The sequence below is a fragment of the Castor canadensis genome, chromosome 11, assembly GCF_047511655.1.
Source record: "Castor canadensis chromosome 11, mCasCan1.hap1v2, whole genome shotgun sequence".
NCBI lineage: Eukaryota > Metazoa > Chordata > Mammalia > Rodentia > Castoridae > Castor > Castor canadensis.
Window position 1 is genome coordinate 132,954,497 of NC_133396.1, and position 144,179 is coordinate 133,098,675.

The following is a 144,179-nucleotide window of genomic DNA, read 5'->3' on the forward strand; positions in this document are numbered from 1 at the left end:
TAAACAAGCACCTTGATTTAATAAATTCATCACTCTGCAAGTAGATGTTTTGGATCTTGAAGACATGACTTTTAATAAACTAATAAAATCAAAGTCGTTATATTAGGATTTCATGGCCCTGTCTTGCATGTTTTGTAGGCTTGTAAATACTTCCTCTTTCTTTATAGTCCACAGACTAATGGGGTATTTATTTGTAAGTATATTGGACTTTCATTTCTTTGAGTGGGTAATACTAAACTACAGAACATTTTTGTCTACTAATAGCATTTGGTTGGTTATATGTAATCCAACATCTACACAAAAATACTTGTTATGATTTTTAAAAGGAAAATGCAAGTGAAGGAAAAGCAAATGTAAACGTAGAAGAAAGCAAAGAGATGAAGGGAAACCGGGTCAGAAGAGAGGCTTAGCATTATCAGTCACCGAAGGAGAAGTTGCTTCTTTTTCTTCTTGTTGATTTAGTTCTTTTTCCAAAATTTGCAGTGATTGGGAAAAATAATGGTGCTCTTTGAATCAGCTTTACTTTATTATAATCCAGGAAAAAGAGCCAGGAAAGGTTTATTTTTCTAAGTGGTAGAATAGAACATAAGTTATCAGCAACAGAAGTAGCCAAACATTTCCAAAGTATCCTTTATTTTCATGAAAAACCAATTTGGTCTCTGCTTTGCTTATGTATATCTTTGTCAGGAGGCTCATTCATTCGGACACTTTCTCTTTCCACCCTGCTAGGGTATCTGGCTTTGTCTCCAGTGCCCAACTGTCACCGTAGTCTGTGTTCCTCACTGAATCTTCTGCATAATTTCTTAGGGCTATTGTAATAAATGATAAAACTAAGTCTCTCTAAATGACAGAAAATGATTCTCTCACAGCCTTGGAAGCCAGAAGCCCAAAAGCAAGGTGCTGGCAGGTTGAATCCTCCTTGGGACCTGAGGGAGAAACCATCCCATGTCTCTCCTCAAGTTTCTGGTGGTACCAGCAAACCTTGGTGCTCTTGGACTTGGAGGTGCATCACTCTAATCTTTGCCACCTTCATCATTCGTCCTTATTTCTTGTCTGCTGAGTCTCTGGGTCTTCTTGTCCAGATCTCCCTCTCCTTACAAAGAGCCAGTCATTGGCTTTAAGCCCCATCTTAATCAAGTATGGCCTCACCCTAATGTTACCACATCTTCATAGACAATCCTTCCCAAATAAAACCCAATTCACATGTCCTTTGTGGCACAATGAAATTCAAAACACTCTCTAATGGTCAACTCCACTTGACCACCTTGAGCCCTTAGCATACTTTTTTGTACCAATTTGTTGGCAAACTTCCCAAAGAAATTGCCTATTTTCTCTGTGCCTACACTTTTTTCTTTCTATTTCCCTCTGAACTTTCGTTCTTACAACTCCACCAAAGCTCCTCTTGCCAAATCACCAGTGTTTCTACACCTGATGTTAACTCCACATCCTATTCACAATTAAATCCCCCATCATCTTTTAAACTCTTCCTTCATTAGACTTGAGGACACCAGTCTCACAGTTGGGTTCCTGCATCATTACATACCTAACATTAGCCCCAATTTGGACTTGTTTTCCTATGCTTCTGCAGGTAACTTCTTAGGTGATCTCATCTAATCCCCTGGCTTTATATCCTGGCTCCATGCTGATGATTCCAAACTTGTTCTAGCCCTAGTTGCTCCTCTGATCTCTTTCTTCAGAGAAAGCATCACTACTGGATTTTGAATAGACATTCCAAAAACACCAAATTCTTGACTCCACCTTCAGATTAACATTTTGGGGTCATCATGGACTCATCTCTTTCCCCCATGCTTCTCAATCAATTCCTCTACCTTCAAATTATATAGAACCTCTTCTTGTCAACCTCACAACGCCAATCTTCATGCTACTCCCTTACCATGACAGTCTATTTTCACTATACCAGCCAAATAGCCCTTTGAAATAATAAATAGTATGGTGCTACACCTTAGCTAAGAATCCTTCATGGAGTTAGCATCACAGAGCTCCAAATTCTTATTGTGCCTTGTGAGCTCTATATGATTTGGTTACCTGTAGGTCGTCATCTCCTGATTTTAGCCACCCTGTTCTCTTTGCTGTGGCAAAGAGATGGTGTCTTTGCTAATCCTTGAGCAAGGGCCTTTGCACTTTCTGTTCCCTCTACCTGGATCAAGCTTCCCATTCAGGTCCAAATGACCCTTTGCTTTATTCCTTCAAGTATCTGCCCACATATCATTTCATCCAAGAGAGCTCATCTATCTAAATTAAACCTAACCACCATTTCTGTCTACCCCTGAACTCTTTTTTTTCTTCCTACAAATAACATCTTTCCTAGTCAACATTCTTCCTACTCAACATTCCTATCATAATACTTATGTACTGTCTATTTCTATTTCTCTCTTGAAGTACATTCAGAATGCAGACTCTGGGACAAGATGTTTGAGAATTTTTCTGCAATAGCCATAGATATAGATAGTGTGTGCTACTTTACAGTAATGTGAATGGATTAATTGTTTCATTTCAGTTTTCTGAAGCTTTAATACTGTTGGCCACATTCTTCTTGTGATGTTCTCTTCCAACTTTTGGTTCCCCTGCTCTTCTCAGGCTCCTCCTGAGCATCCTCTTCCTTTTCGGTAAGGTCACATGTTGATATTTCTCCATTTTGAAAAAGTAGCCATCTTTTCTCCTCATTCTGTACACAATCCCTTGATTTCTGTGCGATCTCTATTGCTATGATTAGCACGAGGGCAAACCCAGATGATAACATGCAAACCCTTCTCCATTCCAGACCTTCCTCTTAGAGTCCAGCCTATCTGGGTGGCTTCTTTTGATGACTTCTCCTTGGATGTCCTCAGGAAGCCTCTAGGAGCTTCTTTGATCTTCAGATTCATTTTCCTTCTTAGCAAAAATTCACCCTATTTTCCAAATAATGACTCAAAATCATTAAATAGCTATTCTTTGTTGAACAATTCATATGTATGTTTTCTAATCTTTCCAGTGATACTTTGTAGAGATTTTTAGTTCTGTTTTACAGGTGCAGAAATTCTTCATAATTTTCCCAGAATTAAAGCATCTAAAGTCTTATTGTAGTGGTGTCTTGTGTACAATTCTGATTTCCTTCAGAGATGATAAATGAAGTCTCATCTTCCCAATACCAATTTAGCAATCCAAGCAACAGGGCAAATTTCTTATTGGGTAAGCCTGGCATCGTGGCACACACAGTTCACTTAGTCAGAAAGCCAGAAAGTTCCTATCTTTGAATATTACCCTCTGACTCCTAAACAAAAATCAGTTTTAACTTCCCCAAAATTGATATTTTTAATCCTTTCTCAACAAGTTACCTAAACATCTATCCAAACCTTTCCCCCACCCCTTTTTCTCTTTCTTTTTCATTGTGATTGTTTAAAATCACAATGCATAAGATAAACATGTCTGCAAAGCCACAAATGAGAACACTCAGCCTGATCGGTCTATGCGTCCTTGTAGGAATTTTATTCAACTGTTGTTATCTATACTGTCCCAAGCATAGGGTCACCCCAATGCTTGATAAGTATATCAAAAATCAGAAAATGAATTCCTTGTGGTTTGTAGCAACTGTTTTTGATGCCTAAGAGGAAATAGGTGTAATTTCAAAGTCTGGCAATCTTCCTCCAGAGAGGGAGAAGCAAGCTAGAGGTTAATATGAATGGATTTGATGTGAGCATTTTGCTTTACCTCTAGCCCAGCAGTAGGCTTTAGGCTCCCATTTCTTCCACTGGATCAAATCAGGTACAGCATATGCAGGCACTCACACAGCAGCAGCTGCTGAGTCTAGCCAGAAAATTGCCGCGCCAGCAGCGATTTCCCTGTGGCTCTCCTATTTAATTGAATGAGAACCAGCAGGTGACTGGTGCCGTGACAGGGGAATCACAGACACACTCTCAGCCTGTCACTGTGCAACAGAACTAATATACAGCATCTTAGTAGAGCGCTGGCTTCTGCTTAGGGGTAGGGGATACAGAGCTTTTCCTTATATCATTAAATTTTTTTAAGTGCTAGAGTTGTGACTTTGCAACCAGCATTTTTACAGATCCTGCAATTAAGATGGAGAGTAATGATATTTTGTGTGATTTATTTTATAAAATAACTATATATAGCACAACCCATTATTACTAGGAACTTTCCTAATATTAAGGTATTATGTTTTATAATTCTGTCCTGGTATGAATGACAAGCAGAGATAAGAAAGTTGGCTTGGGATCAAGGAATAGTTTGTATTACCAACACATCATCTGTTCTGTTCACAGAGAATCTCTGTGAATAGGATGTGTTTGTTGCCACAAAATGGTTAGAACTGTGGAGAATGAAGGAATCAGAGTGTACAAAATAGCAGTGAGCATTACCTAAACAGGAAAAAGTCAGGGATTACTGGCAACATTCCCTAACACCTCAAACAGCAGAAGAGCCTAGCTTCCACCAGATCTTGGATTCTAAAGAGTGGAGACAGAGCCAACTTGCTAGTCTAAGCCAGGTTTACCAGTTCCATTCATGGGTGGTAGGCATTGCAGGAGACACATTTCAGTTTGCAACTCAGAAAATCTATCTTTATTCCAAATACATATTTGGTGATTATCAAAGCAACTCATACCTGGCAGGGAGAGAAATTCAGAGACAATCTATACTCAAGTGCTATAAGGACATGAATGTACAGACAGACGATAGATAAAAATTCCTATCAAGACTTTCTCTCATCCCACTTAATAAGAAAGTTATCTACTTCAAAGTCTACTTCATATGAAGACTTTTATATCAAACAACAAAAATTATAAACCAAAACCTGAGACATTGTCAGAGAAAATAAGCCATATTGAATGAGCAAAAAAATCAAGGCAGTTTACTGAACTTGAAAGACAATAGATTCAGAGAAAGAAGAATTTTCATACAGTTCAGAGTTTCTTAAAAGTTTTAATTATTACAAAGCATGATTGCCCAACTCCCTGAAGGAGAGGACATAGCAGCAGTTAATATTAACCTACAACCCTCCCCTAAATTTATTCTGGTTGTGAAAAGAATTCATCTGCTTAACTAATGATTCTAACTGTATTGTGTTTGTCTAAAACTTTCATCTACTTTGTTGTCTGCTGACTTAAGGTTTACACCTCTGCTCTTAATAAAGGAAAAGGGCTACTTCACTAAATCTCCTAACCGTTAAATACAATTGGTTTTATAGCTACTTTCAAGTCCCCCTCAGAGAAAGCTACTACTAAAAAAAAAAAAAAAAATCTACTTTGATGTGTTGTGGGGCTTGATCAGACATTCTAGAGCAACAAACGGTAAGAAAAAAAATCCCAATAAAATGTTTTAAAAAATTGTAAGTCAGTTTGATAGTGTCTGAATTGCATATTTGTAGCGATTTTGGAGATGTGCCAGTGTTAAATAGGATCCAGTTGGTGTGGACTGAAGGATTCCTGGCGGCAAATCAGGACAGCAAATCTGACCAAATAACGTTTTTCAAGGAAGTGACAGCTAAAATCTGTTCTGGCTGTGGCTGCTGTGAATAAATGGGCAGATATTTTATTTAAACATGTAAGTGTGAAAGTTGTCATTTCCATGTTCTAAAGCAGCCCATAGAAAAAATAAGAAAATGTTCAATATTTGTCTTTAAATGAAGATTGACACTCTAGGAAAGAAAGTTCCCCCCAAAATGGACAACTCACTCATGTTTTTTAAAAAATGAAGTTTGCAGTTCCATGTATATTGAAAAGGGAATAGCGTTCCTTCTATGTCACTATTAATTTTCAGGAAAAGGGAAGAGATTGAAGCAAGCTAAGGAAGAAGCAATGGCTGAAATTGACCAGTACAGAATGCAGAGAGATAAGGAGTTTCGGCTGAAGCAATCTAAGGTAAGGAAGATCAACTCGATTCTATGCTGCACACAATGTATTAATATTCAGAACATGTAAGGTAGAATACTGGGGGAAATACCAAAAGTAAAATCACACTACATCCTAAACATTTCAACATAACAGAACTACAAATTTTACACTTTTGCTTTCAAGGCATTTTAAAAAATTTGCTATATAAAAGTCCACCAATAGTTGTTATGTAATACATAATGTGTATTAAAATCATATTCTCAATTACACAAGTTCGAGGAGCTGACTAAAGGATTATTCTTACCACAAACTATTGACCAAAAGCAAACAAAAAAAACCCTTCACAAAATGCAATCTTTGTTTATTCATGTTACTGGTAGAATCAAACAGTGTTTCTGCTAAGATGCAGGATGCATTTGTTGGGCCAAGTTTCCATTAGTGGATGTAAGGTGTACAAATTAGCAAAGTAGCTATTGTTGCAAATTTTTAAACAGCCTTCTGGTATTTCCTTATGATATACTTTGCAACTGGCCACACCTTTATTCAATAAATTTTTTCATTTAAATGTGAAGAAACACTTTTTTCCTAGTCTGTCATTTTCCAAATGTCTGCAAGTTTACAGTAAAAAAAAAAAATAAGTGCTTGGGATTTTCACAGATGACATCTTCCTTTCCATGTTGCAATGAGGATCAAAAGAAAGCCTCATTACAAATATAAATAAAGCTCTGTTCAGAAGTCTGATATTGCGAAACAAACTCCAAGAGTTTGGAAATCACTTCATTTTTTACTTTTATTTTAATGGTAACACATAAGGAGTCCATGTAGAATCAAACAAATTGGAGCCAGTTGTAGAAAAAAACTTTTTCCAGTAAGCTCTTTCTTCAAACAAAAAAACCTTCTTAGGATAAAGTAGAGCAGTCAGCAAAAATAAATTCTACTTATCAGTGTTTGGAAAAGGAAATCCTAGAATCTGAGTCGATGGATGTGTGTACAGTACTCCATGAATGGTCCTTGACATCGTCATAGATTAGCCACACTAGTCTTCCTCCTTAGACAAAACATGTCAATGCCACAGGGCCTTTGCACAAACCATTCTCAATCCCTATAATACTTTTCTTTTAGATATATTTGTCTTTCTTTGACCTGTGTTCAATTGTTAGCTTCTCTTCCTGATCACCTTATCTAAAACTGCCTCTCTTTTAATCATAAAAGAAATGGATAGTACAGTCTTTTTTCTTATAGCATTTGTCATTACCTGACACTTTTTGTTTATTGCTTCTCTCTCCTTCTGGAGTATAATCACAAAAATAGCAGATTTTTTGTTCTCTGTTACTTTCCTATACTTTAAAGCAATGTCTGCCCCATAGCAGGCATTCATTAAAAGTTTACCAAAATAATGACTTTACATTTCTTCTGTAGCCTTTTCTTTCCTGTTGAATTCTGTCATCATAATGACAAAATAGAGCCTCCCTTGACAATTTGCTCTGATTACTCTATGTAGGATTTCAAAAGTGCTTGGGTTAAACCTCCTGAAATACTATTTTTCCAGAAGAATCCTATCAGATACAAATCTGGCTCAAAATTTCTTTTCTGCTCTGGACAATAATTGAAAGTCCTCATCATTCTTATAATGCAAATTCAAGGCCAATTTTGTAGTCAGCTGATCAAAAGCTCACATTGAAAAGCCATCATGTTTAAATCTCTGCTACTTTTAGCATGTTGCAAAGCCATTACTGCTGATTTTCTCCTCTTGGCATGCCCTCCGTGTGTCTGCCATGTTGCTGCTTCAGTATGAAGTCTCGTCATCATTAACCCAGGGCAATGAGTGGGCTCAGGAGGACCTCAGAAGTCAGTTTTCTGTCTGCTGTGGGGATTACACTCTGATCTTCCTTTTTCTTGTTGCTTTTTAGCTCTTGTCAATATATTTGTTTTTTCAAATTCTCCAACTTATTAACAAAAGCAGGAATGCCAATGTGGGTTATGTACGAATTAATATTACTTTATCAAAGATTTATTTATCTCTTTGATACCCAATGCAGCATCTTCTACCGAAGAAGATATTATATTGTCCAAAACAAATCTGGACTACACAGAAAAACAATGCTTTGATGGCACTGGGGTTTTAACCAGAGCCTTGCACTCACTCGGTAGGCACTCTACATGAGACACAACCCCAGCTCTTTTTTGCTTTAGTTTTTTTTTGTTGTTTTTTTTTTTCACAGAGAGGGCCTCATGTTTCTGCTTAGGCCAGCCTCAGAACACAATCTTACCTATGCCTTCTTCTGTAGTTGGGATGACAGGTGTGTGCCATCACATCAAGCTAACTTATTGAGATGAGGTCTCACTAGCTTTTGTTCAGGGCTGACCTTTAATCATGATCCTCCAAATCTCCACATCCCAAGTAGCTAGAATTACAGGTGTGAGCCATTGTACTCCTTCCTGAACTACAGAAAATTACATCTTTTGTCAAAGCTAGATGGCCCATGAACCTTTAAAAAAGAACGAATAATGTCTTCCTTGGACACACTGAAGGTTTTTTATATTTTTTTCTTTAAGAATTAGAAGTTTTATGTGCTTGAAACAATCAAAAATTGAGAGTAGAAATTGTTTTTGCTTATGACAGTGGGAACTAAAATTCTGCTAAGCTTTAAACTGGATCATTTAAACAACTTAGAAATTGTTATTCAAAGTTATTGAATTTTGGAAGATCTTCCTACCATCATCAGACATTCAGTTGCATGGCTACAAGTCACTCTCAACACTGGTTTTGAAATTAGTACTGGGAAGTCCTAAGTCATACCCTTACACCAGATGTCTGATGACACACGGAATTATCAACTTCTAACTTACGTAGCATTCCCAGAGTTCTGGTAGCAGGCTTCTGCCAGTCTGTTCAACAGAACACAGGTAATGAGGAGATCACTCAGTTCAATGTCCACACAATGAGCACACTGGGCTCAAGTACTGGTAAGTAACTAAGTGAAAAAGTACATGTCAACTTGCAAGAACTCAATCGGCACTAAAATTCTCAAGATTAAACCTCTTATACATATATTTCTGATAAGAGATATAATCATTGTACAGTTTCTCAGGTTATAGTCAATGCCTACCATCCCTAAACCGTGAAATAGAGAAACAAGCATTAGAGAAGATGCAATACTTGAGTGAAAACTACAAGTACAGCAAAGCATGATTGAACAGCTTCAGAGCATGGTGTGTCACAGACGCATTCATGCATACATACACATCTGAGCATGTAAACCTTTTAGACAAAGTATTGTACTTGCATCCTCTGAAGAAGAAATGAGGTCAAATAATGTATTTTAACAATAGAAAGACCAGTTATTTTCTCTTTAAAAATCAGCAAACATGGTTTAATGGTCTCCTTCAACTTTATCTTTTAGACTTGTAATTCAGAAAGTAAGCAATAGGAATGATACAAGAATAGATTGGAAGTTGTTACACACATGGAAAGATGATATGAGAACTTCTGAACATGGTAAAATGATTGTAACCTGTACTGTGTGATGTCAAGTAGAAGTGAAAATGACCTGATAGGCTGTTTCCACTTTCAGGAAAGTTTGTCCTGAACACTCCTGTTCTTAGTGACCTTGTCTGCTCCCTAAAAGAAATTCTGGAAAAAAGCATATAATGTTTACACTATAGAATGACATCAATAAATAGATACAAGTTTTTAAAATAATAAAGTTCATAATAAATTTTAATGTGACATATGATACAATGAATATCACCTTTTGTTTTTGTAGATAATGGGCTCTCAGAGTGATCTCGCAGGTGAAATAGAAGAGCAAACACAAGAGAAGATTCAAGAACTGAACAAAAGCTACAATAGGTGCATGGAAGGTGTCATTAAACAGCTTCTGAGCATGGTGTGTGACATGAAACCAGAAATCCACGTGAACTACAGAGCCACCAGCTAAACGTCCATCACCCTGTGCGATAAGTGGTGTGTGGGTGCCTCCCACTTGCTTAGGGATTCATGTTTATGTTAAGGAATGTGAAATTTAATCTGAAATTTTCTGGATATTTACAAATTTCAATATGACAAAATTCACATATAGACACTGATTTTAAAAGATGATTAAAAATGGTTTTATCTTTCCTGGTAATAGTTAAGATCTTGTCATTTAACTTGTGGCAAGTCAAGGATAGAAAGTAACATGTTTTTGACACTTGAAAGGAAAATAGTCATGACAGCCCTTTTAAGATATTTTTTTCTTATTTCTTCTTTTTATCAATTAAGAAGATGTGATCTTAGATGTGGTTGTTAAGAGACGATTTTTAAAGGAAATATTCTTTTTTTTTTCTTTTTAACATAGATGCAAAAATCCTCAATAAAATAATGGCAAACTGAATTCAATCACATATCAAAAAAATCATACACCATGACCAAGTAGGCTGCATTCCAGGAATCATACGTGAATCATAAATGTAATACAGCACATTAACAGAAGCAAAGACAAAAACCACTTGATCATCTCAAGAGATACAGAAAAAGCCTGTGTTAAAATTCAACATCCTTTCTTTTTTTGTTGTTGTTGTTGATTGATTGGTATTTATTGGACTGACTCCATTCCTGATTGGTTGACTTTTAGATAGCCTGTCACCGATTGGCTTGTTTGACAAAATGTGTTCAATGAAGCAAGTTACACTGACTGACAGAAAGAGTTTAACACCCAGCTATAGTGGTACTTGTTCCCATGGTTACAAAACAACTAGGCTTTTCCTAAAAACATGAGATATTATTTATTCTCAATACCATAATTTAATGTAATCATTCTCTTGTCACTGGATAATTGGATTATTTACAATTTTTCTTTCATAAATAATGCTTTGTTGAACATCCTAAGAAATCCTCATGCACATCTCTGATTATTTTCTTAAGGAAGATTCTTAGAAGTGTATTAGTGATTTAACAATTTTTTTAAAATTTTATGAAAGTAATACTGGTTTGTTAGAGAACACTTAGGAGAAAAAGATACATAAAATGTAGAAAATAAAAGGAAATATTCTTATACACATCTAAAGTGAACATGTCAAGGATTTTATTGAACTCATTAATCAATGAAGAAACCATAAAATGTCACCACTAGCTAAAAAAAAAAACTAAAAAATGCATGAAGAGAAAAGACACATGCAGAGACAGAAATAATGGGTTACATAATCATTTTGAAAGAAATGGATTCCATGACTTCAACTAACCAGGTACAAGTCTCATTCAAGTAGATTTTTAAAAGAAAAAAACGTGATAACCTGATTTAGTAAAGAAGTGAATTCCCAGGCATAATGAGTGAGTATACCATTAGCTCAGCCTCTGTAATAACTAAGCTCACTTCTAAAGTGCTTAGTACTTTGTTAGTTCAATGTATAAATTATCTCAGTCTTATTGTGGGAGAAGTGTCCCCAGTTACAAATGACCATGGGTGTCTAAGGACCTCAGCTAGAGTTGCTTGAGAAATTCTGCAGTGCACCGGGTTTTACCCTGGCAATGTGAAGCCAATGTTAATTCCCTTCTGTTCCTAGGTAAGTTTCTGCATATGCATCACTAGGAATCACGGATACCAAGTGTCTTTGGTTTTCAAGTAATTTGTACAGGAAATGTTTAATTCCAGTACAAATAAAAGTAACAAATTTTGCTACCATTCTACCCCATATCTTAATATCTCAGATTTGTATTCACATTAAGATGCATGAAAGAAAACTGGAGTTCCATTTGTTTCCTTACTTTCCCAACCTTCGAAATGATGAAAACAAATCTAGTTAGTTCCTCAGTCTTTTGTTGTCATTTTGTTCTGTATTTGGTACTGGGGTTTGAATTCAGAGCTTTGCCCTTATAAGACAGGCACTCTACCACTTGAGCCATGCCTCAGCCCTTTCAGCTCTGATTATTTTGGAGATAGGATCTCACATTTTGCCCTCCCCAGTCAAGACTGCACCGTGATCCTCCTATGTACACTTCCCACTGTTGCTAGGATGGACAGATGTGTGTCAACTCACCTAGTGATGGGTTGAGATGGAGTCTCACAAACTGTTTATCCAGGGTGGCCTCTGACCAAGGTCCTCAAAATCTCAGCCTCTCAAATAGGATTAAAGTCATGAGCTACTTGCACCTGGCTAGCATCTCGGTTTTATGTAGTAGATTTCTCCATTATGAGAAAGACAATTGGATCCTCTATTAATGAACAGAAAGGTACCACGCCTTCCTAGAACACTTCAGTCATTGTTTTTAAGAATGAGAATAGACAGCAAGTCAAGTCTCCCAAAACTGAGGCCAGTCATGGAGAATTTCCACTTCAACACAGACTTGGGGAATTCAATTAATTTATCCTACAGAGCTTAGATATATAAAATAATAAGTAGAACTGCCCATTTGAAAAGTTACCATGTCGAAAGATAATTTGGAAAAACACACCTAGTGATTTACCTTACACCATAAGATTTCATTTTCTGTTTGATCTCATGAAAACCAAAATGTCAGTTTTCTAGATGGGAAGTTTCAGTATATTATCTAAATACTAGGTTAAGTAAATTTTTTGTGTCTGCAAGGACCTAGAATTGTTTTGGGGTTCTAAGGACTTTAAAGACACATTAAAGTTGGAATAGGATTTTTCTTAGATGTAAAGTGGCAATCCCCCCCAGAAGAAAGACATGAGAATGGGGTGTTGACAGACTGTGCCTCTGGTCCTGCCTGTGACCCGTGCTCTCTATGTCCCACTGGCAAATAGCTCAACCTTCCTGGACCTCATATTCTTTTTGGTGTTTTAATCTACAAGATGGTGGATCTCTATTAGTGCTTAACGTTTAATTATACATATGGAATTGAACCAATTTCAAAGAGCAGCATTCACGATTTGCAGCTTCTTTCATTCACTACTATAGTGTTTGTTAATTTCTCAGTGACTCCATATCTGTTCTAAGCACTCTCTTGTCAGGAGTATTTGCTGTCCCCAGCATCCTGGAATGTATGTAGCTCATATATTTTTACATTCAAATATGGTTTCATATCTTTGTGTAACTGAATGAGTCATTTCCCCAGAACTCTCAGATTCTCACAGATAGTAAAGTGCCAGGTTTTACTTTATTTGCATATGAAAAGGTTTTATAAATTTCAGAGATAACTCACCTAGCTATGGGAGCTTTCTCAGTCACACAAATAGGTTGGCTTTTTTGTGCATGTTCTTATCCTAAAAGGATTTTTTTCTGTTCACACGTCTTCACACAGAAATTAAATAACCTAAGCAGATTTTTAATTCTTCTCTATCCTTATTTTGATCCTTTGCACAGTCAGAGACTACAAAATGAAACATAACTCCATTAAGTTCTTACTCATTTCCATTGTACTTGAAAACAAAACCATGCAACTTACACAGCTGTAGTGGAAGAGAAAGATTAAAATTTTTTTCCTGTGTATTAGTGCACACACAAAGCCAACAACTACTACCAATGCATTACTAATATCACTTTCTAGATATTTCTAAATATAGGACAGAGCTAGTAAAACACTGTTGGCTCTGGCTTTGGAACAGCCCAGCTCAGGCTCTCCTAGAATGAGCCAACCCCCAACATGTAAGAGCCTGACTGAAATAAGCAAAACCTGTTACCTGCAGCTGTCCATGAAAACATGTGAGCAAAGAGGAGACCAGGTAATGTAAGATCCATTAATGTAGCTTTAAAAAGTAGAGGGTGAGGAATTGCCTTAAGTGCTGCTAAATATTCAAGTAAAACAGAGCGGGGTGTGACTGTGGGAGTCATGTGTTCAAGGAGATGACCTGTGATAAGAAGTAGCAGGTACAGGTAACCATGAAAATGACCAGAGAAATGGCACTATGGCTTGAGGGAGAGGTGTGTCAGGCCTGCTTTTCTTTGAAATAGGAAATATTGGAGCAAACTCATATGCTGGTTAAATTCTGCTAGAAGGAAATTTGATGTAAAGAAAAGAGAAGGGAACTACTGAAGAAGCAAGGCTCTTGAGAGAGCAAGAAATGTAGGATTCAGATCATAAGAAAAGAGTTGCCCTTAGACACAAATAGGAATTACTCATGTGAACAGGAAGACCACAGTGGGTATGGATTGACAGAAAACTGGGTCAGTATATCTAGTGTTAGGAAAACTAGAAAGTTCCTATGGGATCAAGCATGATGTCAATGCCTATAGTCCTAACTTAGTGGTAGGCAGACGTAGGAGAATCAAAGTCCAAGGCTAGCCCAGGCAAAAGTGCAAGATCTTAGCTAAAAACATGAAGTAAGTGATGACTCACACCTCCAATCCTCACCACTTAGTAGGTAGAGATTTGGAGTATTACAACTCGAGGCCAGTCTAGGAAAAAAGTTAGCAAGATCCCATTTCAACAAACAAGAAGGGTGTAGAGGGTTGGGCCTATCCGAGCTATAGGGGAGGCATAGGTAGGACCATCATCTGAGGCCAGTCCTTGGCAAAAAAGAGCAAGACCTTATCTGAAAAATGAACAAAAGGAAAAAAGGCTGGCAGTGTGGCTCAAGTGGTACAAGGCCCTGAGTTTAATCCTCAGTACTGTCCAGAAAAAAAAAAAAGAAAGAAGAAAGTTCCTGTGTGATTACTGCCATGTTCAAATTAAACATGAGAAACACAATCAGCTGAGAATAAACAGAAGTTTTAGAAGACTTAGCAAAATGAGACAATGGGTAGAATATTCATTTCAGAGTAAGAAGATGACCATGGTAGGGAAGGATTGCCTAGCAGTGTTGACTGTCTAAATGGATATCATTGTCACAATGCTAAATGGAATCATCATCTGTGTTTCTCTCTGGTGATGGTGTGCTGCAGAGGGTCAGTTCCCACCTCTAGCTTCATCCACAAAGGCCTGAGATCAGATCTCTTGGCCTGTGTCCTTCAACTCTAAAGCTAAACTCGAATAAGTCTTCTCAAAAGGATTACAAGTTTATAGCCATAAACTTAAAGAAAATAAGATTATTGGAAGAAAAGCACTTTTTAAAAAGAAAGAAATATGAGCACAGACATCCTTAAAACTTAATGATTCTATTTTACCAACCTGAAGAAGTAGAACTGCTAACTAACTCTACCAGGCTCTATTTCCTTTTCCCTCCTATTCCCATTCTCTTGGGACTGCCTCATACTGGCATTGTAACAAGTGGCTGGTTTACAGAGCTTCCTTTCTCCCCAAAGTGACCAAAGTCCTTACTCATTGGCTTAAATAAAGGAGCAATTTTACAGCATGTGCATATGAATCATTCTTTGATGCATTCATTCATTCAACCCTGATTGTTGAATTCTGTTCCATCACATATAGGATATTGGTACTAGAAATATCACTGAAACTGATGAGTCTTGTCTTCTTTGTCCTACCATCTTTTGTGACCCAAGTTTTCAATTCTAGCTTAAGATGAGGGGCACTTTGAACTTACTGGGGTTCCCAGTGTCTTGAGATCAATTAAATTCCTGCTAATGTGCTGTGAACAGAAAACACAGTGACTCTGACTATATGAAAGAGGTGGTTTACACAGTAGTTAGGAGTGCCAGTCCTGGACTAAGCTGCCTAGATTCATACACAAGTGGACACATGAGTCCGTATAGAATAATGACCGTAATTACTACTTCAGGAAAGAGAACTGAGCCAAACAGGTTAATACAAAGACAAAATGACTGTTAACAGGGATTATGAACAGGAGAATTGCAGACTAATCACTGCAGTTTCTTTCTGGAGTCAATTTAGATCATTATGACATTATCTTGTTTTATTTTGTTTCATTTTGTTTTGTTGGAGATAGGAGCTTACTATCTAGCCCAGGCTAACCTGATATTCCCTGTGAAGCTCAGACTAGCCTCAAACTCATAACCCTCCTGCCTCCACTACCTGAGTGCAGGGATTACAGGAAAATTTTCTCATTTTCGAAGTAAACTCTGAACTGTTTCTTCATCTTCAGTTAAATAGAATCCAATGGAACAGAAGTTTAACTGAGCCTATTTTACCATACTCACACTTGCATTGAAAAAGCGTTACAACTGTTAACTTGTTACCATTTTTATTAATGTGCAATCAATTAATAAGAACATATGTGTTCCACAAGACAGACCCCAAAGATATTGAAAGAGAGATTCCAGTGAATACAAGAACCTTGCCAGTATTCTGAAGACCCGTATCCTAGTGGAATTCACAGTTTGTTGTCACAGTTCAGAAAGATGCTTTCCTAAGCACAAATGTAAATATGTCAAAACACCCCAAATAAACCACCAACACTGAGCATTATGTACATTTAAGTCAATACAAGAAGCAAGAAGCTTCTTGCAGTGATAAGGCTAGAATCAGCCAGGTTTAAAAGAGCTGGGATTTTGCTGATTAAAAGTTGCATAAACCACTGGCTTCAAAAGGATTTTTAAGTTGGTGGCTAATACCTGTAACCCTCACTACTTGGAAGGTTGAGATCAGAGGTTTGCAGCTCTGGTCCAGCCTGTGCAAAAAGGTTCATGAGGCTCTCAAACCAATGGAAAAAAATTAAGTGTGGTTGTATGTACCAATATCTCAGATATGGCAGGAAGTATAAATAGGAGGATCAAGGTCCAGAGCTGGCAAAAGTGGGACCCTATCTCAAAAATAACCAGAGCAACTAGCCATTAAGGAAATGCAAATCAAAACCAATTTCTGTCCATCACAAAACCCTTATTCCTTCCACCCCAAGTCATTATCTCCTTCTTTCTCCCCACAAAACAACATGACTAGCTTGGAAATCTGGCTAGGGGGTGGGATGAACTACCTTGCCAGCTTCTATGTTTTCTTTCCACAGAACGCACAGCTGCTACCTTACATATGCAAGTGGTCTTCCTTCTGACCTGGCGGCAAATATGACACCATTGCCAGCTTTCTCAGGTCAGCTCATGTCTCCTAGCACGTTATGGGTTATACACTTCTCTTGAATCTCATTGAGGTCAAAGGGGTCGTTCACACCAATTTCCCCCAAGTCTCTCTGATCATGCCTTTATGAAATTGTGCTTTGCTACCCTTACCAACACAGAGATTGGCCACCTGGTCTCTTTCCTCTTTGAGTTGCTCTTCTTAAATTACCTTTCTTTTCCTTCCTCCCTACATACTGTTTGCTCTCATCTGTCCCCCAAGAAATACAATTAAACACAGCACCAGTTTCAGTCTCTAAATCTAATATTCCCATATCCACCACTTCATGCAATTAACAAAGACTCTTTTAGATACCACGGGCCAAGCTCTGTAAAAGTGGGGAGCAGGGGTGTTAAATAACAAGACCCCAGCCTTAAGCTACTTATACATAAGTTCTCAGGATGATCTATAAAACTCCAACTCTGCTGAAGCATTCTTAAACTCTAGGAAATAATGGGAACACTAAGTATTACATTTATTTTCTTACAAATGTGGATTTCAGAATATCACCCACAGAGGTCTTCGATCAATAGGTCTGGTGTAAGGCCCTGCTCCTCTAACAATTTCCTGATGGCTCTGATGCAAGACTTCATGTGTTGAGAAAAGATTGGAAGATTCAATCATGGAACTACCGTTTAAATGGAAATTTTAAGTTTGGGCACCAGATGCTAGGAACATCTCAACAAATCCAGCCCCACAGGTGGGAGAACGGGCTCTTCTCCTTTTCTATATAAGTTCAGAGAAGAGGCAGCCTGCCTCTGTGTATTAGAGGCAGGCAAGAGAGACAAGAAAAGTCTGGAAATGTTTCTGATTTCATTGCTGAGAGTTGGTTCAGGGTTAAGAACATGGGGCGTGAGACCAGTAGAGAGGGGATAAGCACCCTCAGATTAAAGGCAGGGGAGACAGTTCCCACATGTAGGAATTCCGTATGCTAAGCAATCTCAATTAAGGAAATATGCATGGTGGATAATTTTTTACTTCATGATGCTAGGACCTGGCTCCTTAAAAACAAAAATAGGTTTAAAGGAAAACAGGAAGTCTATGATTTCAGAGTAAATATTAAAACGATATAGATCAGACACAACTCTTGTGAAAGGGGACTGACCATGAAGGCATCAGGATTTTTTGAGTTTGTTTAAACTGAGTAAGAATAATTCTCCTTAATATATAAATATATGCTATCTAAATAAAAGTTGAATGGGATTATAGAGCCTGGAGTTGGACTCTGAGTTCAACAACCAGATCCAATACTTACAAACCCTGGGGACTTAATGCTTTGAGTTTTCATTTATGAGAAGGATCTGATGGTAATGCACCATTACCATTGTTCTGATGAGTTCGTGTACTTAAAGTTTAGCTAATGCCTAAGACAGAAAATGTACTTTGATTTAATAAATGGCAGTTAAAAAGGTAGGCATGTGAGGTTTGGTTTCCTTTGAAAAGAGTAGATCAAGAAAAAACAAAAGAAAAAGTTAAAGAAAGTAGCAATTACAGAAGCAGATTAAAAAAAAAAAAACATGAATAATCTGAACACTTCCGGAATGTGGTGTTAGCTATGGTGAGAAGCAACTGAAGATATTCACCACCCTGTGATACAGCACAAGCTCTTTAATCCCCAGGAGCTTCTAAACAGAGAAGCCCAAGATTTGTCTGCTTAGTAAATGGATGAAAAAGTTCTGGGGTTTTGTTACTGTTGGTCTAATTTTTAAATGTGTTGTGCATGCTAGTTGAGCAAAAGGCTCCTTTAACAAAGATGTGACAAGAATACTTTAAACTTTGGAAAACTATGAAGATTTGCATTCTCTCCAATTTTTTTATTTAAACCAAATGTCCTATCTTGGCATTTTCAATGATATAATGAGGATGTGATTAAGTGATTCTCCAAATCACATAGAAATTAGGGGATGATGGAGAGTGAATACTAGAAAAGCAACTAAGAAATACCATCATGAAATTCGTGGGTTTGTAGACAGAGGTATTTAGGTGTACCAGTTTCTATTTTGACGAGTATGTAACTCTTCCTCCTTATGACAATGTGGAAAGTAGTATCTGCCCCATAGACTAATTGTGAAGGATAAATAACAAAAGTAATACACTCAGCAAATCTCCTCACATGCAGTAAGTATGCAATAAAATTAGACTTTATCAGTAAGTCCCTAGCACCCTTAAAAACAATGTTTGTCACCCAATAAATATTTGTTGAATGAGTAAATGACTAAATTAATGAATGAATGTTTGTTCACAGGCATAATTTGACTTATTTGACCAAAGAGTAGGAGGGAGAGAAGCCAAAATGCAGAGCTAATAAAAGTTTCAGATAGATCTCTTTTTATATCCTTGGCCAGTGAGCTTTATAAATTTATCTGTTCCCAGATCATTGGTTTTCCAAAACAGTTATTTGAAACCTAAAATTAAGCCACAAAAGTATGCTTGAAGCATTTTAATGTAAAAAAATAGATGCCAGAAAAGGAATTTGTGTTTGAATAAGCTGCAAAACGGTCATAAATTTAACTTACAGCAGGAAAAGTGGACTTTGGTCGTTGGTGAGTCAGTACGTGACATGGAGGAGTTGCTTAGGTATTTGAGCTCTTGTTTCTCAATCTTAAACAACACTGTCTGGTTTGAGTCATGGAATGTGGCATAGGGAGGAACCTCAGCCATCCTGCAACTCATTCATCCTTTAACCAGTACGGACTAACATCATAATGTCCTAACACCCTGCCTCAAGCGCTTCCTGCATTTTGAGTGGGTAAGTACAAGAATTTATTTTCAAAGATTGGAGCTTCTAAAAAAAAACGGTACTGCAGTCACAACATTGTAAAATAATTTCAACTGTTCTACCATATAAATATGGGTGATACCAAAAAAAAAACTTATTTTTTGAGCCTGTGGATGTACCTTATTTTTTTGAATACATTCCCTATAATTGTTTACTAGAAGGAGAATATATCCCAAATCAATAACTATAAATAATCAAGGACCCCAAGCATGCATGAAATACAAAGTGGTAATTTACAAGTAGACAATAGTATCTTATAGCCAATACACTGAAAAATAAAATGGCTGCAGAAGAAAACCACAGCAGTGCCTTCTGTGCACCCCACACATCATGGGCACGGCAATAGATGATTGGCTATGAAGCACAGCAATCGATGCAAGCCCCCACATGGAATGTCCCACTATTCCTTCACCCCAAATAGTAGCCCTGCAGTGACAACTTGCAGAAAACTGAGGAACTAGTGCTTCACATTCTCCACAAAGAAGTAAGACTTAAAAATGAGGTTTGGCTACTTCTGTAAAGAATCCATCCTAATCTTCATCGAATCTGTTCTGAAGCACCATGTGTGGCACCTCTCAGTTGTCAACGTGACGGCCCTACTCTCCATCTTTGCAGTCTCAAGAAACACCCCATTAGTGAAAATCTGAAGGTGCTTCCTCCAAGATCAGGAGCAAGGCAAGGCTGCCCATCTCACCACTTCTATGCAGCATAGTACTAGAAGTCCTAGCCAGATCAACTTGGCCAAAAAAAGAAATAGAAGGCGTCCAAATTAGAAAGGAAGAGATAAAATTGCGTGTTTGCATATGATATGATCTTATACGTAAAACCCTTTTTTGTAAAGATCCACAAAAAAGACTGTTAGAAGTAATAAATATCAATATACAAAAATCAATTGTGTTTCTGTAAACTAACAATGAATATCCCAAAATGAACTTAAAAACAATCCTATTCATAGCAATATCAAAAAGAATAAAATGCTTACAAATAAATTCAACCACCGTGACAAAGGATTTGTATACTGAAAACTACAAAACATTGCTAAAATATTAAATAAGACACAAATATATGGAAATATATCCTCATTCATGGATTGAAAGAGTTAATATTTTTGAAATAAACACATAACCAAAAGTGATCTACAAATTCAATGAAACCTCAGTCAAAATTCCAATGTCATTTTTAAAGAAATTCAATGCTAAAATTCGCATGGGATCACAAGGACCCCCCAGGTAGTCAAAGCACTCTCTGGAAATGAAAGTAAACCTGGAGAAGTAATCAGTGACAAGATACTGATATAAAAAATAAACACATGCGTATATGGTCGAGTAACCTTCAACAAAGGTTTTGAGGAGATTATTCAATAGGGAAACGGTATTCTCTTCAACAAATGCTGTTTGGAATACTGGATATCTACATGCAAAAGATTGTGGACATTCTCATTCCACATGCAAAAATCAGCCCATGCTGAGTGTTATGGCATGCAGGCTACTTGGGAGGCTGAGGCAGGAAGGCAACTTGAACCTGGGAGTTAGAGACCAGTTTGTGCAATGTAGGGTAACCCTGTCTCTTAAAAACACACACACACAACTCAAAGTAAATGAAAGGCTTAAAAATAAGACCTGAAACTATAAAATCCTTAGATGAAAACAAACAGGAACACTTCATAACTTTGGTCTTCACAAATCAAAACCACAGGTAAGCAAAGCAAAACCAGACAAAAATCAATTACTATGTCAAAATAACATACTTCTGCAAAACAAATGAAACAGCCAACAAAGTGGAGAAGCAACTACACAATCAGAGAATATTCTGAGGAACCATACATCTGATGAGGGGTTAGTATCCAAAATACGGAAGGAGTGCCTACAACTCAAGAGCAAAAGGAACACATTAAAATGGGCAAACGATTTGAATAGACATGTCTCCAAAAACATACACAGAAGCTAGCAGTTGTATTGAAAGAAGCCCAGAGTGAGATATATCACCTCACACCTGTAAGGATGACCATTATCACCCTCCCCCAGCCCCTATAATAAAATAGAAAATTACAAGTGTGTGTGGAAGCAGAGAAATTGGAACACTTGCACACTGTTGATGGGACTGTAAAATGCTATAGCCACTATGAAAAATTGCATGGAGTTTGCTCAAAAGTTTAAAAGAATTGCTATATTCATATACTATTTCTATATGATTCAGTCCTCTCACTTCTGGATATATATACAAAGGGTTTGAAGGCAGTATGTCAAAGTGATATCCGCCTTCCATTGCAGCATTCGCCACAATAGCCAAGAGGTGGCCACGCTCCAAGTATCCACTGATGGATGACTAAACAAAGAAAATGTGATGTATGTCCACAGTGGAATATTATGCGTCTTTAAAAGAGAAGGAAATCCTGTCATGTTCTGAGACATGCTGGAACCTTAAGAATGTTATGCTTAGTGACATAAGCCACTTACAGAAAAACAAATGCTGCATGGCTATGTTAGTCAGCTTTCCATTGCTGGAGCAAAATACCTGAGGAAATCGACTTAGAAGAAAAGATTTATTTTGGCTCACAGTTGAAAAGGTTTCAGTCCATGATCAATTGGCTTCATTGTTCATCTTCATTGTTGGGGGTCTGTGTTGATGTAAAACACCATATCATGGTATGGCAGGATGCGTGTGGTGGAGCAAAGCTGTTCCTCTCATGGTAATGGGGAAGCAGAGTGGGGGGTGTACAGAGAGGGAGGTGAGAGAGAGAGAGCAGGGAAGAGAGAGAGAGAGAGAGAGAGGAAGGGGCCAGGGCCCAAATATCCCTTCAAGAACATGCCCCCATAACCTAACTTCCTTCCACTAGGCCTTACCTCTTAAAGGTTCCATCACTTCCCAGTAGTGTGATGGGCTGGTGGCCAAGTCTTTGTAGCACATGAACTCTTGGGAACATTTATGATCCAAGCCATAACATCTCTACCTATATGAGATGATCAAAGTAGTCAGAGTCATGGAACTGAAAATTAAAATGATAGTTTCCAATGGCTAGGCAGAGATAAACAGATATTCTTTAACCACCATGTGTGGGATTCAGTCATGAAAGATAAAAGTTCCAGAGATCTGCTACTCTACAAAGTGCACCTAGACAACAGTTCTGCATTGCACACTTAAAAGATTTGCTAAGAGGGTAGATTTGATGTTATTTGGTTTTTACCACAATAATAATAACAAAAAAGCTCAAGACACTTTTAGAAGGGTTAGTATTTTTATAGTTTTTGAGAAAGAAAAAATATAGTACTGCATGATATATTCTGAGAATTATGTCATCAGATGGTTACATCATTGTGCAAATATCACAGAGGATACTTTGCTAAAACTGCTATGACATTACTGGGAGTATAATATTGTAGGACCACCATAATATATGCAGACTGTAGTTGACTAAAATGTAGTTTAGTACTAGTAAGGTTCAAGTCAAATGTATGTCCTGTGTGGGACATGGAGGAGAGAAAATTAAAGAAGAAATAAATTGCTATGACAATATAGATGTATAGTCAACTTAATTACTAATTATAAAGTAAATAACCTGTTTTATTTTTAAGGCAAATTTTCCTATTATTAAAATTCCTACTAAGGTTTATTGTAAAACATCATTATGTGCTCTTTCTCCCACTAAATGAAACCAATACAACTTCTACAGCATTTGCCTACTAGTTTATTCGTCTTCCTTTTTCACAAAATATTTTTATTCTTTGAACTATAAGTTATTTAAGCATGTGTACATGTATGGTTTGGGTGGAGCATTTCTTCCTCTTAATATTCTCAGTCTTTGCCTTTTTCCATCCTCTTTACACATCCCTAAACAGGATATGTCTATCCACAGTGATCCCTGAAGCCTCTTCCATAACACACTAACGTGCTAAGGGGAAGAGACTAGGAAGCAAAGTACATGCGCAATCTGGACATCTGTTAGGTAAATTCCTGGCCCCATCACCTCAGAAGTTAGTCCTCAGAAAGTTATCACACCTCTCCAAGACACAATCAGTCCATTTTTTAAAAACAGAATGAGTCTGTACCATGACGCATACCTGTAATCCCAGCTACTTAGTTGGATTGCCTTTCTAGGCCAGCCTGAGCAAAAAAAGAGCAAGACTCCATCTCAGCCAAGGCAGGTATGGTGGTATGTACCTGTCATCCAAGCTATGTGAGAAACATAGGCAGGAGGATTGCAATCCAGGCCAGCCCAGGCAAAAATGCAAGACCCTATCTCAAAAATATCCAAAGCAAAAGGGGCTAGGATATAGCTCAAGTGGTAGAGCACCAGCCTAGGAAGTGTAAGACCCTGAATTCAAAAACACAGTACTAACAAAAAAAAGAATGAATCATGCCCATCTCACAAATTCGCTATAAAGATTGAAGTAACATATGAATAATAAAAGAAAAATGAAAAAAAAAACATTTAACATGAAAAAAAAAAAAGATTGAAGTAAAAAGTAAATAAAGAGCCTTGTACAGAACCTGCTTGAGCAGCAGTGTCTCTTCTACTTCAGAGCACCACAGGTTTCCACAACATCTATGTAAGCCACTCCACAAGTCATCTCCACTTTCTCCATGCTGTATTTCCACAAGCCTTTCAACTATCTCCTAACTGTCGCTGTCCTCAAATCCCTCCTACATTTTGTTTGAAGAATCCAGTTCCTCAATTGCTCTTGTAGCTTCCTCAGCTGCTCTTTCAGTTGTCTTTCATCCTTCATTTTCTAGGGTTGCCAAGTGTCTGTGCTTTATTAAAACGTCTTCTTTACAATAGAGTACTGTATTTGCACTGGTCACATTACCTAAGGATAAAAAATGACAAATCTGATCCTAGGTTGTTGGGATTATTTCTTTTCTTAAAGATGAATCATATTACATCCTAGAGCAATTGTCTATTAGCAATTGTTCAATATTTCTACTAGATGTGTTCTCTGTCTTCTACCCAAGACATTCTGTGGCTGTATCAGATCACCGAAATGTCCTCATTGGTGCACCCCACAGAATTACCCAAAGAAGTTCTTCATTAATTGTAAAAATACACGGGAGTGGTTTAGGAGAACTGTGGGCACAGGGCTGCCACCATGGAGAAATGGTGACACATCAGCAAGGAAGGACAGACAGCTCAGGAAGGGTAGCAATTGAGCAGCCCTCAAAGGTTATGGAGGGATTTTCTGCTAAAACACAGAAAAGAAATATCAAGCCAGAAACTAGAATACATGTCTGGGGTTGATCCCATCATCATGTGAGCTCTTATTTTTAGAAATCTCATAAGCAAGATCTAACAGAAAACTGAAAATCAGCATGTTTTCATTTCATTGACATTCAACTTTGTATTTGCTACACTTCCTTTTAGAGGAATCATCTCTTTTTTAATCAATTCTGCCAACCATTTCACCTTTTCCTATTTACTTGGCTTTGAAAAAGGCAACCAAATTCGCCTTTGTACATGAAAGTGCATAGAATCCACAATGAGATCTGTAGACCAGAAAACATCCCGCCTCTACCAATCCCATCAGACCCCTCCCTTCCTGACCTGTGTCTGCTGTTCACATATTTGCTTCTCTAGGCTTTGATGTGGCATTAACACACATTTTCCCTCTCTCTGAGCAATTTTTCCTTGATCTTGAACAAGATTTGAAAGAACTTCGTCATTATTCACAATTTCTCCTTCTGAACCTGTCAGTTTTAATCCTGTAAACCACCACAAATGCTCCAGGATGTCTGGGGGCTGTGTCTTTATCCTTTTTTCAGCTCTTTATCTACAGGTGTCACCTTAGCTCTGTCTTACAGGTGTTTATGGCATTTCATTATTTCTGATACAATCTATGTAGTAAATGTTTTTAACCAATTCATCTTATGACTCATTTCTGCAGTAATTTATTTTATTTTATTCTTTATTGCCAATAATTTTACCCTTTTCCAAGCATTTTTTAATCTTCATATTTTAAAACATACCATTTTCCACCACTATTCTCTGGTATTGATAAAGATGAACAAGATTTCTGACTTTTGGATTCTTTGTTTTAACATCGTCTCCTCTTAAGGGCAATTCACTCATCTATTTATTTCCCAGATTCCATGTTTTGAAGGCATCCACTTCAGAGACGTCTTCCACTGTGTTTACCATCTCTCTTCTTTGGCCCAGTCTCCTAGCAATTAAATAGGCCAGCTTTTCTCTTTGGTAAGAAAAGGTCATAGGCCTTGCTTTGTAAAACTCAATGTTAGAATTTTTTCAGCAACCAAAATGTAAAAGTTTTCCCTTACTATTCATTTTAATACAAAATGTGCTGTTTAGAGTTTTTATTGCTCCTGTCTATAAAATACTAATGATATTGTGCAAAGGTAAATATCCTTGCTCATATGCACAAGCTAGGCATATGGTAAGAGGTCAATGAATGTTTGTTGAATGAATGAATAATGATGAATACTAGTCCATGTATAGCAATCTGCCCATGTGGGTGAATGGCAGTGTTTCATGTAACTTTTCTATTTCTTTCACTAATGTGAATCTGATGTCTTTATTTTCTGTACTAGACTTCATCAAAATGTGACATATGTACACAATGGAGCAGTATCCAACCATTTAAAAAAGTGCTGTTTAAAATTTTCTAAAATATTGTTTTCATTTTTGTGCCATGAAACGACCTCAGGATTCCCTTAATAACTTTAGCAAATTCCAGGGTAGCCAATAGCATGGGTGGTGTTGTGCACATCTAATGAATTACTGTTTTGGTTTTGATTTTTCAACTGTGAGTCATATGATCTCAAATACCAGGGCATAATTGGTTATCTTGTCTTTTATGTCTAGCTATGGACATGATGAGAAAGATTAAGTAAATACTTGGATTAGGGATTTAAAAGCACATTTTGGAAATGTGAAGCTTACCAAGAAAGTTGAGAAGGATCAAAAGAATGGTGGAGGTTCCAAGTGTTAAACAAAATGAATATTGTTAGCATTCTAGTAACCAGAGGGGTGTTCAAATGCTGAAACCTACGTCTACACTGAAGTAACTGTTTATAACTTAAATAGGAATTGTCTTTTTCTTGCTGTACTCTTTAAAATCTGTCAAACTGGGAAAAATTACATGGGCTGTTTGTAACAATTATGATGTATTTTGCACAAGTGCCCACTAACATACACACATACATATAAACTTTTGGTATGTTTTAATAACCACAAATATGAAGTGGGTTGAATAACTTGCAATAAGTTAGCCAGAAGATTTTGTTTTCTTTTGTTTTTTAAACCCATCCCTCCTCCTTGCCCTTTTCAAGTAGTGTTTGGTGAATTTCCTTATGCTTCATTCATATATATATATAATGTGCTTCAATCCCCTTTACCCCCTGTGACTCTCCCTTTCCCCTCCTCTCTTCTGCTGATTCCCTCAGTCTCCTTTTTACTCTCATGTCCTGTTAGTAGTTGTACTAGTGGTAATAGTTGTAGCAGAATCAATTTAGGTTCAGATTCCGGATTTGAGCAAAAGCATGAGATATTTCTCTTTTTGAGCTTGGCTTATTTCACTCAACATGATGATCCATCTGGTGTCCTACAAATAGAATAGTTTCATTCCATTCTTCTTTATGATTGAATAACACACCATTGTGCATACATACCACATTTTCATTATCCATGCATTTTTTTGGCCAACTAAGTTGATCACACAGCTTAGCTATTGTGAATAGTGCTATGATAAACATGGATGGATAGGTATCTATCTTGTATATTGATTTACATTCCTTCTAATATATGCCCAAGAGTCGTATAACTGGACCATAAAGTAGGTCTATTTTTAGCTTTTTGATGAACCCCCATTCTGGTTTCCATACTGGTTGCATTAATTTATATTCCCACTATTAGTGTGTAAGAGTTCCTTTTTCTCCACATCCTCTCCAGAATTTGTTTTGCTTTGTTTTATGATTGCCCTTCTGACTTAAGTGGGATGGAACCTCAGTATAATTTGATTTGCATTTCCTTTATGGCTGAGGAGATTGAACATTTCCTATTTATTAGCCATTGGTTCTCCTTCTGAGATCTGTCAATTCAATTCATTTCTGTGTTTATTAGTTAGATTATTTCTTCTTTTGGTGTTTAATTTTTGATCTCTTTGTATATTTTAGATAGTAATATACAAATTCTATCTCCTATATCTGGTGAATAGTTGGCAAAGATTTTCTCCCATTCTGTGTGTTGTCTCTTGGTTCTGGTAATTGTTTCCTTTGATATGCAGAAGCTTTTTAATGTTATATAATCCCTATATCAATTCTTGATCTTATTTCCTGGACAATTGGAGAATATTTCCTATGACTATACCTTCAAATGTTTTCTACACGCTTTCCCATAGTAGTTTCAAAGTTTTAGGTATTATATTAAGCTCTTTGATCCATTTGAATCGACTCTGTACAGGATGAGAGAGATGAGTCTAGTTTCAGTCTTTTATGTGTGGATATCCAGCTTTCCCAGCAACATTTGTTGAAGAGACTCTTTTCTCCAGTGTATATTTTGAATCCTTACACAAAGATGAGATGGCTATAGCTATGTGGTTTTATCTTTGGGTCTTCTATTCTGTTCCATTGGTCTTCATGTCAGTTTTTGATCTAGTACCATAATGCTTTTGTAACTAAAGCTCTGTAGTATAATTTGGTATTCTGTATTGTGACACCTCCAGCATTGCTCTTGTTGCTCAGGATTATTTTGCTATTCAGGATCTTTAATATTTTCCTATGAATTATCGACCAGTTTTTCTATTTCTGAGAGGAATGGCATTGGGATATGGATGGGAATCAGATTGAGTCTGTTTATTGCTTTTGGTGGTATAGCCATTTTCACCATATTAAATTTGCTGATCCATGAACATGGGATGTCTTTCCATCTTCTGCCCACCAGAGTTTCACATACACATGTAAATAAGTAATGATCATCCCTATTTCATACATTTAGAAATATTTAAATCTACTTTGTTTCCCTTTCAAATATTCTTGTCACCTTTCCCTGTGTCCCAGTTGAAATACTTTGTCATGTCTTTCAACAAAATTACTTATCACACTTCTTTCATAAACACATTTTCAGTTCAGGTCTCATCTTTAGCTGCATAGTTTGGTAGAAAGAACCCTGAATCAGGTCCTGCTCTGTCTCCAAACTTTCCAGGATATCCATAAACAACAAAGGTGACATTATCCTATACTTCAGACCACTCACAATCAGCTGGGCACAGAACCAAGTTCTTTATATGCATTGGTTTTTTTCAATTTTCATGCCAATTAAGTACAGAAAATCTTGTGCTCCCCATCTTAGAGGTAACAAAATGAAAACCCAGAGGTTAGTAATTTGTTCACAGTAACAGAATCAGTAATGGATATTAAAGGGACTCAAACTTCAGCATGCAAATTCTGAAGAAAATCTCTTTGAATGCTTCATTAGCTGCATGACCTTGACATTTCCATTCCTCCTGGAAAATACAGCTACCATGATGCCATCCTGCCAACTCTGCACAGTTAGGGAGGTTTGGTCTTTGACATGTGGCAAGAGGTAATATATTCATTTTGCCATCCCTTAAATGCCCCTTCTATGCACAATTTGAAAACCCTTATTCCACTGGTAATCCCATCCAAAAGGCACCTTTTAGTTTTGGTCACTTAGAAATCCTAAATCCAGGACCCAGTTCAAAACAAATTTCATACCTTGCATTCAGCTTTTGATTTCTATTAAAATAAGACCATGTTTTTCTGCTTTCCAAATTTCAGAGACTGTCTCTCCAGTTGCTACATGCTTTAATATGAAAATATATTTCTATTTTAAACTGTGCTGGCTCCATATTTGTAAAATTGCAGGTCTGATTCTTTGAAGACTCATTTCTTTTCCACTTCTTAGGTGTGAAGCTTTTCCCTTGGCTGAGGTTTGATAGCCCTCCCTCTCTCTGTCTCAGGCTGGGTCCCATCTGCAGAAACCTATTCTTCTCATTTCCCTTTGCTTTTCTCTCCATTCAATTCTGTGATGCTTAGCCTCCTCTTAGCTGTTCATGTGGGTGGGACTCAGACAAAGCTCTCTCATGAAGTGCTCTCTGTCTTCATGGGCAATCCTCTCCCTACTGCACCCCTGGCTCAACCTATTTACCCTCACCTATTGTGTCCATGTTCCTTTGTTTTCCCACCACAACCAGATTTCTATATTCTTTACCCCACACACACACCACTGAGCACTTCACAAAGCCTCCTCTCCTGCCTTCTCTTTCCTCCCAGGGCCCCAGGACTTCCTTGCATTCAGGTGTTTGATGGGAATTGCTCACTGTTTTCTGTCAGACCTTTTCATGCCAAGGCCTGAAGAGGGCACAGCTGCTTCTGAATCCCTTTTATTATAACAGGCTGTGGGGAAATTTGTCCCTTTTCACTATAAAGGTTACAAACAGTACCCTGTTGACAAAGGACTCTACAGTGTAGTGTCTACACCCAAATCACTTCTTGACAGTACAGCAGCACAAATAAGAGTGGTGACTCTACCCTGTAAAAGGCAGAGGCCTTCTATTTTCTCAAAAGTTACAAGCCATTAGTCACTCAGTGCCTACACCAATTTATTTTCCATGGATATTGCTTATTCTTCTCTTTCTTAAGACCTCTCCTACTTGACACACTTTTCTCCTTGCCCCCCCCCCCAGTGAACAATCTTAGTCCATAAGAATTCAGGCTTCTGCAATTTACTGCAGAATTCCCCTTATATTTCTAGGTTATAGCTGTAGCTGTAATTGTCGTGCATTAATTAGTCAATCTTGGGGACTTTTGGAGTCTAAAAGAGGCACTGGTTGAACAAACTGCTCTATAATCCAGAATAAGAACTGTTCTGCCATGCATTATGGATTTGAGCATCCTCTTGGGTCCTCCTGTCTCCTCACATATGCTGCTGAGAAGTAGTACTGCATCACCCATGAGCTCTTACCTCTTTTTGTCATCTACCTTCTATCCCTCAGGACTTGGAGAACACAGAAAATAAGGAAGATTTGAACCAAGAAGTATGAAGTGTCTAGTATAGCTTTGGTGGGAGAGGAAGTTAACAGCACAGAAGTTGAAGGATAAGATAGAAATTCATTTTTTTCTAGTAAGAAGTTTTTTCTGAGAAAATTTTCTGATAAGCTCATTTTTAAGTAAAAGTTTCAGTTTTATATCTCATCCCAAAATGTTTCTCCATATGATGGTGTGTGCAGAGATGCAAATGTGACCCAAAGATACATTAATCTGTGGTAATATAGTAATTTTAATAAGCTAATATGTTAGAAAACAATTTGAACATAAAAACTTTTCTAGCATATATTATTTAATAATAGTTTCTTTGAACTTGGTAGCAACTATTAAATCTTATATAAAACATAGGCACAAGAATTTGAAAGTGTTAGAGTTACATAAAATTTAAACTGCTTTTCTAACTTACATAACATTTTGACAGTTATTCTGCATGTGCTTTGTAATACTTTTTTAAACAAAAAAGTATCTATTAAATCTTTAAGAAGGTTTCTGGTAGATTATTATTTTGGAGCAGTCCCATGCACAGAATTTTTTCTCAATAAATGTCAACCTGCAGTTAATAAAAGCTTACAAATTGTGAAATTTAATGTGCAACATATTGGTGGGGTTATTCTCTGAAGCAGTTGGTTTAAAAAATAAGTAAGTATTTGTGATAGTGGGTTTCATTCTGAAACTCCTATTGAAACAAATGTTCTGAAAATATATTGATTAGGCAAGTCATTTGATACATGAAAGATTTCAGTCTTTTAAACTTTCCTTAGTGATGTTAATGGCACATTTTGATTGAATTTCATGGCAACATATAAGGATTAACTGGTGGCAATAACCAATTTTCCAGACATTATGTAGTGCAAACAGACATTATTTTTGGAATTTCTACTAGATGGTCACCTAGTGGCTCTCTATCTAACACCCCTCTGCCTTCCCATCTCCTGATTTATGCAGATATCTGTGCCTGGAACAAGCCCATCCAGACCCAACTCCAGGCATAAGAAATTGACCCAATCAGCCACCTAGTACTTCAGTTATTGGTCATGGATATTGGTGTCACGAGCTTTGATACCTAACCCCATCCAGTAGAGTGCAAGTCAGAATTGCTGCATGGTGTGTGTTGCAGTAAATGTAATGCCTAAAAACACTGCATGCCCTTTGCTATCATAAAGCAAGCCCACTGAAGAATGAAGCCAGCACACAGAGGAGAGAAAAACCTAGAAATCCTTAAAGAAGTAGGTCAAAGCCACAGTGATGCTCACCCTGAGACTGCTTAGAGGGACCCACCTCTTCCTGGGAAGGAATTAAGCATTGTTAAATACTGCTAAAGTGCTGTTAGTGTTAAAGGTAAGTCTTTACTCTAAGCATCCCTTTTAATGTTTATTTTTCCTTTAAATAAGCTAAGGTGTTGGAGGCTGGGACAACTTGACTCCCTTATTGACAGCTGTTAGATCCTTCCCTTGAGTTAAGGACCATCAGCCAAGCAGTCAGCCCAATTGCCCTCATCCCAAAACCAGCTGCTTTGAACACTCCATGGATGCCTTGAAGAAGAAAACAATATGGTAACCACAGCTCCTTGCTGCCAAAGTACAACTCCAGTTCCTGAAGGCACTGTCCCATCTATAATAGATGACCCTGCAGCCATTTCCACCCAGACCAGAGGGGGAGCACTTCCCCTAGTGACTAGTACAAGCAGGGTCCTTCATTTGTGTGAGGGATTGTGCCATGTTTGGTCCAAACACAGACTGCCATGATAGGTGCAGACACCCTTGCTATACCACCTTCTAGCTATTATAAGCAGGCTGTTTCTCAGACTTCGTGAGCCACCTGGCAAACACCCTCCTGTGCTGCCCTCTCCCTTGGTGCTGCAAAATTAGGCTCAACAAAAGTTTCTCTCAGGTCATCTTTTCTTGCTTACTTTTGATCTTTATTATTAGTAGACTGTTGAAGCTGGTAACACAAACTGACAGTGGTCATAGCAATGACAGGACAGTTGAAGAGTTCCAGAGAACAGTCAGAGTAGAAAAGGTGGGGAGTAGAGATCACAGAGATAGTGAGGACTATAAACAAACAGCCAAAGATGAGAAACCGCAGGCCCTGGTCACTGGAAGAGTTCCAGAGAGCTGCCAAAGAGCCAAAGGTCTCAGACACCCTGGGTCTATTTGTAACACGAGCCGTTGTCCATGGTGCATGGAGGAATGAGGGTCCAACACTCTAGAGTCACGAATTCTAGCACTTACTGCTAAGGGTCCCAGCACTATGGGAGCTACAACACTAGAAGGCACCATCTGCTTTCTGCTTACTGCTGTCTGCTGCTGCAGCTCACTGCTGACTCTGGTGAGGATTTAAAAAGTTGCCAAGTTACCAGGGCCACTCGTGGTAAAACCTAGAGAAATGGCGTCTCACCTGAGTCCTCGAGCCACAGTCTGGCTTCCAAAGCTTAGAGCGTTAAACCTAGGCTTGTAGCTCTCAGGGCTGGTTGCTGCAAGACTCTGGGTCTGCCAGATCAGGCCTTAGGAGCTCAAGGGGCAGGGCTGCCAGCACTGAAAGAGCTTCTTCTTGCCTAGCCTGATTCCTATCTGGGAATCAGGCAGAAGACCCCAGGCAGCTGACTGGGATCATTACTACCTCTGCTATGTATCGAACCAACAAATGTCCCCCTTTTTAAATGAACTTCAACTTTGATTTTTTCTTTTTTACAACCTAAGAAGAGTTTAGGTTCTTTGGTCTCCTAGGGTGACCAGGCTCAGGAAATTTGCTCTATCCTTAAAGCAATGTGATTTACAACATGGTAGCTTTTAGACCTGAGGTGCTACAGAATTCAGAGCTAAATTATTTAATACTGAAGCAGGCATAAATACATTCCATAGAAAGAGATCAAGAATGGATAGAGCTGTATCATCAACAACAGATGAAGAACATTGGCAGGTCTGAGCCTTGAGAAACTGGTAAGGTTTGGATGCACGGAGGACCACGTTTCGGGGTGCTGTGGGTCAATGCAGCTGTGAGTGAAGTGCAGAGATCTGTGCTTGAGAGTGAGAAATATGGTCAGCAGTGCCAGTCATGGAAAGTCCTGGAGAACAGTCAAGAAGACCCAAATTTTATCATTGATCATAAGAATCCGCTGTATATTTATCTTCAACTTGTAACACTTGTCCTTTACAATTATAAAAGCTACACACACATTATAGGAAAAAAATAACACGGAAAAAGAAATCAAATCCCTCCTCATAAACCACTTACAGATAATTGCTCTTTCACTTGGATGCATTTTACTAACTTATTTTTACTTTTTTCATTAAATCTAAGAACTTCAATATTATATTCAGATTTCTTTATTTGTACCTGTGGGGTGGGGAAGTCCTCTTTACTTACTAACAGCCTGGTCTCTTTGGGATATATTGACCTTTCTTTATGCCATTTTATTCCCTTTTGAGTGGTTGAATCAAGACTTGAACTTTATCTAGGTCATGGATGCTTAATTACTAATAAGTAATTAGAGTTAAATGAAAACCATGCTTAAACTAATGATATCTAGGTTAGAAGAAAAAAATGAAAACAAATATTTTCACATTTGAAACAGACAGCAATAAAGATACCTTTCTATTAAGGAACAAGCATGTGAGATGTGTGTGTGTGTGTGTGTGTGTGTGTGTGTGTGTATTTGTGTCTGCCTGTATATGAAAAAATAACAGCAGAAAATAAAGTTTAACATTTAAAACTACAAAATATTACTATGACTGAAACTAGTCCAAAGCCTTCTAGTTTGCTGGGGAATGTCAAGCAAATATATACATCACCATGAATATCAAGTCTGAATGAGAATATGGATCTGCCCTCCCCTGGTCTATGGGGAGCCTCAGCTTCCTGAAGGTCCCTGAGAACTCTACTGGGCTAATCCTGCCCCAAAGTGCCTCTAAGGAGAAGGAAGCTGGTCTGGGGAAGCCAGGACCCTGAGTTTCATCCCCAGCAGCACCCCAAATACACAAAAGCAGAAGGCAGTCCTGTATTCAACAGACTGTGCCAGTGCAAGACTGTGTCCTCACCTGGTCTGTAGTGAACTCATTTGTCCTATGAGGTATGAAAAGGCTGCTCAGTTGTCCTGCCTCAGAGTGCCTCTGAGTAAGGGATGGAGCCCTTGCCCCTTCCAGATTATAAAACCCTGTTCTTTTTCTGGAACACAAGTCCAAAAATGAAGACTCAGCCCTTGCCAAGATGGCAGAGGGTCTGCACCTGTTTGTTTCCCCCTACACACTGTTAAAATAGGGGGTCTAATCTCAGGATAAAAGGGTAACTGAGAAAGAATGGCAGGGACAGGGTGGCAGGGACTGAGGTGGAGCGAGAACCCCAGCCCCACATCTTCAGGATTTAGTTGTCAGTCATTTAGAGGAGCACAATCTTCACTGTCATTCTCCCAAGTCCTGCAGAAGGGGATGCACTGGTCATGCCCAACCTGCATACTCCTGGGGGCTGAGGATCTCACACAGCACAACAGTGGGGTTCTCGGGGGGCCAGGCTACCACAACTTCTCCTTGAGCAGGCTCCACATTGTCAGTGAGGCTCACTAGTGCTAGTCCTCCTGCTCATCAGCAGCTCCAAGTTCCTGGGAGCCCAAGGGTCCAGCACTGGGCTTCTCCTTTCCTCACTATTCAACCACAGGAGCCTCTCCTTTTGTGAATCAGCATGACAAACTCTTACCTGGCAAATTCCCAATCCCCAAATTGCTTTACTTTCCCCAGACTTTATTTGAAACTATCTTGGTCATTTCTCTGCATATTTGCATCACCTACCTTACTCTCCATTCAAAATTATCACTATAGAGCTGTGTAGGACACATAGTAGCTTCTCAATAAATACTTATTGAATAAATTAATTGAGCTCAAACTCTTATGTATATTTAAAGTCCTAAATTAAACTCAGAGTCTGCATTTCAGCAAATATGGGAGATAGGCAAGGGTCGAGAAAGGCTTTAAGGGAATCCAAATTACACCAGAAAATTGATTCTTGTTTCTGGGAGGAATTTTTTTCTCTTGGTCAAATTTTCATTGGAAATTTTAGTCTATTTTAATATTTCAAAAGGTAACTATGCAAATTTTAATATTTTGAGAGAATAATTTTCCAATAAAATTGGATGGTACACAGTTTATTACAAGAGGCATCACATTTTGACTTCTGATTCTTAGCGAGAATATCCAGTGCTTAAGGTTAGTCAAAAGCAATTTAAAATTTATCATATAGTATAACAACCTCTGTAAATAAATAAAGTGCTTACCTTCTGACTTATAGATGATTTCCATTGTATATGCTCACATGGTGGGGAGCAGAGAGAGAGGTCCATGTCTCCTCCTTTTTGATGTGTATTTCTTCTAATTTTGCCACTATTCGTTCATTTTTTATGAACATATAAGAACAATATGTACTTACAAGATACAACGTGATATTTTTATAAATATGCACATTGTAGAAGGATTAAAGCAAGCTAATTAGCATATCCATCACCTAAACAACTTATATGAATGTGTGTTTGGTTGGTGAGAACATTTGAAATATATTTTTTTAGCTCTTGGAGATGTGGGGGAGTTTGAGACAAGGTCACACTTGTCTCAAACTGGTTAGAAATTTTGAAATATGCAATATAATTTCACTAACTGTCATCACTAAGGAGTGTAATAGATCACTAAAACTTATTCCTTAGTCTAACTGAAACTTTGTACACTTTGCCCAATAGCTCCCTTTTCTCTCTTTCACTCCCTTTCCCTGCACTGTTTCAATAGAACTACATTGAAACACCATTCTGGGATGCCAACCTTGCCTCAGTGAGTTGAAACCTTTAGCCAGATGTATTTTAGAAAAGTGTTTTGTTCTTGGTGCTGTCCAGCTCCTCTTCGTTCACCTGTGCATGTGTGTGTGTGTGCACACATGAGTTCTGCTCCATGCTTTGTTCTGGACCAGTTCCTGCATTGTTTCATCCTAACTGGGCACTGACCACTTTCTTATGTCCATCTAGATGGGTTTTCTGCAGAGTGCTTGCCATTTTTCACTTTGGAATATTCTTCAACCACGGCTGTTCCATAGTTTCAGTATTTATTGCTATTTTTGTCTCCCCACTTTCTACACATAGATCTATACAAACATAGATACCTGAAAAGACAGCATTCTTCCAAACTTGCCCTTGAAATCACCTCTTCATGCAATATGATAGAAATGGGATTTTATATGCTGCCTTGAGTCTCCATAGGAAGAGAATGACTGGATTAGTGCTTCCCCCATAAATCCATCAATATGAAAGAAAAATAAGGGGGGAAGGTGGGCAGAAGGACAGAAAGAACTCTGATTATCTCCTGTTTCACATCATCAAATGCTTCCTATCCTCCTCAGCTAAATTAAGGCTAACAGAATTAAGTTAGAACATAGTGCTCAACCGATGCTAAGTTTTTGTTTCCTTTCAAAATAATTACCAAATTTTACATTATATTTTCTTTCTATGATACAGGAAATAATTTTTTTAAAGACATCTTTCTGTAAAAACCAGAGACAGTTGTCCATTTTAGTGGTCCATAGGAAAACTATGTTTGATTAAGGGAGAGAAGACCTGACACACACAGCCTGAAATCTGCTTGGAGTTCATGCCGACACATGTGCAAATTGCGTATTTTCCTACGCGATGCCACTTCTAAAAGATGCATGATTAGCACATAACATCACCCTTCCCTGTCTCCACCGTAATTTAATTTCAAAAAGTTGTTTTTATTATATTTCTAGCATGTTCTGTAAATTCACACAAACAGCTGCCCAGCAGACTCTTCATGCCATGTACTGTGCTAACTCCAGTTAACGCAGAAATGAATGGATTTCCAGAACCTACCCACAGAGGCAGAATGGCATAAATACAGCACAGCTTTAAGATGTGGTTTTTCTAATGCCCTATGAAAGTTTGGACGAGATAGAAGTCTGACATTTTCAGGAAAGCAGGAAAATACAAACTGAAATAACTTGTGCTTCTGTTTCAGAGCACACAAAAGGATTCCTTCATTAGCCCGTCCTGAATTGCAAGATCTTTCTGCCTAGTTTTTTGTGGTTGCCATACATTTGGCACCAGCTCCCTTTTTCTGCCAGAACACACAAGGTATTTGGGGCATTTACTATAAACGGAAGATTTTGCTGTGCTGGTGGATGGAGATTCCAGGAAGCAGGGACTCCTGGGTGTGGACAGATACACTTTTGTGCCACCACACTCAGTGGGGTAAATCAAATGAATGCTGACTGGCAAAAAGTAAAGCCACTCAAACAGACATGTCCTAATGCTATGGCAAGTATTTTCTTCTTTCTGGCTGCCAGGTCCTCTTAAAGATGACTCCCAAAGACTTTTCCTTTGTTTAGGTTTGGTATGTAGTAAATTAACTCATGATTCATTGTTTATAGAAAAACCAAAGAAAAACAGAACAAAAATTCCTCTTTCCCCAGTCTTCCTCAAAATACCCACAGGAACCCACCCAATCAAATGGCCTAGAACAAAACACTTGAGTTCAAAGCCAGCAAGACTGGCAAAGCTGCAAGCTGTGCCCATAGCTACCTGTGTTCCAGGGACTGCAGAGAAATATGCAAACTGGCAAACTGGGCACATTTACTATTTTAGAGCAATATGTTTTATTGTTCTCTGGCTAAGTTCTTTGCCAAGGGCAAGAAGCACTGAAGCAGCTAGCAGTGGCCCCATTAAAGCTGTCAGCATAAGCCTCCCACTTCTGCCATCGTGTTTTTAGCTAAAAGGCACTGTGAGTGCTTACCAATAAGTCGCAAAGGATTGATGATGCAAGTAGATTAAATCATAAATATTTTAACATTTAAGCACATTTTTCTCATCCACAGTGACATAATGCTACAATGGCAAAAGATTTTTCTCCTAGGACATGCAATTAGGAATAGGTAGAAACAATTAGTAGTGCCTTCCTGATATAAGAAAATTACTTTTAAAAGAGTTCATTTAACAGCTAAACTACAATTATTACAACAAAACTCAAACTAAGCTTTATCACATTTAAAATGTGTTCTACTTAAGTACTTTTCCAAAGTGTTTGTATAATACAATTTTGGACCTCTAACTATATTCAAGCCAAAATGTAAATTATATGACATAAATCAGAATGCACTGGAAAAAGAAGAGAATTGATTTTATGTGAGTAGCTATAACTAATATGAATCTACTTAATGTTAAAGAACTTTCATATAGAATTTTTATTCAATGTTTGATAATCATTAATGTTCTGTTTGGGGATAATTCATTAGAGTTGGAGAGTTATCGAGTCATCATCATTTTTGCATTCTTTACTGAACTATAACTTTATGTGTTACAAAGCTTTGTACAAAATTTTGCTTAAAGCTTCAAGCCTATCTCTCTTGCACACAGTTCGGTGACCCTCCTGCCTATCCAGTGCAAGTCATCCTTCCTCGCTTTCCATTCATTTCCTATCTCTGTACTTTTTCTTACTGTTTCACACACAGCTGTCAAAACTCCACTAGGAAAAAGGAACTAAGCAATGCATTAGATGATAAGAGATAGATTCTGAATGCCAACTCTGCTACTCACTGTAAAATTGAGCTCATAATACATCACGACATTGCTGGAAGATGAAATAATCTGCTTCTGGCTTTTTAATGTACAGAGGAATAGAAAATAATAACCATTAATATATATGTACATACATATATATGTGTGTATATATATATATATATATATATATATATAATGTTATATTCTGCGCCTTGATCAGAAATGTTTCTAAATCAAGAATATGTTAATCATACTTATTTCTCTCACCAATAGTAAATAATTTCTTCAAAATATCAGTACAGTTTTATATGATAATAGAGAGCAATCAGGGTAAAAATGATAAATAGATGCTTGTTTGTTTACTTGAAATGGAAACAAAGTAATTCCCCCACATGTGAGTTGCTTTCTTCTTTCAGTGAAATTTTTGGCTTTGTACCTTAGTTCTAGAAAGACTCTGAGAATATGTATATACTGGAAATACATAGGATAAATAACATCTGTCTTCAGATTCCTGTGTTTTACTTCATTCTGTTTGGGTGGGAAGATATTCAATATACTTAAGGTTGCTATTTTATCATTTATCTTGGGCACTATTGTTTGGTTTTATTTGTGAGCTCACTTCATCCTTGATACTCTTAAAAGAAAAGAGACATGTTTCTTATTGTTTTGGAGTTTCTTTTCAAACCGTACTTCACTCAATAATTGCTCACAACAGTAAGTGAGATAAAACATCAATATCCAATTGCCTATGAGCAGTAATCCAAAAAAGATTGACTCAATCAGCCAAGTGACTCCTTTAAACAGACAATGGAGGCTATTGTTTTTATAACCAATGGCAGATTCAAAATTTTATCCATAGTTGCTCTGATAACTCTGCTTTGACCACTAGATGGCACTCTGAATTCATTTAATTTGGAATAAAACCCAGCCCATCTATGATTTCAAAGAGAAAAAAAAAGAATTTTCCTTAACTGATTTGATAGTCTGACACATATTCTTAAGGAAATGAATTTATATGATGTAACAGTTATTTCATTAAGTTTCAGTGAGAAAAAAAAATCCTCTTTTGGCAAGGAAAATGTGACTGTTTCTACAAACACAAACCAGTCAAATCAGCACTCAAAGTCTAGTCAGAAGAAAAAAGAAGTCAGACAGGCTTGTTGGCTAATTTGACTGCGTTTTGACTGACTTAAGTATTTTCATGACTACTTGACAGTCAAAACAGTGGAGCCAGTTTGTGTGTGTCAATACAAGGTGTACTTTGTACATTGTGAACTGAAAGTCCATGCTGTTAGACTGCTTCTCTGGCTCCTTTGTAGTCTGGCTGGTTAGCTCAGTTGGTTAGGGCAGTGTACTAATGAGGCCAAGGTCACCCTGATTTCCCTTCCCAACTGGAGAAATGAGTTCTCCTCACAGAAAGCAAAACTGCTGCTTGGCTAGAACCCTGTCCTTATCTCTGGCCAGTCATCTCACAAATGCCTGATCTTATGAAGCTACTGCATATGGAGGTCTGGATGACCAAAATAAACACATCATTACAAAAGATGAAAACAACACCTCACAATGCATATCCTGTTAACAGCAGATCTTCAACTCCAATGTCTATAGAAAGGACTCAAGAATGAGTACTCTGAAGTCAACTCTGTTAACCAGCAAAGTCTTATTTTTTTGTCCATCCAGCCAAATGGATTATTAACACCTACTCTATGACACACAGGGGCTAGATACCCTAAGAGAGAAAAGTGAGGGAGAAATAGCCAGTCACAAGAGAGGTGACTATAAACTGCCAACGAAGTGAAAATGATGCTAAATTCCAGGCAACCATATAAGCTAGTTCTCAAAGATGCACATGAATTCTACTGCAAAATGTGGTCGAGCATTCCAAATGAGAAATAGCAGCATGAAGACAGGTGTGTGAGAGAGTGCACGTGGAGAACACAGTGTCTCCTATGCTTACAGTTTGGGGGCGCATGGCAGGAACTGAATTGGTAAGGTAAAGGATCTGGATAAAATCAAATGAGTTTTCTACAATTGAAAAACATTATTTATTATAAAATAAATAGCCATGAGTCTTTATGATATAAACAACTGAATAAATAAATAAATTTAGGAGATTAGACAATTACTGGGTTCAAAAGAGCCCAGGGAGTTACACAGATACCCCACCTCAAGGTCGTGGAGATAACTTCCACTCCTTCAGAGGGGGCTATGCCTGGTGGCTTCCTTCCAAATGGCACAGGATGGGAGGAGGGGAAGAGTAACGTAGCCATGGAGAAACCCAAGGTTACCAGCAGTGATAATTCGTGTTAATGGCACATTTTTGTTTACCGTATTCCTCCCCAAAACCCATAACCCCAAACGAACCATAATATCAGACAAATCCCAATTGAGATACAATGTACAAAATACCAGTACTCTGCAAAATTATAGTAGTCATTGAAAACTGCCACAGACAAGATGAGCTTAAGGGAACTTGACAGCGAAATGATACATAGTATCCTGAATGAGATCCTGAAACAGAAAGAGGACATTACACTAAAACCAAGAAAATCTAAACAAGCAATGAACATTTCTTACCATTGTACCAATTTTAGTGCATTAATTATGACAAATGTATCATACGTATATGATGTTAGAAACAAGAGACAGTAAGTTTGTGAGATAGGGGCGCTCTCTGTACTATTTTTGTAATTTTCCATAAATATAAAGCTATTATAAAAGAAAAAGATTTTAAAACCTATGAGTCACAAGTTGTTATTCTTGAATAAATCTAATGTATTATTTTCCAAAAGATATTTATTAATGTAATAATATTCACTACCTCTATCTACCATCTAAAATGAAAAAGAAAAAGAAGGATGGATGGACTCAAAAAGGCATACATACCAATCAATTTGAAGCAAAAATTTCATGAAACAACATGTATTTGCTTTCTTTGTGCATTTATGTTTTCTTTTTATTCTATTCTCATTCACTTATGAAATTCTGGGACTCACCATTATCATGTCATTACTTACAGCTTAAAGAATGTGACTTTGAATATTAATTAATCCAAAAATATTCCCACAATACCAGAAGGCTAAAATGACTTCTAAAATATTTCCATTTTAAAGTGTTATGCTAAAACAATGCTTAGTATTTTTTGGGCTCTTACTACATTTTCTTAGACAAAATAAATGAACTTGCTAAGTTAAATGATTGGTCATTCACTTTTGATAGCTTACCAAAGTAATTTTAATATGCCTTAAATTTTGCATTATTTAAAAATCACATTAAGTATGCCATCAGCAACTTTTTAAAACTATTAGACAAGATTTTAAAAATTACCTTATCTTTAGAAGCAGTAACATTGTACAGATTGCTTCAAAAACTGATTTACTAAATTTCCAAAAAATAACAACTTAATAAGCATTTAATAATTACGTATACTACATGACTATCAATTTTGACTTTACGAGAGTTGCTTAAATGGCAGGGTACCTAATTATTTAATATACTTATTCAGAAGTACATTGTAAAGTGATGGGAGGCATTGAATTATCATCAATTGGTGTAACGTTAAATATATTATGAATTAAACTTATACAATTTTTCTTCCACACAATCTTGAATCTTGCTTTACTATTAGATGAAAAATTCTACAAATTAATATTTTCTAGTTTCAGACAAGAAATTTTAAATTTCTCTTTGCTTTTCTCTCTCCATCCCTCCTCTCCTCTTTTCCTTTCTCCTCTCTTTTAATTTTTTCTTCCTTTCCCTAGTACTTTGCTCTAACTTCCAAGGGACTAAGTAAGGTAGGCATGAGCCTAGGTGGGCACTGGAAATCCAGAAACCAGAGGAGCCCTGGGTGAGATATGGCAGCAGGGAGAGCGGATTATAAAGGGGAAGGATTCTGATGCCCACGAGAGCTCTTTGGATCAGATATCTTAGATCTGTGTGGAACAAGGAGGGTATCAATGCAAGGGTGAGGGCTAGCAAGAGGTTATTGGTTATAGAGGGTCTGCTGAAATGAGTAAATATTGAAATGATGGATATGATAATGTTAAAGAAGAAGTTAAAATATGAAAGGGGTAAAAATAGAGTGAATAATGTGGTATTGAGTCAGAATTAAGAACACTTGTAAAATATATATGGACTATATAGAAATAGACAAAAGTGTGCATATAGGAACGAATGCATGTACATAAAACACACAAATTCCCTTGCTGTGTCCACTGAGGTAGCAATGGGGACAGCCATTCCTTGTAGCAATAAACACACCTATCAGCCATATTTTGGGTTCTAAACACCACGTTCCTTGCCCCCGACCCAGCTTCTGGTGGAAATGGCTGATCTCAGGGTGAGTGCACCAAAAATGGCAGGTGAGCCTGGAACATTTGGTTTAGCCAGCAGAAGTGCTCCAAGGAGGAAGGAAACACATCATTAGGACAGAGAGGTCATTTTGAAGAGGCTGCCACTGGCAAAATCTGAGCTAATAAGAAAACGAAAATATGACAGTAATAGATAATAATCCATTGAATGAAATAAGAATTCATGAACTCATACTGATATTGATAAGTTGGGAGACCAATGATGAACAGGATGTTTAGAGTCTCAACTTGTGGCCTCATACCACCTTTATTCACTGCAAAGAGAGTGTAACTTCACTGTGACAAAGACTATGTGCTTTAATCAGGTCATCAAAATTACTGACACCATGATGGAACAAAATGATATTTTGAGCCCGCAGAGAAGAACCCAATGTCTTTTTTCTTGCATTTCCTTCAAAGATGCAAAATCTGAAGCTAATTATTAGAAAGGCCCAATATATTTACTCTGCTCGAGCCCTCTGCATATAATCCATCTCCCATCTATGCTGGCCACTTGCTTGACCCACTCCTGTCACCACCTCTTCAGCTCCAAAACCCCATCATTCCACAGCCTTCTGGCTTCCTCCAAGGGAAGGGATGCTCTCTGCACTATCCCTTGTTAATATTAACTTAATTGGCTTTTATTTTAGTTTCACCAAATGTTTCTGCTAACAGATGGAGACCAATGTTTATTATAGGTACTTTGCAAAATAAAGAAATCACAATCTCAAATTAATTGCTGCATTTTAGTGTATGATTAAAACATATGTTTAAGCTGGACAGGGTGGGACATGCCTATAATCCCAGCTACTCAAGAAGCAGAGGCAGGAGGATCATGAGTTTAAGGCTAGTTTGGGCAAAGTTAGTAAGATTCTATTTCAACAACAAACAAAGAAAAAAGACAAGTAAAAGGGATGGGATCACAGCTTAAGTGATGGAGTCCTTGCCTAGCATATGTGAGTCCATTGGTTCAATCCCCAGTACTGAGAAAAATAGCACTTCTAATTTTTTCAGTGGAGATTATTTTTGATAAGTGAAGAGAGGTTATAAATGAGAGCATTATGCCTACATCATACATTATTAAGGGCTAGCTTATAGTCAATTGTTCTTAATAATACTTCTTACCTTTTTATAAACATTAGTAACATTTTATGAAAATAATTAACATTTGTGGTGTCGTTTTATGTCTGCATACTATTTTCCATATTAATTTATATAACTAATTTCAATTTTTGAACATTAAGAGTGTGTCCAATAGTCTTTCATTATAAAACTCAATTTCAATCTTCATGATGATTTCCTTATAACATAGAATTTCTAGAACAAGGAAAACTTCTATTTGTGAGATGATCATCTTTACCCTCAAAATGCTCTTTACACGTAGCCATTTTTACTCTCACAGATAGGGTAAAAGAGAGTTTTTCTCTCCACACTTATGCCATATAATGTACTATAATTTTTAATATTTTCAATTTGTATTTTTATTTGTTATAATTTTTGATTGTGTGAGATCAAGCATTTAAACACATTTATTAGCTTCTTGTACTCTTGTCCTCATGACTCATTAGTAACTTTTCTGAGCGTTCCCTAGGAAACTATATTAAAAATGTATATTTATTTTCATTATCATTTCAATTAGGTATTTATTTTTCTACTTCAACACATCAGAGGAACTATCTAAGAATTTCTGCCCTGCCCTTGGAAAGTTTGTAGACAGACAGGCAACAAAAGTGTGATGCAAAAGGAAAATATTTCATCAGACACTTACAAATGTGTTTGGAAATCTACTCAAAAAGGCATCAATTCTAGCTAGAGAGTCAGAAAAAAAATTTGGAAAGAATACTGCTACACTTGAGCTGGACTTAAAGAAGAAATGGGAGCTTGCCAGGTAGAGAAAACATCTAACACTAAGAACAAATAATGGAAGGACACCTGGAGCCATGGAAATAACTGGAATGTGTACAGAAGTCTGCTGTGGCTAGAATGTGAGGCTTATACCTGGTTCAACACACACACAGATTCTCTCGTCTATTATTTATTTAATGTACTAAAAAATTCCCATTTTAGCCATTTATAAATATAAGATTCTCATATCCTATTTTATCCATAAAATACGCTATAAAAATGAATGTGCGATGTCCTGTTTCTAATTTATACTGAGCAAAATATTTCCACAGAGGTCTCTGTTTCACTTATCAATCCAACCCTTACAAATTGGGGATCCTTTATTCAAAGATCCCCATTCATTTCTTCATTTATTTTTAAAGTGTATGTAGAAACCCCACTATGTGTCAGCAAGCTATTTTAAAATTCACACTTTACATAAACTGTGTTTTAGTGATTCTGTGAGATTCTTCCTAATCGGTGCCAAAATTATTGATATTAACAGGCAGTAATCCCACTGGAACAAGAAATAGTCTGCACTTCCATACAGAAACAGATATTCCATATAGGAACAATGTTAACTCTGTGAAAGGCACAGAGTTCAGTGGCACTGAACTCTGGCATGGTAAAGGCTCTTTGAATTTGCTAGAAGCATTTTAAGGCAGAATCTAGTGACTAGAGCAATTTGCAATCAATTGTTATTACCAATGATGAAAAATTATTAAATAACCATCAAGAAAACTACACAAAAGTTGCAGCAAAGAAAAGGTGGTTATTGACCACGTGTACTACTAACTGAAGATGTATTAAAAATTCAGACAAAAAGACTTCAGGGTGGAGCATAATGTTTTTGGAAGACACCTTTCCCTTCATCTCCAGCTGACAAAGCTGATGGTACCCACCAACATCTATTACATCCTCTCCCCGTCCTACAGGCAGAAGACTTCCCATCTACTTCTTCTTTGCTATGTTCAGGCGAAAATGTGGCATCTTCTTAAATGATGGCGAAGCCCAGGATGTCCTTTGAAACATGACACTCTGACAAGCTTCTCAGGATCTGCTGACCACACAATGGATTCCACTACTTGGGCTGAGTTGATGGTTTCTCATGAACGTATCCACTACAGGGATACCTACTCGGGTGAGATACATTGAATGCCAGCCACCCAGAATCTGCAGCACTGATTGTAGCAACGACACAAATCTGTCAGGGTTAGGTGGCTAATGTGAGTTCTAGGCTTCCAATTTGCGTCCTGATGTTGTGGGGTGTTCTTTCTAGCCTGTTTCTTACCAGTGTGAACCCAATCTCAATGTTCACTGCCGTAATTACCATCGGATGTATTTCCACTCTAGATTAATTCTGTACAAAAAAAGATAGTAGCAACATTGTGATTTAAAAAGTGAAGATTAAAGTTTCCCCATTGCATAAAATAATATAATGATTAATTTGGGGATCTATTTTTGTATATTTCTATTCACTATTCCCAAATAACTGTATGTGTGTGTTCCCCCATGTAAATGAGGAAAATTATCATAATCCAGAGGCAATCATCACCTTAATGATATTATTGTACTGGATGCTGGCAGAAAAATTATAAGCAACGTTTTGAAATCGGGGAGCTGTTATTCCAGATGTCTACATTGGAGAGGTCAGTGGACATTATTCAATTAGACAGATGCCAGCGAAAGTCTTATAAGCAGGAATTGTATTAGTTAAATGTATTTTTCCTTCTCACATCATATAGCATAATGTATTTAGTTAGGACAGGTTTGTAACATAATGCAATGAAGGAGAGTTTTCTCTCACACACACACGAGCATCTTTTTAAGTGATCAGCAAGGATCAGCATAGAGAAGCAAAGTATTCTAACAATGGACTTTCATTAATTTGCTGACCTTTTCATGCAACTCCAAAAAAGCAACCACGAGGTTAGTCACCTCTCCCCCATGTCTGCTTATGGCTGCAGTTCTAGGCACATGGCATAGACTCTAACTCAGCTTCTTGATTTGTAAAATGAGTTCCTGCTAGGCAAAGTCATTTTCGTTGAGGCAGTTTATCCTAGTAAGGACAGAATTTCAGCAGCTGGTCAGAAAAATTGTTATTTTGATTTTGTTCTGTTGACTCATTATCAATGATAGAAAAACTTCAGATTTTGAGCATCAGTTTACTCATCTGTATTAAGCAGAAATAATCTTTGATATTTCCTCCTCTAGAAGTACCCCAAATGACACTGAATTTTTACTAAATATGTTATCAGGTAATGAGATAATAACATCCCTTATTTCAGATGGGGTGTCGTGACTCATGCCTATAATCCTAGCACCCAGGAAGCTGAGGCAGAAAGATTGTGAGTTCAAAGCCAGCATGGGCTACATTCTGAGATCCTGTCACACAAATAATCATAACCTTAACTTCTGTTGCAATTATTTTGGGGGAGGGGGTGGATATTATTTTTTAGATTTTTTTTTGTTTTGTTCTATTTGAAAATCTACCACAAATTATGTTCAAATTTAAAGAACTATTCTCTAGAGTTGGCTTCTTTAGACAGAGAACAAGAAAGAGGCAGGAAAGTAACACTACCTCTATTCTCCCTAGAAATCAGCAAAAAGAGGACAAATGCAGACCCCAAATTCTTATAATAAACACACAAGGAATGTTCAAATTCTTTTATTGTTCTGAAACTGTCAAGTATTAAATGATGCCTGAAATAAATGCAATGGGTAAAGAGGAAAATTTTACAGGGCTGAGAGTGTAGCTCAGAGGGCTTGCCTGGCATGTGCAAGACCCTGGATTCAATCCTCAACACTGCAAAAAAATAAAACAAAACAAATGTTATAAAATAGGTAATGAAATATTTTAATAATTAGATGCAATCTATTTTAAATTTTTTAAGATTTTTCTGTGACAAAGTTCAACTACTTCCTTCATAACTTTTCTGTGTAGTTATCTTAAAGTTTTCAAACCAAAATAAAGTGAAATGTGTTAACAAAATGTGTTAAATGAAAAAGTGTTAGAATTAAGTACACAAATTTAAATTTGTTGCAAGAAGCAATAATGCAATATATTAATACTTTTTTTGACTGTGTTAGTTGTTTGTTGAAGGGAAGTGCCTTGCAGAACTTTAAATTGCCAAGAAATGCTGTTTCTCACCTAATTTTTTTCTGAACAATGTCTAGGTACCATAAGATCCTATAAAATGAAGCTTCTTCTATCTTCCTTCCAACTCTGTTTCTTTTCTAAAGCATTCTATCCCGAAATAAATCTTATTTGAAACACTTTTTGGCTACATTATTAAAGCCAAATATGGATTTAACTCCTGCTTATTTCTGTGTTGTTCCTAGTAGGGGATAGGGCAGAAACAGTGGCTTGTACTTCTCTTCTGGATGTCTGCAGTCACTCGGTGGCATCACATGGCAGTCTGAAGCTTCGAGAGCACTCCACTGCAAGCAGAAGCAGCAGAGCCATGGTGTCCAAATATCTCCCTGGGAAGGCAAAGCTCAGGCCACACAAGGTGAGGTGTTTGGAGACCAGGTACATTTTTCTAGAGGTGAACAGGAGTAGAGCTTTTGTAAAAAGGAGATTCAAAGAGGTTCCAGATATATTAAACAGATTCAACTGCTTGTTTGGAAATGATCTTTGCTCTGCCAGATACTATCTACTTTGCCTTAAAATATGGATCACTTTGACTCTAATTCTTATAATCAAAAGGACATGGTCATTATTTCTGTTAGTAAATAGATGTTTTATATTAAGAGTGTGTGTGTGGAGTCACAAAAGCTCAGATTTGTATCCTGGCACAGTCGATTAATGATGTGATTTGAGGAGTGTACTGTCCACATTTCAGTTTCTGTTCTTAAAAACAATCTTAGTAACTATTTCATAGAACTACTCTAAAGATTCACTGAGGACTAGGGAGGTAGGTTAGTGGCAGAGCACTTGCCCAGCATGAATTGTGGTTTGATCCCTGGCCCTGCAAGAACAGGAAAAGAGTCACTAGAAAGTCCGTGTAAAGTACTTAGGACATTTTGGTGAATGATTACATTAGGAGAGCTGTGCCAATTTCCATAGACAGACTTTTCTGTTTAGATCCTTTGGTTAATATAGAGGGCTCAGCTTACATTTCTTTTTTTTTTTTTTTTAATATTGTTGTGCTGGATGAGGGTACCTTGTGGCATTTACAAAAGTTCTTATAATATATCAAATATATCATATTTGAATTCACCCTTTCTACCTTTCTCCTTCATCCTCCTCCACCCATTCCTGGAATAATTTCAACAGGTCTCATTTTTCCATTTACATTCATGTGTATATAGTATTTGCATTATGCTCATCCTCCCACACTCTTTCCCCACATCTTCCCCCATCCCACTGGTACCAACCCCCCCAGGCAGAACCTGTTCCATCCTCTGGTTCTCCAATTTTGTAAAAGAAAACAAAATGAAGTGACATTTTTGATTGTTTAAGATAGCTGCACAGGGGGTTTCCTTGTGGTACTTCCATGTATATAAGTGCTATGGCCTGAATTGGTTCATCGGCTTACATTTCTGCACTTTATTATTGTTCAATGCTATCTACTCTGATCATCTGGCCATATCTGAGAATTAGTTGCAACTAACCAGTAAATTCCCAGAGTGACAGAAAGTGTTCATTTGTAAGCACAATTATTTACCTCCCTCTGATTTTGTGCTACTGGATTTGGCATCTGAGAGTTCCCCAGGAGCACCTGTAAAGGCCATAAGCAATAAACCAGGGAACCTCCCAAGGTACTCCTGGATCAGCCCAGTGCTGTAAAGCAGCAACTATCATGAACATCTTTGATTACATCTACAGAGCTGTGCCTGTCCCAGACTAGTTCATGGGCATGGCTGACTTAGTCACTAAAGGAACCAACCACTGCCATAAAATGCTCCCCAGAGAATCAAATAAACTGTAAAATGCCATGGAGCAGACACTGAGCTGCTTAAATATCTACAACCCAAGGTTTTGATTCTCAAGCAACTTCTGAAGTCTTTGACATGAAGCAACCTATGACTGTTTCACAACACAGGTTTGATTACACAGGTGCTCTTGTAGTACAATGTGTAGAATGAGTTCCTTAACGAGCAGGTGGGCCCATGTGCAACTTCAACCTCTCCTGGCTTTATTTTTCTCTTGCTACTCTCATGTATACCTTTCTTTTGATCAAGGGTTTGAAAAGGGTGACAGTATTTTTGGTCATTCTAATTTTTATGATTTTTATAAAAATTATACCTCTAAATTAGGAAATTCAAGAAGATTTGGGGTATATTATTCAGGAGTGTCAAGTATACACTATATTTGTTCTTCCTAAGGTCAGGGATTTTAGAAGGCACTATGAAAGCACTGTTTCCAAACCACTTCTGGTTCCTAATATTGAAATATGGGGTCCTAATGTGAGCACTTTCACCTAAAATAATCATTTGTTTTAAGCTGTTGATATTAATATGATGCTACTTCTACAAAATACAATGCAAATAAAGCTAAGACTATAAGCATAACTAAGACATTTTTTGTTTACTGAATAGAAATGCATCTCTCATATATGACAATGTAGCCTAAGCTGAGACTGCTTACACAAGGAGATAAGATGGAGTTCAATATTTTGTAGGGTTTTTAAATACTGTTTAAACATAATTTTAAATATTAACTTATCTCAGTCTTATGCCGTTTTAATGGAATATTTTCATATTATATATCAGTCTGAGTTTCTTTGTGACTCTATTGAATAGTCATGAGAAGCCCAGGCTCTTTTTCTCCTGGTGCTTTACCATACTAGGGAGCTGGCTTCATCCATATGGTCCAGAACAGCTCACCACTAGGTCCCTATCCCTACCAGCGGGAAGGAGTAAAGAAGAAGGGAATGAAGTGCTCCATCTCTTCAAACATAGAAATGGCCCATGTTATATTTGTTTCTATCACATTGGCCAGAACTTAGTCACCTTGTCACCTGGTCCATTTGGATGGCTGGAAATACAACCTTTACTTTTACTATGAAAGATGTTGAGGGAAGACCCAACTGACTGCCCACAGCATGACTGCGATTTCAAATGCCAAAAATTGAACGTCATTTACAATAGACACATTTTCAGATGCTTTATTTTAACAATTATCTGCATAGTTTTAATTTTACACATAATAAAAGGGAATACATGGGGATGATTTGGAGTTTATTAAATATTCTTGATTTCAGGAACCAGAAATGTTGGCCCATTTCTCTTAGTAGTCTAGGGCTCATTTGTTGGTGTCATTGTGCTTCTCAGCCTCCTTATCACCATGAGTATTACTTGCTTTTTTGGGTCCCAATTTCTTTACAATAATGAAGATTAGAGAACTAGTTCATGGGCGTTTGGAATATGAAAGGACGATAGATATGTTTAACATGTAACTCAAATGTTGGAATGACCCACTCTGAGTACATCTTGAACGTCAGAACAATTTGTGACTCATACATATCTTGATGCTTTCTACACATTCAATCCTCAACAAATGACGTGAATTCTGTACATCTTACCCAGCTTGTGACTTCAATATGTACCCCATAAAGATAATGTACAAATACTAAAGCAGCGTTTATCTTCATACACTTCTGCCACTGAACTTCCTTCTACCCCGTGCTCTGCCCCAAATTCATTTCTAGAAAGTATCTGAGGAGGCTTAGTAATAAGTAAAATATATAAATATGAAACACTTATAAAGCGAAGTATCAAAAAGGAAAAGTAAATGTAGTAAAAATTATAAAGTTTAAAGGCAAGAGGAAGGAAATCTGTTAGATAAGATAAGGAGGAATGAATGTGAGTAATAGTTACACAATTCTCTGGCAAAACATCAGAAGTGAAATTTAGTGTTTATGGAAATGCTCTTAATAAATAAATTTGGCAAAAAGCCTTTTACCGTTTTTAGAACAAACTTACAATTCTGGTTTTGTTTGTTGTTAATGAACACTGTATAGGTTGATGCTCATACTTAATAAAGAAGTTAAAAAATTCTGCCCACTGTGTCTAATAAAAGTAACAAAAGCTATCGTACAATAAGAAAAAGTCTTTACACACAGACACACACACTATACACACACACACTATAAATAAAATGCAGCAAAATCAGATTATTATCAATAATTGTAATTACAACTCTAATGCTGTGGTCAGTTTCTTCTTACCAAAACCCACATTTTATTTTTACTTTTACTTTAGAGGGAAAAACAAAAAGTTAAGGGTGTGTGTGGAGAAAGGCTGGTCTCCATGCAACATTCCACTCATGTGAACAATGCAGATTTGACAAGCTGTGACTTCTTGTTCACCAGGTGGGAAAAGGTGTGGTAACCCATCTGCTTAATGTGACTTTAATTCTTTCTTCTCTTTTCTTCTTAAATGACCTTGAGAAGAAATTTCACAACCTTTTAACTTTTTTTCTTCATGAATAGATGTTTCTTAAATGGTATAACAACATCTTTACTATTTTTTATAGTGGCTCTAATTTTTGTTTTTGTTTTAGTTTAAAATAGTTTACTCCACTTTAGATTGTATTATTGTTTTTAAACTGGTACAGTAAAGTATTCAGTGATTAACCAAAATCAAACAGCCTAAATCTCCATTTTTTTTTCATTTAAAAAATGTGTATTAAGGATCTTCTGTGCAGTATTTTAATGTGTTCTTGGATTGTTCCTACCCCAGTTATCATCTGGTACATGGTGCTACCACCCGCCCATTCTCTGAGGCCAACCTCATTACTAATATCTTTAAGTCTTATCTTTCTCTTATACCCACCTCTTAACACCCAAAAATTAGGTCACTGTGGCTTTCAATGCATATCCTAAATCAGTAGTTTCTCACCCTTTCCATACTGAATCCCTTATATGGCACTACTGGGAAAGTCTCCAGGCAGAGCCACTTACTTACTTCCCTTGTCCCTCCCTATAGTTTTTTTTTTCTTTCAGTGATTTTTTGAAAAGCATAAATGGCCCATCCCTGCTAAAAACTCTGCAGTTGTTTCTCACTTCTAATTGTAGTAAAACCCTCATTCCTTAGTCTGCCTATGGATCCTGTAAGAACCGACAGACTGCTGTCTTTCTGAACTCGTCTATTATCACCCCCTTACCTATTCAACTCATTTCTAGAATTTCTACCTCCATATGTGACTCAAACACACAAAGCTTATTTCTTTCGTGGGGCCTTTGCACCTTTGCTTTTTCTATCTAAATTATTTTCCCCAAGATGACAGCCTGGCTTGCCCCTTTTTTTCCTTTAGATCTGAACTCTAAGGTAACCCTCTCAGAGAAATCTTCTCTAGCTACTCCAAAGGTTGGAAGACTCACATTCAATAAGTAATATTGCACACAATGTGATACAAATTTTCATAACTCCATGGGGTCTTAAAATATTGATTTTCAGTTGTGTGGATTTACGAGTTGAAGAGACTAGGAGATTGCAGTTAAATGCTGAAGCGAAGCACGGTATTGTGGAAAGAGCATGTTTAAAGAAAAACTGTTTGGCCTTAAGTATTTGTCCTGTCACTTAATAACGTTATGACTTAAGAAAATTACTTAACACATTCTGAGATGTTTTTCTCTTCTGCAAAAGGTGCATGTAATATTAAAACTACGAGTTTGTTGTAAGAATTATGAAAATAATATGTGCACCTGGAATATAGTAGCTCCTTAGTGGTGCTAGATTTTTCTTTTTTTTTTTTTCTTTTATTCTCATATTTGACTTCAATGCACGTCACTTTAAGTATGTTTTAATTGCTTCTTTGAAGGAGGAAGTAACTAGTCCACAACCCTGTGGCTGGTTTCCAGTTATTCTATTAAAAATTATTCTATTAAAAGACATTTGTCAAAGTCACCACACCCAATTGAACTTCTAGACTGATTCACACTCAACATGAACAAGAAAGAGGGGGGTAACAAGAAAGAATGAAAAAATGAAAGGAAAGTAAAACAAAAGAAAGAAATAAAAGAGGGAGGAGGGATAGAGGAAGGAAGGAAGGAAAGACCTTTTTGGGTAGCCCAGAATTTTAAATATCTGAAAGTAATATGGATACTTCAAATTATATAAGAATGCACCTGTTTGTTCATTCAGTAAATATAAGTGTGGCACCAGGTACTGCTTCCAGTGGTACTGCATGTACTGTTATAAAGAAAGACAGACAAAACCCTCTGGTCTTAAGGAGCTTGCACTGTTTCCCTGTTCAATGCCTCACCTGAGAATCCAATCCCATTCTATCTATTGCCCTGGATTTCTTACCCCAAATGATAAACTTGGGGTGAGGGGTCTTGGGTACTATTTTGACATTTGTCCATCATTTACTACATGGCTTAGGGGTAGTGACAACTTCTCCATGCCTTAATTTCCAAGGCTTTGTAAATGGCTGTAGCCATTAAACTAAACTAAATAAAGCCTGGAGATACCACCACAAGTTACTACATAGTTAACTGCAACCTAACAGTGCATAACCTAACTAAAAGTCTAATTTAGGAGTATATTTTTATGCTAATTAGCTGTCCTTCAGCCAATCACAGCAGACTAGCTTTAGTCAGTTATAGGCAACCAATCAGACCATGTTCAAATAAGACAAGCTCCCAGCTTTAACCAATCAAGGTGTTTCTGGCCCTCACTTCCATTTCTTGTTCATCAGTGCTGCCTAGCCATGACAGCTGCCTGATTCCTGTACTTCTCCTTACCTAAATAAAGCCTATTAAATCTAATGTGTCTAATAGTTTTCTTTTAAGATATATACGGCCCCTACTGTTACAAAACATAATTCCATGATAATATGAGCCATTATACTGCCCTCTTATGTCAAATAGCTTATCATTTAACTACTCTTTATTTCCCACATTAATATTTAGAACTGAGTTAAAGAAAAGAAACTTGTTTAGAACATGAAAATCTTAGTTCTGTTTCTTTTACTATAAATGCTGGCCTATTATTTTCTTCACTAAACCTTATATTCTCACTAAAGTTTTCTAGATGTCAATGTGCATATGTTTGAGGGACATTGCAATGCCATGAATTTGCTGTCTTGTTCTCCAAAAACTAATCAAGAATTTCCATAAGATCAGTTGCCTGTCCTCATTTAAATAAAAACTAGATTTCCCAAACATACATTTATGATCATCATTACGGTTATCTTCGTCAATGTCACAATGTATCCGTTTGTTTCAGATGATTCATTCTATGCAGTTCAATGCATTCGCCACCATAGAGATCACTGCCAGGCAGGTGCTATATGACTCATTCTCTTAGGACTAAAGAATATATATATGCATATATATATATATATATATATAAATTTGGTATTCACATGGTATCCAGGTTACATCTTGATAACCATCTTGCAACTGAGCGGTAAAAATGGCAGATGGAATGTTATTGTTTTCCTTTCTCCTCCCCGTTTCCCTTTATTTCCTCACATTGTCAGATGGCCCCATCCATTCAGATGGCAAGACTGTTCTGAATGAAGGCAAGCCTGCACCTTTGGCGGCATCTCTCCAGTTCAATTAGGGAGCTTTAGCAGGGCTAATTAGCATTCCTCAGAGTTGGAGCTCTTTGAGTGACAGGTAACCATGGAGAGTCACACTCCTGTTGGTGAGCAGCAAGAATCTCGCTTTTCTTTTTAATTAAAAATTAGAATAAGCTTTAAAGAAAAAGCATAGCGTTTACTGGTGTATGTTGTTCGCCTGAGGTTTCTGTGCTGGAAAAGATAACAATAGTGTCAGAAGAAAACCGATGCAATTTCAAAAGGAATAGACAGAAATACCATGACAGTTAGACACAGGAAAAAATGCTTATTGTCCTTTCTGATAACAGATACCCCAAAGAAAATGCAAAAAGGCAAAAGATCATCTGTTCATGAGATTCTGCTTGTAGAATAATGCTATCCTCTTTAAAATTTGAGAAATATTCTTCCAATTACTAACAATGGTTTTTCTGACATTTAGAAAGTATAAGAATTAGGACTTTGCAATAGTGTATGCATTCATTACTGAATAATACATAGTTAGCAAATGTTGATTGCTGCTGATGAGAGATATAAAAACAAAACACAAAAGTACTAACAACCTATTTCAACCCTCAGAAAAACTGGAAAAATCCCCATATACCACAAATATTGGATTAATCTGGGAACTGATGTCAGCAGGCAATGTGTATCTTTCCAATAAAGTGAATATTGTAAGTAGGTCAGACAGGTAAGTTCAATATTGTTACCTTAGCTTGATAGTCCAGGCTCTGGGGAAGGAATGGACCAGAAATTTCATAACACTTTAAGAACATATCAGGATAATTTTCCTATTCAAAGTAAAGAATTTGGAGAATCAGAGGCAATTTTCATTTTCCTCAAAAGGAAAAGAGATTGCTATTTTTTTTTCAGTTCTGTTTCTTTTACTAAAAATTTAATTTTAACATGCCTCTCTTTTTCCTGTTTTGACCCAAAAGTAGAATTATTGTAAAAAAATTGTGTGGTGTTATTTCTGGCCAGCATTTTTGCCAGGAAGCTCTTCCAGTCTTATGAGAATAGTTGATCTTGTGGGCTTGCCAGTCTCAAGTCAGCTATGAAGATGGGGAGGGAATAAACCAAACTACAGTGAATTCTTCAATTGTTACTTTATGAGAAGAATCCACTAATAACCCAGAAGGATGAAAATCAGTTGCATTACTCTACATTCATACTTTTCCTTTGTTCACATTCCAAAAACTAGAGTTTTTCTTCTAAGGTATAGATTGAATGAAGGAATAAATTTTAGTTCCAAAAGACTTTCTCCCATAACATGTGAGCAATGGTTATTGCCCTTCATGTTAGGCATTTTAAACTTTATTTATTTTAATGCTTCATTAACAAACACAGTTTCTCAACTTTCAGGATTTGCACAAGAATTTGCCGTAAAGTAGACCACTCTCTCAAGTTTCATAAATCTAGCCTTAACAAATGTAGCTCATGAATGTAAATGTTAAAATACTAAGAACAATTACATGTAAAGAATCTCAAATTTATTTTATCTTTTTTCTGAAACTTAAACCCAATAGAACTCTCCTGCAGTTCAAAGACCATTCTTATTTAATAATATGAAGAGCTCTATTCTAAACCATTTCATTTTGAACCACACTGTATTTCAGCCATTATGGAAAGTGATGGCTACTAGTTTCATCTGTCACCCCCTTTGATATGAACTGGGTTCATAGATTAATAGAAATTAATTTTCTCGCTGATAGTGAAACCAAATTAGTAGAAATGTTTAACTGAACAGAAAATATCACACAAACAAACCCATCAAAACTCAACGCCCCATCATTCTGAATTTTTGGATATTTAGAACTCTTTTCATCCATTTTCAACCTTGAATATTTTCATAGGCTAATCATTTTTAGCTCTTCTGCCTACATTTTCCGTAGAAACTGAAAGAAAGAAATTTTGCCAGAATGAGTCGCTTTGTAATAGATTATACTTAATTAGTGAAAAGGAGATAGGAATGGCTCCAAAGTGTTTCATAGCTGATCTTTCATTGTTTTACATCTTTCTACTTCATGACTGTCTCTTCCTTACCATGAGAGAGAGAAGAAATTTGTTAACTATGGTTGCTACAATGTTTATGGTTACTAAAATTCTTGTGCAAATCTTGAAGCAGAAGGTGGCCAATGTCCGAATGTGACATATTTTGTTTGGTTTACCCTTTCCACAGTGATTCCCTACGATGACAGTCAGAAGCACAAGGCCTCCTGCTGGTGTAGGTTAATCCCATTTTACAGATGAAGAAACGGGGAGCACAGAGCACGAACTGGCACCCAGCTCATTAGTTTCAGTGCAAGAAGTGGAACTGAAATTCAAAACATGCAAAATTCCTTCAGCAACAAACTTCTCCTGAGGTAGTACCATGCCTTAGGGCCTTGTCATTGGATTCCACACAGTTTGTCATGAGTTGACTCATAGAATTGATTCACAGAGTCAACAAATGCACAGAAGCCCTGCCTTGCCACATCCTGTCAAAGACACCCTTCCGCCAGTCCCCAGACCTTGCTTACTTCAATGTATTGGTGACAATAGGACTTCCTAAACTGAGTCCCGCAGACCCAATGTTTGTCATGTTTTACCCTTGTGAATACTGTGACATTCTCACATTGTTTTTATGGATACTCAACATTTGCCTCTACTTCACTGTAAAAACATTACTCTTTTGGAAAGGCAGAAATCATTAGTCTTTTTGACCCTCTAAAATGCTATTATTTTCTATATTTCAACATCAATGAAGACAACATTTAAAAACTAAAGTAGTTAAAAATTTTAAAACAATGTCTTTCAACAAAAGGACAATTTATTGCAAAGCCAGTATGATATATCTTTAAAATGCATTTATTTTTTACTGTGCTATGTTGAAAATAATATGCTAGATTTTTTTTCTCTATTTAATCAAGCCAGGTAAGAGAAACTACAACATAAAAATTAAGACAATATTTCCACCCTGTGTAGAAAATACTATATTGTTAAGACATTTTGCTACTAAAGTTCTCTTTCCTTCAAATTTTTTAGTGTGCAAAATTATTTCTTCTGTGCATTTGTTAAGGTGGGATAGCTCCATGTGCTATGTCATAGGCTATATACAAAATACTATTTGGACCCCTATCTCCAAAGCGACCAGAGGAAAAAGAGCTGGAGGTGTGGCTCAAGTGGCAGAGCACCTAACTAGCAAGCACAAGGCCCTGAGCTCAAATCCCAGTACAGCCAAAACCAAAAAAAATTAAAAAGTATAAAGAGTAGCCTTTTCTAAATGACCAAGGAGGAAAATTAGGAAAAATAGTATAAGGAGGCAAGAGATAAACACAAATTGTACCTCAGGATAAGTAAGGAAGGTCCTTCTATGAGGGGTAAAAAATTCCCATTAAACAAGATGCTTAGTCTCAGCCAGATTGTCAACCAGTAGAAAGAAAGGACAAAAAATCCTTCTTATAAAAGGATTCAGACATTGAATGAAAGCTCTCATGTCCCCTCCAACCCCAGGTCCTATAGAAATTAAAATATTCAGATTACAAAAGCAAATGCTTTATTTCTATGACTTTTTATTGAGATTCAGTCAAAACTGTCTTCTGGCTTCAAAACAGACATTTTTAATACAGTGCATTATTTGAAAATTTAAAGAAACCAAAGCCACAGACAGTATTACCAGATGTCCTTAAAACAGGAAGGACCAGGCACTGGTAGTTCACACCTGTAACAATCCTAGAAACTCAGGAGGCAGAGATCAGGAGGATCACAGTTTGAATCCAGCCCAGGTAAGTAGTTAATGAGACCCTGTCTCAAAAAACACATCTCAGAAAAGAGCTGGTGGAGTGGCTTGAAGTGTAGGCCCTGAGTTCAAACCCCAGTACTGAAAAAAAACAAAAAAAAGAAGTAAGGAACAAGAGAGAGAAAAAGAGAAGAGGGAGAAGAGGGAAAAAGAAAGAAAAAAAGATTGAAATGTGAAGACCACTTGACTTTTCAAGATTTCTAACAGAATCACTAGTAAGAGTTAAATATCATTGACTCAGGCCTTAGTAAGAAAAGCACAAATGAAAAATAAACTAAAGCAGAAAGAACAGGAGCTTAAAATAAGAGGAGCAGGTGAAACTGGAATGCAGAAAGCAGAGGCAGACAGTAGAGGAAAAAGGGACATGGTGTGGTTCAGAAAACTGTCATGGAACAGACAAGTGCATCAGTCAGTGGGCCAGTGACATTTGGTAAAGAAATAGAAATTTGACAGTTTGCCCCCTCAAATGTTTATTTTCTACAATTGTTAAAGTGAGTATTTTTTTAATGCAACAGTAAAAGCTTTGGTCTCATTCAGATTCCAGTTCATAGAATTTATAAGAATATTTTATTCTACACAATGTGTTGGATCATGCTTTTCTCCTGATTAATTTTTCCGAGCACTCTGAGAATGTGAGAATGCTAAAACTTGAAGTGTCTAAATTACCACTCATGGTAAAAAGTGGACCAAACTTTTAACATATGTGATTCTTTTTACCAGAAGTTGAATGACGTCAGCGTCTATGAAACTACTGAGTTTAACTTCTTAATCTCTCTGCTGCTGAGCAGCCCACTAAACCTGTCTTAAACTCACACATGCCCCATGTGTGCTGTGTCCCAGCATATCCAAGAAAGGATTTTCCGTTGAGTGTTACTGCCAAAGCTTTTTTTTTTTTTAAATTCTGGCAGCAGTGGAGAGATTGAAATATACCTATAAGCTCAAAAGATAAAATATATAATGAACTTCAAAAATATGGGCACTGTGTAATAAAATTTGAGAAGTATAGACACTTGGGTAGACCAATTTTCACAAATTCATCCACGTGCGCTCCATCATGCTTTTCAAAGGTGAGGTAACGTTTACTGAAAATCATTAGACCTGCTGTATAATTCTCCCCACCCCATTTAATCAAATAAGAAAGAACTTTCTTGGTTTTCTTTTTTTCATGTGTATGTGTGTCTGCATAAGTTTTGTTTTTCAGATTGGGTCTTGGGCCGACTTTGTCCACACTGGCTTGGAACCAATCCTCCTACCTATATTTCCCAAGTATCTGTGATTATAGGTATCTACCACCATGCCTGGTCAAGAACTTTTCTTAAAGCAAGTGATGAAGGATCTGAAATTTGAAAACTGGTTTATAAGGCCCATTTTTCTGTTTTGATCAGTACTTTAGAACAACTTGAAAATTCCCTTGCTAATTGATTGATTTCACATGTCATTCTGAAAAAAACTGAACTGTTTCTTTCGACTTGGTAGACTCCCTGGAAAATCTGTTTATAGAGCATCTCTCTCTCTCTCTCTCTTTCTCTCTCTCTCTCTCTCTCTCTTTCTCTGTCTCTCTCTCTCTCTCTGTGATACAGTATGCCCCGACTCTCTCCACTAAGCACCAAGTACAAGGATTGTGTAAGATACCTTGAAAGGAGAATTGATAAAGTATGCAAATAATTCGTGCTGTCTGGTATCTTAAAATTTGGTAACAAGATGCAAATACATACAAACATATTTATGTGCCCACACACCTATATGTTATGTGTTACAGATGTACAGTTGTATGTGTGTATGTGTGTATGCATATGTATACTCGTACTTTGAGACAGAAAGTGAGAAGTGCCTCGAGGAAGATTAAAAAAATAAAGTGTTTTAGAAGAACTACGTGTTTAGAAGAACATATTCATTCCTCTGGGGGTGAGATGAAGAAGCAGTGGGAATTACCACAAACTTTCCAGAGAAGGAGGCATTTGAGTTCTCTTTAAAAATGGGTATGGGTCTGATAGATAGAACGGGGGGGCGGAATTCTAGGCACAGGGAAGAGCGCAATACAATTACAGAGTTGTTGCAGGGTCAGTGACTTGGGGAGCCTACCATGCCTGAGGATTCAAAATGTTCACATTGAGCTAAGGGGATAAGATTTTATTTTTGTTCAAAGAAGAAAGTAACAAAAAGGCTTGAGAAGAAAGTGACAGGATGTGATTGTATAATCCAGAGATTTATGTCAACACACTCCTCTTACTGATTTTTGTAAGAAAAAAAATAATGGGTTGAAGTTTGGCCAATGAAGCCATCCGAGGTCCTGGCCCTGCCTGCCTCACTTGTCTTTAGCACTGTCTTCAATTGCTCCTCCAAGGGCTGTCTGTTCCACTAACCTGCTCAGAAGTCTTTGTGTCCTAGAATATTTGCACAACAAATATCCTAGGACAATCAACATAAAGTTTATGAAATCAGTCATTATACATTGAAAATGTATACTTAATGTAGAATAATTAAATTGTTCTTGTGCATGGAAGGATCTGATGATATACCTGAAGATATTTTCACTTCAATGTGTTATTTCTAGGTCTCTTTTTAACCCTAAACCATGAGTTATATATACATATAAATAGCCAATGGCTGAACTGAGGAAATCTTTTAATTGTTTTCAAAGAAGACACAAGATTCTACTTAAGTAATTCAAAAATATTATCTGGCCTTAAAACCAAACCTGTTTTCTGTAGTCATTAAAATAAGCAGTATCTTACATACAATGAAAAGACATCACAGTGATTTAATGAATATCAGAGTGTGAGTGTGATAAAAACCAGGCAACAGTTCAAAAATCTATTTAAAATTCCCTACCTCTCCTTCTTATTCCCTTTTTTTATTAGGCGTTTGAAGAGAAACACTGTCTACACAACATTCTTGAGGATTTGAAAGTGGGAAGAAAAAGTGGTCAAAGTGGTTCAAAGTTTCTCAAAAAACATTCTGTTTTAGCCTTCACTCAGTCAACAAATGCCACAATTTCTTCTCTCCAATAAAACCTCAACCAATCTGAATAGTTTGCTCTTATTTTTTATTATGTTTCCACTTAAGTGGGAGATAACCATTTAAAAAATATAATTGATTGTTATTTGATGGGAAAACTTGTATTAAACAATATGGAGTGTCCAAAAATATTCAGAACTCAGGGAAGGGGACTCGATGAATAAAACATTCTCAGCATCATTAAGGATGGACAGCTATGAAACTAACTGCTCCATTGCTGCCCACAGAGAAGTTCCACAGTACAGAGTGTTCTCTGTGCCTAACCTCTCACTTTTAATAATTGCATTCCAGTTTGCCTTTGGGAAATGTCTATCTTCTAGTCTTTCCATGTGATTCAAAAATTTAAACCCAGTGTTCTGGCTCCAGAAATGGGCCTACAACCCCGGCCTGACTAATGAAAATATTCTGTTTCCTGGTCACAGTTGATTGATAGATATGCATGTGGTTATGGTCTTATGAATCAGAATTAATTCTAAAACTTCTATTAACTACTTGTAAAAGTAATCAAACATTCTAATTGGACTACCAAACTTCAAATGGGACAAGCCTAGAACTTTTAAACTGTTTGCAGTCACCACAAAAAAAGAACCATGAATAAAACCAAAGAGGGGATTAATAATGGGTAAAGACAGTAATTCAAGGGAGATGAATTTTTTTAAAAAAAACGAAAAGATAGTTAATTATGTAGCTTGAGATCTGGGTCTACCCATGTCCAAATCTATCTTTGCATTTTTTTCAACTTAAATTACCTTTTCGTTAACAAGTGTTTGGATTGGTTTATTATCACTTGCAACTGAATGAACTCCCTGAAAGCAAGCACAAACCAGAAAACAGAGGACAAAATAATCCTGAGAAGTCAATGGACTTTATCAAGTTGCTCTGACAGATGTTATGTCTTCTGGATCTAGTCACATGGTTAACAGTGAAGAGAGCATAACTTGGTAGGTGAGAGTCAGTAAGCATTTTATTTCATAAAATTTTTGTGGATTGAGTTTTACTTTATGAAAAAACTTCCTTACATTTATATTTATGCTAGAAAACTCCTAAAAATATAAGCTCTGTCAGTGGAAACCACACAAGCATTGGTGCAAGTGCAGCAGTCTAAGCAACAGCACACCATATTCATAACTTGTTTGAAACAAACCAGGCTATGGCATTTTCTTTACATTTGTATTATGTTAATTTGATCTTTGACTGGGCTGCTATGCATATTAAAATGCAACACAGATAAGGTAAAAATAAAAACTGGTAGGAGGGAGAAAGGAACAGAACGTGACAACTGGAAGTAGAGCAACAAACAATGAATCCATTTCAATTTTTCTTCCTCTCAGAACTTTAAATGTTATTACCCTATTCCTGGGCAGGTAGTGATATGAAAAATCAATTTTCAAAATTTAAAATGAATATGAAAGTCCTGAGTTTTTAACATTTAAAATCTGTACTATCTTTGACTGTGGAAACAATGAGACTTCCTTTATTATACATTGTTATTCCTTAGCAGTCCTCAGTATAAGAAGTACTATTATTTTCAAAGAAGAATCTACCATTATGTGACACCAGCTTCTTCTTAAGCAGAAATCACCACAACGAAAGCTCTAGTTTCTGTAGTGTTATGCATAGAGTATTGCTATTATATTTCCTATGAAAATATCACAAAAGGTCAGAAGAGAAAAACAAATGCAATACATGAGGATGGGTTCATAAAGAGAATGTTCTCATAGTATTCCTCAGGCATTCTTCACTTCCCTCCAAGTCAATGGGGTAGCTGGGAGGGAAGAAGAAGGGAAAAAATACTAAACACAGAAACGAGAAAATACTTTTCCTTGACCAAATGTCAATTTAAAACTTTCTTGGCAAAAGATTTCCATAGGAAAGATGGCGAGAAATAAGAATAGTCACCCTTATGATTAAATATCAATGATCATTTTTGAGTTTGGTCCTGACTTGGTATCCAGGAACTGCATCCAAAAAATCCCATAGATTTTGCTTGCCTGTTTAATTGTCTTGCAAAGGAGTTAGTGGTTAAAGAATGGCATGCTTGAAATCAGAAGCTTTGGAGGGAGAGTAGTGACTACTGATGACAAGGCTCAAAGATTGGTTGTAAACATTAGGAACTAAAGTGAGTAGGAGGGAAAAATAATTGAGAAAGTAATATTAAGGAACTTAAAAATCAGTTGGATGGATTTCTGAACATAGAGACTGAAATTCTTGGAAATGTAGAAGCAGAACAGAAATTAAGACAGAGAGAAACTGAAGTCATCTCGATACATGTAGATGAAAGCAATGAGAAGAGAGGGTAGTGAGGAATGTTATGAGCTTCTAAGACCTGGGTTTTTTAAAAGGGAGGGTGATTGCCATGAAACAAATTAGAAACCAAAGTCCAATCTATTCTACCTCCTAACCTTGAAATAATGAGGCATGAAATAACCTGTCCTTGACATAGTTTCTAGGAAAGAGGATGCTTAGGAGGCCGCCAGGTTTCAGTTAAATTATTGAAGGCAATATTCAGAAAGGAGACAGATGAGTTTATTAACCAAGGAGCTGGAATTCCAGAAGATTTGGGGAGAGAGGAGGATAAGTGGGGAGATGGGTTAGATCCATACAGGAGTAGAGAGCTTCAGCAAAGCTGAACAGCCTGGTAAGAGGGGTCCATAGCTTCCACTGGGCTTCTGAGCACAGGAATGTGAGACACAATGGCACCCCCAGCAGCAGAATGCTGCAGAGGTACTCAGGCAGATGAGTTCTTGACAATGAGAAATCTAACTGATTAACGTCTGGCAGGTTACTATAATTTTGTCCCAGTTGACGTGAGTATCTGGCATCTTACAATGGCAATCTCTCTTTTAGTTTCCTCAAGTTCCCTGAATTCAAATTATGTCTTCAGTCCTGTTTAACTAAAGTTTATAACATTGACTTTTTAAATCTCACCACAGTTTATAATGTGCAATGTCAAAAAAACCTCCCAACATTCCCATTGCCTCTGTCTTTTTAAAGGCACCAAGAGTCCCTGTAAAATTTAGACTTCAGTGTCCAGCATGTCAATCTTCTTTAGCATTTTTATGAGAGAGTCAAATAAAGAGACAAGGGTACAAAGGTTTAATACCAAGTTCCCAGAGAGAAAGATTCCACTAAAAGAGTGCATGCACAGTCCACGAGGACTAGACAGATAGGGCAGAAGTAGCTTTTCTGGGCTGGCACAAGACCCCTGTAATAAGATCAGTAAAGTCTTTGTCCAAAGGGCACATGTATTCATGATCCAAGTTAATCAGACCATAGACTGAATATCCAGCACCTACTACAGCCATATGTTTTAGCAACCAGCAACCAAGGAGAAACTGACCAGGGGGCAAATTCTACCCTCAGAATTTATATCTTACCCTTACTGATTTTCAAGTTTTCTTTTACATACAGCAGCAAAAAGGCAGTAAGGCTGGGAGAGAGATACATAGACACACACATACACACACACACATATGATGCCACTGTTAACTCTAAATTGAATGACAAAGTTTATTCTTGGTTGACTATGATATTCATGATGTCCTCTCTGACTTATCTATAAAATAGAGCAATGTCTGGGAAGTAAAATGAGAATGGAGGAGTTCATCCTCTTTAGTGACAAAAGGGAAGTCCTGGAAATAAAGTCATCTTCCTGGTAAGCAGGATTGCATTTTGATTGCCCAATGTTTAGGCCCTTTTATCTTTTTGCTGCAAACCTAAGAACCTCACTAAGTAAAGTCCATTTTAAATGGAAAATGTTTAAAAATTAGAACATATGGTGAAGGGTTTATTTTTCTCTGTTGATTTTTTTTGTTCACTGTCACCATAATTAAATCTTCCTTCATCTGTTTAATTATTTATCTCAAGACACAGCACATCAATAACCTCATTTGATTCATATAGCAATCTTTCAGGTATGCAGGAAAGAGTTTATTATAATTTCCCTTTTATAAAGATGAGGAAACTGATTTTTTTCAAATGCTTAAAATATTTAACCACTTTAAAATGTTAAAATAAGAACATAGACCATCCAAATTTAAAACAAGGATCTACACTCATTCCACTGTTCTTTAAATGGAGTAAAGTTAATATTCAATAGTGCATATTCCTTGTGTTCTTTATTCTGCAAAGACTAAAGCTCACATTGCTACTGTATTAGTTTCCTGAGGCTACAGTAACAAATTACCATAAGCCTGGTGGTTTAAAACCACATAACTTATTCATTTACAGTTCTAGAGGCCAGAAGTCTAAAATCAAGTTTAGAAGCCAGATTTCTTCAAGGGTCCCCAGCTTTTGGTGGCTTTCTTTGTGTCCATTCATCTGTCTGCCTCCTGCCTTCTTCTCTCTGTCTTCTTTCCTTCTTTTTTTCTTGTAAGCACATATGTCACTGAATTTAGGACCCACTCTGGTTCAGAATGATCTCCCACCATTTAAACCACTGGAGGTACTTATCTTTGAATAATACTAAATAATTAACATAGGTCTCATTTTAAAAATTCCAAACCCAGTTGGAGTCTGGGTAAGTAGTCAGAAGCCACTCCCAAAAGTTATAGAAAAAGCTTTTAAGTACTTTTGAGTTAATAAGTATAAAGTGTTTGTCAGCTAGGATGATAATAGTAATTTTTGTTGTTTTTGTTATTTTGTTTAGCCTTTTTATTTAAATTTCTTTGTAGCCAAGGTTGGCTTAAACTGGCAATTCTCCTGTTTCAAACTCCAAGTGCTAGGCTTACGGATGTGCACCACCACATCTAACTAGATAATAGAGATTAAAAAGTAGAAATAATGTACTGATAGTAGCATGGGGCTCAGAACTACTACTTTAAATGGTGTTCCCATTCCTCCAGTCACAGTCAGGGTGTTTGGTAGACATGAGCTCTGTTCTCTCATAACCACTTCCTTTGTCCTTCTGGCATTTAAGAATTTATATCTCTGCCCTTGTAGAAGTTGAGCACAGCAAAAATTGATAGCTATCACTTCTAAGAAGGAGTATGTTAATTGCTGGTGCTCAATTCTGTACCCAATTTTTTCTACAATGGCTACTAGAAGACCATGTGTTAATCGGAACCACACTGAGGCAACACAGGACAGGCAGCTCAGCTTCCTTGAGTGCTCTCCACGCTCATAGTGGACTTTGCATGAAAGAGAAATGCATCCTTTTTTGTAAGCTACTGAAATTGTGAATTGTTTGTACAGCCTAACCTAATCCATGCTAATTAAAACAGTTACTTATACTAGGACTGGGTGCTACCATGAGAAAAACTCTAAAATATGGAGCATGAGTTTAGCAGTTGATCCTACAAGGGATGGGGGTTGTGGATAGTTACTCACTAAGATACTATAAAATGATAGCCAGTCATATTCAGTGGCAAACCATCTGGTAATGTTATCACCAGGGAAATTTTATAGGACGTATCTATACAAAATAAGCTTGTTGCTCTAGAAAAATTAGAGTGCATGTTAATTGGTTTGGGCTACACTTTGGCAAGATATCATAAGAGAAGAAGAAGACTGGTTTACAATCAGGAATAAAAACCATGCAATTGAAAACCACGTGGTATAGAAAACACAACTGCATCTCAGCTACAAAAGAGTAAAAGATAAAACTGAGCCTGGAAAAACAAGAACTTGAAATCTAAGTCTTAAGGCAAGGATCAAATCAACAGTATGGATAAAGTCTCATGTTAAAACTTGGGAATGGATTAACATGTCTCAGAATAAAAAACTTATTAAAGGTAGTACGTCTCATCCACCATTTCATCTGACCAAAAATAACTAAGGTAATGGTTCTCCCACCAAACCTCAATAGACTTAATGGATAAGAAAATATGAATACAGAGAGAGAGAGAATGGATAAGCAAATATGAAGAGAAAGACAGAGAGAGAGAGAGAGAGAGACCAGTCTTGGGACAACAAGAACAAACAAACAAACAAAAAAAAACCATGTGGGCATGGAATTTGTCCGTGGAGCTAAGCAGAATGAAATAAATAAGAAGCCCACAAATCTTTTGAAAGAATTCCCTGCCAGAGGAAGCCTGTGTGACTGGTTGCAAAGACACTGCACACTGGCTACTTGTGACATACAAGCACCTGTATGGTATCAAACCTTTCTCAGGCAAGCAACAAAATAAGGAAACTTTAATCTTCAAGAAAGATTTTTTTCTCACTGCCCATTACAAATGTGACAAAGAAGCATAAAGGATGAATTGAATCTTCCAGAGTGTGGAGCCAGGAGTCAACAGGAACACCAAAGAGAGACTCCTCCCAGAGAACAGAAGCTTCACTAAGGAACATCCTGACCGCCCCCCCCCCCAGCAAGGGGGATCTCTCAATAGTGGCGTGGCAGATCTAAATAACTTAACTATTCCTCTGTGACACTGAGTTCCATAATCCTTCCTGGTCCTTCATGGAATCTTGACTGTGAGGGGAAGAAATAACTTTTCTTTTTAAGTTATACTAAGATAAACCACATTCTTACCTGACTTCTAGGCACCATGGACTTTGTGCTGGCTGAAGAGTTTGGAAGAGACTTTCATTTCACTGTAGCATTTAGGAAGAAGAAAGGGAAAAACGTTTGTTCATCAGAAGAGTGATTTACTGTGAACTTTATGATTGTTTGTTAACACTTTCTCTTTCCAGGTTCACAAGATAATCATATTAATCTCTAAAAGTTAGATGTAGTCCTGTGACTTGCTTTGAACAAATAAACTCGAGCAGAAATAATGTGTGGTATGTCTGAATGGAGGCATTTAATTGCAGATAACTGACTCTCTCTCTCACCTGTTAATATGCAATGGCAATTTGAGAAGCACACGTAATGAAGAAGTGGTACCATGCTGGGCAATCAGGTGGAAGAACACATCTATGCAGATATCATGATCGAGCTAGGACAGAAACATAGATGGACATGCTTACATCTTTCCACAGTGTCAGGATTTATCAAATAACAACAAATTCACAAGCTACATCAATTAGTTAGCTTTAATTCACCAAGTACTACTGATTTCACTTGACAGCCCGGATCACTGACAATCAAAGGTTCTTTCATTCTAATCTTAATTACTAATATTAACTCTGAGATCACACATTAAACTGCACATAGCATATATATGTATACATATCTATAAATTATGTTATAGAGTAGCAAAGAAAGGGTTAAGGAAGCAGCAGGATTCAAAGGGGTTTACTGAATGCAAGATTAGAAAGCTGGTACAGTTGCAAAAAGATAAGGTACAGGTGGCTAGATATTAACATCAGGAGCACAGTAAGTGTTGTTGTGGCCTAGGGTTTCAAAGCACAGAGCTTGGTACAGACTGATTGACTGCAATTTAAGTGGGTTGGTCAAGCAGGGGCACTATACAGAGCTGATGCCCCCGGGACAGAGTTAGAAGTTTGTTGCCTGTGGATGTCTAGTGAGTCTAGTACTAGATGGCCTGATGATGGATTGGTGGGTGCCACCACCATACCCCAGTGTCACGTGCCCTTCCTTTTGTATGAGGGGAATTGTATCATTTATTGGTTTGTCTTTTCTTATATTGTTTTTATATACCCATGTTTCCATGTGTTTCTGGTTTAATTTGATAAGTTCATAGATGGTAACATTTTATTTGCATAAATAAGTTATGTATCACTCTGTGCCTCTTGGTGTATGCTGGACAGATGGTGGTTGTTAATTTACACAAACAAGATGTAGAATCATTTGGTGTTAGCATTTCCAATCAAGCAGAGCAGCTGTTTTACAAAATGGAACCACTCAGTACAAGGCAAAGCCTGAAAATCACTGTTGTATACAATACAACATGGAGTACTGCAGAGCAGGACACAGCCTCTCCACACCAGAATTCCTCAGGACCACAGAAGAATGACACAAGTGTGAAATCATTTCTGTCTTAAACCACTGATATTTCTTTCTTTGTTACTGCAGCACAACTTAGCTCATCTTTTCTAACTCAGTATCAACACTAAAACCTTAATATATCACCCAATTTCCTCACTTCCTCTGATTATTGACCTTATTTCAGAGGAGCTGTTATATTTTAAAAGCAATTATCTAAAAGATAATCTAACAAATTTTAAGTTGCTACTACTCAACATAGTACATTTCTTTATATTTAGTTAATCTTCCCTTTAATATAACACTTAAGGAGCATTCAAATCATTTAATTTAAAAAAAACCAAAACAATCATGTTCTAAAATCCTTTTATTAAGCAGTCTTCCTCTCAAAATAAGTAGGTAAAGAGTACTATTTTCAAAGCAATTGTTAAATGTCTGTGGTTGGAACTTCAATGTCATTAGAAACTACTTTCAGCATGAATCCATCCCAAACTGCAGGCATTTTACTTGATCTGGTGAGTGAAATTTCTGGAGACCATGAAAATAACTTAGCTACAAAAAAAAATGTGAGAGATAGTTTGACAGCTCCCCCTATCTTTCCCTTCCTAGCTATAAGATGCATTTCTTCTTCGCAACTCTGCTGTCAGTTTGAAAACCATCCAATAAATTGGTCATACCTATCATAGTTACCCTTAGGCAAAAGAGACAGGGAGGGAAGAAGTGAGGGGGAAAGAGAGAAAGAGAGAGATTATTTTATGAATTGAGACTAAGGTCCCTTTCTTTAAAGACACATTTACACTCTTCAAGGCCAAAGAAGAAATGTAAAGTTATCGCTTTATAGGTACTATAAGTATTTAAAACAAACCCCCCGAAAATTTATTGTTATCAGAATGTCCTACTGCCAAAAAAGGTAGATCCCACAGTCTTTCACCCACAAAGAAAGCTCTCTACAATATTATCTGTGGCAGATAGGTTATATGTCACTGTTTAGCTCAAGCCAAGAGATTAGACAACGATTATTTAGCTTATCCATGAGCACAATCAATTGGACATGTTTTAGTTACTGAGCTATTTTTAGGCAGGATGCCATGAGAGACCCCAGTAGGTGCCTGCCAGTAAAGGTTTCCAAGATCTGCCAGCGGTAAACCAAGAGTATTTACATGTTTAAGGACAGGGTTGTCTTGAAGGCTCACATATGGATCGCAAATTGCCAGGCATGCATGGGTAGACTGGGTCCAGCACGGACCACACAGAATCACATCCCAGTCCTTTGATTATGTACTGTCTTGTCCCTGTCTGGATGACTTTTCAGAAGCTGACAGAGCTTTTACAATTTAATTGGTGTTGACACCTTTTGAAGCCATGCCTTGAGGCACTAAGGGTCATTGTCTGCTTTTCCTGTTTCTCTCCAATGCCTCCTCTTGGCTACCTCACAGCCTGTGGTGCCTGGCTGGCCCCTGCTCTTTTTATTCATGTTTGTACTTGTTCTGGGTCCTGTTACAAGAGCCCTTGTTAAATGCCCAGCAGGCAGCAGTGAATGGAGATTTTGACTATGTGGGATTTGAGGCCTCTGGCAATAATGGAAAATAAAATAAATATAAAAGTATCCCTGTTGTGGACTGTGTTGTTATCACCAAAGATTTATTCCAGAGGACCTCAGACCTAAGTTACTTTCTGTGCATGCTGGGCTTGCTCCCGGCAGCAGGCCTTACAATTAGGTTTCTGCATTCCATTCTTGGCATTCTCTATGATTTTTCTTCTATCACTGTTTCCAATCTGGTATCTTCTTCCTTCTTTTAGCAACACTCTCTCATAGCAATTGTAGGGATATCATTATGATTCTGATCTGCTCTCTAACTTTGTTATATTGAGTTTAAGAATAAGAAAAAAAGCAAATCCTATATTGTTTTTCAGGTTCAATTCTGCACAAGGATGTCTCTCCCCACCCAAGAGTTGTACTTACTAAGCAACTTAGTTCTTAAGTCTCAAAGAATGGCAAGCTGAGTAGCTCTCATCTTTTACAGAGCTCTACTCAACTTGCTATATTTAAAAATTCAATATTTCCAGTCAGAGTTATTAACTGCCTATTAATTGACAGACTAGCAGGAAGATTGGCTTGTTTGCAAAACTCATTAAAAATATTCTTTCTTGAAAGTGTTCAGATCTCTCGAAAGGTTTTTGTTTCACCTTACCTAACCACCACTATAAATGTAATAAACCAGATGTTTGAGTTTTTAAATGTATGTGTAAAAATATTATCACCTTCCATATTAGGTTGCTCTTCTAGAAGATAAAATAAATCAGAAAGATAAAGTATATTCTGAAAATAATTGTATAAATTATTATGCAAAAGAATATAGATTAAACAAATGTTCATTTTTGCATCATCTACATCTACTGACTTTCCATGACACTGTAATAATCAGGTCATAAATAAGCATGAATATTACCAGTAATAATTTACCAGTGAACTATATAGCAAATTTCCTCCAAATACCAACACACATAATTAGAAAATTTACAACAGATATGTTTTCTACTTGACACCACATCAGACTTAGATTTAGATAAACATCTTTTGTTTTTGTTTTAACAAGAAATAATTAACCTTCCTCAAAGAGACAACTGAAAATATGAGCCAAAACAATCTGAAAGAATGACTTCAATGGATGGAGAGATACTTGAAGTTCATTTTCTACCTATGAAAAACACTTACTAAGGAAAGATAACTTGTTGTTCTTCCAATACACTGAAGCTAAGTAGAGATGAAAGATATATTAGTAACAAGGAGCAAAATTAAAAACAATTATGAACTTGCTAATAGTGAGTGATAGAGACAGCATTGTCATTTATGAGGCTGAGAGTGGAGGTGTGACTCCGACTTTTAGCCTCCCGTCATAGGTCATGTGTGGAGGGGACAAAGGAGAATCATCTTTGTTAGTCTGTGTCAAGGGCTGGGGCTCCCATCGTCCACAGTGCCACTTATAAGTCCTGTAACTTGAGGAAATCACCAACTTCTCTCTGCTCAATTTCTTCATTTAGAAAGTAGAAATATCAACTATTAATGAGTGATTAAGTAGAAAATAGATGTGTGGGATTTGTTATATGTGTGGGATTTGTTTTTGTTTGTGTTGTCTTTGGTGACAGTTAAGTATCTAGAGCAGGAAGCCATCTCCCAAGCTAGGTTCAGGACCTCGCCCACAGCAGATATTAAAAAAATGCTTGTTGAAGAGTTGTTGAAGCCAGAAATTTTTGAGAGAAAGGGATCAGGAGAGCAAGCGAAGGAAAAGTTTGATTCAACATTGTCACATTTTGTTTTACTGCTTAAAAAAACAGTGAAAGTCCAGATTAAAAATAAAACAGAAAAAAACCTAAACATACAGAAAATTTGAAGATTTGCCATGAATAACAGTTGAATCAAGAAATATTTCTATAGAGAGAATATGCAACCAATTTAATGGTGTTTTAAAATATCATAAAGTGTTAGTTTCAACATATTCCCAGCTGTAATAAAAACTTTGTTTGAATTTATTAAAACCACCATTAGTTGCGACTGTTTGATTCTGTATTAATAGAGACCACTGAAACTCAAAACGCTGGCATATAATTTTTCCAAGTAAATAGCTACACTCTTCCCTTTTCGGTGCCTTCATAGATTGATAAAATAAGAAATGCCTTTTCATTTTACTTCTGTAATATTGTACTAGAAGATTATAAATTACAGAGCAAGAAGGGAATTAAGAGAGTACCTTGTCTCCAGAGGAGACATTTAAGCCAAGGGAAGAAAATGATCATTTTTACTAATTTTTCAGTGTACTTTCTGTCATTGAAAATTGAAATCAAATGGCTCAATAGATTTTCCCTTTTGCTTTAGTTGCTAAAAACCTCGGAGCCTCATTGTCTACATAATTTTTAAAAGCCTCTGGACATTGAGCTTTTCTACTGAACTATGTCCTATTCTTCAGTAAATTTTTTTATCCCAGGCTGTGATTTAATCAATAAGACACTTCAATCCATTTCAAAAGAAGGCAAGATACCTAAGGAGAATTTTAAAGCAAAAATTATACAATTATTTACAAAATAATTGTATTTAACACCTGATTTTCAGAACATACTTTTTTGTTATTGTTGTTTTAGAAGTGGATTGAATGAAATATTAACTATCACAGTATCTTTTAGTCATTCATATAAATAATAAGAAGTTAAATTTTACTTAAGAATGCACAACTATAATGTGTTCAGCTAATGGGACCATAATCTGTCTGAAAAACTATTTCCTCTCCAAAATAATCAAGAAATGTTACAAAATGTGTGCTTTTTTAAGAGAATATCAACAATGACTGCACTATATAAATAAAGTTAGAACATCTTCTGGAGAATGTCCAAGTTAGTCTTAGTGCCATATCTGAAAAGACTTTGGCTGCACAGTTATATAAATAGTGCATGACTGTCTATATAAAAGAGAACCAGAAACATTCTCTCCTGACAAGTCAACATTATCCAATGTCCCTCAACCATCCTGGAGATCAGTCAGCAACACAGACAGAGGACCAATGCCCAGCTTTGTCTCTATGCCATGTCTACCTAATTTCTCCAACCCAGTTCCTTCTTTCCTTCCTTCCTTCTTTCTTTCTTTTTTATACTTTTAAAAGAAGAATATTAAACTGGATGTGGTGGTGCACACCTATAATCCCCGTAGTTGGGAGACTGAGTCAGGAGGACCACAAGATCTAGGCTAGGCTTGGCTACATAGTGAGACCCTATCTCAAAATAAATTAAATTAAATTAAATTAACATTAAAATAAGAATATTAATAGTACCTACTTCATAGGATTTTCATAAAGGGTTAATAAACATAACTTTTTAGGCAGTGTCAGTATGGTATCTGTCAATTGCCATCATTATTATTCCTTATTAACCATTAATTGTGTAGTAGGCATTGAAGGTTGGAAGTACAACCAGAATTGTATAAATCATGGTCTTTTGCTCTCTTTTTTTTTTTTTTGGCAGTACTGAGGCTTGAACTCAGGGTCCACACCTTGAGCCACTCCACTAGCCCTTTTTTGTGATGGGTTTTTTTCAAGATAGGGTCTCATGACATATTTGCCTGGGCTGGCTTCAAACCATGATCCTCCTGATCTCTGCCTCCTGAGTAGCTAGGATTACAAATGTGAGCCACCAGTGCCCAGCTAAGTCATGGTCTTTGACTTAAAACAATACCAATAGTAATCATAGTGATAGTAACTTTACAATTCCCATTAAGTTTATCTAAGAAGATGAGACTTCCTGGTTTTTTAAAATTAACAAATTCAATGTAATGCCAGTCTTACGGGAATTGTCCTTTAGAAATAACAGATTTAGAGATATGAGTGCCTCACACTGGGCTAGTGTAGTCACTGAAGTTTCCTAAGGGAAGGGAAACTTAAGCTGGATATGATAACAGTGAGCTATTTTTCATGACATATCCATTATTTGTTGGCTGCCATTTTAATCTAACATTTTAAGAAGACAATTTACCCAAGCTGCAATTCTATTAGTATGAAAGTAAACAAGTCTTATTTTTATTTAATGCTCATAGCACAAAGATATTTTATCATTTATACAAATTGAAATTTCTGAAATCTCATAATTAAATGTTACTACTAATCCATCTTTCTATATTTTAGTTGTTATGTTATTTTGTTCAAATAGTCAACACTTCTGAAAGTAAACAATGTTTCATCATTAAAAAAGGGTCACATTTTGTAATTGTATGAGAACGCTCATACAACTACTACCACTAGTGGAAACCTGACTTGATCATAGGAACTACCTTCACAAAAACAGGCAGGTGTCCATGGTATGTTTTTAAACTCTCAGTCACAATTATTAACTATAAAAAATGGTTATTGACTCCCTAATGTGCCAGGACACAGTTACAAATCAAACTAAAACCCTGATTTCATGGGGTTACATTCCAGTAAAGAGCCACATAAGATAAAAATAAGAATGTACATATGTCATGTCATGTGAGGATAACTGTAAAAACAAAGTAGCACAAAAGAACAGAGAACCAAGAGAGAGAAAAGCACATGATACTTTAGGTTGTGTATTCTGAAAAGAACTCTACAATGAGGTAACATTTCAAGAAAGACCTGCAAGGGATGAGGAGTCTACCATGTGACTATCTGGAGATGAGAGTCCCAGGCAGAGCAAGGGCAAACGCTCGAGGTAGAAAAGCCTTTGTATGCACAAATAGGTCTGTGGGACTGGAGCAGAGTAGCCAGTCAGACAGGAAGTGGATCACAATAGACATGGGATTTATTCTGAATAAAACGGGAGCCACTGAGGTCTTGGAGTACAGGCATGACATTACTTGACCTCTGTTTTAGAAGGAAATATGCAGGCTGCTGTAAAAAGAATGAGTAGACAGGTGCAAGGGTAGAGGTGGTGGAACCAGTTAGGTAGGTATTGCAGTGCTATTGCATTCATCCAGGTGGATGACATCATTGGCTTGGATTTGAGGAGTTGCAATGGAAATAGTAAGAAATGACAAAGGACTGATAACCAGAATATACAGGGAACTAAAAAAACTAAACTCTCCCAAAATTAATGAACCAATAAAGAAATGGGCAAGTGAACTAAACAGAACTTTCTCAAAAGAAGAAATTCAAATGGCCAAAAAAACACGTGAAAAAATGCTCACCATATCTTGCCATTAAGGAAATGCAAACTAAAACCACACTAAGATTCCACCTCACCGCTGTTAGAATAACCATGATTAGAAACACCACCAACAACAGGTGTTGTGGAGAATGTGGGGAAAAAGGAACCCTCATACACTGCTGGTGGAAATGTAAACTCGTACAACCACTCAAGAAAAAAATTTGGAGGCTTCTCAAAAATCTAAACATAGATCTGCCATATGATCCAGCAATACCACTCCTGGGGATATACCCAAAAGAATGTGACACAGGTTACTCCAGAGGCACCTGCACACCATGTTTATTGCAGCACTATTCACAATACCCAAGTTATAGAAACAGCCAAGATGCCCCACTATTGATGAATGGATTAAGAAAATGTAGTATTTATACACAATGGAATACTACTCAGCCATGAAGAAGAATGCAATCTTATCATTTGCAGGTAAATGGATGGAACTGGAGAACATCATCCTGAGTGAGGTTAGCCAGGCCCAGAAGACCAAAAGGCATATGTTCTCCCTCATATGCGGACATTAGATCAAGGGCAAACACAACAAGGAGATTGGACTTTGATCACATGATGAGGCAAGAACACACATGGGAGGTATGAGGATAGGCAAGAAACCCAAAAAAAACAAGATAGCATTTGATGTCCTCAATGCAAAGGAACTAATGCAGAAATTTTAAAGTGACAGAGGCCAATAGGAGAAGGGGACCAGGAACTAGAGAAAAGATTAGTTCGAGAAGAATTAATTTAGAAGGTGACACACATGTACAGGAAAGCAATGCGAGTCAACTCCCTGTATAGCTATCCTTATCTCAACTACCAAAATCCCTTGGTCCTTCCTATTATTGCTTATAGTCTCTCTTCAACAAAATTAGAGATAAGGGCAAAATAGTTTCTGCCTGGTAGTGAGGGGGTGGGGGGGAGAGGGAGGGGTGGGGAGAAAAGGAGGGGGTGGGGGAAGAAGGGGAAAAATGACCCAAACATTGTATGCACATATGAATAAAAGAAATTAGAAAAAAGAAAGAATTGGGTTTTGGTCATAGATGAAAAAAAGTAAAACAGCCCTGTCAATGTGTTGGATGTGGGAAATGGAACTGCGTTTTACTAAAGCAGGGAAGACGAGAAACAAATTTAGGACCAAGAAGATCACCTAGAGAGAGAATGGGGATGAAGGAGAAATGAGAAACAAGGGCTGAGCCCTGAGTTTCTGTCAGACAGAGGATGAATAAGCAAAGTAGACTGAGAACAGCCAGTATGATGAGAAAGAATGCCTTCTGTGCTCCACTATGTCCCGTGCTCTGAATGGCTCATTGACATGAGGACTAAGAAATGACTTTGGTAACAGTGACTAGAGTAATTTCAGTAACCATGATAGCGACAACAAAGGCTATGCCAGTTGTTTCCCTGCTTTGCCCTCAGCTTCATTACAATCTGTTTTTGTTCTGCTCTGCATTGTATGTACTAGGCTTCCACAACTGACATTTTCTATAGTTTTTTTTTGTTTTGTTTTGGTGGTTTTTTTGTTTTGTTTTTGCCAGCTGCGTCTCTGTGAAGTTCTGTAAAAATGGGCAACACTGATCAGGAAACTGGAAGGGAGATTTAAAAAAACCCTGATTCAGATACTTGTTGCTTTTTTGCTGACCATTGCTGAAGCATGCTCTACTGACACCAGAATAAGATGAAGAACCAAATCCTTATTAGGGGTTTCAGCCTTATGGAAACTGCATCTTCTTACAGCATGCAAAACTGGCAGTAAGAGCCCCTCTGCCAGCAAAACAACTGGACTCCAGTCATGGAGAATTAGGTACTTCTGATCTCTTTCTTTTTATTGGACTTCAGATCCCTCCATCTCTTTTTTGTTTTTTCAGACCTTCTAGAACCTTCATTCACTAATTTCCTATGTTAGATTCCCTCTGTTTGATATACCTGAGTGGTTCCTGTATCTGTATATTGATATCTTTTTTAGTTCTTGTAATATGCCTGACAGTGTGCTAAGCACTTCTAAATACTTTTATTGAATCCTCAAAACAACTCTATGAAGTAGGGATGTTCCTACTTCATAGAAATTGAAGTAGGAATTGAAGAAGCTGAAAGAAAAAATTGAATCTTTTAGAGAGGAATTAACTTGCCCAAAGCTACATAACTGGCAAGGAAAAGAACGAAGAACATGTGTCAATGTTTGTCCAAGTGTAGAATCTTCTTTCTTAATGAACATTCAATATCTCTCTTAAATGGAAATGTGGTTAAATTTGCTCACTTGGATTCATTGACACTTTCAGTACCTTAGTGGAAAAAGTGTAGTAATACATGAAAGTCATGTATTACTGATCAACTGAGAATTGTAGAATCCTACTTGTTTTCCAGTTCAAGAATCCTCTCTACGTTATCTTAATTAGGTAGTCAATTTGCTTAATATTGAATGTTAGAAAAATTAAGGAGATAGTTATCTCACCTTTTACTTTTTGAACACGTTACTTTTGAACAGTTAAAATTCTTAGGAAATTCATTATGTCAACATCTGCTTTGGTATATCACTACAGAGTTTAATTTTAGCCTTGGGTCTCTCTCTCTCTCTCTCTCTCTCTCTCTCTCTCTCTCTCTCTCTCATGTGTGCCAGCTTCAGTTTGTGAGAACAATCAGACCACCCATGGAGATAGTACCTTGGTGTAAGCCACCTGTCACTGAGGAACTTGAGGAACTGTGTGAGTTTGGCCCTTTGACTCTTTGAGATGGTTTTGGTCCTAGATGACATCTTGCTTTCTCAGGAAAGACCCTGAGCCAGAATCATCCAGATAAGCAGCACCTGGATTTCTGATTCTTAGAAACCCTGTTAGATAGTGTATTTTTAAGCTGCTAAACTTTGGGATGATTTTTCATGCATTGATTGACTAATACAGTCAATCCATGATTTTTTTAATTCTCTACTAACCTCTCTAAATTACGTCTTAACTCTTCCTTTAGCTACTTTTTAAATGATGACATTCAATAGAAATATCATCGCTCAAAAGTGAAGAGATAAACTGTGTGCATGGAATACAAGACTTAATATTGTTAAAATGTTCATACTACCTGAATCAATCTATGGATTGCATGCAATCACCATCAAAATTCCATTGGTATTTTTCATAGAAATAGAAAAAAAATCCTGAAATTAAAATGGAACCACAAAGGACCCTGAATAGCCACATCTTGGTGAAGACATGGAGAAAAAGGAACACTTACACACTGATATCAAGTGGAAATGTAAATTAGTATAGCCATTTTGGAAAAGAGTATAAAAGTTTCTCACAAAATTAAAAATGGAGCTACCATATCATTGAAAAATCTTACTACTGAATGTAAATACAAAAGAAATTAAAAGAATAAAGCAAAAAAATATCCATACTCCCATGTTTATTGTAGCATTATTCACAATAGCCAAGACATGGAATTATCCTAGGTGACCATCAATAGATAAATGGATAAAGAAAGCCTGGCATATGTACACATGAGAATACTATTCAACAAGGAAAGAAATCCTGTCATTTGTGACAACTTGGATGAATTTGGAGGACATTGTGTTCAGTGAAATGTCAGGTTCAGAAATGCAAATATCACATATCTCATTCACATCTGGAGTCTGAAAAAGTTGTTCTCATAGAAAGAGAGCAGAATAGCAGTTACTAGTGATGTGGGAGGTAGGAGGACCAATGTTGGTTGAAGTTTACAAAATTTCAGTTACAAGGAACAAATTCAAGAAATCTATTGTACAATGTAGTAACTATAATTAATAACAATATTTTGTATTTTTAAAAAATGCCAAAAAAGTAGATTTTAAAAATTACCCGCACAAAGTGACAACTATGTGAAGTAATAAATGCATTAATTGGCATGTTTGGCTATTCCTGCCAACTGAGCACCTTTTCTTAGATGTTCAAAAGGTGCAACAAACACTTATGAAATCTAAAACCAATCTCTTAGGAATGAGAGGAGGAGGGATAAATGAAAATGATGGAGGGGATGAATTCAACTATGATTTCTAAGAACTTTTGCAGTTGTCACCATGTAGCCCCAGAACAACTATAACATGATAAAAAAAACGTAAAATAAATAAATAAACAAAACCAAATCTCTTCATACTGATTCTGTTTTTTACATTGGCTCTCAGCATCACAACTTATGCATCAGTTCAATGTGAACAACTTTTTCTTTCTCAGCATTCAGTCACTCTCTACCATGATTTCTCAATTCTTTCCATCCTTGCTACTTTGGTTCAGACATTTCTTCTCTTCACTCCACACTCTCTTACTTCACTCAACAGTTTGAATAATCTTCAAAAAACACAAACTGAAGAGATCACTTACAGAAGAAAACAAATTGTCTTCTAATGAAAACATCATGAATTGTTTAGAGGACATAGCTCCAGATTATCTGAGCCTGTTCTTTTGTCGTCTTTGAGTTTTAAGTTGTAGGTAACTATAAACAAGCAATGTCTATCTTACCTGATTTTCCTTTCCTAGCTGTAGAGAAGCCAGTATATCTCCACTGCACCTTGATTGTGACATTGCTTTACTCCATCTCAGTCTGTGCTTCTTGACCTCGTTTATAAATCAGTTTTAACATCTTCCGGGTCCTCCAATTAGTTAAGCAATCCTTCACATGTGTTCACTTTTACATCTGTAGAAGAGTCATGATTTTACTTTTTCTGAACGTTATCTTTTATCTTCTTTGTTTAAAATCATTTAATGTCTCCCCAGTGTGTATGAGATGAAGCCCAAACTCCCTACCCTGATGTCTAGGGTCACCGACAACCTGCTTTCTATCTAACCCCAGTCTCGGCTACCACTGAGGCACAGCCGACCCTCCAGCTAAACTACCCACTGAGCTTAAAATATACCATGCTGGGTCAGTATTATGCTCTTCTTCTGGGTCTGAAAATGCCTTTTATGCCAAGCCTTCCCTGTTACAGATGAGGAGTTAAGTGCTTCCTATTCCATGCCCCATGCACTCATTCTTCATTTGTCACATTGTGTGGTAATTGTGGTAATTCTGGATACAAATCTCTCTGTCCCAGTAAAATGCTTATGCTCAGGAGTGCACTAAGCTTACCACTATGAGCTCAATGCTCATCCCAGCTTCAGTCTATCAAGGACCACCTACTTATGATCTGTGATGAACTAAGCACGTACAAGAGATGATCATGCTACAACAAATGAGACATAGACCTTCCTCTCAAAGAGTTCATAGTTTAACAGAAATCAGTTCTCAAATTTCAAGGTTTTTGTTAAATATTATCAAATACAGAAATGTGCCGTACATTGTCTTTTTGTTCCTTTTACAGTTCCACCTTATCTCTCTGTCCTATATGGAATAGCCATTTTTAATTTTTCCCCCACCAAAAAGGACATCATGTTGTCCTGAAGTAGAACATATAAGCTTGGAGGCAATTATTTCCAGGTTGCGTTTAGTGGTCCATGTCTTTTGGCAAATATTCTTTTTGCAGAATGGTACTGCTTATTTGAAGGCTGAAGGCCTCTGCACTAACTTGGCTTCTCTTTCCATCCCATTGGGCTCTAAAAAACTATAATTCCCTAGAAAACATAATTTGCTCAAACAGCTCAACACTTTAATCAACTTTAGATAGATGATGATGAAGATAGATGATAGATAGATAGATAGACAGATAGCAGATGGACGATAGATAGATAGATAAAGATATAAGACAGACTCGGGTATTAGGCCATTACTTTACATACTCTATAATATGTTTTTAACCCAACTCAAGATGAATTAGTCTCTATGGAGCCACCACACATTACTTAACTTCTGAGTTACAGTCAAATGAAGTCCCCAAATTTTTAGCTGAGTTCTCTCCTCTCTGACCCCAATACATTAATTAGTATTAGATCACTTTTATTCTATACTTGTGAAGCTTGACTGGTTAAATTTCACCTTATTCTTTCATTCCAGCCTAAGCATGTTTTGTTTTTATTTACTTGCTTTAATATTCATTCTTTCTTTAATATATCATGGGAAATCTAGCTCAATGATCAAAACCATTTACACAGAGCACTGTGCCATGTCAACATGACTTTTCCACTTCACTACCTACAGCAACCAATTTTAACACTCCAGGAATCTCCTGCTCAGGAAGATAAATTGCAAACAACTTCCTCATTCATTCCACAAACTTCCTAAGGATTCATAAATTTGCGATGAATGGTACCAAATGATAGTTTGTTTACCCAAGTTCTTTTAACCCTTAAGTTAAAATCCTGTCTTGTTTCATTCACCAATTATAAGTTGTTATGATCTTTGTTGAGTCATATCTAAGCCCCTGCATAGACAGATCTGCCTCAAATCATATTTCAACATCTAAAAAAAGTGCCAATTTTACCATCGTATTTCTGAGACACTGCTAATGCTCTGTTATTTCCAGGTAGTGCTCTGTTTGCCTGACATGAAGATAAAATCAGCTTTGCATTATTACACATTGTTTTGGTGATGAAGCTCGCATCTAACACCTCAATCCTGCATATAGTTTCTAGATATGTAAAATAAAAAAAGAGACAATCCAATGTTCTGAGTTATCTTCCACAATCAGAAAAGAAAGAAATGTTGCTAAATCAGCCTCACATCCTCCACAAACCAAGCGTCACTCCTGGTGGTTGTTCATCTTCCCTATAGTCAAGAATCACGGTTTCTACAGACTGTTCTACTGGTGGTTAAAAGCATCTATAAATAATACCTAACTCTCAGGGTTAAATTAGAATCAAATAAGTTAAAGGGTGTTGAGTGCTTAGAACACCAACATATAACAGTGCTTAACATACCATAAAACTTCTATTTTCATTCAAAGTGCTAATCAAAACATGGATTAAGACTAAAAGAGCACAGATTTAATAATGTCAGAAATACCTCTCCTAATTCAATTTAAATATATCAATCAATAGCTTTCTGGAAGTGTTCAACAAATTATGAATTTCAATGACTACACTGTCATTGAATCTGTATTTCTCCTCCTTATTTACCAAGATACGATGAGAAACATAACGTCTAAAGTATTTCCTAATTTTTAAGAGCAATACACCTACCAAAAAAAGAAAACATGACTGCGTGGCAGGACTTGTTCCTATTGACTTGTTTGTCACATTAACCTTCATGCTGGAAAAATTCCAAGAATGTAGAATGTACTTCCATAAACAGAAATATTTAGGCAAAGGTGAAGGGGCAGAAGAGGAAAGCAGGGACACTCACGTACAAGGAAAGATGGACAAGAGTGTCCATTTGGTATTCGATGGGGAAAATCTTCGTGAAGAAGTTAAGAGTCACAAAGTCAAACTTTTAACTTCTTTGCAAACACTGAAGACAGCAGTAAGTACATCATTTTTTTCCTTTACAAAGTGAAGAGTTAGGAGAAAGGCACCAGATGAGCATTCCCTCAGAGTTCTGTTTCTAAATTTGTCTGAAGGCCCAAAGGCAAGAGATCACCAGCCTGACCTATGGGTTTATGAGACTCATCTCACCATCTTGTGGCTGGGATTTCAGAAGAGGCTTGCTTTTACTCCTGGCTCTAGTGACTTCCGCGCAGTCAATCTCTGAAGTTCATTCCCTTCAGGCTTAGTTTCCAAAAAGGAAAAATGTAGAAAAAAAGGCAAAAAGTCCCAGGAAGTTCACAATGCCTACAGGAGGCAGGTGAATTACGAATGTAAACCCACACTCTTTGTTGTATATGGCAACAAAAATGTGACGACATTTCTAGTGGGATGTCACCACAGTGATGACCTGTTCATTTCCATTTCATTATTCAAGCCTCAGCTGGAGCACAATCCAAGGTTTAGTGTTGTTTCCAAGCCTTAAGAAAAAGTAACTATTTTCTTTCTACAAAACAGCTCTCTCTGGACTAGTCATGTGAATATTATGTGGTCTTTTCATAATGCTTTTAAAAAATACTCTTAAGTATAAACACAGCATACTCAACCCACGAGATGCCTCCAACTCCAAATATGGAAATGTTTATTAAGAATTTCCTGGTTGTTAAAAAACACTTGATTTTACCCAATTCTATCACCTTTTAAAATTAGTGAAATGAGTCCTTTAGTTTAAAAATTATCCCCAGTTTTAAATTTAAAACACAATATAAGGTTATGAGATTCATATTTTATTTACCAAAGGCAGAATGAAATTCTCCTGCCTGAACTGTGAAGACTTTTTTCAGTGTCTTTTGAGGCTGCTTAATGAACAGAATAACTTTGCTCCCTTGTGAACTGTTTCCTGAAACCACTGTGGGAAGTATAAGATAAAGAAGGAAGAGCGAGCAGAGAAAACGAGATGGAGAAAGGAGAAAGCTATCCAAAATACAAGTATAATAAAAAGCCTTTGAATACAGCAATGATACAGAATTCAAATCACAATGAAAAACAAATACAAGTGCCTGTTTATGACACTAGGATGCAGGCAATGAGGACTCTCTTAGCTGAGCTAGAGAGCTGAGCCAACTGCTCCTATTAAAATTTGGGGAGTAAATGCAGTATGGCTTTCTCTTGTCTGCCTCACCCTTTAAAAAACTAATAAAAGAACAACTGAATCTGAGAAACTAGAATTCCAGAAGTTAAAAAAAAAAAACTTGGACTTTTGTAAACAAACAATCCCTCCAACCTGATATTCTTTTGTCCCTTTAAAATTTAAATTGCTTCCACTTGTGCATTGCAAAATGTTCAAAAAAGAAATAAAATTCCTCTATTTTCAAAATGTTTATTCCAAGGAAGCAATAAATCAAACACTACCAGAGAATCAAATTCTAAGTGGTAACTAAGAGAATTATTTGATAGTAACATTTTTAACTTTCAAAAAAAGAAAGAGCTTGGTTTAGCTTAGTTGGCTTTACAGTTAAATAAAGATTGTTTAGACCATAGATTAGCTTATTAGAACTATATAGGCCAAGGAAAAATGCATGTGAGCTTGGCATATTTGACATGTTGCAGATTTTACACTAATGCAATTTAGCTCAATAAATTCCTATTCAGATCCTGTATGAAACTACACAAAGCTAACAAATAATGAATATCCATTAAAAGGTATGTGTTAGCATTCAAACGCACAGAAGGAGAGGATGATCATTAATAAGAATTTTTCCCAAATGCTTTCCAGAAACTTTTGCCTGTTCACAATTAAATTTACATTTTTGCTAGCAGAACAAGATAAAGTACCCATCTTGCAACATACTCACCACTGACTATTATTTTTTATTAACCTTTGCCAGTTGAAAGACTCCCAAATGATGGCATTGTTCTTCTAATCCATAGTTAGCAAATAGATATACAGGTATATGAGACTACCTACTATTTATTTTCAGACTTTTCTTTAGGCAAATTTAAAGCATGCAGAAAAGTTGAGAGCACAATATATTGAACTTTCACATACTCACACTAAGATTTAACAAAAAACACTTAGTCATATTATCATTATCTATTTTTGATCTCTAAAAGATAGGGTCTTTTTTCAACAATGTCATTTTTATAATGCCAGCATTATAGCAATATCTCAATGTCATCTAATACATATATTTAATTTCCCCTGTTTTCTCAAAAATATCTTTTTTATAGTTGGTTTGTTTAGATTGGAATACAAAATTCAGACATTGAACTTGGATAATATACTTCTTATATCTCCTTAAGTCTACAACATTACCTTCCTGTTCAATTAATTCTTTGTTGAAAAAAAATGGCTTATTTGTCTTATAACAACATCCATATTGTGAATTCCTACTAGAGTTTCACATAGTTCATTAGTCCCTGTCTTTTCTGTAAAGTAGCAATTAAATCTGGAAACTTGATCAGATATACTTCAAAGATTGGGCTATATGTTGTTTATTCTACCATGTAAGGGCTCTATTTTGAGTGTGTTTTGTTTTTGTTTTTATTTTAGAGTTTTTTAACACTTTTTTATGTCATAGCTATGATTAAGGTGTATATAAGAACTTTCTCTTATCAATTATTGGTTACCCTGAAAAACCATCCACAGCCAAGGCCGTGTAAGCGCTCAGAACTTTCCCTTTACTTACCATTTTTCCCATATGAGTTGGAGGCTCAGCAGCACCGTAACTGGCCAATTAGCTTTTGTTTTGTTTCTGAGAATTCATATAAATTCATGGATTTTTGCATATTTTATATGTGTTCTTTAATCATTTTAGACATTTTTTTCTGGTTGATGAAATTATCCCCATCTTTGGTTAATGAGAATGCCTTTAAGTTGGCCTTTAAGTGGTTTGTTTATTTTGTTCACATTATCCCAAGAGCATCTGGTAACCTTCTTGTGATCAGGTAGACTTACTCTGTATACTCTGTTCCTGGTTAAAAACAGCCATTTCTGCAGCAATCTTTTATTCTGCACATTTCTTTTATTGTGGAATCATATTAAGGAGTCATAATCTTAGCATTGCAGATATTTATTGCTACAGATTTATTACTAAGTCTAGACTTTACCAGTAGTAAAAAGAAATACATATTTTTGATAAAGACAAAAATAAATCCTGAGTTTATTCTTATATGTTCAATTCAAATTAAAGAATTATAGGGATTTTACTTATTTAACTTTATATTCTGTCTTGTTTTCTCTTATTCTGAAAACTATGATTCCTAAAAAATATTATAACAAGTATTTATTTATCATAATATATATTTTTCAAAATTAGATCAACATTACTACCAGCAAGTCCTCTGATTACATTTAAGATTTCTTGTTTTTTCTTATCCTTAGGTTCATATAGTCAAAATACTATGCTTTAAAATAACTTGAAATAATTATTCCCAATATAGTTGTTCTGGCAACTTACTATACAATTAGGTTCACTTATTTCAGTTTATTTTTGATTTGGGAAAAATTCTTTGGTTTTTATTTGATTTGTCTTTAATTCCATAAAACATTAAATGGCCCCATATTCAAAGCTATAAAGCAAGGTGCGCAGAGTTTTAGCTTCCTGCTATCTTTCCCTATGTTTGTGAATAGCCAGTTTCATTACCATTGGTTTATTATTTCATTGTTCCTTTAAAATGCAAAGAGCTACAAGCACTCAATTTTGCCCTCTTTCTTACACAAAATACAGTATCCAACCATCTTTTCTCTTTCTTATAAATGTAGTTTAATAGCACCTAAGTCAGAATCTACTCACAGTTCACACTGCACTGCATGGATGTACTCTTGGGTCTTAGTTTGCTGGGGTTTCATCTATCTGCAGTATTTATGAATCATTCCAATTAGATTCTAAACACCTTGAGTGCAGGGACTGTGCTGAACACTGTTGCTATACTTTACATACTAACCAGGCCAGTGCTGAATGCATAGTAGCTACTTAAGTCCTGCTTATGTATTAAGTATGAGTGTATTTTGATATCCATGATGATATAGCAGAATATACCAGTCTCTCTTTTATAACTCCATGGTCTCCTACACAGATTGTAACACAGTTTCTACATTACCTCTCTTTCTTCATTGTAGAAAGTAACTCTCTCTAAAGCTGAAGACTTCGTCTCTCAGTGTCTAGTAGGGCTTCTGACATGTAGCAGCTACTTGAATAAATATCAGCTAAATTAAACAGAATCTCTAACAGGTAAGTACCTTTAGAACAAAGATTCTTAATCTATTTTTTAACTTCTTACACAGTTCATCTTTGTTTCTGAGGTTTTTTGTATCATATTTCTGTACAATGTGGAAGAATATATTTTTTTCTGGTAGAAATGAAAAAATGGTGCTTCATCCAAGAAAGTAATTTAGAGAAAACAGTGTCTGAATTCTCTAAGGGAGGCTTCTAATAAGAAGCTCATTTGACCATTTTTCAATCTCAGTTACTCTCTACCACAAAACCATTGTTCCTTGAAAATAAAACTGAAGCTCTACTGGAGTCAACTTAGGGAAGACTCCTAAATATTATTCTTTGCAACTGAGCTTTTGCTAAATACATAGACCACTCAATGCTGTGCTTTCTGACAAGGGACTAGAGTACAGGTATATTACTTGGTGACCAGGTACAAACCCAAATTCCTTAGTGTTTGGCAAAGCCAAAGATGAATGGATATCTACCTATGGGAAAATATGAATATTTGTACCGGTTTCTCAGATCAATCAGGTGTTCCAATTGTGAATATATTTTATAATCTTTTTAGTCTTCTTTGTAGGAAGAGAGGGCTAAGAAATATTTATTAAACTTCAATTTTGTGATAGACCCTTGATTAAACACTGCAATGTGTACTCTCACAAGAGCTTTGGATGATAGGTAATATCCTTGCTATGCACAAAATACAGCAATTTTACAGTATCCTTCAGTGTTGAAATTCCTGACAGTTTACTTTTCATCACAATGCATTATGTCCATTCTTATATAACCAACTTTTGTAAATGTGCTAGAGAAGGGCCAGTCAAAGAGTAACTAAGACAGCACAAGAACTCAGTGCTTGAACACGTTAATGCTGTGTACATTCTATAATAGTAGTAACGTGCTAAGAGTATAGATTCATGTCCAACTCCTGGCTCCACTACTAACCAGTTGTATGGTCTTGGGCAATTTGTTGAGCTTTTCTGTGCCTTAGTTTTCTCATCTATAAAATGAGGATGACTCATGACAAAAATACCCACATTATAGGAGTTTTGTGAGGGAGGAGTGAGTTAAGTGAAGTCCTTGGAACAATGCCTTAGCAAGCAGAAGCATCTACTGAACACATTCTCTGACATGGGACTGTGATCTAGAACACAGGTGATCCCCTGCCATCCCTTTAAAACATAACACAGTGTTTTCTTGTGAGGGTGATGGAAGATAGTAAAAGAAAACAAGAAAGCCAGCCTCCAGCCATGAGCCCAAATGTCAACTATGTCTTTCCAACTTTGTCATTGAACCTAATGTATACAATAATAGAATTCTTATTACAGAACTCTCAGCATGCAGCAGAAGCATTTGGAGTGCTGTTAGGTTAACCACAGATTTCTCCCCATTTTCTTCCCTAAAAAAGTGCCCTGTAAAGCTCTCGGGAGGTCTCCCTCACTGTCCTGAAGAAACTGCATTTCAAGATCCACCTCAAAGCCAATGCTCATCAAAACAATTACCCAGTGGTGATAAATGAAAGATTTCTCAAAGTATTAGCTTAGTTGGTGATGTATAAACCAGAGAGCCTTTCACAGAGTCTCTTGCAGTTATGACAGGTGGTCCAAAGGTAGAGCAAAACATAAGCTTTGCCCAGAGCAACTTCCAGCTGAGGCATGATTAAAAGAGTATCTATCAAATTCACACAATAGAGACACATATTTTGTTAAACAACAGTAAGACCATATTCCCTCCAAATTATAAATTTAGCTGAAGTACAGCCGTGAATGTATGTGCTTGCAGATACATCTCCAGAGATGTAGAACCATGTGTAATTATTTGTATATAAATTAAGTAGTTTAGTCTACCATGGTGTAGATGTAGGAATGAGGCAATAATCATATCTAAATGAAGTTATTCAAATGATCTGGTCTTAGACCTCTGCAGGTTTCCCTTTGACTAAACCACTATCATTTGTGTGCACTGAGTAAGATCGTCTCCCAAAGTCTACCACAGAACCATGCTGCTATCCTCCCAAATCTCCAACCCATTGTCCTAAGAATCCACACAAGATACACGTGGTACTAGTAATTGCTAATAATGTAGATAATAGCCCAAAGCAAGCCCAACATCCCCTACACACACCAGAAAAATTACCACAAAATACTTTTACAAACACCCATGTTGACTGTGACAACTGATAACTTGCCCAAATTGAAACTATGTAGAATCAAAAGAGCATCTGTTTTGGCATCATTCCCTTCAATGAGTGTTCATCTTATGGGCAATTGTTTCACATTCATTTTAGCACTTAGTTTGCATTTTTCTTCTTATATTAAAACCTATTAATAATAATTTATATTCTGTCACAATCCTGAAAGGATTTTGATAACATGTAGAAAGAAATTGTATCGATTATTTCATTCTGTGCCTGATAATATTTAATTTTCCACTTCTTAAGAGTCGTTGCAATTATACAAGGTAACTCTGGATGCTAAAAATACAATGTCTTAAGGAAGTTATTACCAGCCTTTACTGGTGGCTTATCTTGCACTGACAGCTAAAAGATGTGCATGCATTTTCTACATTTCTGAAAGATTTAGAAAATGGAATCTGCTTGTAGAACCAAGAGATTAAGGACAAATGGTACAGGAGACTGGTGACAATGAGTCTGCAGGCATCAGTCTCAGATTGGGGCTGGGTTAAAATGCTCTGGCCTCAGAGAAATGGGTATGATACCACTTGTTGGAAACTCACTCAAACGCTTCAGGCCTCAATAACACCTTCTCAGGAGGGCATTTTACTTAACAATTATTGAGTGCCTCCTGTGTACAAAGCACAGTTCTAGGTTCTAGAGGAATAGCAGTGTGCATAACAGGAAAAGCCTCCCACCCTTCTGTAGCTTATATTCTTCATATAATCCCCCTTTTGCATATCTCTAGGCACACCAATAGTGTTATATTTATTTGTGAATGTTTTTAAATGTGTCTCCCCAACTAAAATGTAAGTTCTATGAAGACAAGGACTCTATCTTGCTCACTAATGTAGATCATATCACTATGACTACTGTTCAGGAAATATTTGTGGAAGGAGGAGAGGGAGGGAAACAGGGAAGGAAGGAGGGGTGGAGGGAATCATTCATGCTTCTGTTGTTTACTTGTCAGACAACTTTAGATGACTTTTTTTTACATCTCAGAGATGCCCTTCTTCATTAGATTCTTTCACTAAATAATAGCCTCCTTATCATGGCAGAATCTGGGCCAGAAAGTTGAGTTTCTTCCTAAAACATCAAAAGGCTGTTATAATACTTTTCCCAATGCTATTCTATCAGACGTCCTTTAAATCCAGCTATTCCATCCCAGTCTATGAGGAAAAGAAGAAGAAAGAGGCCATTTGCCCTATAAATTAAAAGCTCACGGCTTTTAAAACTCATGACTAATATAAATACTGCTGAAATAGATTGAGGAATGTGAAAACATGGTTCGATTTCTTTTGCTACTCAGCAGCCAGGCCTTCCTATGTTGTTGCTCCAGAAGTGTTCTTTGACAAATAGTACCCCAGTGATGCTAGGGAGGCAGTGGTCACCAGAGCTGTCGAGGCAGTAGCCTGCCTTTCTAACTGGGTGATGGATCTACAAAGCCCTAGTCGGAGGAGCCCAGGGTAGTAACTGCAGCCATCTTTCTCTTTTATGATTTCTCTTTCTTTTCATTAAGTTTGACATTTTGGAGCTGAAGCTTTGTAACTAACTATTAGCCCAAGGCAAGAACTGGGAAAATGAGAACTTGCTGAAAAAGTGACCCCCATACTGAAACACAAAGTGTGAACAACTGTACTTATGGCCTGCCATGAAAAGAACTCCAGCTTGGATTTATGTCCAGATATTGCAGTTGATTTGATAAAGTAAAGTGAAACCTGCACCCTCTACACCTGCAGGCAAGCCCAGGGACATTCAAAAAGAAAGGTTTCTATTATTTTCATCTTTCTGTGTTATGGTATTTGAAATGAAAGTCTGTGTCCACTTGGTACCCAGAAAAGAATACCTTTGACCATCACTGATGAGCTTAGAAAGTTAGATCATAATAAACAGGACAAGAAGGAGAAACAGACCGAACTGAAGGTGCTTTGTGATACGGCTGGGCCAGGTATCACACCGTGAGCTCAGGGCCATCGTTCTGCTCTTCATCTAGAGTACACACACCCTGAAACAGCTTTTTGTCAGGCTTATAGATCAAGGAAGCAACCCATTGACCACACTGGCATTTATTTGTGTGTTCAGTTGGAATCCTCATACACAGCTGATATACTTACAGGTCTAGGGATTAAATGACCCTGCTTTAGAATTTTAGCTTCAACGCAAAAGTTTCCCATCCAAATTGCAGCTACTGAGAGGCACAGAGTTTAATCCAGGTCAAGGAGATCACCATCTTCTCCCAAGAAGATTCCTAGTAAAAATTCTTAAGAAGACACTTTCAGCTATTACTTCCAGAATAGAGGCATTTTCTCCTACTTGCTTTGTGAAGGGATGGAATATCTCCACACAAGATGTTTTTTTTTTTATTCAGCAAGAGACTAATCAGCTGGGCCAGGGCTGATTAAAGGAGAAAAACAAGAATTCATGATCTTAGCCATGAGTACCTAGGACCCCTAGAAAAAGAGAATGCTGTTTTCCTGATGAAAATAAATTGATTCACCTAGTAAATGAAGGAATGGGACAAAATAAGAAATGGAATTATCCCCATTAAACATGGCTTCTCAGGCCCTCAGCACAGAGAATGTGTGAAAAGTGTTAAGGAAATTAAAGCACGTGTGCACCAACAACATGGTGTGTAGTTTCCTTCCTCCCTCCAAGACCAGAAGACTCCAGAATTTCATTCAAAACTTTAAGTAAGAGAAGCTATTTGAAAAAACCAATGATTTAGCCATTAAAGCATAGTGATAATTAATAATTAAACAAACAGTTGTTGTAAAGAAAAAGACAAGGCAGTAAAATGTCCTTATCAAGAATATTTTCTTGTACCTTAAACAATCCTCTTTTTAGAGTACATAGTTTTGTTGCATCTTTATTTTTGGTAAAGAAATGACAAGTAGAAATAAAAATCTTACACAAGGCTTTGAAAATTGTTAAAGGCAGTTAAGTACTGATACAAATATTTGAGTATGCCTTAAAATATTTTTTAATGAAATGTGTTGACATCTTGGAAAACAAGTACTGGAGACATAAATGAGAGAGTCAAAATGCTTGTTCTCACATTTCTTATCAGTATTTGTAATAACAAACAGTGAGATCCTTTTAAATGAAATAAGTTATAAAAGACTGCAAGTAGTCAATGATCAATAGTAATATTTACTGAGTAGCTAAAATGAGAAAACTCCTCCAGAGGCTTTAAGAAGTGGTTGAAAATTTTACTATATAGAAAGTGAACAAACATTCATAGTGAATAATATCAAATAAAGCATCATAACAATGGCATAGGGCATCTCAAGGGGGCCAGATCTTCCTCCCCATTGACTGACCAAGGGCATATTTCATGCAGCAGAGTGAATTGGAGTTAGGTTTTAAAGACAGGTCTGTCCTGTCTTAAAGAGCAGGCCTGTCTTTAAAAGAGCTTTGGTTCTCTCTGTTTAGAATCTACCCCATAACTTAGTAGACTAAAGTGATTATTAAAATAAGGCATGACACTGCAAGTTGACTGGACTCCTTTAGAAAGTTCTTCTGCTTCACATAGTGTCAGCAGGAGCCTCTTTTCCAGTTGCATCCAGCTGGTCAATGAGCTGGAAAGTCAAAGAAGGTTCTGTTCACCTGATTGATGGCTCAGTGCTTCCTCATGTGACATATTCACATAGCTAGCTTGGGCTTCCTCACAGTATGGTGGTCTCAGAGACTGTCATGTATTTACAAGAAGAGCTTCTAAAGTAAGTAAAGAAAAGTCATCAGTCTGTCTTAAGGCTAGTTCCAAAACTGCTGGAGCCTTACTTTTTGGCACACCATGATAAGACCAAGACACAAGGCTATCCCAGATTCAAGAGGAGAGGAAACAGATTCTACTTCATTTTTTGAAACTGATAGTGGGCTTTTCTTTGAGACTACCATAGCAAAAACAGAAAGAAGAGATGGAATATATACACTCTCTTGTGTACTGACCTCTATAAAGAAAAATCAATTTCTTAAGAGGTTTTCTGTGTGCCTAGCAGTATGCTAAGCATAGAGAGAAAAAAATATCTATTTGTTTGCAGTAGAATTGCAAGAGCCTCCAGTCATTTTGATGCTGTTGTCATTGTGGCCTGGGATGTTTTTCACATTGGTTCTCACTTACAAGTAATATGTAGCATAAAAGTACTAGAAAATAAACCTTTATTATTCTGGAAGATTTGAGGACATAATGGAAATAATGTCTAAAACATAAAAGTTATAGGCAAGCAGAAAAAGCATTGCCAATCAGAATGCTATACCGAGGACTAATGATGGATTTCAGTTTTGAAGTTTCCATTTTCCCAAAGGTGAGAATTTTCTTTGAAGTTCGGTTGCTCTCCTGGTGAGTGTCAGGTACTCTAATTTAAGCAATATTTAAATCTGAGCACATGTGTCTACCAGCAACAACTCAAGTTTATCAACTGAATGGACCCAAACACTGCCCCGTATACTCTGTCCTCTGCCTCACCCATTCACCCTAAATTTCCAAAAATAGATGACCTTGAGGTTTTAAGAATAATCAAAAAATAATTCTATTGTTTTCCTTACTTGAATTCTAAATCAGCTCAATGGTAGGCAAAGAGTAAAGGGCCAAGAAACAAAAGTATAAGCCTTATTATAGGCAAAGACTAAGCCAGAATGCAAGCCTTAGTTCTGCAGCAATCATGGGCTTCCCAATACAGAACTTAACTTTTTCCTGTCTCCCTCAAGTGCATGGCCCAAAAACCTTTCTGCATGGAACACCAAACTAGACAACAGCTGTTGAAAAAGCAGACTCCCAGAATATATGCCTACCTCCTCTCTCCAAATTTACCAAAATTCACTCTCTTCTCCAGGGAGAAGTGAGCGAGATAGTCAGGCAAGGAGCAAGAATATTTTGAGATACTCCCTTGAGAATCTAGTGTAGATTAATTGTCCCCTGAACAAATATACTTCTGTGTATGTGAACACATACAACTATATCTATACTTATATACATGTACATATGTACATGTGTGTGAGAGAATCCAAAATTGAATAGACGGTAGATACTTAGTGATACCCCTACTTTCCACAGTTCACTTTGTTCCATCATTGTCACATACATAATTTTATTAACATATATGAATTGTGCAAAAATCAATTCATATATGAATTGATTGTGATATTTCCATACATGCATATGATGTACTTTGATCACATTAACCCTCTTTTACTTCTTATTTATTCCGCTTCCCCCTTTCACCACTTTTATAAATCAAGAAAAATTTATAGTAGTGCGAAACGAGCACACACAATGTGAAAATTAAAATTGAAGAAAGGTGAATGAAGAACACCTTCATAATGTTCTCTTAAAACAAAAAGCCAGGGAAATATGCTCTCAACCACAGCTACACCTACAGCTAACTAAAATTTGCAGCACTGAGAGGAAGATACATACACTTTTCAGAAAGTAGGTATTTTATGAAAATGCACCGCCCCACATCCTGTGATAGCAAAGATGACTTCAAAAACTATCAAAATATTCTAAAGTTTTTACCCTTGATGAAGATTGCAATTAATATTCTTCAAAATCTGACCTTGACTTTTACAAACCAATTTACCAGATCCTAAAACAATCATGATTATTCAGTCTTTTCTGTGCCACCAAGTAGCGTTTTGCAGAATGGGGAACCAACAACAGTTAAGCCTATTGACACAGTCCCAAATTTACACCTATCCTGTTGTGGGATTTGGGCTGGTGGTTTTTCTTCTTTTCTTCTCAGGCTTACTGCTTATGTTCCTGCTTTCAGAGTTAACCCGTTAATGCCCACAAACGTGCCATGTTGTGGTCGTTCCTGCATTTTATAGTCTGACAGATATTCATCTCCAGCTCACAGCTTGCAGGTGGGAGCCTCAGCCGAGGAGCCTGGGTGTCAGGAAATCAGCAGCTGCTCGTATATCACACTGGTCATTAGTGGAGGATCATTCTGGACCTTTGCCCACAACTCCTTGCTATGGCAGGAGAAGGGCTATAAAACCCTAGGCCCTGTCAGCCGTTGTCACTTAGGTGAGAATTTATCAGGTCTCCAAGTGCCCTCTGACTGGATTATTATGAATAATGAATGAAGCTTTATGCTACACTGAAGCATTAATAAGATGGGAATGGCTGGGAGAGATTCCGTGCACCACAATCACGGTTGCTCTCTGGTTAGCAAATCCACAGCTGGTGGGCCTGCCCGGCACAGCCTCTGTGAATCTGACTGGAGAGAGGTCCTCCTTTAATTATGGAGCAAGCCTTACAGTATGAATTTTAGCCTGTGGGTGGTAATAAAGAATCAGGAATAAAGCTGTGTGCAAAGTGCACAAAACAGATTTTAGTTTCTCTTCATTTTAAAAAATTAGAGTGTTTAACGCCAATCATCTATTTTGCTATCACCCTATAGCAATAGTCTGCTGTTGAAATACAGTCATGGAAAAATTTCTAATATAGAAATACAAGTGTCTTTCATGACTGATGACTTCTGCCACTTCTCTAAGTGGCTGCTTCTGTGTGAATCTCAAAACCAAAACGAAGGAAGGGTCATGGAGACAAGAGAGGAGCCAAAGGTGTCACTGATCTGACTAAGGGAACAATGTGTCTCCAATTACCCTAAAGAAAATTGTCTACTAAAACTGTGTTCCTTCCTGCAGAACCATTACGATCCTGATACCTTCCCCGGGCTACCATCTTGGTGACCATTTCAGGACATTCTGGTTACTTCCTTCCAGGAGTTCCAATTTTTATTAAAATACAAGGTCATCTGACTATCTTCCCCTGGAAACCTTGATTGAATGAGGTAAAGAATAATTGATGCATTCACTTTACATCTGAATCTCTTCTGAGATCTCAAGGGCCAGAAGTTAGAGGATGTGATTTTCAAGTACTGGCTTCCATCCAATTCGACCTCTTTCCTTCGACATTTTCTGAGACCCTCAAATTTTTCAGGACTATGGAATAATTTTAAGACACAAATCTAAAACAAAGATATTGACACAGTGGTAAACCAACATTAATACCACAGCTCTCTGAGAAATGTTGAAATGCAGGTTATTGCTCGGTGACAAGAAGAGAGGTTTCCAAGATATGGTTCTGTCTCAGGCTCTGCAGTTACTACACAGGCTGAGAGCTCCTTAACCTGTCCCATTCAGTATCCACTGAGGGAGGGAGACGAGCTCTTTTTTTTTTTTTTTTTCATTTTACTTTTATTATTCATATGTGCATACAAGGCTTGGTTTATTTCTCCCCCCTGCCCCCACCCCCTCCCTTACCACCCACTCCACCCCCTCCCGCTCCCCCCCTCAATACCCAGCAGAAACTATTTTGCCCTTATCTCTAATTTTGTTGTAGAGAGAGTATAAGCAATAATAGGAAGGAACAAGGGGTTTTGCTGGTTGAGATAAGGATAGCTATACAGGGCATTGAGACAAGCTCTTGAGTCTCATCTGAGAAGAAATTCTAAGACCCATAATTACAGACACTTGGAGTATAACCCCCTTCACTGTTCTGTCCTTGAAAAGGAACAAGTCAGTGTAAAATATGTCTAAAAAAGAAAACCTCCCCTGTGCTTGATACCAAAAAAAGAAATGCTTTTGTAGGTAAATGGAGATGATTAAGTAAAATCACTTAAAACCCAGGTCCGTTGATAACGTATCTCCATGGATTGTTCCTCTTTCTCCTTCTTGATGGAATGTAGATGGAATGCTTTGTTCCTTTTATTACTAGATGTTTGTGTAGTCTAAAATTACAGATGTTTTTAGAATGGAAGGAAATTTTAAGTTGGTCAAGTTTAATTTCTTCAAATTAACCCCCTCTTAAAAAAAATAATAAAATGCCTGCCTGGCACTTCAATCACCCCCAAGTGTGTTTCTCTTGTTTATCTCTCTCTTTCTCACTCTCTCTTTCCCCTCTCCTCTTCTCTCCTTTTCTCCTTTCCATCAACTACTTGATACTGAAATAATGGTTTGGATAATTCAACACTGGTGTGTTAAATTTGTCATCCTAGGATTCCTTAAGGTAGACTTTGAATCTTGTCTTTCTTAGAAGTCTTCACGGAATCTATCAGTGTCTTCCTCATAACGTTAATCAAATAATAATTTATTAAGCATCTACTGGGTGTCAGACCATGTCCTGGTCCCTATAAGTAAGCAGATGATTAGCATGTAACCTTGTTCTCAAAAACTTCAGTCTAGTAGATATTTGATATTTGAACAGCACATTTGTTATAAATGAGATGACAGTCTGGATGTAAGAAGCATTTGTTTGGTTTAAACTACCAAATCCACAGGGCACTGCATAGCCAGTATGCTAACAGCAGTGTTAAGGTATATCTCCAGTACCTCAGGATTAGTTATTGGCCTGTTTCACTTAACGATGTGGAGGATGATTGAGAGAGCAAGCCTGTGGAATGTGTGGCTCACAAAAATAATCAGTGCCTTAATTATTTAGATGGAATTTCTTAGGTGAAATGATGACCTGCATCTAGGAAAGTACAAAAGTCTCTTTATGAAATCGAGCTTGAGGACCCCAAACCGATTTATTGAGCGTAGAATGGAAGAGTGTGTTATATGTATCTTGGATGATAGAATGGTTGATATGAACTGAGGAATCGATGCTATACATTTCAAGGGGGTATATAGCCATCAAGAGTACATATAGGAAAGGAAAATTAGGCACATGAAATGACTCAAAATTATGTCATAATAGATGGAGTTGGAAGGAACCAAGGCTATTTTGCCTGAAGAATAAATGAAGCAGGAAACACAGCCATTGTCTTCAATTATTTGGGAGTGGACTGTGGAAGATACTTTAAACTTACTCTGTGAAAGCCAAAAAGTGATGTTGGAAAATTCAGAGAGAAATTTCAGCTCATGATAAGAATGGCTTATCTATCAGTACCTAAATAGACAGCGTTGGGAAGTGATGAGTGTGGACATGGGGCTTGAGGGGAACCCTAATTTGCCAATGTCTCCCTTATATCAGTTTTTCTGCTACTAATTACATATTGTGGAGACTCTACCTCTGTTTTAAGGATGCTGTGGAGTTTTGTTTCTGAGTTTGGGTTTTGTTCAATGATTACATACAAAGTTATTGGTCGTCTTCCAAATACATGATACCACGTATAAGAAAATTTCACCTCTATAAATCTCCTCTGAAAGATGACATTGGAAAAGCACCTAGCTAAATATTTTCTGAAGGTGGAGCTTAAGGTAAGAGTGGAGCTAGTACCTGAAAGAAAATTTTCTACACTAATCCACAGTGAAGTAAAGAACTAGAAAAGGAGGGCTCAGCCAAGGAGAAAATAGGCTTCCATGCAAGACCTTATGACTGCTCCAGTCGCTCTCAATGGAAGCCTTCCTTCACCAACACACTGAACTGAGAGGTGTTCAGATCTAGCCGTTTCCTGTCATCTCTACCACAAACTCAGGAGCTAGAGGAATGTGAGCAAGGAACAGAAACAATGGTGTGTTTAGAGAGCTGTAAGTCCAGCCTTTAAAATCTCAAGTTAGCCTCAAGATAAAAATTGAGTTGCACCAAGGAAAAGTCAAGGAGCCATCACTGGTTCAAATGGAAATCCAGTGAGTACCCAGTCACTGGTCATGTTTAAAGCATTGGGATGGATGATGGGGAACTTGCAGAAGGCAGCAGATTCCAGCATTACCCAGGGGATAACATAGCAATAGTTAAGCCTCTGTCCAGTTCTGGGACTATGGATTTATTTTGGCTGATGTTGGACTTTTCATGCTTAAGTCTATGTGGATGTCTCAGTATGTCTGAGTAGGAATTGTTAAATGCTCTCTAAGCAAAATAGATCCCCTCATTCACTCACAAAAGCCTCAACATCTGCCTGAATCACACCTAAGTGAATAGCATTTGGGGATCGTCATGATTAGTTTACTGTCTGAGAAGATGCATGAGCATGGGCTCATGGGGGCACAGATGTGTGTGACAGCATACCCAGTGACACATGCTCTGCTAACTCATGTCTGCTGGAGTGGTCTTCCCACTGAGCCAGCATAAGTTTTTTGTGCAACACATTGGCATTAGCAGAGTTTCATACCACCATGAAGCCATAATCTGTTTGGCAGGCATAAGGGATACTCCAGAATCCCAAGGTTAATGGGGAACAAGGCAGAAAACATGATCTTCTCATAGGGCATTTTTCAGGCATAGAAGCTTACTGAAGACAAACTCTACTTCAACTTTGATGGACAAAATTGTTAACTTGGACTCTTGATGGTAAAGAAAAGCAATGGCAACTTCACCAAGATTTTAGGAAAATTACATATTGTCTTTCCCTCTTAAAATGTTGAAGAGAGCATCAAGTCAAATGGCAAATTATACATTTTTCTAAGATGCGTAAAGGGGAGAGAAACCCGTCATCACAGAGCCACACACAGGCACTTCGGACCACCCTGAAACAGTTTTACAATTCTGACACTTTTAGGGTTTCCTTGCTCCTGAGCCTTGTTATGTCCCTCGTGTTCAAACTTAAACAACTTCATGGGTATATCTTCAACTAAACTAGAAAAACATCTATAAGCCAAACATCAAGAGATAAAGAATAAGGCTTATACAATTAAGATCTCTTCAATTCACTACATAAATTATATCTCAATAAGAAAACGTTAAGATGAGGGAAAATGAAAGAAAAAAGGAGACAGGTAAGTGAAGGAAAGTGTACCATTAAACACAGGGAACATTTTGTGACAAGATAAATAGAAAGGAGAATAATAACTAAGGGACTAGTGGTTACCTTGTGAAACAGAATGAAATTAGTTTAGGATCAAAGGGGATGTGTTTGAACAAGAGAAAAAAAATGAACAATGACAAAGATAGAAATGGGAAAATTAAAAAACAGCAGAGCCTTGAAAAGATAGCTAATACATGAAGAGAAAGAAGTGGACAGAGAAGAACAAAATTATTTTTTATAGCAAATGGAAATATAAAATCTATTGTAGTTAATGGTTCTGTCTTTGCCCCTCAGAGCTCAGACAAAGGCAGCCAAGATGCCCACAATTATTATTTATTCATACCCCTTGCTTCCAAGGGGTTCCCTGGCAAAATTCCAACAGCTTTGCCATTTTCAAGAATAGGGATTTCAGAGTATAGCTTCTCTGAGGATTTGGTCCTATAATCTCCTTTAATGTTTCTATTGCATCAAAAGGTCATCTCAATTCAGATGTGCATAAAATTGAAATTAGTCTGAGGTCCCTTGGAGATCTGAAGCCCTAACAGACAGAGGACGCCTATGCTGGCGATCTCACACTGGGTATGAAGAACCCCTTCAAGTTGCCATTTTGTTTTCTACTGAAGTTTAATAATGACAATTCAACTGCATACACCCTGCCTGCAACAAGCTAAAATTTCAGTAGCAAACCACAGAGACTTATTTAAATGATAATGGAGTGTTCCACTAGACATGGTAACAGAGTACTGAGGAAGAAGTGTCATGCCCTAATCTACGAATGTTCTTTGTAACTCCATGATAATTTAGGATGTCTCTCTGTCCCACAACTCACTGACCCAGGCAGTTTCCATACATTTAGCCTCTATTATCTATACAATCTCTGAGAGTTGTCCCAAATCTGTGAGTTGTCATTAATGTTCCCACTTTATGTTTTAGAAAACTGTCACACTAAGGATGTACAACTAGTAGGTGTCAGTGATAGTCTCTAAACCTAAGTCTGACTTATGGCAAAGTGTGTACTCTCTTCAAATTGGCTAGATCATTCAAAGTCACTTTGTGGCATATGTTCAATCTACTCTAGGCTGAATTAGAGTAGATGATTTCAGCCAATTCTAGATATTTCACTCTTCCTGCATGCTGAGTTACATTGGTGCTAGAGGAGTGAATAAGGCAGTCTCAGTCTTTGAGAAGCATACCATGGAGTCACAAAGGCAGACACAGGAAAACCTGAGAGCCACAGTCCACTGGGATTCCAGAAAAGACTTCCCTGTCCTAAAACTAATTCACATTGGCCACTTAACACCAATAAAAATCATGTTTGTTTAGTTTTTTGTTTTTATAAAAATTCTGATCCAGGGAACTTCTAAGGCTGAGCCAGTCTGCCTAGAACAAGTCTCATTCTAAATAGCCAAGTTAACTGTAAATGTTTTTTCTCAGGGTTACCGGACAAAGTTCCATGAAGTTCACTCACTCTTAAACCCAAAATTTTTGTCATTCTTCCTTTCAGTGATAAGCATAGTTTTGTCTCTCATGAATAGAAGCAAGGGCAAAGGCACTAGGTGACAACCTTATTTCTGTAGGTAGCCAAGCTGCCAACACTACAAATCAAAGTCTTGCTGCTGTTTCACTCTCATTCCTATCTTTGTCTCTTTCTCCCAGATCATGTGGCTGGAAATGGTTAACCTTGAAGTAGGTGACCACCTCTTAAGGTAGAACTCATGGTGCTGATAAGGACTTTTACTCCAAAAATTTATCACTAGTTTGCCTCAATGCTAAAGATGCTACTATTTGTGAAGAAGAAAAGAATCTTTCATTAGCATTTATTACAAAAACAATGCATGTTCACTGAAAATAACTAAGATGAAAATCTATGGAATAAAAATGAATGCCCCCCTGTACCCTGCACCCCCAATCCATAGGCATTTCCAGAGGTGATCATTATTTACAGATTGCATGAATCTTCACAAATTGTTTCTGTAAGTTTATATCTGTAGATAATTTTTGCTAAGTGTAATCAGTTCCCTGTTTATGGGCATTTCATTTGTTTGTGATTTTTACTATTAGAAAAAAATTAATATTCTGACACATTTATACTTGGCACATGTAGAAGTAGTTCTGAAAAACAATTTCTTAAACATGGTATTGTTGAATGAAAGGGTAAGCACATTTTAAACGTTCATGGAGACTTGTGGAAATTCTGTAAAACCAAAAGTAGGAAGCAGAGGAATGAGTTTTGGTGAACACACTGATGGAGCCTGCCTCATTTGTGCCCCTAAAGCAACATATCTGGGTACACAACCATAAGTATATTTCATTCATTCAAACACCACCCATGATATGTGTCACGAGAGCAAACAACAGTTGCAATTGTTGCCTTAAACCACTTGAAACCATTTGGGAGTAGGACCTTAAGATAGCACATCACAGAAAGTAAGTTAGTGGGGGAGAATGTGGGACCAAGATGCAGAGTATAGGAATGGATAGCAGCAGAGAACTATGTACTACAAAGTAGGGAGGTGATACTGACAGACATGAGTAAAATGTGAAGGCAACAGAGACATCATAGCCCATTTACAAGTATATTAGGGCTAATGCTTCAAAGCTATGTTCTTTGTATTTTCTTCCCCTGACAATGACATTCTCAGAAGATAGTAGTGTGGAAAGAAAATTAGACAGAAAAGATTGAGATTTCGTGTCCAAAGTAGGATAAAGCAAAACTTCCAAAATCATGTCCAGGCCCTTATGAAAGAAGTTAGTAAAGTATATGTTTCCAGTACTTCCTTCCTTTCCTCTGTCTTAAGTTTTTTCTGAAAGAACAACTTTGACAAATATAGCAAAGTGACATTTAAAGTCATTGCCCTTCTCTGTCCTTCTGGGATGTGTTGTAAGCATCAGGCCACTATCAAGCTTCTTGTCCTCTCCTCCAGCCACCCTCTCCATTCCTGCTACTTTGTTCAGAAAGTATCAATTTTCATTTCTGGACCTTTGTACTTGGTCTTGCCTCTGCCAGAATGCTTTTCTGCCAATCCATTGCCCCATTTCTCTGGGCCAGCTCCTAGCAATCTTCAAGCTTAAACTTTAAAACTAGTATCCTGGGATGCTCCACTTAACTGTTTATTGGATTTCTGTATCTGAATGAAAGAAACATGAAAGAGGAAATATGTCTGCTTCCAGTACCAACATGTCTTCAGAACTGCATAGTACCTAGCATGCAGTAAGCACATTATAAAAATTGTAGAATGAGTGAGAACATGGATGGATAGATGGATGGACAGCTTAAAAACAGTCATAAAAAGAGATGAACAGTTAGGGCAAAGGCCCTGAATAACACATCACCTGAAAATTGATTTCTGAATAATTAGGAATTAGTTAATAATCTCAAGATGTTTTGATATAAATTTATGCACAAGAAAATTCAAAACTTACCAGGAGATGAGTGAGTTACTGATAATAGCAAATCCCCACTTTTATAACCACATAAAATATCTTTAGAATTAAATATGTCATAACTCACACATGTTGATTAAAAGGAACAAATGCACTTAAATGTGAACATGTTTAATAATATGCATTAAAACTATGGTAAAACTATTTTGTTCTGAAATATAATTCACAACTAAAACTGAAAAATTAATTTATTGTTAAAAATATTTTGGGTCTTTTATTGATTAGAGTAAGAGATCTGTTTAAAAGATGAGATTATAGCATTCTGTTTACAAGAGAGTGAACACTAAGAGTTCTGAAATGACACAACCATGATCAGGTACTTCTTATTCAAGTTAAGATTTATATACATTTTTGACTCTTGAAGCTTATTTAACAAAAATATTATCTCTAAGGTGCCTAAACATATTTATTGTGAATAAAACATTGCCTTTCTGATAAATATGCAATTAGCCCCACCACCCTTGTTAAACATGTGTACTATATTATTTACCTGAAAAGTTGGAATTAATCCAAAACTCTCTTTGTGATTGCATAATTAGGTAGTTTCTTTAAATGAGGATCATCTACTCAAACAGAAAATGTCTGTTTATCATGCCAGTATAAAACCAAACTGTAGACATTCCAATAAAATTATGCCCAAAACTTATAAATGTACTGAAAACACACGGGAGATGTCATTGAGGTTTTTGACTAGTATGAATTTGATAAACATTACATCAACTAACTGTACCAGCAAGACTCACTTAATATTAGATAAATCAAAAGGATTATGCTGATGATTAAGTCAAAAATAAATCTCTCCTCAAAAGCATGAAATATCTGATCAACCCAAAACCCTAAATTATTTTACAGTAAAGGTCCTACTTTTAGAAGAGTATTCTATTCAACATGAAAGTAGTCAAATAATTCTTTTAATCTCAAACTAAAGTCATGCAATTTATTTCAAGCACCAAGGCTTGAATTATCCTTAACAATTTTGTAAAAGAGGATTTTATTGCACTTCCAGGCAAAGATTTCTTTGCAGATTTAAGATTCACTTATCTTACCAAAGATGGTCCCTTCAAACAAATTTACCTTTTGAGTAATTGTCGATGAATACCTATGTTTTCTAAAAATGAAATAAAAAAGCAATACAGCCTTTATACTTATCATTTAAATAAATTAGGTCAAAATTTGGTTTTCACAAACCACAAGAATAATGACTGTGTCTTGCAAGATTTCAAATCTATTAGATACATCCTACTGAGAAATCCATTTGTTTTCATGAAGAGTGAAACCAAAACACTAAGTGAAGAGCAGATGTCTCTTAGCACTAGACGACAGTCCATACACTGTTATCTCCCTTTCTTTAAGGACATTTCATGTTCTTTTACCCTACACTCATTTGACTTGAGTTGTTGATCAAAGAAAGTTATGCATGAGAGACCATTCTATTCAGGAATGAGGCTCTGTTATGCCCTGAAACATCCCCGTGATTTATAATATATGAACTCCATGTGAAAGAGGTAGGCAAAATAAAGCAATTTGAAAACAGGAGGAAAACATGCCATGTATACAATTTATTGGTCACAGATAGATATTATAGTCTAATTCCATTTTGATTTCTGAAAATATTTGGATGACATGGAAAGAAAACTGTCCTACATGTAATATGTATATAATGGTATACACACATACACTTGCACAAATGTCAAATATAATATAATCACACTTGAAAAATAGTTTTTGTGCCCCTGTGTCTTTTAAAAATGATTGAATGCTTCCAAGTTCTTATTGGTGTAATTAAGTGGACTTATCCTTTGTTGACTCTTCTCATTGTTAACTTGACTGCTGCAAGAAATTTGCAGTTCATCAAGAACTTCAAAAAACTGGCTCCTCTAAACCAGACAAAGTTTAAGACCTAATAACAAGGAGAGAAGGAGAGAAGGAGAGAAGGGGAGCTAGGGGAGAGGGGAACTAAAGAGGGGGGAGAGAGGAGGAGAGACAGCAAGGGATACTGGGGGAAGGAGAAGAGAAGGAGAAAGTGGGGGGAGGGAGGGAGATAAAGGGGAGGAGACAAAGGGGGAAGAGAGGGTAAAAGAGAAGAGAGGGGGAAAGGAGGAAGGGGGAGAGGGAGAGAGGGATAGCTTTCCTTTCTATTATTATGGAAAATCATGTCAATTTTGCATAATAAAATTAAAATTCATTAGAAGATGGTATTTCTATACAAAATTAATTCCACAGATATATTCATTCTTGTTTGCTAAAAGGATGCCTTTAATGTTATAAAAAAATAATAAAACAAAGCATTTTTAGTGTGGGTAAAGTTCTAGCTTGAATAATTAACTTTGTCTGTTCAACAGTTCCAGAAATATATGTATCTCAGAAAACATGATACACTTGAATTTTTTCATCCCTGTTGCATGTGTCTATTATTAGCTGTAAAATCAGCTTTCTACTGCTACAACAAAGTATTTCTACCAGAATGTTCCACTGAAGGCATGTGCTGGATCATGAATTTGTGTTTAGTTTCAGTTTTAAAACATGGTTTCAGAGTCCTCCATAGAGTACCAAGTGACACTGAGGTACATAAGGACTTCAAGAGCAAGGACTAGCTATCCTCACAGGGTCAAGAGCTGTCACTTGCCATGTTTTCAACATGTAAATAAAAATATGGTGCAAATACAGTGTCCACATGAATGTAAATGGAAAAATGATACTTGTTGAAACTACTCCAGGAATGGGAAGATAGGGAGATAAAGGAGAATAGTGGAGGGGATGAATTCAGCTATGATATGTTTGATACATTGTAAGAACTTTTGTAAATGTCACAATGTAAAAGTTAATATCTTTTCCCTCTCCTTCAAAAAAAAGGGAAAAAAAATTAACTAAACTATTAATAAGAACAATGGAACTAAAAATTTAGAAATGAGTTCAGGAGTCATCTGGTCCAAACCCCTCACTTTATAGCAGGAAAGCTAAAATTTTTTAGGGTGATTTGCTCTATGAAGTGATTTGTCCAGTCTCACATAACTCATCAGTTTGCCAAATTAAATGTGGCAGATAGCACCTGGTGGCCCTTGCCTCCTGGCATTCATACTCTTAAGTAATCTCTCAGTGAGTGTGGGCTGGATCTAGTAACTGACATCTAACTGATAAAAAATTGCAAAGCGATGAACATCACTACTGAAGTAGGTCACAATAAAACTCTGGCTCTGTCTTATTTATTCTGTCTTGCTCACCCTTTTTTGTTCCCTCAATTCAACAGCTCAAACCCTGGTGACAACACGTGAATGATTTTGGAAGCAGACCCTTCCTCAGTCAAGTCTTCAGATGAGACCACAGCTCTGATCAACACTTAAATTATGCTGCTTTGTGAAATACCATGAATCCAAGGACTCAGTTAAGTTATGCATGGATTCTTGACTGCCAGAAACCATGAGATCATAAACATTTTAAATAACTAAATGTCCGTGTAACTTGTTACTCAGCCATAGATGACTAAAGCATCAGGATTCAGTCCTAAGGGTTTTGCTGTCTCAATACTGGCAACTTTCCTAATGCTGTTTTAAAAACTATCCTCTGAGAACTACTTCCTGTGGCTTCCATTTTTCTCCACATTTTCCATTTGCTTTAAAACTTCCCCTTTGTGATGACAATCTGTGTTTTACTAAGTGAGATTTTTATTTTTATTTCTTTTACTTCTGTTGACAAAGTTCAGGATAGGTTCTGTACCCTCAATTTGGACAATATAAGCAAGACACAGCATGCCAAAATGTGTATCCAGGGACTAGTTCATTCGATTCATATCAGATATATCTATTTTTAGAGCCCCATAAAAAGTCAAATAAGCTGAAAAACAATGAGTAGAAAAAGCCTATTCATTCACCCCTGGGATACATACCTCCTTTCTCATTTTCCATCAAAGCTGTACTGTTCCCTTACGTCTTAACCAGACCTTACATTTAGTCTGGTTGTATGAAGATTTGAGGTAGGTTTTGTGGGTTTCCTTTCATTGATTTGGTACCTAACCTTGGGCAAGCCAATTAGCCTGGTTATAACTCTTTTCTACTTCCTGTAAGAAAAGGTAAAATGTCTTGGGCAAGCATTTGAAAATCTCAAAAGAAAAATTATTTTCAAAAATTGAAATAATTTTACCAGTTACCCCTGTTGATTGCATTCTATCATACATGTATAGAAAATGTGTGCCTTAATGAAATTTTACTGTTATGTGTATAGTTACACTAAGGCAGGCAAGAATTAGGGAAGTTTGGGACTCTTAGAACATATGTGACTTGATATTATATTCAGGTTGAACATTCCTCTCTTTCTCTGAGCCTTCTTTTCAATTGCAAATGTGTGTAGGTTATTTACACCCTAGATCAGGGACCACTAAAACCACTTCCACCTGGCCCAGGGACCACACATGCCCCTTCCACTCACTCATCAATTATTGGTTAGGAATCACCATGGTCTTCCCTTCCCATAGGTGAGCATAAATTTTTAAAGCATCTGGAAAAGAAAAAGAGGCTCTCTCTGCTTCTAACTCCCACCTGATCCCACCATAACCCCTTTTGTAATTCCCTTCCCTAATTTTCAATAAACTCTGTTACACCCATGTGTCCTGCCGTGGATTCTTCCACGTGGCACACAAAGAATTTGGAAATCTTCTGATCACAGACTGCATCATTGCCATTACAGCATTATGCGTGTTATTCCGTACAGTCACATTCTAGAATGAACTCAGTGGATCATGCCTAGTATGTATTTTGGAAGATAACAAGCTCCTGTTGTCTGTGTGGCCTACTACATACTACTTACCACTCTATGACACAAAAACACATAGGCTTGGAGCGCATCACTAACTATAATATACCAATAAATTACATCAATTAAGAAATCAGGATGTCAGATCATGATACATTTTGACCATGGATACCTTAGGGAAAAATGATAGCACACTATTTAATACTAATAAACAATAATTTTAAAAAATACTTATTGCCCAGTAAACCAAATGTCTCACTCCCTGAATTCTTCATATTTTTTAAAGTAAAGATGTGATGAATAAATGAATTTGTGTTGCTATGAGGGGACATAACGGTAGATTTTAATTAGATGATACTTTAGCAATTCTTAAAAAGTTCCCAGTGGATGATGTAATCAATGTATTGAGTTACAGTATATCTGATTACATGAAATGCAGTCACAATGCAATTTTACTTTATCTTCCTAGGCCTCTTTAAAGTTCATTCAGTAGAAACAATTCTTCCTCTGCTCTTCCTCCTATGACTTTTCTGATCTGTCTTGAGTAACACAACATCCAACAGTCACTGTATGCTAAAAAAAAAAAAAAAAAAAGTACAGTTCTAAATCAAGCAAAATATCCATGTTTCATTTAAACAAAGCTTCACACTTGGTTTGAATGAAAACTTTCCTCCAACTTGAACCAGTTATAGGTTTGCTATTCCTATAAGAAAACATGTGGTTCTTCCCTTTTTCTTCTCACTGCATCCCCACTGGCAGCTGTTTCTGTCCTAACCAGGGACAGAAAAAGGTGGAGTAAAGAAAGTTCTAACCTGGCAGGATCTGCTAGAAGCCATCTTTATGCTCTTTGACCGCGGTTGTCAAAGATGACTTTCTCTCCCCCTGGCTTCTTGGAGCTAAAGGCCCTAGTGCAGGCAGAACACAGAGCAACTCTTTGGACTAGCTGCTCTGCTCGTGACATTAACTTACTTCTGGACTCCTCACACCTGAAATCTCCCCTACTGGGATGAGTCCCCTTCAAAAGGACAGGTTGGTTAATGGGTATAAAGCAGTTAAAAGGAAGAAAAGGTTTTAGTGTTCCAACATAAAAGGATAACTACAGTTTTCAAAATAGCTAGAAGAAAGGACTTTGAATGTTCCTAACACAAAGAAAGGATAAATGTTTGAGATGATAGATATGCTAACTACCCTGATTTTACCTTCACACATCATGTACACATATACAAATATCATGCTGTACCCCATTAATATGCAAAATTATTATGTGTCAATTAAAACAATAACATATTTTTAAAAGGGATGACAATCAAGCTAAGAGTCTCCCTCTTGTCCCACATGTTCTCACATTTAACTTGCTATTGGGAAGGTCCCATGGTGTATTCTCAGAGACCACTCTGGTCACAGAGAGACCCATCACATAGGTCAGGCTCCACTGTGCCCCGTGACCACACTTACACTGAGCACACCACACTCTCCTAGTGTCCCTCCCTAGTCTTCTCACTAAGGTAGGTGTACAGAGACAAAGAACTCCTGCCCTTCCCTTTGTCAGAAGACCTTGCCGCATGGTTCCCACTGAACAACTCTCTCTCTGAAACCTCTGCCTTCAGCAACCAAAACCTTCTTCCTTCCCTGGAACAGACATGGACCAAGAGTTGTAAAGTCATTTTTGTGCTAGTTCCTTAGCAGACACTGTACATTCATACTTTGGACAATTATCTCAATTGTAATTTACTTCTTCAAAATTTCCAACTTAACACACCTGACAGAAAGACCTGAACTATGATAGAAGAGTTGAGTGGCAAATTGATTCATGATTCTATAAAACTCGGATGTTTTCACGATGCCCTAGACATTAGAAGCTGCTCTCCAGAGAAAGTGTACATTGAAAAAGATATAAGATTTGTACACACTCATCTGAACCCATTACAAAATAAAGATAAAAACGCCCATTTCTGACACTTTAGATACCAAGGTACAGCCTAGGTCAAAGTCTTATAGCTAAGTTATAAATTCCAGAAGGACATTATTTTTGAAGTATCGATACAAGCTTAAAAAGTAGCTTCTGAGCTGAGCAGTGGGGAAACAAAGAACACATCCCAAATCATATAAAAACAAACTATGGGATGTGTCTGAAAGCACAATTTTTAATTATAATGAATGTTTTACATGCATGAAGTGTTGGCGGACTCATTGCTGAGGAGCACATTATTGAGACACCACTGTAACACTAACTTAAAGTCACCAGGGGACTCAGGTGTTCCAGGTACTCGCTCTTGCATGAGAAAGTATCTCAAAGCTCAGTGTTTGAAGATCACAACAATTTATTTGGTCATAATTCAGCAAATCTAGGCTGGACTCGGGTCGGCAGTTCTTCTGGTCTCACTTAAGGTCAATCATTTTTCTGTGGTCAGCTGGGTCCATAAAATGTGGCTGGAAGACCAAGATGGCATCATTCATGTCTGTCATCTTCACTAGGGTGGCAGGAACAGCTGGAAAGGTGACAGTCACCTATCTCTGTCTGCATGATCTCTCAAGCAGAGGAGCCAGAACTGCTTTTACAAAGTTGCCTAGGATTCCAAGAGAACAGCTGGAAACTCCAGGCCTCCAGTGGCCTACACACATCCTGACTATCACCCCATTCTTTTGTTTCCCTCCCATGCCCTGGTGAGACTGGGATTTGAATTCAAGGCTATGTGTCTGTAAAGCAGGCACTCTACTGCTTGAGCCACAATTCTAGTCCATTTTGCTCTGGTTATTGGTTATTTTGGAGATGGGGGTCTCATGAACTGTTTGCTCAGGCTGGCCTCAAACCATGATTCTTCTGCTCTCAGCCTCTCAAGTAGCTAAGATTACAGGAATGAGCCTCTAGTACTTGGCCTATCATTAATTCTATTGACTAGTCAATAATGCAAGTCACAAATCCAGCCCAGATTCAAGGTAAGAAATTGACTTCACCTCTAGAAGAGAAGAGCTACAAGGAATCTACTGTCCTCTTTAATTCACCACAGGATGCTTTAAAGAAAACAGTAGACTTTGTTATCTTAGGAAAACACTAACATTTATGTTTCAGAGAGATGAGGGATATGTTAACGTCTTAATAATCTCAAAATGAATCTAGCAGCATTTATAAGCAAAAGAGGAAGAGAATTCATACAAAGAGATGGTGACAGTATGTATGAGGCCTAAGAAAAGAGTGAAAGACACATGGGGAATATGCTAGAAGATGTGCTTGCCTAGCCATCTCTAACTTTGTCATATGCATTTGTCATCATTGACCATGATGATCTCTCACCCCCAAAATAATGTCCCCATGAGTCCTTAATCATTCACTAAGTCAATCCTTCTTCCTTTAACCTGTTTTTTCAGCAAGCAGGTTAAGCACATTTTATATAACAGATATGGTTCATGACCCCAGGGATAAAAAGAAGGAGCAATATACAGTTATTTCTTTCAAGAAACTCATAAATCTGTAATTACAACAAAAGTTTAAGGAGTGATAGAACAGAGAGAAAGGGCTATTAGCCCAGCTTCTGTGGGGGCATGGTGTTACATTAGATTCCTAGAAAGAACATGAGCCAGTCTTGAGAGATGAGTAGGAGTTTACCAAATGCACAGAACCTACTCAAAGTCATCGAGGCAACAATTTTAGAGCTCAGAAAAATGAGAGTATCACTAGAGGAGATAATACTTGTAGGAAGTAAATTAGTTCTAAAGCTAGAGATAAAAGCAGGACTTCATATGTCACTATAAGGAAGCCATATTTTAGCCAGTGTAGATAAGGAGACAGTGGACCAGAGGAGGGGCCTCCAAGTAACTCCATTTTTCAAAGTCATTGTCTTCTAAGTACCATCAGTTATAGTGGCTCCTTAATATGAAGAACACCAAAACAGTATATCAAATAGTTCTTAATGATACCAATATTTAGTTGATGCTGTTTAAAATCTTTTCTAAGTGGGTGAATTTTCTCAGAGGCAGTTACTAGGATTATTAATGTCCCATGCTGAATCAAAATCAGTGCATTTGAGATAGAAAAAGTGGAAATGCAGATAAAACAGAAAGAGAAGAATTAAATGTGCTTTCCTGTCAAAAGCATAAAAACTAAATTCCATATTCATTCTGTCCAGTGAAATACAGAGATAGTTATCTGGTACCAGCAAAAAAACATAACATGCATTGAAGGTAGGAAAGGGGTAGTCAGGAGGGCCAGTCATAAGATTAAACCTGTATTTACATTAATTAAATAAACTGTGTCCATTGTCTACCAACTACTTTCTAGTGGACACTAGATATATATAGTAATCAATAAAATAGATTTGTTTCTGCTTTCTTGATGCTTACCATTCTTCTTCTAACTGGTATTTGATTGAATCTGACTGAGTCATTGACAAAAGTTGATTTTCTTACTTTAAAGTGTGAGATAAGGAATGGGGCTTCTCCTGGAGAATTTAAGAATTAGCAAAAGTTCATCTTTACTTTGGCTTGGTTAAGTTGTAGACAGGACTTTCACATTGTCAATACATGTGAATTTTTTTTTCTCTCGAATGGAAGGCAGCAACTTGAGTGGAAGGAGGTATAAACCAAGAAAACTGGATTGTTGAAAACAGATGAGGTAAAGGAGGACTTCTGTTTTCTAAAAAGAAGTCTCTCTGAGTGTTACTGTGGACTAAGCTTAAAAATGCAATAACAAGTTGAATAAGGGCATTAGTGATGCACCAACCTGTAGAACATATTCTTAGAAGGAAACTTATTATTGAGGTTTCCAATCTATTGTTCTTCCCACTGCAAGTAGGATTTAGAATTTGGTTTCAGTTAATTCTCTGTTTGAAACACAGTCCCTGGTTTGGATACAGCCCACTAATAAGAACTACTTGCCCAGTGATTAAAGACTGACTTCAAGATTCTTGATACAGAGAGAACCTGCCATTCCTAACTGTTCGGATTACAGAATCCAAAAGTGGAAGGTACATTTTGATGCCTTTTGTATATCCATGTTGGAGATACGCTGTTTCATTTGTTAAGAGTTTGAAGCTGACAGTCAACAAATGGAATGTATTGAAGGACAGAGTGACCCTGGAAAGATCACACCCCCAGTCTTTGATATCAAAATGAATATTTAGGACTTAAAAGTCTCTTTCAGAATTCCTCCAGATTCTCACTTTTAAAGCTTCTTAGTTTTGGACAGAGTGAGAAATGTGGCTACTTACCCAGCAAGCATTAAATATTACTGATCCATTCATTTTGGAGAGCTGGGAAAGACAAGGAGAATTAAATTATTTTGCGGATATAAATTAAAAGTAAGACTTTCAAGATCAGAGATTTTATAAGATTTTCATTTCTGCTCCCAAGCTCTTTAATCTGGCTAATTTAGTATAAGACTCCACAGTGGAAGCCAAATGAATAATTTGAAAGTAAGATGGGCTTTTCACTTAAGTCTGCCTCCTCCTCCCTTTTTTTTTATTACAGCCAAATGCAACATGCTGTTTTAAGATTCTGTGGATTATAAACATTTATGTGCAATCCTCTTTTAAAATTATTATTTTCCAGACTTTAAGAGGCTAGACCTATTAAAAAGTTTAAAATTTCCTAAGTTCTTAGTTTAGGAGGAAGAACAAAAATGGTTCCTACTATTCAAACTTTTGTATGCACAAATTCAAGGTTCTGTTTTTACAGAAGAACCTTTTTCCAAATTTATTTCCAGCTACTTTTGCTTTCCTTGAGGGACCTTTGAAACACTATATTGCTACTTTTCATGTTTTTTATTTGCCCTCTGGAACAATAAGAGCTCAAAGGTTCATAAATATGCATTCTGTAAATGTATTATGCTGACAAAGTGTTGCTCAGATAGCTGTTTTTGCCGTTGGGGAATGAATAAGTTTACAGCTTAAACAACATTGTAAGGTGGAAAGAGAAAAAAGAAAGAGAGCAGAGGAAATGGGGAAGGGGAGAAAAAGAAGAAATTAAAGATAAACAAAAAGAAAGAGAATTAAATGGAGAAGATTTAGGCACCTCATCTCCAAACAAGGGGAAGAAAGAACCCACAATGAATGAAAATGCACAAGGAAATTAAAGACCAAAGTGCAGCATATTTTATACATGTTTATAATGTCAAGAAAGAGAAAGAAATCTGTTTTCCTACTGACATCCAAAGTTGTTTCTTTTCCTAAAAATGATTTGAACTGAGCAACATGCAGTACTTGCATTCTAATTTGTCATGATTTTATGAAAATAAAATTTGAGTGTCCTTATTCTAATTCTCTCTGAACTTAGACTAGTTCAGCTCCATTCAACTAAAATTAGATAAATCATAAATCTGATGATTATCAACAGGTCAAGGATAGAAAGAATAGAATATTTCAATGAGAGAAGTGAAAACTCTAAGCACAAAAATCAATAGTGAAGTGGTGTTAATGAACATAAAACCAGATATCAGTGAGCAAAGTTCCAATGTGAAGTGAGTCTGTCAGGTGGGGAAATGTGTTAACAGTGTCCTAAATCAGGAGAAATTAACTGTGAAATTCAGAAAACCTTTAAAGTTTTGAAATAAAAAAGTAAAGTTTTATGACAAAGACAGTAAAAATGTAAGAGTAAACAAAATGCATCTGTAACTTGAATAAAAAACATCTAAGAAGTTGTAAAATCACCGAGGAAGAAATTAACAATGAATCCTGAGATTCTGTGGATAGTCTCAAGTCCATCAGACTGTAATTGTTGGTAATAATTATTACCTTATTGCTCAGAGAAAATATTTTAAAGTAATAAAGTGCCCTGTGGAACTTTTTTTTTTTAATGAATAGCTTCTGTAAAGATTTTTCGCCCTCAGAGCTAACAGTCTATGATTTATGCATCTTCCGTGTTTTCCTTCATGAAAATCCCAACCAGCATTAACTGGATGGAAGTTCCTTCCTAATTCACTACCTACTAATGTTGCCTCCTTCCAGATTTCCTCCACATCCCATAATTATAGAGACAAAATATCTTTACATTACAAAATTAGTTCATTTGCATTTCTGTTTCATTTATTCAATGGAAATTGAGAGTTGCACATTATATTAAGCTGTTCTCTGAATGCTCTGAAAGATGCAACCAAAATGCAAGCAGAAATGCTGCTTTCTGCCTGGGACCAGCACAGAGGAGTCAATATTTGCCTTGAGCCTTGAAGACTTATCACCAAGAAAATGGGGCAGAGGCTTGGACAAAGGCACTAAGGCATAAATATGCCCAAGGCAGTTAGATAGAATGCACAAAGGAATGATCAGAGAATGCAAGGCTGGGAAGGCACAGAAGAGGCCAGTTATGAAAGAAGACTCTACAAGTCACCCTGGGTTCATCAGTTTTTCATCACTGTGACAAAATACGTGACATAAACAATTTTAAGGAGGAAGGATTTATTTGGGCTCAGGGTTTCAGAGGTTTCAGTCCATGCTGGCTGACTGTCATTTCTAGGCCTATGTTGAGGCAGATTATCACAGCAGAAAAGTGTTTTTGGCAGAAATGCTTACCTCATGGCAGCTAGGAATCAAAATTAGAAAGACAAGAAGAGTTCAGGGTAAGATACTGCCTGAGAAGACCCTCCCTCCATGAACCTACTTCTACCAGCTAGGCCCTAGCTACTGAAGTTTCCAGCCCCTCCCCAAACAGCTCCTCCAGCTGGAAGGAAGCCTTCAACATCTGAGCCTGTGGGGGACATTTCATATTTAAACCATAACTTATGAGTTTTAATCCAATGGCTTTCAATATTTCAATAACAATGTGCAAAAAAGAAACATCTGTAGCCCTGTACAAATAAATACACATATAATAATTAAAAGTTTCATGTAACAAAATTTACCATTTCAATTTGTGACATTTTCTATCCTATTTAATCCTATTCAAATTCATGTTTTGAGGCCTGTTGTGATCCACCAAATTGACTGTGACCTCAGTCTGAAAGCAAATTTACCCTAGGGAATGGGTTTGGCATGTGAATGATACACTTTATCTGAATTATAGAAAAAGAACTGGGGAGTGAGTAGAAGGTGGTTTGGAAAGTGGAAGTGCTGGAGGGAGGGGCTGGGCTAGGCTAGTGGCTGAAGGGATCTGGGCAGGAGATCTAGAGTTAAAACAGCCAGAAGTAGAATGCACTTAATGTCAGATTATCTGCAGAGTACATTCACACTAAGGGTGTAGTGATTTGCCACATTGCCATTTTAAGAATTATTTGCATTTTCAGAGAAGACCTTTAAGAAAGAACTTCATAGAGAAATAATTCAATAGGAACGATAACTTGGGAGATGTTCAAAAACCTCCTTAGGAAGCCCCTGTGAGGGAACCAGTCTCCAATACTCATGCACTGCAAATGGGGGTAAAGGCACGAGTAACAGAAATGCATATATGTAAATGGGATAGAACCACAGTAACTCATGAGTGTGCTCCAGCTTCTCCAGAGCCTCATCTTTCCCCTGTTGGGTCAGAGGCTCCCTCTGACAGAGGGTGGGCACAAAAACCTGCCATCTCAACATTTTCAAATGAGGACTTGGCCACAACCAGTAACTATCAGTTTTTACTCTATTATCATTTAAAAATTGTTTCAATTATGCTAAAACAACACAAATGAAAATGTTTTTATTTTTTCTACCATATCAATTATTTTCTTGTTTTTTCCTAATTTGAAGTCATGATACTGCACACTTTTCTTTATTACCTTAAACATTTCCAAATTCCTATAGGGCCTTTGTAAATTGAAATCAGAGGCTTTTTCCAAAAATTTGCAAACTATTTATATGTTTTCCCCAATTTTCTCAAATCCAATTTTAAATTCATACATCCAGGCAAATCCCATTTCCCAAAGGAGAGAATGAATTGAAATGGGGGATATACATTGTGATTCCACATCGGGCCATTCCACCACTCCAAATGGACTCTCAGACAAGTTGAAATCAATGCCACGTTCATACTGGATCTTCCATACTTTGGGTTGAGCCTTTCTGCACCTAGGTAGAAGAGAGATTTGGAAGTAATGCAGAAGGTCAGATGCACTAAACACAATGGAAAGAATTCACAATTTTTCTCTCTCAGCCAGTCTAAATGAACATTTACACCCAACACAAGCCTCCCACCTTCAGGATGCCAGACCCTTCAAATGTCTTCCGTTTCATGTGGTCATCAGTATTCTTTCACTTCATCTCATCTCATTTACATTCTATCCCCTCAGCACAAATGACATTCCCTAACATAGGAGCCTCTTATTAGAGTGTTTTCCTTCTCCCCTCTTTGATTTCATCCCTCTTAGCTTTGTTGTGCCTTTTGAAGAGAGCCATCCTCTTCTGAAGCAATTGCACTGCATTGCTGAAGCTCTTCAAGGAAAACTTTAAAAGCCAGCTTTCATGTGCTCACGGTCCCCTATCCCCCCGAGAACCCAACAGAATCAGCTGCCACCGTGGCAGGAAACAAATGAAAATAGGCCCCTGAGCAGATCTTATTTTATTCATTCATTTATTGTGCCTTGCATTTGGAAGTTGGTTCCAAGACCTTTTCTTGGTTCTAAGGCAGTCTGCCTATGGATAGCAAATGGGGGAAAGAAAAGCAAAACAAACCAGTACAATGTCACTCAGGATGCCATCGGCCAGTATTTGCTGACAAGGATGTGTGCATGTGCGTTGCTCAGACCATTGATACTCTATTAACCTAAGGAAGCTGAGCTGTTGCAGGTTTCCAGACTGCTATCGAGTTGCCAAAGATCTTGGCATAACTCACTTTCACCAAGAGGGTCCCAAGTCTTTGAAAATTAGTTTACCTGGAATGTTCTAGGTAGGAAATCGGATAACTCACTGCCTACTCATTCAGAAACAAGGAGGGGAAAATCCAAAAATATTAACAATAACAACAAAAAAAACCATGGGTTATGTATATTTATTTCTTTGTACACTGATTTGTTGATAAATAAAATGGAGAAGCTTATGGTTATTCTGTGCCTTTGTATTAAAAGCTTGAAATATAAAGACCTTCACCTTCATTTCAGACTCATAATCTCTCATCTCTAGCATCAATGGTTTGCTCTTTGTTCTTAACCTGGCAGATTGTCTCTTGTCTTCTTTGCACAGGTAGTCATTGTCTGTGCCTGGAGTCAAATCAGTCTCTCTCTCTCTCTCTCTCTCTCTCTCTCCTTCTCTCTCTCTCTCACACACACACACACACCATCCTTAGTCTCTCCAAACTATGATATGCTTCACTGGGTTTTCTCTATTAATTCTTTCTATTGTATATATCTGTTATATATTAAAGTGATGTTTTGAATTCCTCATTTAAAAAGTGTTTCCCATTTGATCACCCTCCAATTTTCTCAAAACCGGTCTTAAACTCATTCATCAGTGTGTGACCAGACCTATATCACAATATGCTTACATTATAATCACTAGCCAAGAAGCACTACAATATAAAGAGTAACAGCATGGGTATCACTGTTCAAATCCCAGCTGTGCAAATTTCTGGAAGTCACTTAACCTCTCTATGCTTCATTTTCCTCCTTTATGCAATAAAATATGAACAGTGACTTCCTCACACAGTCATTGAAAGGACTAAGTGGTTAATGAATATAATGATGAAAACACTGAACATCATACACAGGAAACACAGCAAGTAAATAGTAGCTGTGATTAGAGTGGTTGTTTGTACGAGACTGTGACTATGTGACTATCCTATGCCATTCACAGGGCTTGGCTCAGGTCTCAGCATGTTGGTGATTAACCCCAAGCCTAGTAGCTAAATCTAATGGCTTGTAGTCCAGGAGGAACACGGGGGCTGAAGCACACACATCACAGTAAAGGTGTCCCTCATAAAATGGGTGCAAGGGAAGTCCACTGACTCCCTGGTGACCCGACATGAAGATGGCAGAGAAGTCTTCCAGTGGGGACAAACTGAATTAAATTGATCTCATCAGCATTGCAGCTGCCAAAAGAAAATAAAAACTGGCAAAGTGAGTCTCAGAATGCCAACCCTGAATATTTTACAAGATTAATATTAAGCATTACTACACAGAAAACTGCTCCACTCATTACATTTCCCTGGGATGGCCTCTTCAGTTTGTAAAGCTCCTGTCTCATGACAGGTGTAAGAAATACGAGCTCCAAGAAATGCCCAACAGACACATAGGACACAGTGTGCCTACCAACTTCTAGATTTGGGCAGCAGAGAATACTGGAGATATGGGGATATCTTTGGGATTAGAAGTTAATTTCTTTTCCAACTCAGTCATATCACAATTTTATTTATCAGCCGTACTTTTGCATACACACATAAGTATCCTACATAATAATCTTTGCTATATAGAAACCTTAGCAGCAAAGCCCCATATTAAAATTGGTAAGTGATATCAACTGAGTTTTTTATTATAAGCAGAATACTATCCTAGCTGATAAAAAAGTGATAAAAAGAGGTGCTCATTATTGTCCCTTTCCTTCAAAATACCCCTAAAGACACCCAAGTCTTAATTACAAGAACTTACTAATGTCACCTTACATGGGAAGAAAGACTTTGCAGATGTGATTAAGAGTTTTGGTTTGATTTTTTGAGACAAAGTCTCACGGTGTATCCCAGACTGACTCAGAACTCCTTATCTTCCTTCCTCAGCCTCCCAAGTATTGGGATTATAGTTATGTACCACTATGCCCAGCTAAGTTAAGGGTCTTGAGATGGGAAGGTTATCCTGAATTATTTGAGTTGACACTACATGTAATCGTATGTCTTCTTATAAGAAGAAGGAAGACAGAGATTTGACTGCAAACCAAAAAGAAGAACAAAGGAAATAGAGATTGGACCAATGTGGCCACAAGCCAAGTAATGAGAGCAGAGATGATGACAGACATAGATTCTCCCCAGAGCCTCCTGGGAGAGAGCAGCCTTTCTAACACCTTGGTTTACCACGTTGCACTCAGTGCATATTTCTGGCCCACAGAACAGAGGTGTAAGAGAACACCTTTGTGTCAGAAAAGCCACAAAGTTTAAGGTAGTTTGTTGGGACAGTAAAGGAAATTAATATCATGTCATACATATTTATAATATTGAGACAACTGTCTACCAGGGAAGTGAACATATATTCCCAAAAGAAAGAAATTAAATAGTCCCATTCCTGATAAGAGTAAACAAAGAGGTTTTCATGAGCAGAGAGTCCAGGAAAGCCTCAGAAAGGAGAGAGAATTTAACCTGAACTTGTAAAACAGAGTGACAGAAGGTGAGGCTGCAAGGCATTTCAAGTCAGGGAACAATCCTAGCAGACTCCAAGATTGGTGGTAGAAAGGAATGTGAACAGCAGCTTACCTAATAACCTCAATTCAGTCACTGCAAATGATTCAGACCCATCAAAGACAATATAGAACAGCTGGAGAACTTGCCAACTACAAGTGAGGCATACATGGTCATTATTGTCATTATTATTACAATAAATAACACCAGCCTTTTTTAGAACAATGCTTTTAGAGTCCAGGAATGGCTCCAGAATTCCCTAGCCTTGTGATTAAGAAAAGTTTTCCAGATATCACTGATGTTTGTTTCCAAGTGCTCTAGTGAGCACTAAGTGCCACGACAGATGGAATGTCCCAGTACACTGACTGCCTACAGTGGTGTCTCAGTTTTACCAATCTTTACAACCAGCCTGTGAAGTAAGCCAGGTGTTGCCTGCCTTACTAGGTTACCATGAGATGGACCTAGATCATGAGATGGACCATAGTTGTCCAGTCCCCTGGCACAAATACCGACTCGAGACCATGGCACATTGGTCACTTGTGAATAATATGCTAACATCGCCAATATGGTAGACATTTGGCTTATGACCACTGAGTATATTATATACTGGTCTGAACTGAGATGTGCTGCAAGTGTAAGACACTGGATTTGAACTCTTCACTTGAAGAAAAAAATGTAAGAATCTTAATAATTTTTATATTACCTGTTAAAACAACATACAAGCTAAATATATTATTAAAATTAGTTTCACCATTTTGTCTTTTGTTTTTTGGGTGGATAGACACTACTGGGGTGCTTGTTAGGCAGGCACTCTACCACTTGAGCCTCACCCCAGCCCTTTTTGCTTTATGTTTTTTTCCATTAGGGACTCATAAGTTTGCTTGGGACCCTCCTCAAGCTACGATTCTCCAAACTATGGCCTCTCATGTAGCTGGGATGATAGGTGCATGCCACCATGCTAGGCTTGTTGGTTGAGAAGGGTCTTGCTAACTTTTTGCCCATGCTGGCCTCAAACCATGATCCCCCTAATCTTACCACCCAAATCACCGGGATTTCAGGCACATGCCTACCACACTTGGTTATTGCCTTTCCTGTTTAACATGGCTTCTAGAGAATTGAAAATGGCCTGTGTGGCTTACGTTGCAGTTGGATGGCAGCACTGTTCTAGAGAAGCGCCTTCCTCTCATGGCAGTAGTAACACACATCCAGCAAGTTTCCGTTGCTTTGCTACTGCACATTGCCCACTGTGGATGTTATTACCAACCTGGCTAAATAGTAAAATATGAGCGCAAAGAAAGGCCTATTGTTTATAGAGAAGACTTGAATACCAAAACCTAGTTGCTAAAATAAACTGTTATTAAATTAAGTGTAGCTGTAACAAATATAAAAAATGGAGGCAAATTGTAAAGTTTGAGTTTCTATATTGAGTTTCTTCCACACGCATCTTTATTACTTCCAATGTATAAATAAAAACCAGATGTCTACGCAGTACATTACAGGTGTGACTTAGATAAGAGATTTCATGCTTAAATCCTATCCAGAGACTTAGCGTTGACTGGCTTCAGAAGATTATCCAATAAAAGCACTTTTAAACATCTTAGGAAATGTTAAAATTTTGCATTGTACAGATGTCATTTGCATGATTCCCTACTTAATTAATTTTTGTCATTAATCAAAAACCACCCTAACTGAATTGTATTAGAGTTTCTTCTATATCACTATTAACTGGAAAGATTCATACCAAACAGCCTCAGGCACTTGTCCAAAGACGTCATCTAGCACACAAGGAGCCAAAGCTTGGTAGCAGATCTCTATAAATCAAAGCCAAAGCCTCTTGCCATTATGCAGCACTATCTCTTGGTTTATAAAATAACTTAAGCCAAGATTTATAGTTACACAAAAATAACTGTTGAATCCTAATTCCTCTAAAAACACATTGATCTCTATAGGATTAATTCATGCGATCAGAATAAACCTAAGATCAAATTTTCAAAACATATTCTTCAATTACCATATAAAACTAAATTTCACATAAAAAAATTTCTCTAGATGCAATGGAATTTTCCCATTTGGCTATTTCTCTCTCATTTAGAAAATGTAAGCAGTCAATACAGAACACAACTAAGCCCAACTATTGACCTCAACAGGTCGATATGGATGTTCAATATTAGTCAGACATAGCTCAGTTGTCAAATTTGCACTTGAGGAAAAGATTACTGTTTCAGTTCCTATTACTTATTCCAGGAACCAGCTGACTCCCTGTGGTCCTCCATGTAACCTATCTGTCATATTCAAAGCAAAGCTGCTTCCAAATGCAATATTGACCTTACAGAGCAATCCTGTAGGACAGAGAAATGGTTCCTGGTCTGCATATTTGTGCTTCAACCATGCAGTTATCCTGACCCTTGCCAATCACCTGGCTTTGAGAGAAGAGATGCAAGAAAAGTATCAACCACGCTATGCCAGATGGTCTGAGAACTAATAAAATAGTTCTGCGTTCTCTACACTTATTCTTATTAACCCTATTCTTTCAATCTAGAAAACAGTAAACAACTGTAATTTTCAGCTGCTAAGTGTGCACCCAACACTTGGGAGGCTGAGGCAGGAGGGTAGGAAGTTGAAGGCCAACCTGGGCTACAGAGTAAAACCTTGTCTAACAAAAAGTAAAGGGCTTACCAGCCCAGGAAAAGAGGAGAAAGTGTGCATCAAAACTTGTGTTGAGAATTCTGCATCGTGTCTTGGCACCGATGGGCACTCCGTTAATATTCGACAATAGAAACTGAGAACAGATATTGTACTGAGTGGGGAGACACACTGGAAAAAAGAGAAAAAATTTACAATTTTTGAAACACAGGTGAGGGAAATAATAGCAACCTACAGGCAAGAACAAGGAGAACTACTAGTAGAAATGGATTCACACACACCTCAGTGAGATGTAATTGATTCAGCTCACTCAGAAGTTGACTGTCCAGGAGAGGAGAAAGAGTCTAGAACTACAAGATTTCTGTTTCTGTGGCTTCATGGATGGTAATATCAACAATGGAGAAAAAAGATGACAATAGGATCAAGTTTCTGCTGGAAAAATGTGTTTGTCACTTATCCCTGTTGTAATGCATATGTATTTACCAAATTGTGTACTTAGTATCTCCCCGCTTTGTGTGTTAGAGTCTATGGGTGCTTGGACTATAAATCTTGGTACAGTGAAAGTGCTCAAATTTTATTTAGGGAAGGAAAGAGGAAGGAAGGGAGGGGAAGGAAAGGAAAGGGAAATAAGAAATGAGGGAAGAAGAAGGAAGGAAGATTAAGAGGATCTAGAGTCCAGGAGGAAGAACACAGGTCTGCAAATAGAATCACTAGCATAAAGTCCAAATCTGATTTCCAAATTATAGAACCAACAGTGTTGTGCAACTGCAGGACCAACTCCTCCATGCCAATATAGATTTTTTAAATTAATAATGCTTCCTGGTTGAGGGAATAGTTTTTATTTTCAGTTCTAGAATTTGAACTCAGGGCCTAGTGCTTGCTAGGCAAGTGCTCCACCACTTAAGCTACTCCCCCAGCCCTTTGTCACTTTAGTCATTTTTTGCAGATATGGCCTGGGGGCAGCCTCAGACTACCAGGTTCTTCTGCTTACACCCTCCCCCCCACACACATACCTGGGACTACAGACACACTGAGCACCAGATTCAGCTTATTGATTGAGATGGAGTCTTGCTAACTCTTGGCCCAGACTTTGAACCACAAAATCCTCCTGATCTTCACCACCCAGGTAGCTGGGATTACAGGGCATGTGCTGCCATGCCCAGAAAAGAGTATCTTTTAATATAAGATTGTATCTATTTAGGGTAGTATCTGCAATTGAAATATTACTGTGCTAATTTTCAAGCAACCTGCATAGTAGCAAAGTAATGGTTTCCTACTTGAATTCCTCTCTGGAGTTCTATAACGTATTCAGTAATACATTTCTCTATTCCATTTCAGGGGGGAAGGTAAAAGTATTCAGAAAACTACAGACAGACTAACAGACACAAAGGGATGAATCCCTGAAACTACAGTTTTTAGGGCTCATAACCAAAGATGCACATACATTGTATTCAAGCACAGCTACTGAAATATTAAAACATTGAGCTCTTCTCCATAATTGTGATGGCAATTTCACCAAATGGCTTAAGTATGGATTGAAATCAACAGTATATCACAAGAAACAGAGAAAGGGAAAATAATACATGATGAGTAAAAACCACTGCATGTTTTTAATATGTCATGTCAAATATTCTTTAACACTTAATTTTGCCTTTAATAGAGGCCTGGCTTATCGCAAAATGATTGACACATTCTCCCTGTTTCATCTATTGTAATGTTCTTCAATTGCTAGAGAATTTCTTAATCAAAAGAACAGTTCTGCACCACCCTTGGATATCAAAGGAGATGGTTTCTATAGCTATTACTGAATCAAAGAATTATTCTTTGAGGAACCTAAGGTGAGACATTGAAAAATCCTTCCGGGATACAGATGAAAAATGCCACATGTGTGTTTTCCCCAAGAATCCAGTGCAATCCATCAAAAGACTAATAAAAACACAGGTCCACACTCACTTGATACATGTATTCACTGCTCCTGTTCTTTTTCCTGCATTTTCTGTGTGGCGGCTGCTCTGCTAATCTTACTCATGTGGAGTATAGCTGGATAAGGAAAAATGCCAGGCCTGATTAACGAGTCAGGTGAGAAAATGACCCCTGAAATGCTTTCATTTCAATAGGCTTTTGTGCTAAGGAGCCAGGCCAGGGTGGGAGAGACATGTCATGGAAGAGCAAAAGGTACATGAATAATGATAAGATTTCCCACAGTAAGCCATGTGCCATCTGTGGCCATAATGTCACCAGCTGAAAGTTATTTAATTACTTTGTTCTGGAAACCCAAGTCCTTGTGGTTCAAAAGAAGGCATTTATAAAGCCTACTGGAAACTAAGGTAATTAGCACATAGCCCATTATTCAAGAGCTCAGTTCTTAATTATAAAACTGAGAAATGACTTGATGTTTTTAATATTGTAGCTAGTGATGATCCTTTAAAAAAATTTTTTTTCAAGATGGAAACCTACCCATTTGAAAACAGAAGTTGTTAACTTGCTCCCTGAATTAAACATCTGGTAACATTTTCATCTTTTGCAAACTAGTAAAATGTTATAGTATTTTTGACAGTGGGAGTTCAGTGCCAGAAGAAATTTTATCAGTACAAAGAGACTACAAAATAGGTTTCTTACTGGGCCACAGGGTTTCTTAATCTTTATCTTACAGCATTAAAAAAAAAAAAAAAAGCACCACGGGGAAGGTGCTATTTGCCTATAATTTCTCTAGGAATTAATTTAGGAAGAACTTAACAGCAAAGAAAGGAATATAACTATTCCCACAGACTGTGTGAATGCATAGAGTGAAATGTGCTCTATTTAAATGTTTTGGACATTAAACAGCTTTATAAGCATTGCTACTTCTGTACAATCACTTTGCTCTCTTATTCAATCAGTTACATCTATCTTTTATTGGACCCTGTTTATCATTCACTGATTTTTGTTTTTCTAGCAGCATTAATTTTTATTAGCATGTGATAGTCAAAGACAAGCATAGTACATATTATTGGCAAGCTTTTAATAGAGACATAGGAAAGCTCTGTGGGACCCCTGAGTCCAGCCATCTTGGGGTGCTCAGCATACATGTTCTGAAGAGCAGAGAACAGCACTTACAAGTTGTGGAAACTTGCTCAAGACCTCTGAACTCTCAACACTTCATCTTCTTATCTGTAAAACTGAGAAATAGGAAGTGAGAATTAAGATCATCTGGGCTGGGGGCATGGTTCAGGTAGTACAGCAAGCACAAGGCCCTGAGTTCAAACCCCAGCACGGCCAAAAATAAATTAAAAAATAAAAGCGACAAGTAGATTGCCTGGCACATTTTAAGGCTCAGGAAACAGTTGTTAATCTAATTCCTGTAGGGGGCGCTGTATAAAGTGTAAAGTGGCAGGAGATTATTTTTTAATTCAGCCTCCTTAAAATTTGGAGCAAAAAGAAGTTAGAAGTGTACACTTTTTCTTGCGGGGAAAAAGGAACCCTTTTACACTGTTGGTGGGAATGTAGACTAGTACAACCACTCTGGAAAAAAATTTGGAGGCTACTTAAAAAGATGGACATCGATCTACCATTTGATCCAGCAATACCACTCTTGGGGATATACCCAAAAGACTGTTACTCCAGAGGCACCTGCACATCCGTGTTTATTGCGGCACTATTCACAATAGCCAAGTTATGGAAACAGCCAAGATGTCCCAGCACTGACGAATGGATTAAGAAAATGTGGTATCTATACACAATGGAATTTTATGCAGCCATGAAGAAGAACGAAATGTTATCATTCGCTGGTAAATGGATGGAATTGGAGAACATCATTCTGAGTGAGGTTAGCCTGGCTCAAAAGACCAAAAATCGTATGTTCTCCCTCATATGTGGACATTAGATCAAGGGCTAACACAACAAGGGGATTGGACTATGAGCACATGATAAAAGCGAGAGCACACAAGGGAGGGGTGAGGATAGGTAAGACACCTAAAAAAACTAGCTAGCATTTGTTGCCCTTAACGCAGAGAAACTAAAGCAGATACCTTAAAGCAACTGAGGCCAATAGGAAAAGGGGACCAGGAACTAGAGAAAAGGTTAGATCAAAAAGAATTAACCTAGAAGGTAACACCCACACACAGGAAATCAATGTGAGTCAATGCCCTGTATAGCTATCCTTATCTCAACCAGCAAAACCCCTTGTTCCTTCCTATTATTGCTTATACTCTCTCTACAACAAAATTAGAGATAAGGGCAAAATAGTTTCTGCTGGGTATTGAGGGGGGGAGCGGGAGGGGGCGGAGTGGGTGGTAAGGGAGGGGGTGGGGGCAGGGGGGAGAAATGAACCAAGCCTTGTATGCACATATGAATAATAAAAGAAAAATGAAAAAAAAAAAAAAAAAAAAAAAAAAAAAAAAAAAAAAACAAAACAGGTTTATATTTCATTATTACATATCATGAAAATGAAACATTTGTCTATTACTATTTCAGAGGCTTCTATATGCAAATGAATTATTCATCATGGACTGAGAAGCACAGATTCCTTCTCTGAAGACAAGGAGGGTTACACCCAATAAATGATCTGATTAAAATGTTCTGGCTGGGCCTGATTTTTCTGTGCTATTATAGAAATAACTGACAGGTCAAAAGAGAACTGGCACATTTTCAAAAGCAAACTTAACAAAAAATATTAAGTCTTGGTTAAGAAAAAAAAAAAAAAACACTGACTACCATCAAAGTGTTCTCTGCAGTATTCACATGAAAGGGATGCAAGGAACTGATCTGAGCAGGTCTAGATACCAGGAAGAACACTTTCATTGTATTGTTATTCAAATAACATAATTGCCCGTATTGTTTGCCCAACTACAATGTGCTTGGCACATACTCAGTACATTTCATGGCATGTCTTCTTAAATCCTCTCAACTCCTGAAGGAAATGGAAGTGTAGAGAGGGTAATCATTTGACCAACATCCCTCCCCCACCCCCACCCATAAAGAGAAATAAAGACCATGGCACTCACACCAGGTCTACTGACTACAATCTAAGATGTGCTTCTGAAATCTACTTTTTAAAATGCTCTATAATTATAATGTTGTATAATTAGAACAACAAAGACATCTACTAAAATACAGTTTCTTGGGGAAAAATTTTCTCATGAAGTAGAAGACAATGTGTGTCCATTCCCACAATTTTATGCACCACAATCAAAGATGCATGTTAAGCAAGTTAAAATTGCCTTCAGAATGTGGTAACGAAGACAATAACCCAACTTGACCCTAAAGCTTTACCAAAACCCTAGATCTATAATGACAAATCCCTCACATGTTAGGTCAATAAGAGTGAAGCTACACTGATTTCACAACACGAGATAGAAAAATGTTTTTCAAGCCTTGAGCAAGGAGAAAGAGAAGAAAATATTTATTATTTATGCTGGAAAATGGAAGAGTCATTGCATCTCTGATATTTTTATCTTAATCAGTAACTTTGCATGGTATGAGAAAGGAGCAGATGCAGTGTTCTCAGCTCTGCCTTCAGTGGAGGGTCACTTTGAGTAAGTGATTTCATCCTAATAAAGACATCATTTGTAAATCACTTAGAGCAATACATACCACAGAGTACATTCGTGTTCTGTTGAATGAGTCCTATAGCTGCATATTTAAGTAGAAATATTCACAGTACAGATAATAATTTAAATTTATTGGCTGCTTACCATATGTCAACTACTGAAATAAATTCCTTTCATGGATTAATTTATTTCATCCTTATAATACATTTTGGTGGTAAGTACCAGGTGAGAAAACTGAGGTTACAGAAATGAAATAACTTGCCCAAACTCACTTGGCTGGTAAACTTGTGGAACTGAAACTCAACTTGGGCCATCTGGCTCCAGAGGCCAGTTTCCTAATTAGAAAACCAAAAGCTACCCTCCTACAAACAGGAATGAAATATCAGCATTAAAGCACTGGGGAAATTGGTTAATAATAAACATCAATGAGTTCTTAAACAAGCTTAGTTTTAAATTAATCAACCTAGAGGAAACATCTTATACTGTCTTTAACTCAAGAGGAATGTGTGTGTGTGTTTAATTTGCCAAAGACCATTAATTTGAGTCCAAAATATCTATTCAAACACTTTCACTTTCAATATTGATTTATTTTATGATAAACAGAAGAAAATAGCCACATAGATTAACTATGACCTACTTCTGTTAACTTTGTTCCTTACAGGAACTTTCTATCTAATTATTAGCTTTATATTGGACTAAAGACTAGCCTAACATCCTCACATGGCACACATAAAAATCCACAGATAATAGCTATCATTTATTGAACTCTATCATGCTCCATATATTGTACCAGCCCAAGGCTTCCCAAATCATGTTAAAATAAAAGTGTTCTATGGGATGTAATTAGATGCACCAGGAAAAAAAGTCCTCTCCAAACAAGCTGGTCCATTTCACTGTTAACCATGTTTTCTTTTTTACTGCGGAATTTCTCAGTGCTATTAATGTCTTTGCCAGTGTGTGTTCTGTGAACCTCCAAGAAGGAGATAGAGAAAAGTGGCTTTTCCCACGTTTATTTGGCCATGGAGACTCCAGCTGTGAGAGTGTAGATTTATGTCTCCTGGAGCTAAGTGATCTCCAGAACACACTTCAGTCCACGGGACCTTATATGATCTCATATGATCTCTGTTTTTCATATTAATATTACATGTTTCAAAGATACAACTGAAACTTATGCTACAGATATCAAGTAGCTTGACTGAGGTAGGAATTAGGATGTGGTTTTGGATTTAAATTCAAGTCTGACTTGATAGAAAATGTTCTGCTCATTCCATGACATGAAGAAAGAGAACACCACACTCTCAAAGGCAGGCTGCCTGCAGGCTCCCCACCTTCTGCCTCCTACCTTCTTCTACCATCTACCTTCTCCTTACCACCAGGACACATCAGATACTATGCTCTTGATTTTCTTTCCTCCTCTTCTTCCCTCCTCACCCCATAAAAAATATACGCCATAGATTAGATGTCTGAGTCTGAAATGGAGGATTCTAGAAGGAAAGAAAAAAAAAAACCCTAATCCACTAGAAAATGAGCACAAAAATCCCTTTCTGAGATCCCAAGCCTTCCCCAAAGCATTCTAGTTTACATATAATTTCCCTTTGGAGAAACATGGGCCTCTTGGCTTGGTTGAATCCTAAGTCAGAGTCTTCCTACTAATAGGAATGCTAGAGTGAAACAGAATTCATTCCCACTTCAGTTTGGAGTTCATGAACCATAGTGTTACCTCTCAGCTTTGTGTTTCCTGTCCCCATGGATATAGCAGTTCTTTATTTAAGGTAATTAAAGTATCTCTTCCTTTTCCAATGTGCTCATAAGTGGACTATTTGATGCATATATAGGAATCACATAACTATTTTCTTAATTCTAATATCACCCAAACATTCTTCTTTCCACAACTTTTCCCATTTGATATTATAAGAGCTATAAATTTGTTGAGCTTGGACCATATGCTGGATGATTTTCCTATTTCTCACAACTCTGCAAGATATATAAAGAAAAAGAATTTCCTTATGTCTCTGAGTAAAATAGTCCAGGATTTAACTTAGTTGTGAAAATAGTTAATACTTATCTCCTTACTCCAACCTAGGATATTTGTGGTTGCTTCACCCCAGAGGGAAAAACATATTAAGCATTTACACAATCTTAAAATTTTAAGCACAAGGGATTTTTTTCTATAATGAAACAAACCTTAATCTTTTTCATGCATGGGCAGCACTATTCATTTTATGTAACTGTCAGGATCCCATGGAACTATTCACAGAATTTGAACCATCCGCACAGTGCCCATCTACCTCAGCTCTCTCTGAAGTTTTCATTGATGTATTTACTTTGGTCAAACTGATGCAGTCTTTTTTAAACTGCAAGGTAACAAGAACCAGACCCTAAACATTATGTAATAAAATAAATTGTTTCCCCTTCTGTTCATTTCTCGTCCCATGTGTTCAAAATGGCGTCACCATATAAGGAGGTGGCATTTCTTATAAGCTACCACTGATCTGTCCTGAGCTTCTGAAATTTTTGACAGTAAAGCCTCTTGAAGTTAGTCTGGCAAAACATTTAAGCAGCCAAACAAGACACAAATCCATCCTCTAAACTGCTCACTTATAGGTTATCATCTACATATATATGGCCTGCAATACAGAAAAGAACTCGAAAGACTTTCCTTAAAAGTAAGCATTCAAAACATTATAAAATATTTTCTGCAACAAATGCCTGTATTTTACATTTCACCGTATTAGATTGTTCATGGCATTCACTCATTACATAAATATAGATGAGGGGTACTTTTCATAAACACTACTGTTGGCATCAGTGCATTTTTAGTAACTAACAAACATTATCCAAAGAAACTTCTTTCTTTATTTGCTAATGTCAGGTTTATGCAATAAAAGCTGTAAGTCAGTGTAGTGTTTAAACTTGCTCAAGTGGGTGGAAAGGAAAAACAGCTGAATTCAGCCACAACCTGATGAAATGTTAGAGTATGTGTTTTGGATCATTCAGTGAAAAGAATTCATAATAACAAGGGTAACTGGGAGAAGAAAGAAATGGGAAATACAGAGAGAAGCCACAGATTTCAACAAGAGATTTTAACAATTCCCACTACAACTCCAAATTTGATTAATAAATTCTTATACTTTTAGGATTTTATAGGTAAAAATTTCTTTTAACAAGCTCATGTCCAAATATAAATATTTGTTAATTAATAGCAATCATTTTCTTTATTTAGCCAAGGAAACAAGTAAGTCATTAATGGTAATCTAATTCTAAATACAAAACTAACATATTTTCAAACCTAAGGGAGATTTATTGACACTGTGACCAATGATACACAGCGGAGGACAAAATACATTCCTATCAAGATTATTCCCCAGGGCATATAAACCCTAAGAGTGAAACACTTCTGGAGTGAAAAGCAAATGAAGACTGGGATATTTCATATTTCATATGAAAATGTAAAACATTCCTGTTTTCTTCATGGTAAAAGATTTATTTAAAAAATGAGAAATGGATAGATGGGATCAGGGATAGGGTGAGCACTAAGATAGACAATGTTTATGAAATTTGGTAAGATGAAACATTGATTCCCAGGATGTCAATGAGTTCTACAGTGACAGGTCATGTCCTGTTACTGTTAATAGGGACACCAACCAGCATCTTATATCAACCCACTAATTTTGTGAGTTGGTTGGGAAAAGATCAAACCCAATTCAAATGATCAAAAGAAGGCAATGGCAGGGAGAAGGGGTGAGATAGAGATGAAATTTTTAGGGAATTTAGAAAATCATGCCCTCCAAGAAGAAAATATATTAAATAAGATATTTCAGCATTGACTTTACTATGAAGTTTAATGTAAAGAACCCTTACTCTTAGGGGCCCTTCTAAAACGTGTGCTGGCATTTTAATCAGCCTTCTAGCTCTATGACAAAATACCTGACATACACAAAAGGAGAACAGATTTATTAGGGCTCATGCTTTCCGAGGTTACAGTCCACAGTCACTTGGCTCTGCTGGTTTTGGGACTATGATGAGAAAGAACAGTATGGTGGAAGGGATGGCAGAGGAAAGCTGCTCACCTCCTGGCTGTCAAGAAACAGAAAGAAAGAAAGGTGCTGGGTCCTAATATTCCCTTCAAGGGCATGCCCACAATAACCTATTTCCCCCAACTCTGCCCCATGTCCTAATGGTTGCACCACCTGCATATTATATCACAGACTGACAAACATGCCATTAGCAATTTTGGAGGATATTTCAGATCCAAACCATAACATGGAGAAACCAAGAAGGTGTATTGTAATTTGAAAAAAATTACAATTTTCACCACAATCCATCATGGTCTTCCTCCACTCTGACTTTTTCATGTCAGGCATCATGGAGTGACTATGCCCGTTTTTAAGGTATAAGTTAGTGGAAGTTGAGTTGGGAGTACATTGAATTTGGAGCATCAGTTTAAGTCCAATCAAGAGCTAGAAATCACACAGTAATATAAGGAGAAGAAACTTAAAGAATTACTACCAATAAAAATGAACTGAATTAACAAGGAATTGGCAGGTAAGAAAACATAGTGGTGGATATAAGGGAGAGCCACTAACACTGGGGCTGAGGTACAGTGCACAAGAAAGAGTATTCCAAAGTTGAGATCCAGACCTTGTAGGTGAGGGCATGCTCCATGAGTGGCAGGAAAGTTACTATGGTTTCATGTTGGTGGAACTTGCAAGAAATCAACCCTCTAGGGTTCCACAGATGGTTGTTTATAAGTGGCATCCTGAGAGAGACACTGCACTGTGAAGCAGCCAGTAGTACACAGACTGCTGGTTATTGCTAGCCACTATGCAGTGCTTGAGCCCAGTGCTAGAGAAACTGGCAGAGTCACGGACGCTGGTGCAGCACGTCTACACTGCAGTAGCTGGGTGCTATATAAACTGCCCACGGAGCCTGCTGGAAACAGGAAGCAAAGCCCTTTCCTCCTGTAATGTCTCACCGGTGGCAGCTGGAAAGGGGAAAATATAAAAGGCCCAGATTCATTTTATAGTACGGCCAATTAATTTACAGCTGAGAAGTAATAAATTAACAACCCAGCACAGTGAACCCTTTTGACTATTCAGCTTCCATACACACCTCTATTTGCATGCATATTTGAATTCCTGTATAAAATATCTTTCTAGTTCTGCCTTTATATTTCTACCTTATATTTCTGTCTTACATTTAAAAGGGATATCTATCTTTTATTAATAAAATTCTCACCATCCCTAAAATAAAAACCACAGTCAGTCATTGTATCCATTACTGCTTTCGTTAATTTCCCCCTTGGTTTAGTTGCAGCTGTAGCCTAAATTTTATCACCTAAAGGTCTAAATTATAAAACTAACATCTACAAACTTGTACATAAAATAAAAATTGAAAGGAAAAGGAAGAAAAAATGCTAAGTGAATGCAAATAGACACATAAGCAAAGAAAATATAATCGGCCCTGAGGTTTAGTTGCTATCTACGGCTTCTTCCTTTCATACCCATTTCACACTCCCCCAGGCAGAACCTCAGCTGATCTGTGTTATTTTCTGAAGGAGTGACCCAAACCTGAATTCCAAAGGGGCTGAATCCTAATGCCCAGACTTTACATGGTTGCAACTCCATCCTTTCATTCACATGTGTCTTGCTAAAGCATCCAAAGTCCTTGGTGCATTCCAATTAATCAAATTCAATCTATAGAATACTGTCAGTGTAGTGGACCAGTCTAGATGTAGTTATGTGGTTTTCAGTTGCTTCCATGTGTATTAGACTTAGTGCTAATCATTCTAGTGCAGGAATAACTTCCAAGTCTCACTGTGCAAAGTCTCACTGAACAAAGAAACGAAGTGCAAAATATGTAAAAGCAGAAGTTATTCTTTGAAAATATCTTACTGTCATTATATCTTGATAGATATAATAGAGAGATAAATGATAGATAGATAATAGATAGATGAATACATAGATGCATGATAAGATAGATGAGAGATAGATGATAGATAGGTGACTGACAGATGAGAGATAGATACATGATAGATGATAGATAATAGATAGAAAGATAAATGATAGATAGATAATAGATAGATGAGAGATAGATACATGATAGATGATAGATAGGTGATAGATAAATAGATAATAAATGATAGATGACAGGTAGATGGTAGATGGATGATAGATAGATTGATAGATAGAAGATAGATAGATGGTAGATAAAATGTGTGTGTGTGTGTGTGTGTGTGTGTGTGTGTGTGTGTGTGTGTGGCAGTAAATGATCCAGTCTTCAAAGATACTTAGTTGAAATGGAAGTTCTCTATAAAGGAACTGTGAAATTTCTTCCTTTCATGTGAATTAAATGGAATAAATTCAATACAAACTCTTTCCAGGCAACAAGCAGGTCCTACAAAATAGCAAGAGCATCTAAGGTGTCTTATGCATCCCATCTAACAAGAAAAGAACTGAGCGATCATGTAGAAAAAAAGATAACTAATATTCGATTCGAATTATAGAAAAATGTTATTTGAAAAAGAAAACTAAGAATATGCAAATGACCAACTAAGAAAAATGCTATTTTCTCAGATTTTATGATGTTTATGGTATCTGACAACCTTTTTTTTTCATTCCCCGTGTTTTCTTTACTCATTTTTTCAATACATAGTCACTTTTTAATCTTACTATGTATCTATCACTTCCTATATTTTTCCTTAAAATTGTCCAAAATCATGTAAGCTTCAAGCCCACTCAAACTTGAATCCACCCCATACAGATAAACACACAATATTTATCTTGCAACCAGCCAAATAAAATTGTTTTAATACTTGCACATGTTCAAATCAAGCATTATTTATATAGATATTTATATATCAATCTGAGATTTATGCTGTTTTTGCCAAAGGCAATAAAAGCAAATCTAAGACTTCTAATTATTATGGAAATACTCCTCCTGCAAAGACTAATCCCCTCACTGGCACAGTCCCTCTCTCCCTCCCCCGTCACTCCCGAAAAGAAAAGCTCTTGGCTTTCATTAAATTCCTTATGTTACAATAGTATATTTCTCAAAAAAAAAAAAAAATTTCTTTGCTTACTCAGCACTTATCTGAGGGGCCCCCACAAGCAGTTGTCTGTGTCATTTGCAATCATAGATTTGCATATTGATTATGAAATTTTCCCCAGAAGTTGTGACAAGTGTCTGGATATAAAGCAGTAACATAAGTTCATGACAGATGAAAATAAAATGTCTTGAGGGCAGGGGACTCTGTTGTCTGATTTATATAAATGTGCTACATGACATGCTGGCCCTGCTGAAGTGTTTCTAACCTAAAACTCAGTAGCAAATTTGATTCTATGAGCTTGCCTACTTGCAATGCTATCTAGAGTTGGGGAAAATTTTAGGCTAGTTGGACCTGGAGAAGGACAGGGGATATAGCCTGACAGCAACACACTGTTTCTTCATGGAAGATCTTGTGGATTCCTTGCTAAGAGGCAATTTTTTCCAAATTATGTTAATAAAGTCTTCCAAAAGAACTAATCAGTTAAACTCTAGTGATCAGTAATCCTTCCCAAAGTATTCATTGAGTAGGGTTAAAAATATGCAAGATTTTGGTCCAGTTGGGATATCAGTTTGGATGTGTGGTTGGTTTTATTTAAAGTTCTAGTCTTCCTCTATACACACACACACACACACATATTTGTGTATATATGTATAGGAAAAGAGATTTCGAGAGATGATTTGGAAACCCAGATTTTCATGTGCTCAAAGTGAGAGTTTCTATAGTACTATTATGAATAATGAAATAAGTACTGGGAGAGTATAGAATTAAAAAACAAAGCTGACAAACAGAAGGATGGCTTGCAGGTTGACTTAAGAAATAGCATGCATTTGAAAACTTTGAGAACATCAAGCACAAACAGGTGAAAATGATTCTGAATAGTGTGGACATCAACCTTAACTAAAGGACCAAGAATGGATGTGCTGGAATAATCCTTTTTTGTAACTCAGGGCTAAAACAAGTTATTTCATTATTTCAATGCATAAAATGCCCACATGGTTGATAAATCTTTTGCTGGCATGCAGTACTTCCCAGATCCGAGGAAAAAGTCTCATTCCATACTAAAAAGCACCATGATCAACTATATACATATGCGCCAGAGGAGCCCCTCCTCAGTCCGTTTTCCTTCAGTCTTGGGTTCTAAGAACAGTGCATATTAGGCTCTACTTATACTTATTTTCATTTTTGACTGGAAAACCATTAAAATTTTAAAGAATTTTTGTTCTTTTGCTCCTTTTTATTAATTTAGTTTTTAATTGACAAATAATAATTGTGTATATTTATGGGGTCACTATAATAATCTATTTGCCATTAATTCAGTCTACCAATAAATAAGTTAGATTTTCTTTGGGGAATTCTCTCTCTCCTTCTTCTCTCTTTCTCTTATGAGATTCTATCCTATACAAGATTCCTTTTTTCTTTCTTTTTGGCTTCTTTAGATAGGGTCTCTTTATGTAGCCCAGACTGAACTCAAATTCACAATCTTCCTGCCTCAGCCTCCCAAATGCTAAGGATTATAGGCTTCCATCTCCAAGCCTGGCTCCACACAAGCTGTTTGATATTCTTAAACATCAAAACATATACACTTTTTTCCTAAATAATCAGCCCTTTCCATTACCATGGTCTCATTATGCAAGCATACTATGATATTTTTTGTTATTTTTTGAGGATGAGTGTGTGTGTCTGTGCCTGCATTTTGGAGAGTTGTTTCAGTTTTGCTTGTTTTTTTCCTTTATTTGAAGCAAGTGCTTCAGCCACATTTGAGATTTCACTAAATCAGGCTGACTTTGTGGTTATAAATAAGCACATTTTCCCTGCAAAGTCTACTATCTATTAAAATATAGCACTATCTTTCCCAAAAAATAAAAGGTGATCCAATACAAAAGTTTCTTAGAAATACTTAGTTCATGAATGTTTAGCAACCACTGGGGCAGTGTAGTTACAAATATGAATGCAAGTGACATCCTTGCGTGTCAGTGAACAGGGAAGTGTCAAGGATAAAAGAAGAAAATGGGTTACTTCAAAAAACAAAACCTGGGCATAAAAGGAGAATGATTTAGTGAGGGGCTACTTGTTAAAAGCAGCTAAGAGTAGACTGAAATCAAGGGGTTATCTGGTGTACCATAGGTCAAGAAAGAGTTCTTTCAAAGAAATTTGTCTAGATAGGAGAACTGTCTATTACTGCTTGCAATTCATGGACTAGACCAGGTGACATTTAAAGCTCCTTTTTATTGAGGGGTTCCTTGGCATGACCTAACATAAAGGAAGGAGAAACGGTTGATAAAGAAGACAGAGGAGAGCAGGGAAGAGGAAAGGTATGTGATCTATGGCTTGGACTGAAATGAAACAAATTTTGAGGCTCTGAGGAGAAGCAAAGTAAATGGATCTGTCCATTACTGAATGATCTGTTATATTAGATGGAAAAACAAAACTTTGGCTTATAAATTGTCTTCTTCTATTTTACTGCAAATGGCAATTAAGACTCCCAACTGAAGGACACCTTCTAAGGTAAACACCAACAGCTGGAGACAGGCAGTACTTCCCAAGCATACCAAGAGAACCAGCACACTACAGTCAACTGTGTCTACCATTGCCACCCCGCTCAAAGAGGATGCCTGAAGAAAGAAGGGAACCAATCATCCAACCCATGAGCTGTTCACCTGGCAGAAAGCTTTGCTCAAACAGATGTTTCTGTTCCCTTCTCACTCAAAACACAAAACACCCTGAAAACGATCTGTTAAGGATTGAGGTACTACAAGAAGTTGAGATTAGCACTATTTCCTTTTTATGGTTTTGTTACTCAGCTACTTGAGCGAACAAGAAAGAGAATTAGGGAGATAAAGTAGACAGAGGGAAGGAGGAAGACAGCTGTTTAGTGTACTGCACAGCTTCATTTCCATGAGATGAGTTTTCCATGGATCAAGTGGACAATAAGGAAGACTTCATAGTCTTTCAGGAGCCCCACCTGAGAGAGCTGCCCTTCAGGCAAAGAGATCACCACAGCAGGTGACTGTAAAGTGTACCACACAAGGCAGGCACTGGGTAGGGAGTGTGGAGTCAGCTCCCCAAGGCTGTAAATAGGTAGTTGGCTGCTTCTCAGAGGGCTTGAGAGCATCCTAACACTAGCATGTTTTCCATATAGCTAATGAAGCTTAAGCTTCCAAGATCAGAGAGGACTGAGCAATACATTGACACAATCATTTATTTTGCTTTGTTTTTGTCAAATTTATAAAAGTAGGATATTGCCATGAAGTGAATATTTGTGTCCCTCTTCAAATTCATATGTCAAAGCCTAATCCCAAATACAAACGTTATTAGGAGATGGGGGTTTTTGGAGGTAATTAATTCATAAGGAGCACTAAAGAATGAGATCTGTGTTCTTAGAAAAAGAGAAAGACAAACAAAACTGTGTGCTAGTGACTCACTCCTATAATCCTAGCTATTTGGGAGGCTGAGATCAGAAGGATCACAGTTCAAGGCCATCCCAGACAAATAGTTTGAGAGACTATCTCCAAAATAATCAGAGTAAAATTGACTGGAGTTTTGGCTCAAGTGGTAGAGTACATCCAAATGCCTGAGTTCAAACCCCAGTCCCATCAGAGAAAGAGAGAGACAGACAGAGAGTCTAGACCACGTGCTATCTCATCTCATTCCCTGCCCTTTCTTGGCCATGAGAGGATGTAACAAGAAGGCAGCTGTTTCCATACTCCTGACCTGCTTACGCCTTGCTTTTGCACTTCCCAATCTCTGAGCTGTAAGAAATAAATGTTTGTCACTTAAGCTACCCAGTCTATGATATATTTGTTATAGCAGCCTGAACTAAGTCAGCTATTGGGACTAAAATCCCTTAGGATCACTGCCTCTGTCTAATTTCCCTTCTGTCACATTTTTCTCAGGTTGGGTGGGATATCGGGATGCAGCTGAGGGAAAACAGACTTGAGAATGTGTTCAGTTTGAGGTTAGAATATAGTTATGTGGGTATCAATCACTTCTGTTCATAGTTAGGTTATTGCTGGCCTTCCTAATTCAGAGGAAATAGTTCCGGAACATTCCTACCACCTAGCTTGCCAGTCATTTAGTGTTGTAGCATGAAGGTACAGAGCCAGAGACATTCTGTACCATGATGTAAGTATGGACTAACCCCTCCTCATGGAAAGTATGCAAGCAGTGGAAGAGAAGCAAAATTTAAAATGTTTGGCAATAGAAGCTAGCTGTAGAATTTTCTCCAAATATTATAGCTCATATTTGAAAGAAAATTAATAGGTAACTATCCTAAAATTTACTTGATATTACTAAAAACAAGTTATGAAGCTGAAGAAAGCTTTTTTATACTATCAATGACTTTTAAAAGGATCAAATTTATTTTCTATAAAAACCAAATTAGAAAGTGACTTTTATGTGAAAAGGTGAATAAAAAAATGAATAGAAAACCGAGAAAAGATTTTATAAATGTACATTAAAGAGTTAATAGTAAGTATGTGTTACTTTTCTAATTCTATTGTGCTTTGGGCATTTATCGGCTTTTTAATAGTCATAACATGTTTTATTTCTTACTTTGAATACATATTTGCTTTCTTATTTGATTTTGCATTTTTATTTTCTATTTTCTTCCTTAAAGGGAGTCTTTAAAATCATTTTGGAATGAATGAAGAGAGATGTCTGAAAGAAAGTGCAAGGTTCATGAAAGAAATGGTGCTAGTGGGATGGGCAAGCACAGAGTGGGGTTGAGGATCATGTCTTTGCTAGCTATGAAGAGGATAAGAGTGTTGACATTATCAAACGCTACAGAGATAAGAGACAGAATGCAGGTTGAGAACTAAGCCCAATGAGTTTATAATTGGATGTGTTAACAAATTTCTTTCATGGCAACTCATTTTCATTTATTAGCATTTTCTAGGTTCTCTTGGTCATTGGTTTTATATCATTACCGACAACTAATCTCTGTTTTCAAAGCATAAATTTTAGCTATTCATTCTCAAAACTTAAAGAATGAAGTGGCCAAGTGGGGACTAGATACCCCAAAACTACTGGCTGGATTTGCTGAGGCACTGAGGTTCTGTGTGAACACTTTGAAAACTCACTCAAGTAATTAGTTCTACGTTTTGAGGATGTCCATAACTGTCACCTCTTACAAGTGAATGATAGTCATTTCAGAAGTAGATAAAAAGCCTGGTCTAGGTCTATGTTCTTTCTGCTGCCCAAATACTACAGAACAACAAAATGGCACCAAGGCCAACAAAGGAGCTACTCTAACAAGATAAATAAATGGAAGTGTAGTCACATTAATCCATGAAAGGGCAGGGACATAGTGTATGAATAACTAACACTTTCATAACCCCAAAATTATAGCCATTTTGTTTTAGAATGTGCATTATGAATTGCACTAAAAGTTAATTTTTATCTATTCCTTTGGAAATCCACACCAGCCTCACCAAGGTCTTGTCCTGCTGCCCTGTTCAATGATTTTGCTTCTCTCTCACTTCTTATAATGAAATTCTTATGCCTCTTCAACTAGAAAAATCTCCCAAACTAAGCAAGATATTTCTCCCTGATAATTAAGAGGACAGATATATTAACAGGGTTCTATAAAGGCTTTTTTTTATGAGAGATCAGTCATAGGAACTGGCTCACACAATTATGGCAGCCAAGAAGTCCATGATCTGCCATGTATAAGCTGGAGAATCAGGAAAGACATTAATGTAATTGAAGTCCAAAGATCCAAGAATCAGGAACATTGATGTCTGAGGACAGGAGAAGATGTATGCTGCAGCTCAAACTAAGAAAAGGAATCACCTTTCCTCCACTTTGTTCTAGTCAGGCCTTCAGTAGATGGGGTGATGCCCATCTGCAGTAGTGAGGGTGTATTCACTCTATTCAGCCTGCCAATTCAAATGCTAATCTCTTCCAGAAACAATCTCAGAACCAAAAAATGTTTTATCTGCCATGTAGGCATCCCTTAATCCAGCTGAGCTGACACACAGAACTAGCCATCACACTAGCCTTGCTTAGCTATGACAAAGATTATTAGCAAAGGTAGATTTGAACAAAGAAGGATGTATGTGCTATGTATGTATGTATGTAAGTGACACAGAGAAACCCATTAATGCTTAATTAATAAGAATTAGTAAGAAGATTATTTCAGCATAATACAGTTACACCACTGTTTCATAATTAGAAATTTGAATTCAAGAGTATCTGAAACTCTAAATGCTTGAACAAATAAAAATTAGTTGGGAACTTGTAAACTACTTGCAGCCACCACCCAGTGAGAACCATGAGTGAAGTCAAAGAGAGGATTAGTGAGGAGTAAAATCAGTGATTAGAGGAGGATGGATGAAAAAAAGAAAAAAAGAGTTGATTATATAGTTTGAGCACTTGGGTCTAACCATACCTAACTAAATCTATCCTTGTATTTTTTCAATTAAATTATCTTTTCTGTTAGTAAGTATTTGAATTAGTTGACTATCACTTGCAACTGGATGAGCCCCTGAACGGTAACACCAAACAGAAACAGAGGACAAAATAATCCTAATAAGTCAACAGACCATGTCAACCTACTCTGACAGATGCTACATCTTCTGGATCTAATCATATGGATAACAGTGAAGAGAGCATAACTTGGTAGACTAATGAGGGTATTAGTCAGTAAGAATTTTATAAGCCACATAAAATTTTTGTGAGTTATTTGGGGTTTACTTTAGATTGTGCAAAACTAACCTATATTTACATTTATTTATTTCTGTCACTACTGAGATAGAAAACTCTTAAGAATATAAACTTCATTAATGGAAAATACACAAGCATTGGTGAGAGTGTCTGGTAGTCCAGGTAAAGAATCTAAGAGAAGGGCAAGTTGACTTTTATAAGTAACCTATTTTGAAAGCAACCAAGTTTCTAGCTTTGCTAATTATATAACAGATACTGTGATGGGGCCTTATTTTCCCCTACAACCAAACTAAAATAGGTATTTTT

At 37.0% G+C, this 144,179-nt stretch overlaps 1 protein-coding gene and 2 long non-coding RNA genes across 3 annotated transcripts in view; 2 read left to right on the top strand and 1 right to left on the bottom strand.

The window, feature by feature from the left end:
* Positions 1–11,642, top strand: part of Atp6v1g3 (ATPase H+ transporting V1 subunit G3) — a 16,710-nt gene extending 5,068 nt beyond the window's left edge. The window contains exons 2-3 of the mRNA XM_020154012.2: positions 5,776–5,876; positions 9,617–11,642. Of these exons, the coding sequence (XP_020009601.1) occupies positions 5,776–5,876; positions 9,617–9,790 (275 nt within the window). The 3' untranslated portion in view covers positions 9,791–11,642. The remainder of the gene's footprint in view (positions 1–5,775; positions 5,877–9,616) is intronic.
* A 36,361-nt stretch (positions 11,643–48,003) lies between these two features.
* Positions 48,004–84,962, bottom strand: LOC141414123 (uncharacterized). Its single transcript, XR_012439212.1, has 6 exons — positions 84,658–84,962; positions 81,634–81,808; positions 69,406–69,509; positions 69,104–69,165; positions 48,693–48,861; positions 48,004–48,125 (listed from the first exon to the last, which is right to left on the bottom strand). It is a non-coding gene; the product is annotated as an uncharacterized lncRNA (long non-coding RNA).
* Positions 84,377–108,476, top strand: LOC141414124 (uncharacterized). Its single transcript, XR_012439213.1, has 3 exons — positions 84,377–84,505; positions 88,628–88,739; positions 108,277–108,476. It is a non-coding gene; the product is annotated as an uncharacterized lncRNA (long non-coding RNA).
* Positions 108,477–144,179: the final 35,703 nt, after the last annotated feature.